The 120,201-nt window shown below is 44.7% G+C and overlaps 3 protein-coding genes across 11 annotated transcripts; 2 read left to right on the top strand and 1 right to left on the bottom strand.

Annotated features, from left to right (window-relative positions):
* Positions 1 to 5,406: 5,406 nt before the first annotated feature.
* KLHL26 (kelch like family member 26) lies at positions 5,407 to 24,836 on the top strand. 4 transcript variants are annotated; one of them, XM_076359383.1, is made up of 3 exons: positions 5,411 to 5,441; positions 17,220 to 17,402; positions 20,591 to 24,836. In XM_076359383.1, exons 2-3 carry the CDS (start codon positions 17,221 to 17,223, stop codon positions 22,170 to 22,172), a joined length of 1,764 nt encoding a protein of 587 aa, XP_076215498.1. In that variant the 5' UTR covers positions 5,411 to 5,441; position 17,220; the 3' UTR covers positions 22,173 to 24,836. The 4 variants fall into 4 exon arrangements, with proteins under 4 accessions (XP_076215500.1, XP_076215498.1, XP_076215499.1 ...); XM_076359384.1 differs by lacking the exon at positions 5,411 to 5,441 and adding an exon at positions 8,518 to 8,582; XM_076359385.1 differs by lacking the exon at positions 17,220 to 17,402 and having other exon boundaries at positions 5,407 to 5,441.
* Positions 24,837 to 33,350: 8,514 nt separating this feature from the next.
* On the top strand, positions 33,351 to 76,583 carry CRTC1 (CREB regulated transcription coactivator 1). 6 transcript variants are annotated; one of them, XM_076359375.1, is made up of 15 exons: positions 33,351 to 33,497; positions 53,608 to 53,724; positions 55,299 to 55,346; positions 58,302 to 58,439; positions 59,238 to 59,299; positions 60,190 to 60,284; positions 61,621 to 61,706; positions 62,101 to 62,144; positions 62,456 to 62,676; positions 65,440 to 65,576; positions 66,153 to 66,404; positions 68,648 to 68,749; positions 74,014 to 74,100; positions 74,937 to 75,117; positions 75,890 to 76,583. In XM_076359375.1, exons 1-15 carry the CDS (start codon positions 33,372 to 33,374, stop codon positions 76,099 to 76,101), a joined length of 1,908 nt encoding a protein of 635 aa, XP_076215490.1. In that variant the 5' UTR covers positions 33,351 to 33,371; the 3' UTR covers positions 76,102 to 76,583. The 6 variants fall into 6 exon arrangements, with proteins under 6 accessions (XP_076215490.1, XP_076215493.1, XP_076215494.1 ...); XM_076359378.1 differs by having other exon boundaries at positions 75,018 to 75,117; XM_076359379.1 differs by lacking the exon at positions 74,014 to 74,100.
* An 11,695-nt stretch (positions 76,584 to 88,278) lies between these two features.
* Positions 88,279 to 105,487, bottom strand: COMP (cartilage oligomeric matrix protein). The gene is made up of 19 exons (XM_076359369.1): positions 104,909 to 105,487; positions 102,730 to 102,815; positions 100,448 to 100,499; positions 98,215 to 98,387; positions 96,817 to 96,954; positions 95,940 to 96,017; positions 95,631 to 95,789; positions 94,968 to 95,072; positions 94,678 to 94,785; positions 93,516 to 93,675; positions 92,137 to 92,255; positions 91,637 to 91,689; positions 91,040 to 91,233; positions 90,421 to 90,599; positions 90,151 to 90,199; positions 89,703 to 89,899; positions 89,387 to 89,559; positions 89,074 to 89,213; positions 88,279 to 88,895 (listed from the first exon to the last, which is right to left on the bottom strand). The coding sequence occupies exons 1-19, from the start codon at positions 104,982 to 104,984 to the stop codon at positions 88,849 to 88,851; spliced, it is 2,286 nt and encodes a 761-aa protein (XP_076215484.1). The 5' UTR covers positions 104,985 to 105,487; the 3' UTR covers positions 88,279 to 88,848.
* Positions 105,488 to 120,201: the final 14,714 nt, after the last annotated feature.

Genomic DNA, 120,201 nt, shown 5'->3' on the forward strand with positions numbered 1-120,201 from the left:
GACCAACACAGAGAGCTGTAAATTCAGCTTTAACCCCAACGGAGGTAAGTCTCCATCCAGAGATGGAGCGAGGATGAGGATGCAGGGTGGGGAGTTGGACGGGGGTTCAAAGCGAGCTCCAGCAGCGCCGCTGGCCCCGGCACCATCCCAACCCCGCACGTGGGAGCTGAGCCCTTGCCCTTACAGATGTTCCTTCAAACCACGTTGGGCACCATCCTGGAGCCGGCAGCAAAGCTCACGTGGCCTTCAAAGATGGAAACCTCACGGCGCTGCCGAAATCAAGCAGCCGGGCCGGCAGGGGAGCACTGTGCCGTGGACAGCCACCCGGAAAAACACATCCATGGGTTTCCTCTCCCCGTCCTCCTTCCTATGACCTACCCCAAAGAAGCGGAGCCACGGGTGATTCAACAACAACAAAACCAAACGAAAAACAATCTCCTCGTGCTAATGGGATTGGTTCTGTCCCTACCACGCACATTCCAGCCTGGCTCGAGGGACAGCTCGGGGCGGGGGGGAAGGGGAGGCTAATGAAGCCAAATTATTCTCCGTCTTCAAATGTCAGAGTTCAGTGCGGTGCCGCTGGCTGGACCGGGCGCAGCTGCTGTGCCGTGGCGATGCCGTGTGGAGGCGAAGCACCCTCTCGGCAGCCGGCACGGAGCGCCTGCGCACATCCAGCCCGCCGCCAAGTGACATGCATTTTCCATTCCCTGGGCTTCATTACTTCTTGGAACGCAGAACTCGCTCGCCGGGCCGCGAGGGGCTTCGCTTCCCTCCGTGTTTATTTTCGCTGCCGTGTGTTCTTTTGCCAGGTGAGGAGCGCAGCCAAGCTGGTCAGGGAAAGCAGGGATGTATGGTTGCGGTTTGGCCGGGCAGATGGGAATCGGGCTCCCTTAAGTGCCAACGCAGCGGTGCGGCACAGCACCTGCTCACCTTCAGGCGCTGGAACCATCCCCCTGATTTCATGGGGACGACACGTGTGCTTAACGCTGCAGCACATGCATAGGGGATTTGCTGGATCGTGGCCTTGCACCGGTGCCGAACGGCGCTGGGGACGGCCAACGCCTCCAGCTGGCGTGGGAGCCGGCTCCCACGGGGTGCCGCGTGCGTCAGCTCGCCCCGCCGTGCGTGGGAGTGGAAGGAGCCCAAGACTCGTAAAAGAAGGTGTTCAGCCTTCCCCCAAGCCAGACCCCACGTGGCTCTGCTGTCTGCTTCCTGCTCACGCCTGCTCCTCCCGCTCGCTCTTCAGCGCAGGGCATGGCAATACCTACGCCCGCCAGCACGGGCGTACGCACACGCGGGCGTTATCTGTGCTGGATGAGACGGCACACCGCTGCTCCACGGGGTGGGTAACGCTGCCCGGGGGTGGGAGCTTGGCCGAAGAGCCAGGTCGTCTCCATCCCGGCAGGGAGGGGATGCTGCTCGGCCGGTGTGTCGTGCCAGAGCCTGGGCAGCGGCTGCTGTGTCGGTTTGGCTCTGCGGCAGGAGATAGGTGACCTGCAGGGCTGGTCTGCACCCCAGGATGGGTGGGAGCCTACAGACCTCATCCTGCCCGGGGGGCTCGGGTACCATCGCATTGCTGGGAGTCCCACTTCCCCCTGGGCTGGTGGCCGGTCTCAGCCATGGAGTTTATCTGCGGCGGCAACTGGCAGAGGTGGTGCTCAAGGGGGAGAAGGCGAGGGCGTCTCACCTTCACCAGCCTCCCAGGAGAGACCAATAATGTCTCAGGGAGCTAAAACATCTCCATGCCTGAACACAACCGTGGGGAGATGCAGACAGGGTATCCTGACGGAGCAAAATAAAAGGGAGGGAGAAGGACCGGCTCGCGCGATGCCATGGCCCGTCTTTACACGGAGAGCCCCGGCTCCGCCAGCACACGCAGGCGCACCCCAGCCCGCATGCTCAACCCCTCCCCGGGCTCACACGCTTGCCGGGATTACACGGGGATTAGCAGAGAGCAGTCTACCAGAAATCGAGAGGAAATAAAACCAGCCAGAAGCACAGGCACCGAAAAAGCCCACAGCACCCTCCAGACACGCATTGACAAGCAGGAGCTGGAGCAGTGTTCGTCACTGATGCTGTGCGGAGGCAGGGAGCGGGAGGGAGGTCACTCGCAGACTCCTCCATAACAATAGCAAATAAAGGAACGGAGAGGCTTTGTTGTACTGGGGGAAATCTAGCAAGAATTGGAAAAAAAAGCTCCTTGAGGCCAGCTGTCCGCCTCCTCCACCCAACACAAACTGCGTGGACCGATAGTGCTGCGAGCTGCGAGGAATTCCTGTTCCTGAGCGCTTGCAGGATGAAACGAAAAGGTCGGAGGAAAAGGCAGCGCTGCCAGCTCATGATTTTGTCATTAGTCTCACAGTGTTGGATGCAGATTTTAAAGCCCCAGCTGTGGGAGTCGTGGGATATGCGAGAGCTTGGCTTGCAGTAAAAGGTACATTGCTAGACCTCATGTTTTGTGGGGGGGGGGGGGAAGCGAAAATACGACTCAAATACATCCTGATGGCTTAAAATGAAGATCAGAAAGAAGAATAATGTCAATAGCTTGGAGTTTATTCTTTTTTTTTTTTAACCCGGTAAGTTAGACTTGTGATTTTACGGGCAGACCACCGCTCTCCACAGTAGGAATACCAGGACTGCCTTGATATACTGTGTGTGCTGGATAAATATATTAAAGTTGTGCGAGTTGTTCAGATGCTGTGCTAACACTGGTCGTAAAAATCACCTTCGATATAAGGCAGGCTCCTTGGGGAAGGGGCTAAGTGCACTCAACAAATAATGAATAGAAATAAAAATAAATATCAAATGGCCCATAAAATCAAACAATAATGGTAACTAAAAAGTTCCTGGATTTGCTGTGAGAGATAAAATCCCATCAGCGGTATGAAATAACAAGAAATACCCCCTTTTGGTTCCTTCTCCACATGACACAAGTCAGCACGCCTGGTCACCAGAGTAGTTATGGAATACATCTTCCTTCCAGCATCTTATAAATGCATTTTTCATGCTTTGAGAGACCTTCTGGGGTTCGATTTAACTGGGATCTGGGGAACATGTGAAAGGCATTTACAGCATGCGGCACAGCCTGGTTTTTCCTGCAGGGGAAGCAGAGGTGTAACGTTCACAGCTCCCATCTGCCGACCCGCCTGGGACGGAGAGGTCTGCAGCGAGCGGGCAGCCTGGCCGGGCTAGCCGTCAGCAGGGCTGCTTTATTGCTGTGCATTTATGGAACCGAAATAGATGCACTTAAAATATCTGTATGGACCTAAAAATAATAAAGGGAAAGCGTTTATTTTAAACCTTTTAAAGAGCGGGGTGTGCTGCAAAGCTAAAGCTACAGAAAGCGGCCCCAGGAGAAAGTGGAAGGTATCGAATGAAGCAGAGCTGGTGTCTGAGGAAGCAGGACAAGTGCGAGGAGTTGGTAAGGAGGGGCAAGAGCCCCCAAACACCAGCAAAACGCACACAGCATCCGTCGAGGTGTGGGGGAGAGCTGGGGTGGGAGCCACGCTCGCTCCTGCAGCTCCGTCTCGCAGGCAGCACTGCCCAGCAGAAAGGGCATCAGGGTGAAACACCGGGGACGGACCGCTGCGGGCTCTGCAATGACTTACGGCATTAACTTTCATCCGCTGCCTCTCCCGTGTCTCCCGCGCCTCCTCCTGCTCTCCCCACGCCTCGGCGCGCTGACATCTCCTCTTCTGTGTAGGTCGGGTCTAAAATAACAGGGCCCCAAGGTCCTGGCTGGGGTCTCCGTGCGCTGCAGCAATACAAATAGCAAATTAATAAGTACTGCTTCCCTTTCTCCCAAAGGTTTTACAAGGCTTAATTAATGAATGTCTGTAAAACGCATTTGGAGCTGGGAATGAAATGTGCTGTGGAAATGCCAAATATTTTTAATGCTCCAGCAGATTTAGAAGGTTTAAATAAGAAAAATACACAGCTTTGCCTCTGAAACAGATTGCTCTCCTTGAAGCGGAGGGCTCCAGAACATGAAGTTTTCATCAGGCTGACTTGAAAGAGTATTTTCACGGCTTTCCAAGTGCATTTATTCTCATGTATGAATTCCCCCTTTCCCTTATACAGATGTGGACACCGAGGCATGGTAAATCAAAGAAATTTACCCCCGGTCGTTGGCAGAGCCATCGCTATGAATAATTTCCTGATTTCCACTGACGACTGGAATGCCCTCTAGACCGTCCGCTCTCTCCAGATGCGCGCCGGCTTTAAAAATTACACGGACCCTGCGATGCTTGGCCTCGTCTCCGCCGGTCGCTTTGGGGAGGGCTGGGAGCGACTCTGATGCCGACCATGTGTGGGGACGCGGGGTGGCGAAGGCATCTTTGGCACCGAGACGACGCAGCCGGAGCGCTGCGATCTCCGACGACAAGACTGCACCCTCTGGAGGGTACTGTTGCTCTTGCACAAAGCACTTATGGCAATAAAACCTGGTCCATAATCATCCGGATGGCATGGCGGGAGGCTTCATCCCCAGGGTGATGGGGAGCAGGATTGTGCCCGCAGTCCCGGGCTGGTTGTACACACGATGGTCCCTGCAGGGGACATTTAATGAATCGCATGTGAAATCCCGAGGGAAAGCGTTAAGAGCTTGGGTGCAGGCCGCGGGCAGGGGCCATCGGCTGCTGTTGGATAATGGTTGGCTGGAGGGTGCTGGCGTGAGGAGGCCCACGGCGGCCTGTGGGGTGGCGATAGACCCCTGGGACCCCTCAGCCATGCATCAGTGACAGACCCCCCCCCGACCTCCTCAGCTGTGGGGTGGTGACAGACCCCCCCCAATTCCCCTCAGCGGTGGGGAGGCGATGGCCCCCGGGACCCCTCAGCCGAGGGATGGGGACAGACCCCCAGGTCCTCTCAGCCACGGGGCACCGACAGCCCTCAGCGACCCCATGGCCATGGAGAGGTGACAGACCCCCCTGGGCCCCCCTCAGCCGTGAGGGGGGTCACAGACCCCTGGGCCCCCTCAGTTGCGGGGCAGTGACAGCCCCCTGGGACCCCTCGGCTGTGGGGCAGTCACAGCCCCGGGGCCTCCTCAGCTGTGGGGAGGTGACAGACCCTCGGGCCCCCTCAGCTGGGTGATGACAGCCCCCAGGCCCCCTCAGCCATGGGGAGGTGACAGACTCCCAGGCCCCCTCAGTTGTGAGGTGAGGACAGCCCCCCGGGACCCCGCGGCCGCGGGGCAGTGACAGCCCCCCGGGCCCCCTCATCCGCGGGGCGGTGACAGGCCCCGGTGGCGGCGGGGCGGCGCCAGGCCCGGCGGGAGCGGAGCAGCTCCCCGGTCCCCGCCGCCCGCCGCGGGCCCCGTTCGCTCCTGCGCCTTTAAAGCGGCGGCTCCCGCCGCCTCCCAGCTCGGGGCCCGGCGGCGGCGGCGGCGCAGCGAAGATGGCGGAGTCCGGCGGGGCCGAGTTCGCCGCGGAGCGGCCGAGCAGGTGAGCGGGGCCCGGGAGCGGCCTAGCCCGGGGGTCCGAGGGCGGGCGGCGGCGGGGCGGGGCGCGGGGGCCCGGCCCGGCTCGGCCGCGGCGGCGGGCGGGGGCCGGGTGGGCCCGGCGGCGGCCGCGGCGCTTCGCCGCCTTCCTCCGGCGTGGACAAGCGCCCCTGTATTAATTTATTTTCCCTTTATTTTCGGCGTTGCCGCTCCCCGGGGGTCCTGGCGAGGCGGAGAGCCCGGCCCGGTGCCCTGGGCGGGGGGTGGGGGTGTCCTGAGCAGGGCCCGGCGGCTGAGGGTCCTTTGGAAGATAACAATAATAATAACGCTTTCCCTGGCGGAGTTTATGAGGAGGAAGGCTGAGGTTTGAGGGAGGCTCTAAAATAGAGAATATTGTGAATCGCGCCTAGACCCCACTTGGGTGGGGTTTGTAGACCCACTGGCTTCGTGGGTTTATAAAGACACCAGGTTTATAGGTTTACGGAGACACCAAGTTTTTGGTGTTTCAGGTCTGTTCTGTTGCGCCCCGTCCCCTCTGCCGTCCCCCCAGGCTGTGTGCCCCTCCCTGGGTCACTGGTTTTGGTTCCTACAGGGTCATTCAGCCTTCGAAGGCAGCACAGGGTCGGCGGTGGTACCTGGAAGGATGCTGTGGTGGGCGGATGGTTGTCGGTGGTACCTGTTTGCGGAGGAGTTTCTGTTCCCAGGGTTTTTCTACCTGTTGTCATCCAAAAGTTACCGTGTTGGACAGTGTTCAGAAAGTTGTGTTGTTTGCCTCTTGGATCTTACGCTGTCAACCTGTCACTTCGTTTCAAAGCACCGTTTATCCTCAACTTAACTCTCTCTGCGTTCACTCCTGAAATAACCACCCTGTATGTCATGCCATGGAGAGGGAGGCTCTTACAGTCATTGTTCAGCGCTCGAGAAGCCTGTCCGAATTCTCATCTTTTTTATATATATATATATATATATATAAAATTTTTTTTTTTTCTAATGACCACCTGTGTAAACTATATGCTGTGTTGCCTGGGGCATTTCACTTTATCTCTCTGCACCTCCTTTTTCTTCCCTCTCAGAACAGGAACAGCAGCACTTCTTTCACACGGGTGTCGGTAGGGCTGCTTGCTCAGCGCTCGGGAGTTTCTTGGTGCTGGGCGTGTAGCAGTGAGAAATGGAAGTAATTTGTTTCAGGGCCATGATAAATCACCCAGACTAGAGCTGCAGCAGTTCTGTTCCCTGAGCTGTAGCTCTGTCGTGTTCCCTATCGCTGTGTGTTTATTTTCTTTGTTAATTTTAAAGTAAAGCCCGTTGAAATTTGGATACTGCTTCTTGTTGGTCATTAGCCTTCTGTTTTAAAGGATGGATTTATCGGAGAATACAGGGGAGAAACCTGATGGGGGACGTTGGACATGCCACATCGTCTCTGTAGAGCGAGAGGAGAATTTCAAGGGCATTCCCTATCAAGAATGATTCCTTGTTAGGTGTTTCCACTTGTGACTTTTTTGCACTTACTGAGTATTTACTCTCTAAGGCAAAAGGACAAAGTCCTCTCTTGCTGTTACACACATGCCATTTCGGTGGTGCACTGTTACTCAAACAGTGCGGACAGAATTTCCATCTTTGGAATTGCTACCGCATGGCTAGTTACCCATAAGTATGCTGGCTTCCCCAAAGCAAGAAAACTAACTTGTCTGCTGGGGATCCTGTGCTTTCATTCGATAAGGAACACGCTGAGCAAGATGGTATGGACGAAAGGCTTTGGACACACTGATGGCATGAGATAAGGCCATTGCTGTACATTGAAAAGCAAACAGCCCAAATCTTCTATTTTGAAATAAACTTGGCTTCCCCCCCTTCCTCTATGGATAGAATTTCATGCGTTACAAATGGTTTTCATATTTTACTCCCAGCCCTCCATATCATGTGGAGGGAGAGTTTCAGGCTACATAATTCACTCTGTAATACTGTGCTGCTCCTGAAGATATGCTTTGAGACTGGTGAGCAAGTAAATACAGAGGAAATGGTGAAATCCATCGGTACCCTCAGTAAGAAAAGCTCTCTATGCTTTAGACAATGAGGCGCGTGAACTCTGCTGCAGCGTTGGTGAGGTAGGGTTGTACAAAGCAGGGTGACAAAGATCTAGGAAAAACATCTTTGCAGATGCTGGAGAGGATGTTATCATGCAGGCCTTTAAGCAGGAATTAATCGGGGTGTCCAGACAAGCTGTTGAGGAGAGCTGTGTGTCTCTCAAATCAGGAATAATGGCTTGAAGAAAGGAAGGCAGCCAGGTTGTATAAACACTTTTCAAAAACCTCCCTAATATTGTTACACGCTGGCGCGTTTGCTGAAAGCGGTCCCACCTGTCAAAACCAGAATGAGAGGGCGAGGAAGACCTGCAGGTCTTCCTTATCTAAAAGCACATATGTCTGGGTTCACATCAAGAGAAAGTCGACCTGAACTCCCCTAACCTTATTCCTTCTGAAGAAAGTGGTGGGAGAGAGAGCAAATGTACAGGAGGATGGAGTAAAACCGTGTTGGGGAAGATAATGATAAGGGCTGTGATTCCGCCTTGCTTTCATGTTCTTGTAATCTTATATAGCTTCAGTCTTCAATTAGACTTTTTTTTTCCCCTTTTGAAACTGTTCAAAGTTTAGTTTTGTGTGGTTTCTATACTCTGCCACATGGCAATTTTAAAACAGATTTAGTTGTTAGATCTGGTAGACGTGGTGTAAATGTTTACGCTCTAATTGAATCACTGTAAAAATAACTGCTGCTTTCTTTTTCAACATTGGGAGACTTCTGAGCTGGAAGTTTTATTTAGATCAAAAGTAAACTTCAGTGATTCTTTAAAGGTTCCTGTCTTACCTCCAAGTGTGGCTTAGCATTAACTGCTTCGTAAGGAAGAGCCTTGCATCACGGGACAGTGGCTAAGGCGTCTTTCCCAGTTTCTCATTTACATGGAAGATAAATGCTGAACTTGCACAGAAATCAGTGACCTTTAAGAAAAGCTGTTGCTGCACTTCTGGTGGTCTTGGGTTATTCTGTTCAGGTGACGCAGTGAGGGTGGCACAAAGGCTGTGCCAAACTGAACTGCCCAAGGAGCTGGGAAACATAATGATGTTTAGGATGGGTGCGAGTCTGTCAGAAGGTAAGTGCAGAGGATTTGGGTAACGAGGGAAACAGGCTCAAGCAGCCGTGGCGGTAAGAGGATTTGATCCTGGCACTGAATTAGAATTGGTGTTATGATGCCAAGTGCTGGGGCAGCTGCTTGCATCTGCTAGAAAACATGATTTCTTTAGTTTGCATTAAAGGGATGGTGGGTTTTGCCTCTGTGTCTGCTGTTTCATCATTTTATGTTGCCTTTGCTTGAGATCCCTAGCTGCTCCGAGGCAATAAGTTGGAGGGTGGAGGTACAGGGAGAGGAGAGGCGTGCTGCAGGTGACTGCAAGCTGTAGTACCTTCTCTGCTTGTAACTAGTCCTGTCATTTTTATTGCAACACTGCCCAGAGGATGCAATCGGATGCCGCAGAAACAGGCTGAGCAAAGAGCCCGGTATGGTTGTGTGGGAGAAGGTTGCCAAGTGATTTGCTTGGTGGGGGGAACCTTCTGCCCTGCTAGGAGCTGCTAGCAGAGCTGAAATGGGCCATCCCCAGCAACCCAGCCGTTGCTGATCTGTGATGAGCCGGGAAGCTGAGGCAGGTCCCGACGGATCTTCGGATGAAAGGGGTGGTAGCTGTGCCACGGGTCAGCTTCGCTCCATTTCTGAAGGCGAAAATGCGATGCTGGAGTGGGGCGGATGGAAGAGCAGGGGTGGAGGGAAGATCAGGGTGGTAATCTAGAAGGCCAGCAGCGAAGCTGTGCTTGGGGCTGGGCTGAGTGTCACTTTTGGGGTGGCCTTGGTGGCTCTGCTGTGCTTCCTGACACCACTAGGTGCCTCTCGGCCTTTGCACAGCGGCTCTGCCACGGGTGCTGCTGGGAGAGGTGTGCAGGGGATGGCGGGCACAGAAAATACCCGCTGCGGCTTCTGGCTGCTAAAACAACCGCGGTGGTGTGTTGTAAAAGGACGTTTCTGCTTTTTTGCATTTTTTTGATCCGGCATCGCTGTAGCTTTCCTTTTTCTAGAGCCGGGGTTGGCAGGGTTTGACCGTAAGGGCATATGCTGGGGGAAGCATGGAACTGTTTAAGGCAGTGCTGTCAGCAGGAGTATCAAGTGCCTGTACTTAGCCGTGTACCGTGGATACACAGGCAAATTTTACGCGGTGTAAAATCCACCGTCCTTCTGGGGGTCCTTGTGTGGCTGGCTGAACTAGGGAGCAACAGAGAGCAGCTGACTTTTTCATTGCTGTGATACTGCCTGTGGCTGCCAGAGTAATTTATATGCTTAGAGTGATTTTTATATTTGCTCAGTTTGTTCCTGGCTCAGCAGGATTAGGTTTGGGGCTGACAAGAATATAATCATGATAAAGTTTGGGGGGGTGGGGTAGTATCTTCCTGTTCTCGGTCATTGTGAAAACACTGGTTGAGATTGTGGAATGGCAGGGTGTTGTTGGTGATGGGGGATGCATCTTGCCTGCACCAGCTCCACACACTCTGCTGCCGGAGGAGGTTTGGGGCAGGACTGAGGGCACCCCTGGAAAATCCCCCTACAGGACAAGATCCTCTGCGGTAGCTCTGGATATGGGTAGAGAGCACAGAAATGGCAGATCCTGGTAAATGATCTTCTCAGCCTGATGGTTTTTGGCCCTCCAAGACCCCAATGCTACCAGTCTGCAAATTTGGGCTCATGGAGCCCTTACCTGCGAATTGCATTGGCTACTTCGGTTGCTGAAGAGGACCAAACTGCTTTACCCATTTGTCCCTGCACCAGCATAAAACCGGCTCTGGCTCTGTGACAGAAACATTTTTAAGAATCTCGTTCTTTCTTTTTTTTTCGCCCCAGAATTTGTCCCGGGTACAGCACGTACTGACCAGTCCCTCACGTTGAAACTCCATGAGGTGGCACAGAGTTTAATATTTCACCCTCCACTTTTTTGTTCCGTGCTCCAATGCTCCATTTTACCAGGCCAGCCAGCTTTTGACAGACATCCAGTTTTATTAGTGCTTTTAGCAGAAACCAAAATCCCACCTCCTTTGGCTTGCAAACAACCTACCGATTGAAGCCTGGGAGCAGAATGTATTTGTGTGTGTGTGTCTGCTGGGACCCATGCGAGTCCAGCTCAGAAAAAAAGAAAAACAGAGATTTGGAAATGTGTCTGGGACTTCTCAGGGGACAAAAAATAATATTTAAAAAAAATAAATAAAATGAAAAGCCTCTTGCTTCAACTTGCTGCCTTACCTTTGGGTTGTAGGGTTTCCTTGGTTCCAGCTTGGGAGAAGCAGGGTGCAGATAAGCGAATAAGGGGATCAGTAGGACCTGATTCAGAAAGCACTTAAAAATGAAACGTTACAGTACCTCCTGGCTTCTGTGAAATATGTCTTCAATTGCCGTTTTCACTAAATGCAAGGCTGAATCAGGCGTGGGTTGTCCGGCAGTGGAGGGCGTGGGAGCCCAGTGGTGCCCAGTCCGGTCCCAGCGTTGGGCAGCCCATCTTTTGAGACCTCAGTTCCCTCTTTGTGAGAGGGACAAGCCTATTGGGTCCCTGTAATACACATAGAAAAGCTTGGTTTGTTGTTCTTTTTTTTAAAATAGTGAATGTTACTTGTTCTCCCTTTGCCAAACATTAACTTTCCTTAAATTTTGAGACTCGAAGTGTAAAAGACAAAAGGCGAGACTTTTCAAGCTTCTCTATTCAACTTCAGGCATTTTACAGAAGACCATTTTTTTCACACAAAGTATTACTCCTTCTAAAACTCAGACCGATTTATAATCTCTTTATTTGAGCACTTCAAATTGCTAGTCGCTTCTAAATAGAGATATTAGTCTCAGGCTTTCTACTTGTATTTATTGCCTTTGATGAAAGAGAGGGTGTCAGGAGAAGAAAATGAGTGGAGGCAGAGGAGACAAATAGGAGAAATTAAGGGAAGGAGGTGGGAAAGGGAACAAAGAAATCGATTAAATTATTTTGCTCACATATCTTTCCTAAGGATGATTATGTCTCTCTGGAAAACATCGCCTTCATTTGATGTGTTAATATTTAATCAGTTGCTGATCATTAAGTGCTTCTTGTTGCTAATTTGGGCGGGGAAGCGATGGTAAATGTTGTTTCTGATGGGGTTGTTGGTGACAATCTTGCTTGCTGCTGGGAATGTAAGTAGGTTAACAGGGCAGGTATTTTTAAGTCTCATTGCCTGGCAGCATCTAATCTTCCTCGCCCCTAAACTTCAAGGAAACCTCTTGATGCCTTTTCGTAGGGGGGTGCAAAGGCCATGGGAGCGTTGTCCGAAAGTCCCGACAAGAGTCCGTGAGATCAGCAAATCTACAGTAATGGGTTTAGCCTTCTTGCCCTAACGTAACATTTGTTAGTGTGAGGTGTTGAAAACTCATTTTCATCATTTGGGCATGTGATATAAAGCCGCAGGATCTGAAATATTACAGTAACCATGGCTACCGGTGACTTATCTGAGGGAGTTTGACTTTTGTTTTGATTTAAGTGTCTTAATTGTAGTTTAAAAATCAGAATCTGAATGTGTTTTTTACTTAGGCATGAAACTAAAGGCATTAAATGATTTGCATTATTAAAATATCTATAATGCTGCCTTTCAAAGGTTCTTAAAGAAGGTCCTTAATATTCATACCCTATGTTCTAGATAAAGTTACTCTTCAGCTTTATGTTAGTTCTGCTGCTCTCGCCATAAAAAATTTCTTGCAGGCTTGAGTGCTCAGAAGGTGCCTCGCTGGCTATTTTGCAATCCCAAGTCCTTTGTTTATCCACAGAAAAGCTGTGGCACTACGTACTTGATGCATGCGAACACACACACATACACACACACACGCTGCTGCTTTTCCTCCCTCCTCTTTTGTACCCCAGCCGTGCCCTGCGGGGTCCTACCTTTAGAGCTTGTGTTTACTGCAGAGGCTGGCTGTTGGAAGTTTGCCCTGCTTAGAAATCTTGCCAACCCCCTTGAGTTTCTCCTGTATAAAAAAATTACCAAGCACCACCTGCCCAGAGAGTGGGAAAATGTGGGTGGATATTAGCAAGGATGCTGAACTGGGCTGGAGAGGGAGCCTCACTAGCCCCGAACTATCCCTCGAGCCTCGCTAGCACCGAACTAACCCTCCTTCCAAGGAGGACCACGTTATAAAAGAAGAGTAGGAAGACAACAGGCAGTTGTGTAGCAAAAGATTTTTCTTATTTATAATATTTCAGTGATAGAATTAATCTGGCCTGGTATAATTCTCTCCATTTGTACTTGTGCAGTAGTTGCAAACATGCTGAAATACGAACTCATGCCTGGTAAGCCTTTAATTCCAGCTTTGATGTTTTTAATCATCAGTACAGATTTGGTAAAAATGATTCATTAGCTTGAAAAGCATCTTGGATTACATGTGATGTTGTGGAGAATCGAGGAGGCAGAGACAGGGGATGGTTGTTCTTTGGGATGTTCTTTGTGCCTCATCTGGACTGATTCTTGAAGTGTGGCCCTTAAATATCTCTCAGCCCGTCAGCTTTAGAGGCCTCTTGGACGTCCAGCCCTGTGTTCAGATGTCTCCTCACTGCATCTGTTTCTGGTCAAAAAATCAAGCAGTTCTTGCTCAGAAACATGTCAGCTAAGGATGTGGTCAGTGTGCTTGGGGCAAGGATGAGCACATGGCCAAGCTCCTGCAATAGGTGCAGCAGCAGGAGAATTTCTGGGCTTGTTTGCCTTCCCTGCCTGCTGTCTGGCTGGAACCACTCCCTTAACCCTTGCTTTAACATTTTCACAAGCCTGCAACGTGCATATGGTTTTGGATTCATTTTCCCCAAGCTACGGTCATATACACCATGCTGAACTCTTATCCTGCAGTGACTGGAGAGGATTGAAAGCAATCTGGCTTCAGAGCAGCGGCTTGGAGACAAATCCTCAATGCCGTTACTTGTTCCCTGGCAGTCCCTTTCTGAAAATCGGGTACCGGTGATGTTACCCGAGTCTTTGAGGGTGCTGCCCAAAATGGATCGCCCTTCTGAATCGATGTGTCTATTGAATTCCAGCTGCCCCCACCATTCCTGCGATGGATGCAGTTACATGAATATAAAGATGCCTTTCACTGCTACAGCTATTTCCATATGGAAAGTGGGATTTCTGTTCCGGCAAAGTCACCTTTATATCAATATATTCATGTTAGAGGCCCCGATCATGAAAACATTTTCGGATCCTCTTGCAGATCACTGTGAAGCCCGTGGGACATGCAGTGGAAGCGCTGCTTGATGTGAATGTTAATTTTTTTGTTTGTTTGTTTTTACGTTTTTTCAAAGGATAAATTTGACTGGGTGCAGCCAGACACACTTGACCCCGCCCCGAGATAGCATGCTCGGCCCCTGCCAAAGGACGCTCCGGCCGCAGAAACCTCCACAAAGCTCTGCGGCAGGGGAAGGACTTCACTCAGTGCCGTCCTTTTGAGGACAATGACAAAAAAATGAGGAAAATTCCAGAAGCTCTCCAGCCCTGCCTCCATCAGAAAGGGAAGGGGGAAGGAGCGGAATAAACTCTCACTCTTGTGTGATGAAAGGCTTTTATCTTGAAGGCATGTTCTGAACTGCTGAGGAGTGGATGCAACTCTTCCGAAGTTTGTCTGCAAGGCTGTTTCTTCTGTAACAAATTGTTAAGCAACAAGTACACGGCATACTCAGATCTCAAATAAGATAGGGACAGCCTCACAAAGGCACTTTCAGATGTTCAAGGCTTCCTTTTGTGCTGTTTTTTTTTGGTGGTTTTTTTTTTTTTTAGTCTGACATCCAACTGCTGCCTCCCTTCTTCCTCTGTTCCTAATGCAGCGCAAGGAGTGGAAGGCAAGGCCATGCGGCATAATGCATGTCGTGCTACGGTGTGCCCCGTGGTACGGCAGCCTGGTTTGAGCCAAGTCTGCTTTTATCACAAATCCCTTTTTACTAACCGCGGTGCATACAGCATTTGTTGCTGTTTTCTCACCTCTTCTCCTCCCGCTTCGTTTTTTGTAGTCTTTTACTTGATTTCTCATGCTTTGTGTGGATTTTATTTTGCTTCCAGCTTACGTGTTTCTTCTACAAGTTCTTTTTTTCCCAGACTGAAGAAAACTGGACATTATCAATGCTTCTCTTACTGTTTGGTTTCGTTTTGCCTTTTTTTTCCCCTGGAGGATTGTGTAATCATTGGATCCTTTCATTCTATACCTGTAAATAGACAAAGGAACTAGTACAGGGAGTTTTTTTCAGGGGTAGCTGTTCACAATTACCTATTGAAATGAATCGCACGTGCAAACACGTTTATTCCAGCACAGAAATATCTACCCACCCAGATTTAGCCCTCCATCTACTTTAAACTTACACTCCGGTTATTAACAGTGCCTGTAAAAGTTAATTGAGAAAAAGGAAAAAAAGAGGAATGTTTGTTCAGGTAAAGCTTGTTGTTTGAAGAGGCACCCGCACTGGGAGGGTTGTGGATATAGTGAAAGCAATCCTATATGGGTAAGCCCTTAGGCTGGGAAAAGGAATATTTAAAATTGGTCTGAAAAAAACACTGAAGAAAATTCTCCTGAGAAGAATCCCGCAGGGGATCAAGTCTAACGAAGTTATGGTAAACTCAGGAGTTACCGTCTCCCAGATGAGCTGCCAGAGCTGTGTGTGCGTATTTTACCTGTCCAGCGTGAAGCAAAATGGGTTTGCTCGGTGAACGATATGGTATTCAGAGGCAAGATCATTTCCTTGCTTATGCTCGATGTTTCCTCCTTTCGACTCCAGCGAATCAAAGCCATTGTTCCAGAGAGGAGAGTAAAATGAGTTTGACATGATGAATATTCATGCACTCCCTCCCTCCAGCCTCTTTCCTCTTTCGCCATGGGAAGAGTTGGAGAGGATAGACACTTCTTGGCTCGCGGAGCAATGGATAAAGGTCTTGTCAGCAACTGACTTTTTGCTAATCCTTTTTATTATAGGGAGGATGTTGTAGCTGGACTCCACTCTCTGAACTAAAGACTTTTTAGTATGCTTTGACTTTAAGGTAGGGATTTCGGATCTGTGCTACAAGAAACACAGCTGACCGGTATCAGTCATCCCAGTAGGAACTCATATGAATTTGGAGGCGCGTTCCCAAGCCTGAGGAGTTTTGAGACTGCAAAGATTTGATATCTGCATCCTGCAGCATCCCAAAGAGCTCTAGAGCTACTCGCACAAAGCGGCTGCCCTCTCAGTGCTCTGATGAACATCACAGATTTCCCCTAACTCGCCCCTTCTGTAAAGCTTGCAGGAAATTGCAGTCCGATAAGTTAGGCAAGTAGCAAGTCCTGTCCATTGTTCCTTATTGTTTGAGGATTGTTTACATCCCCTTTTTGGTTGTCCCATCTCCCTGACTCTTCTCTGACCTTGCCTATTTGTTTCGTCCATTGTGTGTGGCTTTTGTTGTTGTTTAGGTAGTGAACTCTTGGGGACAATTGTTAGCAAATGATGGGATTATACAGCCCCTAGCACACTGGGACCTAGTCTCTGTACTATTTTTTTTGGCTTTGTTGCTATATTCTACCTAAGTAATAACAATACTACCCTTTAAGTACAGTACTAAGTGCGCTCTCCCACTGTGGACTTGGGAGCAAGTAATACAGCTTTCCAGATCCGGTATGATCTGCTTGGGATTTTTTTGTCACGCTTCCATAAAAAAATATTTCTTAAAAATGCAGAGACCAAATAGCAGGATGCTTCTGAAGACATAAACCCCATCCTGAATACTGGTCCTTGTGCACGTTTTCTTCCCAGAAGGACTTGGATCTTGATCCTGAAAAGGAGTTCCAAGTCAGATTAAATTTGCAAATGAATTTAGGATTTCATGCTTCTGTTGGCGTGAGTGGACCCTGTTTGGTGGGCAGGGCGTGCTGGCCCACTATCGCCTTGCTCAGGAAATCTGCAGCATAATTGTAGTTATTTTCAGAGGAGCACGAAGCATCTAACAGTCTTTTCTACTTGTGCAGAGATACTGCTGATGTTCACCTCCAAATACAGCGTTCTCACTGACAAGTGCATCTGAGGCCAAGTGAATCTAAGAATGATGCTCTCCGCGCTGGGGAACATGTGCAAGAGGCATTGGGAAAACCAAGGAAATATTTACACTGGGAGGGGACTGTTTACAGTGCAGTTCAAACAGTTGACGTTATTTAGAGCAGCCAGTGCTATGTAATATTTTGCTTTTGCTCTTCTCATGAGGGTCAGGCATAAGGAAAGGATCAAATAGGGCTAGCAGGGCCGTCCTTGGACGGTACAGAGTCTCTAACAGCTGCAGTCAGGATAGGTGGTGAGAAGAATAAGCAACTGTGATTCAGTCTTGTGGTTGAAGTCAAGGTCAGGGTGGACTCTGGGGTAGTTGTAGTGTGGGGACACCAATGTTCGTTGGAGATTTTGGCCCCACTAGCTGATGTTTGGATGGTCTCTGAAGCCCATGTGTGCTGCAGCGTGACGGGTTGTCAGTAATGCGAAAGTATAATTTAAAAATTTGGAAGTCTCTTTTGTATTGGGAGAAGGGAATACAACTGAGGTACTGATGTCATGATGTTCTGTGTGGCTATTGAGCTGGGAATTTGCGTTCAACCTGCTTCATGTTACAGTATCTTCCCCAGCATGCTTTGTAGGTATACCACATACTGTTTTAATTTAAAACCAGCCTGTCTCTCTTGTTCTGTTTTTAGCATGGCTGACAAGAACAGCACCCTGAAATGCACGTTCTCTGCTCCTGGCCACAGCACCACTCTACTGCAGGGACTGGCCTCGCTCCGAGCTCAGGCTCAGCTGCTTGATGTCATCCTCACTATAAATAATGAAGTGTTTCAGGTTCATAAAGTTGTCTTGGCTGCCTGCAGTGACTATTTCAGGTGAGAATCCGATAGGGAAGCAGGCATTTTTACCTTTCCCACTGGTTTTCTGTTTCCCCAGCCTCCCCCACCCCAACCTCCCCACCACACCCCAAAATCACAACCACGCACAACCCTTTGGAGGTATGGTTTGCCCCACGGATGTTGGTGGGATTACCTGCAGGCATGTAGAGGCTCAGAGGAAGTCCCTCTGCATACAGATGAGGTTTGTTTGACTACAGCCGCTGGGCCAAGACGCAAGTTCAAGCCCAGGTCTTGAAGCCACCTCAGCAGCATTGGTAGGTGCTCTGCCTGCTGAAGGAAACAGGCTTTTGCCCTGGAGCTACTTGAGCGGATTTTGAAGCGGCAGCGAGGGCTCTGAAATGAGTCATCCCATTGAATGATGGTGCCCATTGTAAATACACTCATGTTATCTTTAAATACCACTGATCTGTCTACAGTGCTTACTCTTCACAGGTTGAAGAGTATGAAGCGTTTTGTGTGTGCCTTTCCCAGATGCCCGGGAGATAGGGGGGAATTGTCCCGTCTTGTGTGGGTAGAAAACTGAAGCATGGAGATGAGTTTTCTCAGCCAAATTAATGCAGAGTGAGCCAACTGCAGAGCAGGAAATTCAGTCTTCAGCGAAAAACTGTATTCATCCATCTTGCCTCTGTCAAACTCTTTTGTAATGGTTCTCTGACTTGGAATGACTTCTCTTTTGAGTTAGGGATCTTTTCTGGCAGCACCAGTGGCAGCATCAAGTGAGGGGCATGCTGGAGGCAATGGGTATAGGGAAGGTTCAAAACAACGGGGAACTCGACCTGGGTGTTGTTCTAGACAGCGGGTCATAGCAAGTAAGGGTGGAGAAGGGCTGTTCAGCAGGGTTTGCAATCCCTTGACGTGTAGGCTCCTTCCTGACCTGAGCAGACTGGTTTGCTGAGCAGGTAACCGAGAGCAAGGGACTTCAGTGTCCTTTGGCATATCTCTTGTATCCCTTTGCCCGTTTCTTCAGCTGCTCTGATGATGTCTGTCTTATGTACGCGCATATTTTCTAGGCTGTTCCCTTCTCTCTCCCTTTGGTAACATAAACCTTCTAAGCTTATCACTCTCCTTAACATGCATGCAATTAATGATGGAGCTGATCTCCCACCAAATGCTAATAGCGCTATTTGTATTCATAAATGCTGTATGCAGTGCCACTGCTAGTGTGTTTTCACTGTCGAAATACAATTGCTGAGTAGGTTTCTTGTTTTAACTTCTGTGGTGCTAAGGAAGGTTGTCCTGGGGAACAATGGCAGAATAATCTAGCTTTTGAAAATAACTCTGTTTTTATGCAGAAGTGGGGAGGGAAAAGAGTGAAATTGAGGCATTTATATAATCAGCATTTTAGAACCATAACACTTTTTAAAGGAGTTGCATTCTATTTGATGATTTGTCTTCATCGTGGCAACGATAATGCTCTTCTTTCCTTATGCACGTTCAGCTCTATGTAGCTAATGCACGAGTACACATATGTCTGCATATCCTCTGGGGCAAGGGATCAGGGCAGCATGCTGTTCTGTGACATGGGATATGCAAGGGGATTTTAGCAGAATGCTCTCATCTGCTATATGGACAAATAATTGCGAACAGTATTCCTGGTCACTCGGCTACAGAAAGCTGATTTCATATGCAGATATTTCCTTATTTAGGTCATTTAGGATTTCTTGGGTTTATGCTGGACGGCAGCAGGTTTTCTAGCCTGGTTTGGACAGGAAACTTGGAACTCCTGTCTTTTGACATTGTTCCCAAGATATTCCTTTATTCCTGTGTTGATGTAGAAGAGGAGGGTCTGTTCAGCATTTATTCTGGCTAACGTGCACCTTAGAGTCACTGCAGCTTCGTAAGGCAGCTCTAATGACACCGCGCCTTCACAATGAATTTACATTTCCGATGGAAAAGAGTAGGTTATCGATGGTGGAAAAAACAGCCCCAAATGTGCAGGCAGCTGGCAGCAGTTTAAAAGGTCTTTTGTATGACAGCCCGTAGCCTGGCTGTGATGTGTGTACAATGGCAGTGAATGGTGAAACTCCATGTCACAGTTCTTCCAGCAACCTGTTTTGACTTTGGCTTCCCCAGAACTGCTCTGCTACTGCTTGTTGAATACTACACAGAGCGCAAACCTTTGCCCCCGAGCTACCCATATATAACAAAAACTGCTGAAATTTAATGTAATCGTATAAAAAAACAAATGTGCAGTTATGTCCCCATCACGCCCACAGGCCCCGTAGCTGGGAAATGCAGCACCGCTCTAGAAGACTGGTTTATGAGATGTCTGTGCGCAGTCCTTGGCGTGGTATGTGCTTCCTGTGGAATTTAGAAGCCTCCCAAGGAGGTGATCGAGGGCCTAATCTCTGCACGGCCTGGTCAACTGATGTGCTTGCAGCTGTGCTGTAACAAAATCTGTTGGGTTTTTTTTTTTAATTGCCTGTTAGCCCCCTGCCGTCGTACTGCAACATGACAGACGTTTTCTGAAGTGGCTGCAACTCCTATTTTCTTAAGGCGTTGGGAATGAACCTCGGAGGGGAGGTTCTGTCGTGATTACCAAAGCTGTTCATATGATGTGTTGCATCTGCAATATTTAAGCCATTTCGTAGCTAGCCTACGATACAATGGGCTAACAGAAATCTTTGCCTAAAGGCAGTGCTGCAGGCAAGCTCAGAGGATCGCAGACCTCCTAAACACAGGTGTCTTCCGAAGTGTATTCTTTGTGCTCACAAATCCTGCATTTCTTTGTGCTCACAAACTCTTTAGGGTATGGTTACCAATCTCTGCTGGTGCAGATCCCGTTGTATCCTTTGGTTGTTGAATATCGTGGATTCGTGGGTGTCCAGTGTACTACACTCCCTGCTCTGGTAGCTCTGCCTACTTCTTGAAGCTGTGTCCTGTGGTCCACTCTTACTTATGCTGCCAGTAGGATTGAAAAACTTAACTTTCTGATAGCTGAATATTACTTCTTAGTGCACTGTTTATGCAAGCTTGATGTAAGTAATTGCATACTCTAATTTCTCCTGGCTTTTAGAGATTTAGCCTTGACTTATTCTCCCCCTTCCCCATCCTCCCTAAGAGAATCAGTATGTTTAAAAAAATAAAATAAAATTCTGAAGCGATGCATCATTTTACACATATTTAAAGGGGGGGAAATTTTTGTTTGTGTTCTTGACCTCCAGGGCAATGTTCACAGGCGGGATGAGAGAAGCCAGCCAAGATGTGATTGAACTGAAAGGTGTATCTGCAAAAGGACTGAAACACATAATAGACTTTGCGTACAGTGCTGAAGTGACTCTTGATCTTGACTGTATTCAGGATGTGCTGGGAGCTGCTGTCTTCCTCCAGATGGTGCCTGTTGTGGAGCTCTGTGAAGAATTTCTGAAGTCTGCCATGAGTGTAGAAACGTGTCTCAATATCGGGCAGATGGCCACCACCTTTAGCCTCGCATCCTTGAAGGAATCAGTAGATGCATTCACTTTTAGGCATTTCCTCCAGATCTCCGAGGAAGAGGACTTCCTCCACCTGCCGCTGGAGCGCCTTGTTTTCTTCTTGCAGAGCAATAAGCTGAAAAGCTGCAGTGAAATAGACCTCTTCCGTGCTGCTGTCCGCTGGCTGCAGTATGACCCAACCCGCCGTGCCAATGCCAGCCAGGTCCTCTGCCACATCCGCTTCCCGCTGATGAAGTCCTCGGAGCTGGTGGACAGCGTCCAGACCTTGGACATCATGGTGGAAGATGTCTTGTGCCGGCAGTATTTGCTGGAAGCGTTCAATTACCAGATCCTGCCCTTTCGTCAGCACGAGATGCAGTCCCCTCGGACCACCATCCGCTCGGATGTCCTGTCCCTCATCACCTTCGGCGGCACTCCCTACACCGATAACGACCGCACTGTGAGCTGCAAAGTCTACTACCTGCCGGATGCCAGCGTGCGCCAGTTCAAGGAGCTGACGGAAATGGAGGTGGGCAGCAGCCACTCCTGCGTGGCCGTGCTCGACAACTTTGTCTACATCGTAGGAGGGCAGCACCTGCAGTACCGGAGTGGCGAGGGAGCTGTGGATATCTGCTACCGTTACGATCCGCACCTGAACCAGTGGCTGCGCATCCAGGCCATGCAGGAGAGCAGGATCCAGTTCCAGCTCAACGTCCTCCACGGCATGGTGTATGCCACCGGTGGGAGGAACCGGTCGGGGAGCTTGGCCTCCGTAGAGAAGTATTGCCCCAAAAATAACGAGTGGACTTACGTGTGCTCCCTGAAACGCAGGACGTGGGGGCATGCTGGAGCCACGGTAGGAGACAAATTGTACATATCAGGTGGGTATGGCATTTCAGTGGAAGACAAAAAAGCCCTGCACTGCTACGACCCCGCCGTGGATCAGTGGGAGTTTAAAACCCCAATGAACGAACCCAGAGTTCTGCACGCCATGGTCAGTGCAAATAATAGGATTTACGCTCTGGGAGGTCGCATGGACCATGTTGACCGTTGTTTTGATGTTTTGGCTGTGGAATATTACGTGCCTGAAACAGACCAATGGACAACGGTGAGCCCTATGCGTGCAGGTCAGTCAGAAGCTGGCTGTTGTTTACTAGAAAAAAAGATTTATATCGTAGGAGGGTACAACTGGCATCTGAACAACGTTACAAGCATTGTGCAGGTGTACAACACAGAAACTGATGAATGGGAAAGGGACCTGCATTTTCCAGAATCTTTTGCTGGGATAGCATGCGCTCCTGTTATACTACCGCAGGTAACGACCCAGAGATAACTACGTGCGGCTGCGTCGGCCCGTGAAATCACCTCGTGTTGCATGTTATCAGGATGCTGTGTTGTTTCTTTGTTGTTTGCAAATGGTATTGTGCATTTTGTGGGTGAGGGAAGGAGAAAAATAGCTTGCGTTCCCTCCTCCATAAAGTCCCTCCTCCTCTTAAGTAGTGTTCTGGCAAGCGTGTTTCATCAGAAGCACTTGTCAGCTAGTTAGACTTAACAGATGTTACAGCTGGAAAAAGCTTTTCTCTTTTTTCTGTTTTTTTTGATGGGCAGGGTGCATTTTGCCAACTTTTCATATTTTTAACAATGTTACGCATTGCAAACATTGACAGCTCAGGAGTAACTAAGTACTGTGGTATGTTTAAAAGAGTTCAGGTGTGATTTTTATTAATGGCTCCAAAAATCATTGTATGTCGCTTTGTTGTTTTTTAGCAAACAAAAAAACCAAAACCTGTATAACATACTGACCTCCAGAAGCAATAAAGGGACCGTGGGAGCTAGAAGAGCTCAGGTGCTTGGATTATGAAAGCATATTCTTGCTTTTCAAAGGTGACTGGGTTTTTTTTCCCCCTCCTAAAAGGGGAATACTTATCCCTGCACACCTCTGGTCTCCGTTGGTTCTTCATTGCTTGGATTACACTGCAATTCCAGATCCCTTCCTCACCCCCTCCAGATAGCAGCATGATACTCTAGTCCAGAAATTCTCCCCTAATTGGGGCATCCGGAGTTTGCAACACTAAAGCCATGTTGATAGCTTGATTACATATAAACGGGCATGATTATTATTATTTTTTTAATAACTGCCAAAAATTTGTTTGGCTTTACTGGCAATAAGAGCTCTGCAGCTGTTCGTCTGGGCTGACCCACTAAAGCAGAGAGCGCCCAGAGTTTCTGGCTTAGGACCCCGCTGCCTTTGCCTTTCCGATCGCTCCACCAATACGCGTTCATCCAAACCCTTTTCATACAGTAAAGGAGGTGGGTGCTACTTCTTCATAAGCTTGAAGGTTTTCTCCCTTGACTTGTAAATAAGATACTTGGCATCATCATATGATGGAAGTCTAAGTGGAATGGGGCTTTTTTTGGTTGTTGTTGCCAGTGGGTATTTTAAATTAGGAGATTCATTTTAAGATGACTCTGTCATTTTTGCAAAATCTGTGTTTACTGCACAGAATACCGTTACTTCCTGAACTTTCCTTTCCTCCAAGCCGTTTTTTCTAATTAATTTGACTGATTAATGAATTGAAAGTTTCCCCTTTTATCAGGTATTCTGTTTCAAGGGCTTTGTTTTGTATCTGTCTAAGTTTGATTTTGATGTATGCAGTCGTCTTTTTAGAGAAACTGTTGCATTCTGCTGTTAAATAAATACTGTGCTGTAACCTTTAGAGACAATATATAATGTCGGTTTTGCTAATGAATCATCAATCAGGCCTGTGTAAAGCATGAGCTCCATACCTCAGATTCACTTAAAGATGTTTTTCTCTAATAATGAAATCAAAGCACCTCTGGATATGATACGGTGAGGGCACATGCTCCTCAGTTAAGCTCTGCATTCTAAATTTTAGATAAAATGATGCGTAGTTTCATCTGTTCCTATCTATTTTGCTGGCTTGCCAGTAATAAATTAATGAAAAGTACTTGTTGTTGTATAGTATGCTGAAGTCAGTGGGCAAGCTCCGCTTTCTAGCTCTTAGGCAGTTAATTTACTCCATTCTCTGTTCATTTGGTCTGGCATAGAAGCTAGAAACACTGCAGAACAGTCTTGGCAGATAACAAGCAAATTCTGAAAGGATGAAATGTAACTTGATACAAGCTTCAAAGTTACAAAATAATGGATTTTTTTTTTTTAATGCTTCCATATGTGTATGAAAAGGGTACTTTCTTAGGTTAGTAACAAATGGAAGGTTACTTTTTGCTTTCCTATTTGTGGAATACGATTAATCCTCTTGTGAGTGTGTCATTCCTTCGTCATCGCCTTCCTAAAATACTTAGTATTCTTCCCTATTTTATTTAAATTTTCCTACCAAAAGCATTTCTATGGCAGCAATTGATGGTTTGGGTGTTCTCTAATAACTGAGTTTTTCTGAACGTGCAGCCTTAGTGCTCATAAGCCACACCACGTCAGATGACTGGAGAACCCATGCGATGACCATAGTTGGCATCTCTTCATAAGGAAACCATGCTTTATTTTTCGCTTCAAGCTTCTAAGGTACGTGCGTGTGTCGGGGGGGGGGGGTAAAGCATGTTTGGTCTCACTTTTAAGGTCAACCTTGCAAAAATAAACTTAACCTCTGCAGTCGTCCATACTGGAATGGTGGCTTTGCAGATAGGAGGATACGCAAAGCCATTCTGTAACTGTATTTAATAAACAGACCAACGGTTGCCTGCCATGCAGCAAACCTGCCTGGTTCCCATTCCCTGGCGCTGCGGAGCAGGTGCTGGGAAAGGTTTCCAGATTCTTTCACTGAGACTTGCGATAAAGCGCTGCTGTGCACCACCTCTCTTTGTTACTGGAACGTTCTTTTTATAGCAATATAACTAATTATTTTTCATAACGTTAGCTAGAAATATTCTAGCTGTTCTAAACTTAGCAGAGACTGGCTAAAATATTTGTGGAAGTGCATATCATCCATATTGATAATAAAGTTTGTTTTACCCCTGTGAAGTATGTAGTTGTGGCTCTGGGCTGTTCTGTGCATAACCTGTCCGTTATCCTGAAAATAAACGGGTTTGATTCTTTTGCTGTATTGCAACAACTTGACAGCTAGATGAGGGTCTTCACATAAATATTTAAGTGATCGTGCTCCGTGGACGGGTTGGAGAAAACGCTTTTACAGGATGCCCTGCATGAAAAGCAAGTGGACTGGGCTCCTCTCTTCTTCAGGAATGAGCAAAGCCAGATAAATGTTTGATTGCACTCGGAGTCACTTATTAGTCTCAGAGCAGCAATAAACATTATAGGGGTAAACCTGATTTGGTACATTTTAAAATACCCTTGAACAGATGGGGAACAGTAAAAGTACAGCATCATTAGTTCTAGGTATTTGCAGAGTTTGCATGTCCCGTTAGGGACTCCTGTCACGGCCAGGATAATAGCTTCTGTCTTCTCTGATGTTTATGGGCCTAAAATTGTACTTAAAACTATGAAGAAAGAAAGCACTAGAACTCTTGGCAGGGTGCAGAATAGCTAGAGATTGGGAATGTCTGCATCCTATTAATGGTGTCGTTGACCCTTTTCCAGAGGGTCTGTCGGCTTGGCAATCCGACTGTCACTTCTCCCTATCCTAGAACCTTGCTAACTCACGCAGACGTGTCCTAGCTTTTGTACCGAGGTCTCGGAAGTTTAATAGCAGTGGAAAATTTCATTTCTTTGATTTACAATGAATGAAGGCACTCCCACTAGCTCTTAGTACCCTGGTGCTGATTTAAAATGATGCTATGCAACAGAACTGCTGGGGACCTCTTGTAAGCCGCATCAAACCTAGGCAGACGTTTCCACTTCCACGTCTGTGATAAGGTCTCTAGTTGCTGAAACTCTGCAAACTTTAGGGACATTTATCATGCTAGGATTATTGAAGCCAGACTACTGTCAGAATAAATAAAACATGTTTCCCAGTGCAACTCTAATTATGATTTTTAGCCAGTTGTGTAATGTGCAGAACTTTATTTACAATAAATCTTCCAGTTGCTTGCATAAATGAATGAGATTTCATCACTTGTGACTTAAGGACCAGGAAACATTAATGTGGCTGAATAAATTGACAGTCTAGCCTGGGTGTGTTGGCATGTCAGGCGAGCGAGACAGCAGAGCCGGCTAGCGTTGCCTTCCTAAGAGGGCTCAGCTATCTTGAATTTCACCTGGGAGCATATATATATCATATAGACATCTCTCCCTTCAAGTTATTTTTTACAGAGACAGCTTAGATTCTACTCTGCATTTTAATGGTGAGTAGGCACGGTATCATCCCACAGACTCCAGAACTTTTGTTTCTCATTCCAAACTAATAACTGAGTTTCAGTAACGCAAGTTTGGCACTTTTCAGTTTAATATTTCAACTTTAGGGAGTCTCACAGAGAAGTTTTAAACTTTATTTGTGGGGCGGGTACGATTTCAACTGCTCCAACATTGAATGTTCCATAAAACGAACACAAAATGTGCTTTCTGCTTGGAAACAGCTGCTGGTTTAGCTGTGCAACCTGAAATTAGCCTCAGATTGTAAGACAAAGGGTAAAGACTTAGTAGAGAGCGATGGTGGGGGCCTGCAGGAGGGCAGCATTGGAGTAGAGTGTGCAGTTTGCAATGGAAAGTAGAAAAGCTGTTAGAGCAAAAGTTTTCCGGAGGTTTTATAAGCTGTAGAGAGCAAATCAAAGGTTCTTGGCTGGGTCCCTGAGGCTTTGCAGTTGCTATTTCACACCCAGGCCTCTGTCACGTAATTAGCTAGAACTAGTTTATATGGCTTCTTAAAAAATGAAAATCTTTTTTGCTTGTTTATGCAGGCTACCAGCCAGTCTGCTTCTGGCTACGCTGCCTTATATCTGGAGCAATTCCTTTGAAGTGACTGGAGTTGCACTACGTTAACACTGGAGTACCTAGAGCAGAATTTATCCTTTTAGCTGAGTTTACTATTTTTGATGTATATCTTCCAGTCACAATGCTTTGAAAATGTACTAAAAAGTAGTTTACGTATGGTTATCTGACGTTTGTAATCAGGCTGCTAATCTGTGTCTCCCTACAAAGTTTGCAATTATTTGCTTTAAATGCATCCTTTTTTTTTTCTCCTCACTGTGGCCTGGGGTCTTGTTTAAACACATGATCCTCCTTACAGATGTGGATTTACTCTTTGGCAGTATCAATACTTGCATTCAGTATTAGTGCCTCAAGGATAGTGGTTTACAACTGGATTTTGAAGGAATGTATGAATTTCGCTGAGGTTTGGAAGAGAGAAATTTGCCCTGCGGTGCAGTTAGCGTGTCTGGACCTTAATTTTGCATGCTTCGAGGTTCTCGCGTGATGAAAGCTTCCTTATGCCAAAAGCGCGTACTTGCTATTTCTTAGGAAGAAAATCAGTGCGTATACCATGGAAGGGGGGGGGCAGGTTTAGTCCTTGGATGAGTAGAGGTGCTTCCATGTGCAAGCCCGTGTGTGCTCATGAGTCCTGCAGCCTAGGGCAGCTGTCCCGTGCTACTTCCAACAGCCTTCCTCTACTTTCTATGGGGCTGCACCGTGCTTTGGGCTTTTCCTGGTGGTATCAGAGTCTTTCTGAAAGCCTGGTGCGTTCTGTTGGACTGCAGCTGTTGCAGTTATGCTGGGGGTAAGAGGAGGAAGGAAAAGGGATGCTATCCTTCCCGACTTTGTTGGTAGTATTAACCTAGAAATGTGTCCACCCGTTGTACCGTGAACAACCGTGAAAGCAAACCTTGATCCCAGGCCAGATGTTCAGCAGGTTTTCAGCTGAAGGCTTATAGCTTGCGGTGGAGAAACTCCCATTTTCACAGTGAAAAACAGGTTGTTACATTCCTTCTGAGGCTTTTTCAGGACAGCAATTAGAGTTTGAGTGAATGACTTGCTGCTGCTATCCAAGAGGCCCGAATGGAACTTCTTAGAAATGCACTTTTCTCGAGGCACAGATCCTTCATCTGCAAAGCCCAGAGGCTTGCGAGTAGCGCAAGGCACCCTGTTCTGGGAGGCACTTAAGATGGTATTTCAGTCCGGTGTAGAGTTTGCTGTTAAATGTACACGTAGGTATTTTGCTGAAATAGGGTATAACCACGTGTCTAAAGTTGCCATGTACTGATGTGCTCTGCTGAATTGCAGCCTTAAAATGGCTACAGCCAGCGACCAGATCTGCACTACAGACTTTGCAAGAGAAATCTGCCAGTGTCCCTGAAAAATAAAATTAGTTTCTCCCCTGTTGAATTGTCCCATTTGGCAGGTTTATCAATGCAGCTTGTTTTGCGTCGGTAGCAGGAAGAGGGAGGGAAAAAGGAGGCGCTTCTACTTTGCGGCTACAAAACAGTTTGCAAGCACGGCTGCATCATAGAAGAAATGCTTTTCTGTTAGGGCACACCGCTGTTCCTGTCCCAGCAAAGCAGTCCTCGTAGAGACGTAACCTGTGCTGCATTTGCACACCTTGTCCATTTGGTGTGCAAATGAAATCGGTGTGCGTAGGGCGAAGAGAACAGCTCAGTCCCAGAAGCCACCAAAACGGGGACTACTGTGGTGGATGCTTTAGTCTCCTGCTGAGAAATCGGCTTTCTGTAATGCTCCTACTTCACTGAGAGTGAAATGATTGAAACTCAGGAGGTGCCCGAATTTGGCTGGCATGTTTGTCTAACTGTTCATCAGGTTTTCATGCAAAAATTACCCGTACCTGCAAAAAACCACACTGAATTCTCCTTCACCCTTAGATTTTTTTTTTTTTTTTTAATAACTTCAGCATGAAAATCGAGCCTTTAACTTGTAGGTAAACATCTGTCCTAAGGCTTGGAAATAGCAGAGGTCGGTTTTGCACTGGGACGTGAACCAGAGGGGTAGGCAGGTAGCTGACTCTGTGGAGCCCGCTAGCCACCGTTGAAGCTAACGGTTCATAGTATTATATTTCTGCTGCTTTGTATTTCTGCTCGGGTGTAGTAGGAGGGAGCAGGCCAAGGCCTGATCCTTGTGCAGTTTCACACCAGGGATTGTTGCCTACCCTACAGCTGTTTTATTATACGCGACTGCTCAGGAAACGTCTGCAAAAAAACTTTGGATTTTAAATCTGTTACTTGTGACCCTTTTAGCACACGTCTCTGAAGCTGAACCATGAAATTTAAAAAGAAAATATTTTCTGCTACTTTATATATAGAATATCACCAAATTCTCTGAACTTGGATTCGACAGAAGGCTACGGAAGGAAACATCTTGCTCTCTGACATGCTTCTCTGTCTGATCTACAACTTGATTTGCAATGGTGTAATCTCTTAGTGGTAAAAAAAGTATTTCCCGGTTTCCTGTTTGTTTCAGTAAAGTGCACAATTCTTACTGGTGCCTCACTTTTTAGTGCTGACTGTGAATACACCCGCATAGAATACTTCGCCTGCCATCCAAGTGTTATCTTTGGAAGGACAGAAAGTGGCTGCCGCTTTACCGGCTCACCACATCACCTTAGCATCATGGGAATACTTCTTGCTTCAGTGTGGCATGAAGCCAAGCCTTGATTCTGGGAAAAATAACCGTAACAGAATCCTCTGTGTGGTTGCCAAAGTACTTCAGAGCTCCAGAAGATATGACTTGTAGAAATGAGAAGAATATCTTTTAGCGGTCAGTGTTTGCTTGCTTTCTGTAATTGTAGAATTTACAGGGAATGGTAAAGAAACTAAACTGGAAGGATGATGAGGGAATACTGGTATAGAGAGCAGAAGCAAGCGTTCCTGTGTGACTGCGAGTTGGTTTGCTTGGACTGCTCATCAGACTTGATGAGGGGGTGGTGTAGAGAGGGTAATTCAGGTGCTTTTATCTGCCCTCTGGAAACAAGGATATCTTCAATTAAAGAAACGGTCACAAATTCCAAGTGAAACAAGAGAATGTTTTCCTACTGAAAGCACAGTTTGGAGCTGAGTTCAAAATAGCATTGGAACGAGCGACTCTGGAAATCACAGGATATTCTTCTCTGAGGATAATGGGAATGTCAACAGGAACATTAAGTAGGAAGTGTGAGAGATCAAAATCTTTGTGTCTGTAGGCAAAAAAATGTCAGCTTAGTCGTTGATCAAGGCACAATGTCATGCTGTCTGCTGTCGTGCAAGTTGTTCAACCTCACACCTTCTTCTCAAGCCTCTAAGGGAGAATACGGAAGTAGCTGGATCTCGTCTGCCAGAGCAATTCCAAAGGACCTGGAGGATAACAAACGAGTGATAAGTAAACACAACCTCCTCCCTGCAACCCGCTTGCGCTCGGCTGCATCTGCTCTAAGAAGCTGCAGGTTGCTCAGTAAGGAGTTGTTTGCAACAAAAGCAGATGTGAACGCAACAGCCCGGTCCTCCAATGACTCTTTGTTTGCTTCAGAGCAAAGCTCTGAGTCTCAGTTACAAGAAACTTTTTCATAACGCGTCTGGAAGGCTGGGGGAGATAGAACTGCTGTCTCAGGGGATCCCATCGCAGCTTTCTAGTGAGATCAAGTTGTTCGCACATGGCCCCATATGTGCTCAAGGTGAAGACGGCAGGAGACATAAATAATACTTAGGGTATGAGCTCATCATTTTGTCAAATGCATGGCATATCTCCTTCGGTGGAGGAAGAAGGAAACCTGGCACCCATCTAAAATGTCTCCTTGCCAGTGCCTTAATGCAGTCAAGATTTACATTGTCTGCTAGGTCATGCACTTAGCAGCCATTCAGATCCACCCACACCCCAAAACGTGGAGCTGTGAGTGGGTGAGAAATTCCAGAGGCAACTCTGCAAACACAAATGTTGTATTGAAGAGACGTTTGTTACGGGAACCGTTTCAAAATCGGAGAATTTAAGAACAGAAGCAGGGTCCAGGTTGCACGCTGGAATTCAATCTGATAAAGCTGCACAGGCGAAACAATAAGAAAAGGGAGTCGTCTTAAGGGAGGAAGCTGTAACCCCCCCCACACCTCCCTGGCCATCTGCATTCCTTCCCTGCGAACCACGAGCAGGAGCAGCCGTCGGAGGGGAGATTTCACTCTCTTCAATCTCGGGAGATCCAAGAGGGGAAAACTTATCAAGTTTCATCTTAGGCACTTAATTTTTTGGTGCTATAGAAGAGGCAGAATGGCAGCTGGGTCTCTAGATGTTTGATATTACCACCCATGGTATTCAACCCAGGATAACTCAACAAATTATTTATCATTGTCTCGCTTCTCGAGCAAAAACAATGTGGATAATAGGTATCTTAGTGTTAAATCTTCATGATTTATATGCTTTTAGCATGACAGGCCAATTTTGCAGGTCATATGCTGTTCATGTACACAGCTAGAGGGTATTTAACTGAACATGCCTGCCGGTTGTTTATTCCTGGTGGAAAATGCAAGAAGGGGTTAGACTAACATCTGTCAGGAATGACAGAGGAAGGGCTGATCCTGCCAGGGCCTGGATGATCTTTTAAGTCCCAGCTCTGTTTTCTGCGATGGTATCTCATACCATGTTATAAACTTTTAAGTGCAAGTTGGCAACTAGAATTTAGGGTAGGACGTGAGTTTGTGGCTAATGCTAATCCTGACAGTTGCTGAGCCCAGTTTCATCCATCCATCTCTAACAGCCTTGCAGTGGTGGATAATTATAATCTCTTCTTTTTCGTGGGCAGAAAATGCTTATAAATGACTGGTAAACTGACTGAACCAAGGCCACAAAGGTGATCAGTAGTGGAAGTGAGAGCAGAGTCTAATTCCTTTGATCTGCTAGTTCAACCGTGACAGGATTCGGTTCCTGGAGTGAGCACTGTTCAGGGGCAGAGCAATGCAGCGAAAAAAGGAGAGTGTCCACTTTATCTCTGTCGCTTTGTAAGAAAGAAATTGTAAAGGGCAACGTGTGGGTGTTGGGAAACAGCACTGTCAGGATTTATTACTGCCTAATGTGTGTGTCCTGCATATCACAATGCTTTGCACCCATCTGATGTTAACACAGCTGGAATCAATGGCTTAGCAGCCTAAGCTTGTGTTTCGAACCGGCTGTACTCCCTAGAACTACCCGCTCACATCCCAGCAGGATCATCTCTGCCTGTCATCCCGGCCCCGTGACAGATAACGCTGCGTCCCACACACATCGCCGGCTGTGTCGGCCAAGGTCCTGACTCCTCGGGGAGGGGGAACAAGTCTCTGGTGGTGTTGACGTAGAGTTGGGGTTCACCGGGAAGAAGTCTGTGTGTGCAGAACGCCACAGGAGAGGGAGAAGGGTGGAGCTGGATGCGCTCGCAGGAGTTTGGCAGTGAAGACGTGCTTGCGTGGGAAGACTGCACCGTTTTGTTCTGCGTAGTTCAGAACAGAGCTGCAGTAGCATCTTCTGCTTTGCTGTACAACACACCTCAATGGACCAGGAAAACGGAAGACTTTCCCCAATTCCTAAACCTTTGCCAGAAATAATGCCTTTACTTGGTATATTGGTACTAGATTTCCAACGTACAGGTAGTGCCCGTCTTGTAGCTTCGCTTATCTTGCAGGAAGAGACAGCAACCGCAGAGTAGGAACCCTTGCTTATCTTAAAAGACTTAGTAATGAATTTGTAGCTTGTTTTCCTCTCCCTGCTGCACACCCTGCTCCATCCGAGCACTGGCAGGTGGATGAATAGGAGCCGGGTATCTTTTTTCATCTCATGCCTCAACAGGGCCCAGCCTGATCTGCGCGAGGTGCTGGGACAGCTGGTTTGTTCAGGAAATTTTCCCCAACTCCATTTTCTGAAGGAGGGGGAAAAACCCCTCTGAAACAAGCCAACTAACCTCTCGGTAACTTCAGATGGAAAAAAAATGTAAAACTGACATTTTAAATTCGTTGGTTAAAAAATACCTGGCTTTTTAGAGGTTTGGGATTTACCTCCCGCTTCAGGGTACGGTCTTTGCTCTCTGAGTGCCCAGTGGGGACGCACGAACAGCCACTCCCCCCCGCTTTTTTTCTGCCTGGCATCACCCATTCAAGCCTGGCTCCACTGTGCCGTGGAGGCCACCGCAGACGACGCTAAGGACCCCCGCGAAGTTTCGGCGGGAAGCGCCCTCAGCCGCGACGCGCGGGGCCTGCCCGAAGGCGCCTGGCCCCGGCCGGGGCAGCACGGAGACGGGGATGCCCGCAGGCTCCGGATGAGGATGCTGCGGTCCCTAGCGAGCCGCTCCACACCCCCCCCCCCCCCCCCGGGAGAGGACGGCGAAAAGCGCCGGGGAGAGGGCGGGGGGCAGCGGCAGGAGCGGAGGGACGCCGGCCCCGCCGCCGCCTCAGGGCGCCCGGCCGGCAGCGCGCATGCGCGCCGCCCGCCCCCTCCCCACGCACGTCGACGGGGGAAGCCCTTCTGCTGCGCAGGCGCGTCGCCGGCCGCCTCCTCCCGCGCGCGCCGCCGGCGGCCCCGCGCATGCGCCCCTCCGCCCCCTCGCCGCCCCCTCCCGCCCCGCGCCGCCGCCGCGCAGGCGCCCTGCGGCCCCCCGCCCGCCCGCCCGGCCCGCCCGGCGCATGCGCCTCGCCCCCTCCGGCGCGGGGAGGGGGATGCGGACGGGGGAAGATGGCGGCCTCGAACAACCCGCGGAAATTCAGCGAGAAGATCGCGCTGCACAACCAGAAGCAGGCGGAGGAGACGGCGGCCTTCGAGGAGGTCATGAAGGACCTGAGCCTGACCCGCGCCCACCGGGTGAGCCGGCGCCGCCGCCCGCGCGCGCCCGCGCCCCCGCCGCTGCCCGGCGCGCGCGCCCCCGGCGGAGGCGGGCGGGGGGGGGGGGGGAGGGGCGGCGCCCCCCGCGGCGCCCCTCGGCCCGGGGGCAGCGGCGGCGGGCGGGGCGGCGGGCAGCGCCCCCTGGCGGGGGCGGGGGGCGCCCTCGGCGCGGGGCGGGGGGCCGCGCGCCGCCCCCCCCGCCGCCCCCCCCCCCCCCCCCCCCCGCGCTCCTTTCCCCGGCACCGGGCCCGGCCCGCGCCGCCCGGGGCCCGCAGCATCCTCCGTAGAGCGGCACCTGCCGCCAGGCGGGGCGGGCCGGGGCGGCGGGGGCAGGTGCGCTCCGCGGGGCCCCGGGGCAGGGCCTGGCCGGGGTGGAGTCCCCGGTCCCCCCGTCGGAGGGGAGGGTGGGGGCAGCCCCCTCACGGCTCCGCGGGAGCGGGCCCGGCTGGGCGGGGGCTCCTCTGTGCCGGGGCTGGGGCGGGGGCACCCCCTGTCTCCTGGGACGGGTCTGAGGGGGGGTCCCGGTTGCTCACTCCGGAACAGGCCCCGGTCTTGGGGGGGTGGGTGGGGTGTCCCGGTTCCTTCACCCGCCTCTGAGGCGGGGTCCCCGGTTCCTCACCCCGGGACAGGCCCGGCTCTGAGGGGAGGAGACCCGGTTCCTTCACCCGCCTCTGAGGGGGGGGTCCCGGTTCCTCACCCTGCATAGGCCCAGGTTGGGGCGGGGTCCCCGCCTTGCACCCGCCTGCCTCAGGAGCGCTTCCCTCGGGGCCCTGCGGAGCATCCCCTGCTCCTGCCCCAGGCTGCTGGCAGGTAAAGCCCCGGTTTCCCCGCCGCGGGGGCGTGCGGGCACGGAGCGCCCACGGGCGTGCAGAGACCCGGCGGGAGCTGCCGGACTTGGTGTCACTAATGTTGTTCCTGTTACACTCCAGTTGTCGTAGGCGCAAATTCCTGCACTTCCAAATCCTCCTTGGCTTCTGATGTCTCTGCAAAGCCCATCAGCAGAAATTACCGGCGTAACGAATGCGCTTTCCAAACATCAGATGCCTTTTCTGGTTGAGATGCAGGGATGTCAGAGCTGTTCTGTACGGTTCTTGTGTCACCTGCCTGTGCCAACGTTTTTGTTTTTCTTTTAACTGTTTAAAGAAAATTTACGATCTTTTTTTGTGGCCGAACCATCGCAGGAACGGGAACAAGAGAACATACAGTTGGATTTGCAGTAAAATGTTTCCTTTTATCCCCCTGTGTCAGGATAGGGTAAATATTTGTTTTGAATCGGTGCTGCTGCTGGTCAGATGTAAAAGAAAGGCATGTTGCTGCTGTCAGCTCCTGCTTGGGAGGGCGTGAGGCCGAAGCTTTGTTCATGCTCAACTATTTGTTGATGTTTCACAGAGGATGCTGTTAGAGTTACTGTTAGAGTTAGTCGAGAGCAGAGCGAGGACGATTTAGAGATGTTTGCAGTCGCTGGAGTCGTCCTCTTTCTTGCACCTCTGTCATGCCTGTGTAGCTCGATACCCCGGGGTTTTGCCTTTTGGTGGTCAGTCCTTGCTGCCACTCGAGAGCAGGGTATTCTTGAGAGAGTTCGTTCTTGAAATCTGCAATTACAGGTTGTCTTTCAATTAACTCTTACGTTTAGCATTCAACTTCCGCAAGATAAGTCAGAATCCTAATTCAGTTTCTCCCAAATCTGAGTGTTCCTAACCCAGGTTTTGCAGATGGAAACCCATCCTACTTTCAAGAACCTGGTGTTGAGAAAAGGACCCAAGATGAATAAGTTGTCTGAGGATTCTGGGTACTGAAGTGATGGAAACACTGACCAAATAGCTGAGTAAAATGTCTCCTTTGTAGACTTTTTCTTCTAAATTCCATGATTTCATCTGTGTTTAAAATGCAGTATGAAAGCAAAAAGGGGTTAAGCACAACTTTTCTGTTTGCTCTCATTTTCATTTGGCAACCAACACTTTGCTGTCAGTTTGAAAATGCGTTACTCAGTTTGTGGAAGCAGCCCAACATTTCTGTTGCCTTTTCATTCTTAGTAATTGTCTTTTTGCAATGTTTACCATCTTGTCTGTTTTATTGTTAGTTACTGGTCGTGGCAGAGGCAGAGAACTACTGTTCCACCATTTCTTGTGCGTACGCACGCTGTTTCTGAGCTTGCTTTCTGACTTGGTAATCTTCCACCTATTTATGCTGTTCAGTCCATCTGAGATTTTTAAGTTATGATACATCTTTCTTGCCTAGGACAAAACAGAGCATGATATTAACTCCTTCTTTCTCTATTGCGCTCACCGTTCAGTTGGAAGAAAAGAATTCCTTTTGAAAAATAAATTGCTTTGGTTTCAAAAGTGTTCCCCTATTCTCAGGAGCAACAAAGTCCTGTTTTCCAGCTGGCAAATTCAAGAATGCGTTTTAGCTTTTCTGGGAGACACAGACCTTGCGAAGAGTCGTGGAGGTGGGTGGCCGATAGAAGCACTGGAGCTGCTTAATTGTCTTGTGAGTGGGACCTTGGTGTTTATAATCCAGAGATTTCTGCGAGTCCCATAGTAACAAAGTGGGTGAGAAGAGGGGGAGGGTTTATTTTTTTCTGTGTGACATTGACTCCTGTATTTTGCTTGTGGTTCTGCTCCTTTCCTTTTTTTTTTTTTTATGCGAAGCGTGAAATTTTAGAGCCGCGCTGATTTCTGTGTTTTAAGGACGGGTTGTTTACTGGGGCCTACTCTCAATCTCTGTTGTAACACAGCCCAGTGATGCTTGCTGCGTTCCACGTATTTACTCATCCGAGGCTGTCGCTGCCCTTTAAAATTGTAATGAACAAAACATTAACAGACAGGGTAACACAGATAGCGCCGAGCTCTTCAGCGTATGGCTCTTCAAATGCTAGAGAATGTAAGATTTTAAAGAAAATCTGGGCATAGCTGGTGCCCTGCGTTTTACTTGTTCAGCTGGAAATGTTCTCAGGTTTCCAGGGTTGGTTTTTTAATATATATTGTTAAAGTCACTCAGTTTTGAGGGATTTCAGCCGGAGCTGTGTTTGAGCTCCCTCTTATGGACCTTGCAGTGTTACCTTGGAAAAAAAAAAAGACCCCCCCCACCCCCCTAACTCCAAAAACCTGCCAGCCGGTGCCGTCTCCCAGCCCCACCTGCCTGGAGAGCTGCGCTGATGTTGATGTTACTGGCGTGAAAAGAGGGAAGCAAAACCAGGTTAATGGCGATGTTTGGAAACGTTCTGCAAAATTCCAGCACTACGTACACGGCCTTTTCCTGCACGCAAAGCCCCCCGTGCAGGCAACTTGCAGAAGGTGTCTCGGTGAGCTACTACTCACAGCACTTCTCAAAAAGAGGATCTTTAGTAACGACCTGTACTCCTCAGTGACACAAAACTTACTTTCTGTGTTCCCAAGTACATAATTCAGTGCTTTGTCAATCCGTATGATGGTGCCGTGACAGGGTTTGCTTGCGTATTTTTAGGTGTTATCAAAAGTTGTGTGTGCCTGCGTTGCTTTTTCGAGTTCTTGAAAACTATGTGAAGTAAAAAGTCGGTGTTTATATTTTAAACCTGAGTATTTTTAATACGAAGATCCTGTTTTAGTTTAATTTTTTCAAGTGGAATATATTGTAATGGCATGGCTACCCATAGATGGCCATTTGACTGAAGTGAAATTAAATAAAAATCGAGGACAAACCCCATAGTTTGTATTCGTGTGTGTAAAACACATACACAGGCACACACCTCCCTGTAACAAAATTGGTACTTACGTATGGGACAGTCACTCATTTACTTGTTCCTCCTGGCTGCGGAAGAGATCAAAATGTCTCTTTGTACGTTCCCAGATCATCGTTCGATGTAGATAGTATGCAAAACGGTATTTAAAAGCTTAGTTAAATCAGGAATGCTAATCTGTGGTTTTAAAAATGAGAAACACTAATGATGATGATACAGTGTCGCAATGTTTCCTAATGTCTTCAGCGTGTTTTTATTAAATAATTTGATAAAAAAGAGATTCCTGACTGCGTAATGGTATTTTTGAATGTCTGAAAGATGGTAAAGAAATGCCTCAAAAGCAGGACTGAGCCCTCAAGCACGGAGGTTAACGCTTTCAGCTGGAAGTAGTTTTGTTCAAGCTAATAGCGTCGTGAGTTTCTCTCAAAACAGAAATGTTCATTTTTCAGGCTCTAGATGGTGTTTCTCTTCTTTGTAACGTTCCCAAATACAGGGTTTGGGCCCTATATTTGCACATTTCCAGGCCAAGAAATAGGCTGCTTAGGCTTCATCTGCGATCTTCCTCTAACTTCTCTGATGAAGCAGGACACAGAACCAAGCCAGTTGGTTTCTGTACCGCCGAATGCGCTCCCCACATCGCAGCATCTGCACCACCGGCTGTGGGCGTCGTCGTTCTTTTGACAAACACAGGCTGGGCGAGTAACTGCGTTGAACGTGCTGAAATAACGGTGCAGTGTCGTTAATTCTTTGAAAGAATTATTGTAAATCGGAGAGTGAAAATGCAGAGGTGAGCTACCCGCAGGGGCACAAAGAATCTCTGTTCTCGTGCAGCACTCGGCTTTCCTTAACTCGGCTGAGCTGTCCAAGGTAAACACGCGAGTCGGCTTCTGATATGCCATGCTGGGGAACTCGCATACTTCAGTTAGCAGTGTAATGTTTCTTCTGGTAAACCCAGTCAGGTTTTTTGTTGTGTTTTTTTTTTTTTTGCAAGGAGACAATGACTTTTTTTATCACTATTCCATCATTACCATGTGTTACAGCTGCTTGCTTCAGCTCTCGGACAAAGTCTTTTTCTGTGCAGTGACCAAGTCCGTCTGTTTTAATGATGTAGCAAAGCTATGAAGGATCTGTAGGCACGTGAAACTATGATTGTACGACCGCTATATTTCAATGTATTAATTGTAAGTCACAGGGTGAACATGTGGAACTTGGCTCAGAGTGCTGCGTTTCAAAGTTTTCTTTCGCTTCAGCGGCGGAGAGCATTTGCAGTAATTTGCATTTATAGAAGCTACTCATTTAGTAAGAAAATACGTTCTCAAGGTTATGTACAGTCAGCTCTTCCACCTCTTTGAGGGTGATTTGGGGTTTTCCCTCGAAGTGAGTTACCGAGCTGCAAAGCCGTTCTTGCAGAGGTGAGCTTTGCCTGTAGTTAAGATCCTGAAAAGCTTTAGGTCTGGCTACTGATTTTTCTTGGTCTTGTATTTACAAACTGAAGTATGTAGTTTTGATGACTTTGAGTTATAGTTGCAAATATAGGAGCTACAAACCTCCAGCAGAAGTTACAGACATGGCAAAAACATCAGTCAACAGGAGGAGTTGATGCTGTGTTAATCTAAATTATGTGCTGGCATCAGTAGAAGGGCAGAGGTAAACGAGCATTCTCTGTGTACGTAAAGCATTAAACCACAAAACGGTACAACAGGAATCGTTTCTTAGAGTAGTTTTCAAGAATATGTTGTACTGAAAAATTATTTTAGTAGCCATGTGGCCTAGACGCAAACTTTCTTCCGTACCTGTTAGATGAAACAGAAAAGAGCTGTTCTTTACACAGCGCAAAAAAAACAAACCTAAAGGAGGGGAGGAAACCCCTAAGCCCTGGAAAGGACATAATGTGATTGTGTAAGGACGCGGTGTTGAAAACCATTTTTAACTGTAGTTAGGTTTCTTAATCAGATGACTTTTTATTTTAATTTTTTTGTAATGTAAACGGCATTTTTATTTTTCTGACTGTCTTGCATTACCTGTGCGAATTTGGAAAAGACTTTTACTTTAAGCTGCCGTTCATCAAACCGCCACTTTTAGCACTAACCATTTGTGTTCAGTTTTATAATCAATTTATTGATGTTATTGATTTTAGCTAGGAAGCATTTACCATACCTTATTAAGATCAAGACCCCAATTCTTTGCTGAGGCAGCAGCATCGTGTACATTTAAGCTCGTGTAAGCCTTCACTCCTGTGGCTGCCCAGTGCCGTGTTAGTGCCAGCTCCGGCGTGGCCGTGCGGTGGACCGTATGAAATCAAATCGATGGGTTTGGGGTTTCTTTAAGGTGAGCTTTAGCCCCAGCAGTCTCCTGCTCTGACTAGATGTGTAAGTTGTTCTGTAAGAAATCATCGAGTATTTCTAGACACTCTCATTGTAGTGGTAATAAAATACTAATTTGGCAAAAAGCAGACATCTTCTCAAAAATGATCAATAGGGATTTAAACAAAATGTCTTAAAGGCTAAATATTTGTCTTTGGTTTCTATTATCTATCTCTGATTGCAAAGGAGCGTTTTCTTGGGCTGCATTATAGCGGTTTTGTCAATCTCCCCGACAGCATCGATCAGTCTCTAATGGTATGTTCCACGCCGGCATCAATATTTTTGTACCTAATGTAGGATCTGAAACTCAAGTATACTTCGGGGCACTTTTCAGCAAATGTAATACTGTGTCTTAAAAAACCAAAGAAAATAAGCTTTTCTTTTTTAAAATAACATTTCTGGTTGTGATGGCTGGAATTTTACCCTGGTGTTTTCGTAGATGTGCTGGAGTAGCTGTTGCTTTGTAGTCGAGGGTATATGGTAGCTGACAGGATTGGAGTAAGTGGGTGAAAAGAAGAAAACTGTCAAAATCTGGTAGATTTTTTTGTGAACATAAGCTTGCAGCAGTGTTCATTTTGTGACAGCGACCGGTCGTGACCTCAGTGCTGCTTCCCTTTTTTTTCTTTTGGTCTAAACTACTTGCATTCTGATAAACAGATGCGGTCCCAAAGGCTTTGGTCTAAACTTGAGGTGGTAGCCAAACCTGTGAGTCTTTATTAACTCATTAGCTAAGATCGGCGTATCTGATAGTGCATAGGAGTTAATATTTAAAACGTTGCTTTGAGTTGTTTTAAGTGGTTTGCGTAGCATGTTTAGTGCTGTGTAAGTGATATCCAGGAATAAGATTTCTGTCAAGATCTCCACTGGTACTTGTCAAGCCAAACGAGCATTGCAAAAGCGCGTATTTGTCAACCAGGGATGTTTTTGTATGATCTCATTGGTACTTTATAAATTATGAAGTTGTAACTGAGTGTTGATAATAGTCTTGTTTTGTAAATTATTTCTTGGGAACTGAGAATTCTTCCCCTTGTACCAGAACAATCCTTTGCAATAAATCAACAACACACACCCACAAAAAGTGGGTCTTAAATAATGAAGTAGAGGAGAATGAAATGATGCGTTCTGGCTTTAGGCTTCAGTGATAATTCTACAGCACTTCATGGTCCTTGTCTGAAAGTCTGTATTTTACGGGCAGATTTTCTCAATGTGTATTTTACTTTCTTGCTTGCTTGGTCTATCACTTCTCTTGACGACTGGGACAATATCCTCTGTCATATCCCTGCTGGGCTACTCGCTCATGTTTTTTAGTGTGGTTACTTATCACTACCTAATTGTAAGATGTGTTAATGGCAGACTGCAGTTCTGTTAGATGAATTTTCAATTAATTTTGATACCCAGCTATTACTATTTATGTTAGTAGTATTTTCCTTGGACGGCCGAGGTCTCAAAGGGGAGGGGATTTGAGCTGATTTTCCAAAATAGATGTATTTTCAGGCAGATGGTGATAGTTCTCAACTCAGAAAGCATATCAGTTATTTGTGACCTGCCTTTCTGTACATTGGTGCCTCTTTAGACCTGTTGTAGAATCATAGAATCACAGAATCATTGAGGTTGGAAAAGACCTCTAAGATCATCGAGTCCAACCGTCGACCCAACACCACCATGTCCACTAAACCATGTCCCTAAGTGCCTCATCTACTTGTCTGAGTAGCAGACGAGACAGAAGCAGCATCTCGTAGCGATGTGAAGCTGTGCCGAAGGTTTTTCTAGCTCTGGAGTCCTTAAGTGGTGTTTCGACATCCATAAACTGGATTAAGGGGAAAAAAAACCCTCAGCAGCAAAAGGGAAGACAGTGATTGTTTAATATACTGACTTCTCACCTTTTTCTTTCCTTGCAAAGTCTTATGTAGATTGTATTCGTGGCATCCATTCAGCAGCCACCAATTATTGGAGTGGTGTTACTGGGTTTCTCCTTGTTCTCTCTGTACGTGCAATGGACAAGGATTGTCCTTGTTGCAGTCTCTTGCTCGCAATTCCACAAGACCCGGTTCCCCCTCGCCACCTCTGTGGCATTTCTCCACTAGCGAGGGAAGAGCAAAAATAACATCTTAAACATTGCGCAAGTTTCCACCAGCCTACTCAGACTCAAATGTCTTATTGACCTTCTCATTGTAATTAGATTTTTCTCTTGTGCAATGAAATGATTACATTGTACGAGCCTTTTGCATTCGAAGAATTTTGACTCTAATGGCAGACATTTTTAATACCTAGAGGATTGTCTGATGCCTCGTCTTAAGAGCTACGAACAATTGCTTGAGCTGTAACAGGAGGGCTTAAGGTTGAGCTGCAGTGGGAGGAATTGTTGGAGGGAAGAACATGCTGCGAAGGCCATGGTGGTTTTGGGGACTGGTGAAGTGTTATCCTGGTATCGCGGACTGAAGGTCATCGTGAAACAGCTTTCTCGGCGTGTGAACCAACGTGAGCCTCGGCAGCAGCTAAATCGCGCGTTTATTCTGTACCAATAGGTTTTTAACTGAACCAGCTGCGCTTGTGGCTACTATCAGTGCAGAGTTAGGTGCTCTCCTGATCGCTAATGAACTCCAAAGAGTGCGAGCGTGCCCTGCTTGTCTCCTAATTTATGAAACTTGTAGGGTTACGTAACTGAATGTTCATTCTTTAGCTAAAAATAAAAAATGGAACATAAAAGCTATTTTTATCTTGCTTAATGAGGGCATCTCTGCTTTTATTTCATCTTTTCTGAGACATTTCAATAGGAGGAATGGGGATGGTTTAGGAACTTTTTTTAGCCTGGACACTCATTCTCTGTTGTTCTCTGAAGTGTTGTCTGTCAACTGGCAAACAGATATGTCAGCCTGCTCAGAATGAGTATTTTCTTTAAAAGTACGTTGTTAGCTAAGAATGATCATTAAAATAAATAGATTTTGAGCGCGTTGCGCTAGATTTAAATATAGCAAAAAGAATTCTTTGCCTTCTGGATATCAAATAATCAATGAGCTTCAAGTATGAGTCCTCTCTGATGTATTATATTGAATTATCAGCAACATACATGCCTTTCTCTTTTTGAAACCCTTTCAGAAAAGAAGGGTGGCATTTGCAGAACTGACACGGGATCTGGTTTGTTTTTAAAAGCAGTGCAAATCAGGTTTGGTTCATGTTGTAGCTTAGCTTGGCTCTCTGCCCGGTGATAGAGCAGAACTCTGAAGAATAGTCACTATTTTAAGTCTCTAGTTGTGCTGTATCCTGTTTTTACTTGCTACTCAGTTGTGACTGTTAAGTTTTAAACAGTAAACCTTTGTTCCCCAGAAATAGCAAAGTGTTTTTAAACACAGAGTGACAGCCTGTGTATTAAATTATTTATTATTTTTTATTATTATTACTTCATTTATTTATTCAAATTCTGCAAGGTGTGTTCTTACTGATTCTTTGCCCTCAAACCCCAAAACATCAAATAGCTCGTATTAGTTCGTTTTTTGGAGAAACTTAAATGCAGCTAATGCGAAAAGAAGTGCCACTGTGCAAAGTTCTGCTGGTGTAAAACAGAAATAAATAATTAAAAAAATAAATAAATTGCAGCATTAAATGCTGCTGCCTTCTTCCCTCTCCCCTCCCTCTTTCTCCGCAAAAGTTAAACATTCTGGTTTGTTCTCTTTGGGTTCACAAGAGAAAGGATTTTTGATCTGGAGTGTAATGCGGATTTGGGGTGGTTTATAAATAGTAAGTGTACGTTAGGGGGTGAGATCTTTTCGCTTTCGCATGAATTCTAGAAGACATCTGGGGGTAGAGGTCCGAGTATGTGCGTAACTTTTACAACCCCCTTTCCTCACAGTTTTATAGCTGAGGCAATCCGGGGAGTTGGTTGCAGCTCCTGAAGGAGAATCTGATGGTGCCTTGGAATTTGTAGATGACTCATAACAGGACAAAACAATCCAGTTAAGTGATTTGAGGTCTTAAATAACCTCTTCAACAGGAAGGTGAAGAAAACATCATGAACTCATGAGTAATAATTGGCTCTCTTGGAGTGCTAAAAGTGCAGTGATGGCTAGTTGGCAGGGATTCAGATGATTCCTGTTTAAGCTTTGCTGATCAATATATATCTCAGCTCTTATGAATGAAACGTCTTTGACTGGACTATAATGCTTTTAGCAAAGCAGTATTACAGTTACCAGTTGGGAGAAGTTTGTTTATAGTAGTGACACTTTGCACCGCAGCTGTGTGGGCTGGGGCTACGTCTAATCTTTTCGGGTTTGCTTTTTCTCCTGTTCTCTGCTCTTCGCTACGTGAATCAGCCAGGTGACAAAGACAGTTTTTTGATGAGGAAGAACCTACGGTAACGGCTGCGCCTCCTGAAACGGAGAGAAAGTGGTCTTTGCCTTTGAAGGTCTTTGCTTTATGGACGTGCTAGCGGCAAAAATTAAATGGTTTTAGATAGTCCCAAAAACAAACCGACAGGAATACCTTCCTCAAATGGCTAGCATTGTCATAGACACTAGAGATAAGAGCTTACTCCATCATCTCCTTTCTCCTTTTCAAAGCACGGAATCATTCAGGACTGCCTTAATTTTGTAGAGGCTTTTGTGCAGGTGTTCCGGTACATGCACACCCTTTGAGACCTCACAGTTTTCCTGGTAAGCAACTGGAATTGCAGCGTGTACATAATACTATCGGGTAACCTTTAAGCTTAATCAGGTTTATAAAATCTTAAGTTAGCTATCTTGCTGTTCCCTTTCCTCTGACTAGCAGATTTCATTACTCTATTGATGAAAAACCCTCCTTCTGATTCCCAATTTATTTTTCATTGGCACCTGGGGAGAGCTCCTCTTGCCTTTCAAGCCCTGGCTCTGTGAGCTAGAGGGGGAAGATTCTGCTTCCCCTTCCCTCCGTGTGAGCTGGGACGCTCACAGGCTGTAGCAGAATCCCTTTGGTTCTGGTCCTTGAATATGTCACCTCCCGTTTTGTTGTTAATTTCTGAAGTCTTTGAGAAAATTTGGGTATTTTAGTGCATTGGGAAAACCCTCAATCCTTGAGCGGTATATTTGGTAGCGTACTATAGCTATCCCCTGGTAAAAATCAAGTGCAGTGCTGGCCTTGTGTTTGCAGCTCTGCTATGAGTAAAGAGTTGGTTGTGAAGTGTTTCAGTGCGGCAGAAACAAAGCTGTTGCTCTTTTGTGGCTGCTAAATTCCAATATATTACAACAGATTCCTTCCCTTAAAAAAAAAAAAGCAGCAAAAATGCTTTTTTTTTTCTTGTCTTGATTTTTTTGTTCTTAATGACTGTGTTTGGCTGGCCTGCAGAGCTTTTCTGTTTGTGTCCTGACATGTCGATGTGACAATGGATCAAATACTTGAAAGTGACTTAAATGACAGTTATGGTGATGGAAGAGTAAACAATGATGTAGCAGTTCTAAAAGCATGGGTTCAAATCCAGTTCATACCATATGTCTGGATTTTTTCGTGGTAATTTTCGCTTAGTTTGTAGTAGACATTTGGCTTTCTGTTTTGGCTTGGCAGTGCTTTTTTCTGCAATATCTATTGCGCTAGGATGCGAATAGCATTAGAAGGCCAGCTATGATTGGCAGAGGCAACAAGGGAAACTTTTGCTCGGCTTGTCCGCACTTGTCTGTTTCTAGCCAGTGTTAAAATCTTCACTTTTATGAAAATAAAACCGTACTAAAATTAAAAAAAAAAAACATTGCAAAAGATGTTGTTACAAAGCTGGTGATGGAATATTTTAAATCCCGAGTGACCCAGACAGAGCAGCTGCTATCACTGCGGATTATACCTTTCCTCTAAACTTCAGACTTCATTTCCTTTACCAGTCTTCCTGGGAGGAACAGCTGTGCATTTGGATCCACGGCTGCTGTTGGATCAGTACTTGAAACTGCAGGAAATAAGTTACTTTAGAAATCTGGCTTGACGGTGTTTCTTCCTGATTGTGACAGCCCAAATGAGAGAGAAATGCAAGGGATTCTCTTTTCTTTTTCTTTGATAAATTAGTCTGTATAGTCTGTCTCCATTAGCCAGGAAGAGTTGTGAAGAAGCTAGCTACGCTTCTTCCATTCTAGCATTACTCTGTGTGCCGTGTTCGCTTTTCGTTGTTGCCATGAATGGTTGATTATTCAGAAATAAAAGAACAGTGTCACTTGCTTTGCAGCAGGCACATTTAAATGTGTTCTGATTTTTCAAGGAACGCAGTTTTCAGCGTTCCCTTTTTATATCTACAGCATGCATTAGCTTTAAGGGGCTGATAGCAGGCTGCATACTTCTGTGTAATTCTAGATATTTTTTATCTAGCTCTGTGGTCAAGCCATTTTCTAGAGAATCAGTGTCTTTTATCAAAGAACTTGAGCTGTAGTTTCCTGATACTGCACCTTTCTCTTTTATATTAGGCAGAGTAGCATTAGGTGCTCTGAAAGGCAATTTAAAAGAAGTGGGTTTACATCATAACATTTATTTCCCCTGACTGTCAGGACATACTTTGGATTGAAAAGAAACATCTAGCATATGCACGCTTCTGCGGGTGCATGCTCAGATGAAAGGGAAAGTATTGATGTTATTAGATTTCATCATCTAATTTTTAATTACTTGGAAAATGAAAGTAGAGGGCTAAAATTGCAAATAGACATCCATCTCTTCAGCAGCCTATTCAGCTACTAGATAACATGTGTAGGTGGATTTTAATCTGTAACATCTAAATAATGGAAGGCTTTTTAATTATTTGCAATAAATTGTCAGAAACCTGATAGCACTATAAAAACGGTCAGTATTAACTTATCAGTCGTACTCAAACTACAGAAGCATCATATAGATCAAAAAGTCAAGCATTCCAAAAGTTTTTCCAATCTTCAATCATCTCCTTCTGCGTGAGCAGAATGATAGTCTTTAATTAATTTATCATATATTCCCCACCCCCCTAGCGAGTCGGAGACCCCTGCCTCTTTCAGCACAAAAATAGATAATGGTGGCTTACTGGGAGGCTGTTAAATATCTTGATTTATCCACATTGTTCGGTGCGTGGCTCTGGGCCTTAGAGTGCACCAGTCAAACTTTGGTTTGCTGATAGGATAATTAACCCCCCAGGGAAGCGCTCCACACCTTACACTGTTAAGGAGTCTGAGTAGTTCAGAAACAACTTACTCTTTACAATATTCTACTGGTGTGATTATTCTTATTTTATAGGAGGATAACTAAGATGCAAGAAGTAAAATAGAAGAAATTGATGCTTTGAACGTCCAATTTGATACCACTTGGTACTCGGGGGGGGGAAACCCAACAGCAGGTCTTCGGTTTTCCAAGTGCTTTATGCACTCACAGCACAGGTCCAGTTGACTCCAGGAGAAGTACTACTGTAGACCCCAATTGGTAATGTTGCAGACCCCCGATATTTTGTGTTGAGTAACCTGAAAATGAGCAATTGCCTCTGAAAAAGGCCTTAATTGCTCACGTAGTGTCCTGAGGAACTTTGGTGGCGGAGGGAAGACAGAACTGCCGGGTTGCTGTAACGCGAGGCCCCGTTCTCTCGTTCGTTTGACTCATTCTTTTCATACCTTCCAGCTTCCGCGAGAGCCAAGGTGAGGTTTGCTCAGACATCAGCTTCGGTAGGCAGCCCTGAAACAGTGTGTGAGATTGGACCATACAGCTGAGTTAGTCCGAACATCGAAGAAATCGTCCGTTCGTTGGCTCCCGCCGCTCTCTCCTGTTTCCCTTCTGCTGTCAAAAATTCATCTGGTTGTGGGGTGAGCAAGTTAAGAGAAACCAAGCTAACCCACACAGTTTTTCTGCTGGTTCATCTTTAACCAGATTTCTTTCCGGTCATAAGAGTTTGGGTGCAAGGAGAGGGGCAAGGTTATACAGCTTTCCTGGGAAAGAAAAGGCAGGCAGAGCACTGGGACCGTGTTCTCCATGGTGTGATCCGCTCGGTTGTATTATAAAACGACATCCTCCGCTGCTCGTGAAACTTTTTTCTGCTAATAACTTTCTGTGTCTTCTCATTATTGATATTAATTTTAGGTTCTTGGCTTTAATGAGATTGCGTCTGGGTCTGTTGATGTAGAGAGGGACTGGCAGATGAATACCTGCTATAATTCATGAAATTGTGGCTAACATTCAAGTTTTCTTTTCCTTGGCTTACCAGGATTCTCTTTTATCGATTTGTGAATCCTTCCTCATTTAATTAAATAAATTCTAGACAGCTTTCGTGAAGGGTGGTTTTAGTAAATGAGCAGTTATTTTGATGTATATTAATTTTAGAAATTGGTTGGGTAGCAAGTGCAGAGTTTTTAAAATTCAAATTCTAATACGAACTTTAGAATATTAACAGAAAAGGGTTAGTTTGAGGGGAAGGGAGGAGCCAAGCTCTTTTGGTGGTCAGAGCAGTTAGTTAATTGTCGGATAGTTTTTGGCAACTTGGACACAAACGTAAAGAACTTTTAAAATTTAATAGTTAGATGGGTAATTAGGTGATTTTTAGCTAGCGCCTATATTGCCACTGAGTCTAAATGCAATAACTGCGAATCATTAAATTGATGTTAACTTATCTTTCTTTTTAAGACTGTATTTGCTTTTCTTATCAACATGAGGATTGTGAATGGGAAGAAATCTCCCTCGGAAGAAAATACTTCCACTGGGATTCCGCTGAGTAACTGACTTGTCTTGAGGGTTTGTTTGACTTAGTGTTTAATTTCATGCTGGAGAAGGAAGCCGGATGAGTAGTTTGGGAGGCTCTCTGCCTTCTGCTTGCTCACGGGAGAGGCAGAGCGTGCACGCCTGACCTGGAAAGTTTCTCTCTCGCTGCCCTACCTGTGTAACTTGAAAAGTCCAGTTCTGTGGATAAAAGGGCACTTGGTCTCTGCTGTCTATCTTTGGCTCTTCTGCAGAGAGGCCAAGAATAGTAATATAAGTGCCTTTTCTTTGAGGCAGAGCTTTCTACCAGGAGTTGGGCTGCGAGTTCATTCCTAGGGAGAGAGCAGAAAATAGCAGTGACATATTATCGAGGATGCCAAATCAATCCCAGCCGGTTTAAAAACTCCAGGCAACCATATATTCTTTTCTGTGGCAGGTCCTGCCTCTGGTTGCTCTAGGAGAAAGCCTTCCTGAGAAATTTCAGGCGTATCCAACTGGGAAACTTTGAACTGATTTGAACAGGATTTGTCTATAATGCAGTCTCTAAAACTTCCAGTTAAGCCTTTAAACAGAATTTAATTTCCAATTAAGCTTTAATAAGACATTTCTAATTTTAATCTGCGCTCGTTTTGCTGCTTATTAGCCTCAACAAGCTAAAGAGAAAGCTTTCTAAACTGAAAAGCTAAAATTTATAAGAAAGCTCGGTATGGAAACTGCAAACCGGCAAAAGAGCAGTTATCATGAAATCTTACTTCCTGTATTCATCAGATATCTTAGGGGGTTTTTTATCGAAAGGACACTCCACCCTTTTATTACGCTTATGGGAATCAAATTTTTATGTATTAAAAAGGGCATTTTAAAAGAAACGGTTGTAGTGGATTTTGATTGACTTCATTCCAGTGTCAGATTTGCTGTTTGATTACCGTTGAGATCTGTCCGTAAGTTTGTAATTTGCCCAGAATTTTTTGGGAAGAACTTAGAGAAGCTGAAGTGTTGAATTTTAATAAATGCTTCCTTTGATTCCCATCTGCATATTTTGGACACTTAGAAAGTCTGTAGGAAAACTGGATATGCTTTTAGGGATATGTTTCCTTTTTTTTAAATTTTTTTATTGTATAACTTGAATCTCTCCCTACAGACGCAGCTGTATATCCAGCAAACTTTAACCCAATCTAAATGGAAAAATTGAGGTCGTTCATATAAATGGGTTCCCATAAAAGCTGGTATCTGGAAGAATGTTCTGTTGTTAGCAAGTCAGTAATTGTGTTAAATCCAATGTTTTTGATTTCTTACCAAAGTCGTGTGTGTTTCAGTTCCATTAACCAGAGTAAGATCATGTCATGTTACTCAACTGTTAGCTGAGTTAAGAATGTAATTGCTTGCAAATTTCTAATTACTACATGGAAAGGTAATGATTCCTTTCCTGTTTGCTGTAAAGATGCTGCTACTGCCTCGCAGATTGTTTTTCTTGCCCTTTTGCCGAAATTTATTGGTTTTAACATAACTTCAAATCCGGCGAACCAACAGGGTGTCTGCCTTTTATTTGGGGAACGTTTTCAGCTGTTCTAGAAAACTGCTTATGCGGAAGTATTTGATTTTTAACGATTAAATTGGATTTTAACTTAAAATCTTCATTTTTTTCTTCAAGTAGCATAAGAGAAATGCTGGTGGAGGGAAAATTACAGACTCAGTTATGTTCTGTCGTTTGGGAAACATTTCTTCTGAACAAGAATGCCAAGCAGAAATAACATTTTTTAACTAGCAAAAGCTTTTTCCTTACCAAAAGCTTTCCCAGGAAAGAACTGGAATATTTAGCAATATTTTCAACTGTCAAGGAGCTGTTATCTTGGCCACATAATATATAAATGGAAAAGCTGTAATGTAGAGTCACTAAGTTCTCATGGTTCAAGAAATTAATACATCTGGCGAACACTAAGTAATTCATTATCGTACTTCACTATCTAAATTCAAGTTGCCACTAATTGAATCTAACCCCAGGAAGTAAAACTAGAGTTGTCATGAGACTTGTTAACATTTTAAGAGTAATCTGAATTTTTCTATTAAGAAAAGGCACTTTTTTTTTTCTTTTAAAATAAAACCCCACAATCCCCCTCTTCAAACCTAATCCCCAACCCCCCAGTTGTGCAATGTACTTAATTTACCTCATAAGGTAGTTTTACAGAAAAAGGAGGAAATGCTCATTTTGGTCACAACCGATGTCTGTTTTCATTTGCAGTGCTGCTTTTCTTTCTGCACAGGTCCCCTCAGTAAGACTCGAGACTCCTGAGTTATCTCGAAGCGTGACCGTGAAAGTTGCAGGGTTTTTTGCTGATCCTCTGCTTTGAAAGACTTGAGCTGGTTTTGCTTGAGACCTCCTGTTGGAATGACAGTAAAGTCTAATGCTGCAGTATTTAAAAATGCTTTCTTACCAGCTAAAAAGCCGGAGATTTGAGGCGCTCAGCAAACTGGCCTGCTCTGCTTACACTTGGTCTTCACAGATTGCAAGTGGCAGTTGTTGATGGTCTCTTATAAACCGCGTAGTCTGGGGGCCACTCGCTGTTAAAAGGCAGGAGGCCGAAGAGAGGAACAAATACAGATCTACACGCTGGCGTAATGATATATGATAGCAATAACAAGCCATCAGTTTTCTTATTTCTGGCACGGATCTCCAAAAGTGTTTATCGAAGGTAGCGTTACTAAAATTAATGATACTGCAAAGCCATTTAACAAGCTCGTTTTTGAGAACGGCTTTAGTTCTCGATCTCTTGTGTTTCCTCGTTTCCACGTTTAACTGCAGTGGGAAGACAAATGGTCGTGACCTCCTTGTTACATTAGGCTTTGAGGTAGGTATGTACTGGGGAAGGCCAAAACGTTAAAAAAAACCCCATAAAACAACCCCCCCCCCAGGGTCTTGTAGTAGATTCTTTAAAAGAAACCAACACCTGTTGAAACAGTTACTTCCATGTTTGGCACAAATCCCAAGCGAGCCTTTTTTTAACAACAAAAACATATGTACGGGCCAGGCAAAAAGCACAGCTAGTTCTGATACTGTGCTTGTAGTGATCTGCAGCTATGAGTTAGAGGGGCTGTGACTCATGAAGTGGTACCAGCGCGGAGCGTTTCTCTAATCTCATGTATTGCTTAGAGAGCCCTGGATTGTAATTGCGCGTCAAAAGATTGCAAAAGAAAAGCGGGGGGGACCCTTAACTGCTTTTTAGATGGGATCTTGTTGAACCGTTTGATACGGCACACTGAATATTTTATAAGTCTTCGGGCTGAGGGGATTTATCTGCCCTTTGGTTAAGAAAAAAACCCATCGGCCGCTTTGTGACTGGTATCCTGCCCGAACAGTTGAGGCTTTTGAGAGCGCCCGTTCCGTAGAGAGGTTTCATCTCTAAGAGCCGTCTTGTAAGTTTTGGATTAATTCGGTCCCTCAGCTAAAGCAGTAGATTTTGACTGTCTGCGTATTTGGAAATTGGTGGCTTCTCGGGGAGATTCTGTGAATAAAGAGTATTTGAGTTGCTTTCCTAGGGATAGTTTTAAAGTCGGAAGAATGCCTGCAGTGTTTGCCTCGGCGTGATCTCATTTTCTCCTCCTCAGTTCAGGGACTATTTTAATATATATACCCCTAAGTGTCGGCATGATATAAGCAGACCGGTCCCTTTTCTCTCTGTCCTATCTTGGTGCTCTCAGCGTGGTGTCTTCACTGTCGACACCGCTCAGCATCCCTGCTCGTGGTCTTACCGTTTCAGCAGAGGACTCTGCATAGATCACCTTGTCGACACGGAAGGTGCTAGCTCTTCCTTCGCTTTGCTAGAAACATCTTCACTCAACCTCAGGGCCTTTGTGGTGAAGCTGTAGAGGCAGGGCCACTCATTTCCATCCTGCCGTTTCCTTTGCTTGAAGAAGGTGTAAAGGGAAAACAAAACCACGTAAACATCCAGTTTGGGGGATGCCGCGTTTTCTAGTACTTTTCCAAACTTTGCTCTTCAGGCTTCTGGCATTGCGAGGCAAAGGCTCTCGGATCTGTTTGAATGAAACTAAAGCAGATTTGTTGATGTACACACTACAGTACCTTAGCAACCAACCTGCATCTAGTCCAAGATCTGAACGTTTAGTCTTTAAACAATTCTTTGCTACCAATCTAGGAACGTTCTTGCTTTTCAGAGTGCAAAAACAGCCAGTTGACATCTAGTGAGGAACAACATACATTATAAAATATGTACTCCTCCACAGTGGGAGGAGAGGGAACTTATGTAAGCTCATTTCTTTGCTACTTTAATTGTAGTTTCTTGAGTCCTTGGAAGATGCATCCCTGGGAGCAGGATTGTTGTGTTCAGGTGATTGCGAATTCTGCTTTATCAGTGTAAAATAGGGCTTCGGTGGCAGCGTGGTATTAAATCTAGATGTGTTGAGTGGGAACATTACAGAATTGAATGAGAAATTATTTTAAACATTGGTACTACTAAACTAAAAAAAAAATGAGAAAGGTCACTAACAAAAGATTAATCAAAAATCGTAGCTCTTATTAATGAGCTGTTGAGACAGTATAGTCTTCTGAAAGAAGTGACAATGAAAATAAGTTGAAGTTTGAGTAGAAAAGAACCAGCTTTCTCTTGCACACTTTTTTGTACACCCGAAATGTATGCAACTATGGGAAAGCATACTAGAATATTTTAGTAGAGAGGTGTCATTCAGAGCTGAAGAGTGATACCTAGCAGTTATTGAAACTTTGCAGGCTGTCACATTTATTTTCATGCATACCTGTTCAGTAAGGAATTCTTTGCTGGTTTTTTTTTTGTTGGTTGTCCGGGTTTTCTTTGAAAATCTGTGTCTCTGCCCTTCCTACAGAGCTTTTCCTGGTGCAAGAAACAAGAACGCTTACCTAATGGTGGAAAGCTGCAACTTGCTATAACATCTCTGTCACCTAGATTGCTAAAAAGTTGAATATTAGGTTAAACAGTATACTCAATATACTAAATTAAGATGACTTTCTTATTTGTATATCACACACATGAACAGCTGGTTAATTTTGATATTGGAGTCATGATCAGGCTGACATGGGGTTTTTATGTCCCGGTTTTCAGAATAGCAGGTGACATAAGAACCATGTGGTTTCACGTGGTGATTATTTGTTGGAAATTGAATACGATCGCTGACTATGAAGTTGATTTTTCTTCCATCACTTTACGCTATCACTTAAGACCTAACGTGGCAGTTTGCCAGCCGTGCTTTGTGGAGAAGTTGAATTCGTGCTGTTTATAGATGGTAACCATTCCCCGTGATAACGGACATGGTGTCGAGTTGAGTCAGTTGAAACAGTTGAAAAATGAGTTGCCCTTACACTTTCCTCCTCCTTTTCTTTCAGTTGCAGCTGCAGAAAACCCAATATTTGCAACTGGGACAGAGTCGTGGCCAGTACTACGGTGGGTCACTGCCAAATGTGAATCAGATTGGAAACAGTGCCATGGATCTGCCCTTCCAGGTGAGTTTAATAGGGTGTTTCTTTCTTTTTTGGTAATTAATGCTGTGCCTGCATGTTATTTGTTCCTCACAGGAGACCATGAACAAGCTGCTGGTTCAGAACACAGCACCATGGCCTCAGCAGATCGCCCTGTTTTAAAAAGTTTTGCTCTTTTGCAGTGGAACATAATTGTGTATGGGGATGTGTGGATATTTTTGTACTGTATATATCTAGTGTTAGATATTAGTTCTCTTGTCCCCGGTCGTGATGCTTTTGTGTCAAGAATACGCAGAGGCGATGCAATTTCTTTATCAGTGAATATTCATGGTGGTGGTGGGGTTTTTTTGTTCGGTACCAAATTCATAATGAAATCTTCTGCGAAGATACCTGTAGACTCAAAGCAAAAGTGGAAGCAAATAATGCAAGGTGGTGTGGAAAGCACTGGGAGATGGGGGTGTTGAAGAAGGTACCCCATGGTGGTGTGCGTGTTCCATGGGGGTAATGCATGGATTTGAGGAGAGGAGAAGGGGGAATGGCACACGAACCAGTGTCAGAATAGTCACTTTTCCTTGGTCTGGCTGAAAAGTAAATGTAGAGATGTACTGGGTTTTTTTTTCCCTGCTGTTGTGACTCCAGAGGTAATGCACTATAAACAGAAAATCAGTGTTTTATACGAATGTTTTGCTGTTAGTAAACATGTTTGGACAGAAGATGTTGTACAGTGGATAGGATTAGGTGAAGGATACTTTTGGGACTCCTGACTTCTGTAGTTAGTTGATTTAGGGTGCTCAAAATAATTAAAATTTCTGCATTAGTTCTCCTTTTTTAAGTAGTAATATTTACATTTTATCTCACGAGGATGTGGTAAGAATTAATTTTTGCAGTTTGTGGTTTTCTGATGAAGGCTGGCTTAATAAATACAGAGAAACTATTGATGACGTCCTCTAACTATGCCTTTTGAAATACATGTAGACAGCTGAATTTGTGGAAGTTAAAAGCTTGAATCTTGTGCAAGAGGAGAAGCAAATGTCTGTTTTAATCTGGTTGCCTTTAGGGAATGCAGTGCAGAGGTTTGTAACGTTACGAAGCCCTTAGTATTTACTCCACAAGTGCCTGGTCTCTTCGAGTTTTTGTCTTTCATTTCTTGTTAAGGAGGTTCATAGTTACTGTTCTTTTTAAGCAATATTTTTGTGCTTGATGGCCGTTACTGACGGTTGTTACATAGACTCTTTTAGACCTGAAACTAACAGAGTGCTTGAAAGTGAGTATTCAAAAACTTATGAATGACTAGAGGAGGACACGGAAACAAATTGTCCTTAAACTCCAGGGTTTTATGTATTTTTTTTCCACACACACACACACACAGACAAAAATCCAAAGTTGATACCGTTACAGATAACAAATGGTGGCAAGCAACAAAACAAAATCATGTATTTGTATCAGCGATGAATGCTTTCCAGGCTTTTCGATTTTGAGCTAACATACGATGCAATTGTCAAAAGATACTTGTACGATGTGCCGATCAGGTGAAGCCTGTCTGGTTGTCTCTGGTAAGAGCGTTAGTGTCTGAGAATCTTGGTTCTTTGCATTTACAGCACAACGGAGCTCTGGCAGAAGCCTTTGGAGCAGTTCCTGTCTCTTTGGTAAACAAGCATTTAGGTTTGTGCAAATACGTATTTAGGACTGGTGTGCTGTTTGCCCAGGTAGATACGTATTTTGGCACATGTTACACTTTTTCTGGTATGCACACTGTGATTGATTTGATTTTATTTATTTGATTCACCGTCCCAGCTCCAAAGGAGTTATGGTCTGTCACTTAAATACAGGTTTTGCCATGCATCCCAGTTTGGAACATGCATAATAATTCCTGTACAGACTCCCTGGACTTGCTGTGGTCTGTCATGTGATTACTTATGATTTGTGGGGGATTCATTTGATGCAGACGGTGGTTTATTTGGCACTGTCTTGGCCTGTGATTTAAGCAATCTCTGAGCATGTGCACTTAGCCTGCATGTTAAACTCCATCGGGAAAGGCAGAATGATTACCCAAACGCTGCTTGTCCCCAGGGGGCACCAAAATGTAGACTGTCACTAGGTACCACTCCTCACTTTCCCCCTCATCCACCTTGCTCGTTTTTATTTCTTAAGTCAATGTCTTGATAAATCTTAAAGGGACACTGTTGCTTTAGAGCACTGAGCTTTTTCCTTCCTGTCTGTATTTAGCTTTTTTCAATTTTTAATGTTTTGTCGAGTTTTGGTTCTGATCTCAAATCCTTGAATGTTTTCTTCAGGGAAGTGAAACAGTTCTAGTTCTTCATTTTCCAAATAAAATTGATGCTCAGATCTGTTTTTCTTTTTTTTTTTTTTTGTTCTAACCACAGTTGTTTACTATAGTTAAATATCACGTGCCCTGCAGGGATGGGGATTTTAATGAAGGTGTGTTGCCTGGTGTTTGGTCCAGAGTAAGTTTCATGGGATGGCTGCTGAGAGAAGCCAGACTTGTTGGCGGCGGTACCCGGTTTCTCAAGTGTTTGTATTCTTTCCTGATTTCCCTAAGCAAGTTAGGGATTCACTTGAGATCTTTGTTCCTGGAAAGCCGGAGAACAGCATTGCCCCCAAATTCCTCGCTCTGTAAGTTGTAGCCCTGTGATGGGGCATGGTCTGTTTACTTGTGCCACTGTTGCACTCAAATTACATTTTTGTTGTGTTTTTATATGGAAGTTGTGCCAAAAAAAAGGAAAACTTAAGAAATAACTATTTTTGCGTTCAACTTTTTGTCTGTATACTAATATTCATTGGTTTCCTTTTAAATTCCAGGTGAGGTCTGCATTCTGTATGCTTCAGACCGGCTTCTCCTTTTTTAGTAACATTGTGGTTGAGACCACTGGCATAGGAAATTGCTTCTTCTGTTGACCTTCCAAGCACGCATGTATTTGCGAATTTTGCTGCCTCTTGGGGTAGAAGTGGTGGAACAACAGTACAAAGAAGAGTTTGAGACCTTTTGCTGTTGTTTTGGAATTACGAATATTCCCAGTTCTGTGTGGTGCCAGTTAGGTAGAACTAGATTTTTGTTTAGTGTTTGCAGCGGAGATCAAACCAACATGTTCTTAATTTAGATATCTTAAAATTGAGATGCTATGACTTGAGGTTTCCAAGTCTTCATACAAGAAAGTCATACTTGCTAAGGAACTGAAGCAAAACACCATGATCTCAATGGCTGAGAGTACAGTAAAAAGTCACTGCGCTCTCTTGCTAGTCCCGTGTTGACTTAAGCAATATTCTGCTGCTTATAAGTGTTGGCCCTGAAACGAGAAAACAAACACCACAGCCACTTTGCATCCATTTATATTATCACAGGTTGTGTGTGCATAGAGGGAGAGGAGACTAATATTTACTAAATAGAAAAGAGTTTAAAATAGTAGAAAGACTCTTTAAAAAGTTATTGCAAACAAAACATTTTAAAATAAATGTAAAACTTTTCAGAAATAATAATTTAAATAGCCAAAGCTGGACACTTTATTTAAAAAAAAAAAAAGAAAGAAAAAAAGATTAATGTGGAAGCCAGATGGTTTCATGGCTTGGCAGACAGGACAGTGCATTTGCCACGTTCAGCACCTGAATGGAGGAGGAGATTTTGGATTTCGAAACAGATGGTGTTGAGGGACTCAGCAAAGCTGTTCACATTGGCAAGGAGTGGAAGACTGTGTAGCTTTTTTTCCCCCAGAGACCCATACGTTGCTGTTGCAGTATGAGTAGAGGTTGACCGTTCGGTACTTCCTTCCCCCCCCGCCCCCCCCGCAGGTATACACTGAGAAGGGCTTTTGAAAATGTAGGAGAAGTTTTCCAGTTTAGCCTGGGAATTTATCTTCCCTGTCTTTTCTTTGCCATCCTCATTCTCTGAAACCAGTTGCTGACAAGTAAATGCTCTCAAGATATTGGCGCCGATAAGATTCAGAGTGGAATCAACCCACCTAGGTTCACTGTGCAACCTGAATGACGTGAGAATCACTTAAAAATATCGGATGCTATAACTTTTTCTAGACAGAGGAGGAAGGAAACTGCTTTTCTTTTAATTCTAGCAGTGTCCCCTTAAAATAATTATGCTGAAAGGAGGGGTGAAAGGAAGTTTTGAGAGAACATGGCGTGTTCCGATGAATGTTAGGCTCACTGCGCATCTTCTTCCTGCATCTCCTGCCCTTGTAGTTTAAGCTCTGGTTGTCAGCATGTTCCTTCTGGATGCATGCTGCATGCTACACCAAGGGAATGTAAACAGCAGTTGTCAGTAGGCTCCCTGCCGCACTCACTTGTGGTATTTTAGATATACAAAGGTTGGAGAGCAGCGCTGATTTATGAGAGGGCAGGTCTAGCATGGTCTGCCTCCACTTGTCTCTAATCTCTGTCTGGAAGAGATAGCCTTGGTAATTGCTTTCCATGGCTGTAGTGAAAATGTTGTGGAGGAAAAATTTACGTGGTTACACTTGTCCATATCTTTTTTGAGTTTTATTCCTTAGAATAATACAGCCTTGCATACAATATGAATAGGTTCTGGGTGCTCGTGCATGTATTTTTCTGCTTATAACTTCATGTGTCTCTCTCAGACTCCTTTTCAGTCATCAGGATTGGACACAAGCAGAACAACTCGGCATCATGGTCTGGTGGACAGAGTGTATCGTGACAGAAACCGTCTTGGCTCCCCGCATCGGCGCCCTCTCTCTGTGGATAAACATGGAAGACAAATATCCTTTGGTTCATGAGCTGGCAGTGAACACCTACCTTTTCAACAGTATCACAATTTTCAGGTTTTACAGTTCCCTTCTTCCTCCCCTCCTCACCTGTCAGCGAGTTGCTTCCCATCTCTGTGCAGTTAATATCATCTGCTTTTTCTGAACTGTGAGCTAGTCTATAAATACCTACTATTCTGTAAAGTAAGCATTTACCTTCCTCTGTTTCCTCAGCTCTAAGTGGGGATAATGATACACATGAAGCCGAGAGGGATTGAGATTCTTTGATGGAAAAGGCAAGGCAGTCTTGGTGAAACTGAGTTTCCCTTCAGAACTGAGTAAATCCAAACGAGAATAATTCTTTGCAGTTCATTGTGCGTTTTATTACAAGTTGATTCATCAGTTTAGCATTTGCCAAGCGCTATTTCTTCTTGCCATTTGTGAAAATGAATTAGCTTATTATTTCTGACTGGCTTAAAATGTGCCGCAATCAGACTGGCTTGATGGGGCTAAAGGGGATGTGTGAGTGGGAGGGTGGAGAGATGACGGCTTCTCAGGGAAGAGTTAGATGCTCAGAAAGGGAAAAGGAGGATGGTTGTCCTGTTGCTCAAACGTTACAACAATCCAGATAATATTTTGGTTTGAGTGTCCTTTTAAAGCCAGTATGCTCCCCATAGGGAGTCTGCTTGCCTTTCTCATGCGAGCTTAGTGGTTCTGACAGGGTAATTTGAATTATTCCTTAGGAAAAGATTTCAAATAGTCCTCCTACTTAAGTGAGAAAGTGGTGTTCTTCCCCTTAACTGGTGGAGTCACGTGGACAGCTGTCCGTACGGCACTGTGTATCTGTCACCTCCATCGGACACAAGCTGGAGAAGGTTAGTAGCACAATCATACGCGTGTGTTAGTATTTGGACTGCGTTGTCTGATACTACGCTGGCACGTGCAACAAAGGCCTTCGTTGTTCCCCACAGCAGTTGGTCATCTGAATTGCCATGACTTCCTGAACTTAGAAATGGATTTTTTTTTTTCTTCCATTTTGCTGATTCTTTTAGGTGACCTGCTTTTAAACGTAAAGTGTGTCAGTTAATGTGATCTTTTTAAGGGTAAATCTTGCCAGGTGTTCCAAGGCACACCCCAGAATTGTTGAGTTGTAAAAGACGGATATTTCTCACTGCGCAGAAGCTGGGCTAGTCTGCCCTCGCAAGCGTTCGAGTGGAAAGGAGCACCGAGTTCCCTGTTCCTACCCCTCATGCTCCTGGCACTGGAGGTGCCGAGTTGCCTAAGTGGTGGCCTACGTTCCCGAGCAAAGGACAGTTTGTCATGAGAGATGTGTTGGCCGTGGAGGTTCCCGTCTCCACAACGTACATGCATCCTGAACCAGTCATTTTCCCTCCCTATGAAACAGGGATGCTTTCTTTTCAAAGACTAGTATAACTGAAGTATGTATGAGCAGCTTTCAACTTAAAAGTTGCATTATTTGATCATGCATAATCTTAACAAAGCGTATCAAATTATTTTCTAACGATGGCAACCAATTTACCCTGTATTTCTCTCAATCCCATTATTGAAACAACTGCTCTTCAAACTTGAACTAATTTGTTCTGTGAATAGATTGTTTCACAAGGAAGTTGTGCCTGGTATATGCCATATATAGATTTTGGTTTTTTAATGCAGAGTGTTCAGGTTTTACTGAGTTGGTTGCATTAAAGCATTCTTTAATTTAGAGTAACTGACAATAAAAATGTTGGTTTTGCCTTCCTTTCAGGACAAATTCCGATTCTGCCTTGCACCAGAGTACTATGACTCCGGCTCAACCAGAATCCTTTTCAGGAGGGTCACAGGACATGCAACAGAAAAGAGGTAAACAGACAAAAACTGTAAAAATACTTGTAACATTCAAAGCATTGTACTTCAGATTATACGCACATGTGTTGGTGTTCCTCTATTCCTATAAATACACGTATGCATAACACTTTCTAGGTTCAGTTACGCAGGAATTGGAACACAGGACCACATTCACTCTTCTGGGTACTGAAATCCAGAAAAGATTATACAAAGCTGATAGAACACTTTCTCGAACCCCGTATTCTGTTATTCTAAGGCCTTGCCCTACGGGGAAAAGTAATCTGGGCGTGTGGGACTCTGGTGGTTGGACGGCTCTCAGCGGTACTAGAGGTTTGCAGTTTGTGGTAACTTCTAGTCAAGCGTAGAGATCACAGGCATTTCACAGTCAGTGAAACAATACCGTAAAGTAGCAACAGTTCATCTAGTTTTTTTCTATGGGATTGACATGACCAGTGAATGTGCCCTCAGAGGCAACGCTTACAAACAATACTTCTGACAATATTTCTAGTTACAAGCTGGAGCAGCGCAGCCCTCCGGCGCTAACAATTCTGGTGCCCTCTGCTGGCCCTTGCTCCTGCTGTCAGTTCAAGAAATACGTTAAAAGCTCTTAAATCTGTGTAGAGACATTTAATCCTTAAACAACCACCCGGAGATAAGTGAACACGCAGCACTCGGATGCATATGCGCTGTACGGCAGCTCTTCCATATACTTCTAGAACTGTAAAACATTAAATAATGATCATCTTAAACAGTATTGCATAAATACGGATTTATAGTCATCAGGGTGAAAGGCTTCTGTCGATACATCTCTCTGGGCTTTCTTCTGATGTTTCTTTGTCACCTTGCTGTTAGCATGATGAAACAGTTGATTGAGCAAAAAAAGTGCTTGGAATATGGAGAAGTAACAGCTTTATAGCGTTTCTCTATCCCAGGGGAGATGGTCCGGATTTTTCCCCACTGGAATTGTCCTACTGGCCACCCGTTAGATGCAGCAGGTGTACGTCGCTTGTGCAAAATGCAAAAGATAGGAAAAACCAGGTCCCAAGATACACTCTGCCATTTAGATCTTCTAAGCGGATGAAATTGGAAGCCAAAATTTTTTTCAAGTATTATTTGGGGTTTTTTTGAAGCTGGTAATATCTCCTTGCTAATGAAATACAATTTTAGTCGCTTCTGGTGTTCGTTTAAAAAAATGTTGATCTCATAACAGTAGAGTGCCGCTGTTTCATATTCATTGATAATAGGTTACTTAAGAGTTTTCGAACCCTTGTTTGGTTAAACTTCCAATCTGAAAATTTCTTACGGAGAAGCTTAACATTATGATATGATTCCTTTTCTTCTCGTTTTTTAGTTTTATTACTGACTGTCCCTGGAATGGAGGAAACCACTTCTGAGGCAGACAAAACCCTCTCTAAGCAAGGATGGGACACTAAAAAGGTAGGAATCTCACATTTCAAAGTGCAGCGATTTTATTTTCTAAACATATTTAGGTAAATTAATGCTCTAAATATTGTCAACCAAAACAAACCGCTTGCAGAGATTAGAGATTAAATGCTATATTTAGCAACAAATCACTAAACGTTAGATCAGAAAGGCACTTTATATGTACGTGTGCATGCACACGTTTGATTATATCAGGAGAAACTGTTTAAATTTGAGCCTTGTTGGACCAATAAAGCAAAATACCTTCTAAGAGCTTCACAGAGCTCTTGTGTAGAAGAATAGCTCTTCTGTAGAAATGTATTAAATTAAACTTACTAATTGACATATATCCTAAGCATTAATCTCTAGCAGTATCTTTGCCTTTAAAAATGTCTTCCTTCTATTTTAGACTGGGTCATCAAGACCTAAATCATGTGAAGTTCCAGGAATCAAGTAAGTTTTGAGCAATTTTTTTTTTAAAGAGCATTGAGATCTTTAAGAAAGAATGCTGTGTATTGAATGTCCTCTTGCTTTTGAGTTTTCTGAAAAGCCCTTAGACGGTGTAACGCTGCAATAGATACAAGACAAGCCAAAACCTCATTGGCTATTACATCTCTGGTTTATCAGAAATACACTGTATGATTCTGTATAAGGCACTTTCCTCTTTAAAAAAGATTTTATAAAGATCTGTCCAGGCTGAAATTTAAATTGAGATGTGTCTTTTTTTTTTTTCTTTTTTTTCCCCTCCTCTCTCCCTGATTTAGCATCTTTCCATCAGCTGACCAGGAAAACACTACAACACTGATTCCTGCTACGCATAACACAGGTGGCTCCCTGCCAGACCTGACAAACATCCATTTCCCTTCCCCTCTCCCAACACCATTAGATCCTGAGGAATCCACATTCCCAGCCCTGAGTAGCTCCAATAGTACCGGAAATCTTGCTGCCAATCTGACTCACTTGGGCATCAGCACTGCCAATCAGGGTAAGAGCATAACTCTGAGGCGTTTTTACAGATTGGCCGTAACATGTCACTTGTCTTAAATTAGGGAAGTTGCATTGCTGAATATTACTGTTTTGTCTGAGAGGTAATCGCGCTTCACGGTTGATTGACGTTTCTTTGTAAACAAGTTTTATCAAGCCATTTCTGTACGAAAACGTGAGAAAGCTGTATTTCCTTATGAGACTTACAAATTGTCTTTCATTTCTCTCGCGTTCTTGGTGCCCAAATCGGCTTCGTTTGTTTGTTTGTTTGTTTTATGTGTAAGACTACAGGAGAGACTAGCATCCAAAGCGTGCCTCCCTTGTAATTAATTGTACTTAGCCCCAACAGCACCCGTGTTGCGGAAATATCTTAAGTAGGCCTTTTGTTTTCATTCCTTTAGAAGGGGTTTTTTTTTTTTCAGTGTGAGGATTCTTTCGGAGAGGGAACATTGCTTGCTTCGTCTGAAGCAAATTTTCTCTTTTGAGCAATCAAGAATAATGTGGCGCCTTTACAAGGTGTGCTAGTTTTTGTGAGCTTGACTGCTTAAGTTTTGAAAATATCCTGAATATTCAGGCTACATAATATAGCGGGGCTTTGGGAAACGATACCAAGTGCACGCCTTAATTTCTCACAGCTCTCATTTTGGGGCCTTTGTGTTGAAATCGTTGCCTTCCTAGCAGTGTAGTTTTTGTTGCAAGTTCTTCTCAAGTGCTGTCGCTGTTTGAGCTGTTCAGCATGGTGAGTCTGAGTTGTGTTTGTTGGGGTTTTTGGACTTCGGCAATACTGATAATTTTATTTTTAAAAAAACCCCACAAACAAACATTATTTGCCATGCTGGCAATTTATCGTATTCATACCGATCACCTGATAATTTCAGGACTTGTTAACTTTATAGGCAAATAGCCTGAACTGGTGATTGTTATTTTTTTAAATACTTTCACTGGGTCGTACCCGACTAGTTGTGAAGAGGGTTGCATTTTTTTATTGTCAGTGACAGTTGCAGTCAGTTGATTCCTAGAATAGAAATAAGGCGCTGTATCCAAAAATACAAGTATGTTAAGTGGGTAAGAGAATCCTGCCTAAAAATCCTCTCGTATATTGGGAAAAGGAGATTAATTCTTATCAGGTTAAGGTAGCGTTATGACTGAGCAGTTATATTTAAGAATGAAGCAAGAAGACGGTTTAACCATTTGAGTACGGAGTAGGTCAGCAGCTTTCAGCATCCTTTAACAAGTTTTCTGGTCTCAAAAGAGACTATACCAAGTTTCAGAGGTGGGCTGTCACTCAAGTAGGATTTAGCGAGTCTGTGCCGAGAGCACTATTGTGTGTATAAAAAGAAACAAACTACTTGCGTGGAGTTCGGCCAGATCGTCGCAAAATTTTTTTGCCGTACCCATAATTAGCAAAGTAAACGGTATAAAACCAAACCGGTAAGTATATAATTGCTTTGAAAACATTTCCTGATCTATCAAAGATATACTCATTGATGATTTTCCTGCTTCTCTTTGGAGACAATCCCGTAGTTTGGTCATTGGCACGGTCAGCGTTTGGTGCTTTTTTAACTGATTTTTTCCAAGCCCTCCTTGCCTCTCTTTATCTTCTAGCTCTTTAGCAGAAAACGTAAAGGCTTTTGAACCTTTTGCGGGAGCTCTGTGCATTGCACGGGCATGCCCTCAGCAGCCCCAAGAAAAGGTGGGGAAACAAACATCTGTCAGGTTACAGAGAACTGCCAGCAATTTAAGACTACGCATTTGTGCGTTTGAGTTTGTCGGTTCGCTGACAAGTTCCGTGAGACGGTGTTGATTTTGAAAACATCGCAGGGGAAGCCAGGCAGTCTTCAGAATCTGCGCGGTTTGAGCCAGTTTGCCTGCTGGCTCCTTGGCAGCCCGGACTTCCTGGCTCCCTGGCAGCCCGCCTGGAAGCCTTGAACGTTTGCCAAGTGCCTAGGAGCTCGCAGGCTCTTGTGAATTCCTCCTTTCTGGCAGCTCTAGAAGAACAGCTCGCTAGCTAGATTGTCCTGAAATCACTTTCCAGGGTGTCTCGGTTCCTCTAGGGTGAGGCAGAAAATAAGAAAACAGGGGAGGTTTCAAAAACTTCCAGATTTTTATCCTGGATTTGAACACAATTACGATACTTGACTTGTTTATCCCTACCCCCTGCTAGGTCGTGGCTCTTTAGAGTGTGAAGGATATTTCCTGCCTTCTGTGCGCTGGTATGCCGTTAAAAATGGAGTACTTCCTGTGTAACCAGTTTGCCTTCTGCGTTTTCCATTAAATAGGTGTTTGCTTCTATAATACCGCAAGTGCCCTCTGATTAGTCTCGTTATATGATCTGTTACCTTCTCCCTGAAGTTTGAGCCCTTGCAAATAGTAGAGCAGAATGTGCTTCTCCTGGGTTCCGTGCGTGCAGCCCGGGAGGCGTGCGGGAACGATACCTATGGTTTCTGTAAACCGCTGAAGCTGCTCTGCCTGTTTCAATTTCAAGTCGGCATCTGTGCACAAGCCTGAACGACCGTGACTGGTTTTGGCCCAGGGTAAACCACGGGGATCTTCCTCTCATCCTGATGCTCTTCAGCCTGACAAAATTAATTGCAAATTAGCTAACGAGTTTCAGCCTGACTGGCCGAAGTGCATGCAGCACTTTGCATTAAGTGGTTGCCCACTTAGGCCATTCATTTTTCATCGTTTAGGTAATTACCTCTATACGAGTATCAATAAACCATTGCTCTGTTCCCCTTTAAGCTGGTTTGTTCCTTCCTGGCAGGAATGACGACGACGCCAGCCCCTTCCCAGCAGCACCGTCAGCCAGCCGTCAGTCCTCTCTCATTGAGTGCAGACTCAAGACGACCGCAGTCGCAGCAAATGTCTCCTACGCTTTCCCCTTTGTCACCGATTACTCAGGTAGGAACTTACTTGGAGAACTAACATTTTTTAATCACAGAGTAATTATTTTACCTAGGGAGAAGCTGGCTGGTAACTTCACCTCTCTTGTTCTGTAATTTTCTTCTTTAAATGTGTCCATTAATTTAGAGCCTCAAGAAGAGAGAGGTTTGTAGAGGGGACAGATTTTACTTTCGCTTTTCTAGAACCGTGGTGAAAAACATCTATTAGGACACTTTTCTGTAACAATATTGTCCCAAAGTTAGTTGTGAAATTTGAAAGACATTTCTCAAATTCATGAGAGAAGCTCAGTTAGCTTTTTAAATTGATTTCAGAAGGGTGACTCTGCGACTGACTAGGTTATCAATTTCTGACCTGGACATTCAGCTGGGCTTTTAGAGTATTTGTTTGTTGTACGCGGGAGGTGATATTAAGCCTTTTGAAACATGGTCTTGACTGTTTCTGAACCTTTAGGTAACTTTTTTTAAATGCAAGATGAGATTGACTAAGTACGGTTCACTTGGTGTGAACTTGATGTGCTTGAAAATGAAGGGAAATTACCTGCCAGCGTGGATGATTTTGATCTTTCTTTTTAAGGCCGTGGCTATGGATGCATTGTCTCTGGAGCAGCAGCTTCCCCCATATCCGTTTTTTACCCAGACAACTTCCCAGCAACAGCAGCAGACCCAGGTGGCAAGTACCCTGCCTCAGAATACTCCTTTAATGCAGACCTCTGGTTTACAGCGAGGAGCGCAACTCCCCCCACTCTCCGTCACGGTACCTTCTACCATCCCACAGTCACCTCCGGGCAGTCAGACCCAACCGTCGATGGGAATAGACATCAACTCGGTAAGCTTGGGCCCAGCTGAAAACTGATAGAGCTTTCCTTCGGAAAACCTGGTAGCGTACAGCGTAGCGTCAGAGTTCAAGCTGGACAGCCCTTGTCATAAGTGTACTTTTAGGCAGAGTCTGAAGTAGACGTAGAATGGTTTTGGTTGAATCCACGCTTACATGATTTATAGAGGAGAATCTGGTTTTAATGCACGCTTAGGGTGGCCGTAGTTTCATAAAACGGGGTCCCTTACGGCTCCCTGATTAGACCGGCTTAAACATATCGGCATTTATTTCGTACCTTGCTGCTGCCGTTGCATTGAGATGTATTTTCAGGCTGTTAAATGTAACGCACCCCCGACACATTGTATGTTATACAGTGTGCTATAGACTGGAGGAGCTAGCAGAACTTTGATAAAGAAACCTGCTAACAAGCATTTTCCAAAAGTTGCAGAGAACCAGGTATTTTCTTACACTTTCTGTATTTAGAACCCTTTCATTTTAAGGGATTTTAGAGCATATGTTATTATCGTCACAAATTGGATTTGTGGCTGCCTTCCGATGCCCAGAAGAAATGGAGTGCATACATACACATAGCAAGGACTTACGGACACGTTTCCTTTTTTGCTTGTTTTAAGTGGTCTGTTACGAAACGTTGTCTGTCTCTCTCTCTCTCTCTGCGTATGAAAATCCAAAATGCAGAGCAAGATCAGGGTTCCAGGCTAGCTGGGGAGGAATTTCACAGCTCGTTCTCTGCTCGTTCTGCCCTGCTGTATGGGATCTTGGTGATCCGACCCGTTGTGTCCTTCTGGCGGTGTTGTAGTGACAGTAGCTGGTTTGAGAATGAGAAGAAATCATTGGCTATTGACCTAGCGCTTGATCGTGGATTTCATTTGCGGATGAAATTTTTAACAGTTTGTGCTGATAAGAGCTTCTTGGAAGAAGCTGCTTCCCTTTCAGGATTGGAAGGGGAAGAGGAAGGACGAATCCAGTAGTGGAAAGGACACCGACCCACTCAAAATGTGTCCGATGTTTTGATTCTAATACTCACGTAGCTACCAGTACAGATGATTCTGCTTTTCCTTCTTTGCTTTCTGTGTTGCTTTCCTCATCCTAAACTTCTTCATGACCTTAACTTCTAGGGTGCTGTGCTTATCCTTTAAAGCAACTGAAATAATTAATAAATAAACTTAAATTTAAAGCTAGTTTATCAAAAAGCCGTTTGAGCTGCGTTACAGTCTCGCTTACAACTTTGATGCAGTTTTTGTAAAGCAATATTGAAATTAATTTTGCTGTAGTTTGGATGTCTGCTTAAAGCGCGTAAGTAGCAGTGCATGGCAAAAAAGGGTTAAGACATATTTTCTTGCGATTTACAGAATTCGGTGTCAGAAAGCATTTGCAGTGCAGCGTTCTCCCACCCCGCAAAGCTGTGTGATTAAATTACTCCTTTTCTTAGAACTACTGGATTGCAGGTTTTCCTCAATCTGTTAATTTCTAAAGGAAGTCTAATGAGAAGAGCTGTGCTTACTATTTATGTTAATTAGTGCAACATTCTATTTAAACGCCACTAAGATTATTAATTTGTTCAAATCCAGGGTTCTTCATGACTAAAAAAAGGTAAATCTTTGAAAACGTGTTCTCAGGACGACTGAGAACAATGGGAATGTAACTAATGTAAACCTGCAAAACGTAGCGTGAATTCTCAGACAGTGTCTGTTCCGTGTCCTGGGGTAAGATGCAGCTTTGAGGAGGATTCCAGTCTGCATGGTTATACACTTCAATCTTGATAACGCACCCAGGCTATTTAAGACTAGGCAGAGTAATACGAGGAGGATTTCCAGAGCAGTGTAAACACAGGTCAAGAACGTGTGGGTACGGCAGTTGAACTGAAGAATAAATTACATTATTTTTGAGTAGTTCCCAGCTTTTAATACTTCTTTTCCCTAAATCGTTGGCTGACCAGATGATTATTTTTTTTTTAATTGAACGTAACTGAGAACAGTGAGAAAATATTTCAACGGTTTTGCTTGTACAGCAGCACTGCCCCGCTCTCAGCCGTTCAGTCAGACAAGACCGTGCCACGCTGACACCTTAACTCTCTCCTTTTTGCGGCATCGTTCACAGTAATCGTGTCTTCATACACAGCCAAGAATTGAAGAGGATGGTTTCTCCCAGCTTCCTCGAGCTGTATATGCCAGAAGTTTTATAATTTTCCAACCTTCCATCAATCCCATGGTCTTTAATTCTGTGTTGTTCTGTAGGCTTCACTCCAGCAGTACCGCAGTAATGCTGGATCCCCAGCCAACCAGTCTCCCACCTCTCCTGTCTCCAATCAAGGCTTCTCTCCTGGCAGCTCCCCTCAAGTAAGGGACTCTGTGCTTCCACAGGCCTTGCTTCTTGTGTTTGTTTTTAGTTGAGTCTCTCCATTACTGACCCATAGTTGTCTCACTGTAATTGTACGTGCCTCATGCATTACTGATGTCTCATCTTGTTTGCAGTTTCATTCAGTTCCAGAGTTTTTCAATAGCTGGTGAATTGCCTTTTTATTGGTCAAAGCTACTGTTTGAACGCTATTAGAACTCCGTTATTTCTTTGGGGTGTACCGTGGACAGAACCTCCAGGTAGACCCCTTTCAATTAGCAGTGTAGGGGCTGACAGATAAGGTTGGGAGGGCAGGGGAGAGAGGGGGGGAAGCTTAAGTGCGTCCTGCAGCAGGATGACTCCCGTGGCACTCAGTATCCCTTGTGTGGCCAAATGCATTTACATCAGGACCTTTTTTTACGTGGGAACATACACTTTGAAAGAAAACACTGGAGAAAATGCTCTTAAAATGAGCAGTTGTATCTTGTGGCTTGCAAGTAATGGGTTAGTAAACAGGCTTTCCTGCATGCTAGCTGGTTTTTCTTCCTGTGTATGTATATACTCGTACATCCACGTGTCCTATATGCAAGTCATAGCTTGGTGTGCATGTGATCCTATGAAGGGGAATTTTTACCTGCCAGCAGCAAGGCAGTTAAAAACAAGGCAGTTTTTGGGGGTGCCCCTAACGTAAGGGAGCGAGTGCATTTTCAGTACAGAAATAATCTGATGCTGCTAAAACAGCTCCGTATGGCTGCCCTTTTCCTAAATCCCACCCGTAGAAACGAGGCGCAGGAAATTCTTCCAGAGCATCACAACAGAGTCTGAAAATACATTTTCTGTTTCATCGTTTAACGTTTAAGGCTGTAAGGAGGATCCTATCTAAATAAGTGCTGTGCCCCTTCATGGTTCCAAAGCAGAAGCTTCGTCTCTCCTTGCCATTAGCCAGAGACAGGTCACTGGTAAGCTCAGTAATAGATCCGAGTGTCAGGACTGTCTGGATTTTCTTAACCCTTGCTTAATTGCTTCTTAACTTCTCTCTCTTCTGCCTGCTTCTGCCAGTTCTGCTGTGTTCTGTGTGTGGCTCAAAGAAAACAAGCAAACTTACTCCTCTAGGCTGTCATGTAGAGCAAAGCTGTTGCCAGTCTTGCTGCAAATCTCGGGTCCAGTTCTCATTTGGGCAGCGCATCCGATTTTTTGATTTTTGCATTGATTTTCTTTCCCCCTTGACTTCTCAATAACCCTTTCTTGGTTTTGTCCACAGGCTTGTTGCCACTGGTCAGTCCAAGTACTGGAGTGCAGCAAGCACTCCCCAGTGGAGCACAGACTTGACTATAATTTTTCCTGCTGGGCCTGTTTTATCCTGTAAACTCCTGCATAGGTTTTGCTGTTTTCAAGTGGGACGCCGTAACTCACGCGCGAAGGGAAGAGGGTTTATTAATACCACTTGACTTAGTATTGGCCTCTTAAAAAATACCCGCACAGTTCTTTATTTTTGCTAAATTAAAAATGAGACAGCTTTCCTGCCTCCATCGATGAACCAGAAGCTAGTAGTGGCGAGCGAGCTATCTGTGGTGGTGGTTGCAACGGAGAGAAGCAACGGGGGAAGAAAAATTTGGGTTGGTTGCGATTCTGGGGGGCAGCTCCCAAGTAGCAGGATCCATTAGACTGTAGAGTAACCTGCCAAGGGTAAAGGCAGATTGGTTCCAACAGCGGAATATGCCCATTGTGGAACAGTCTGGCACTGGCTGACAGGAGTGGAATAAAGTAGGTGCGACTGGGTAGGCGTCCCCCGCTTGCTCCTGTTTCTCTGATTAATTTTAGGTTAAATCGTTCTGCAGCGTATCAGTATGATGAGTGACATGCTCTAAAAATAGAAATCCGTGGTTTGATTTTTATCACATACGGTTCATTCACCAGAATTTATTTTTCATGTTTCCACATCTCCAAATCTATTTGCTCTTGTGTTTTAGATGTGTGTTTGTTCTATGAAGGTCTTCCTGTTCAAACACGAATTGAAAAGCTCTGCTTGTAGTTCTCAGCTTTGTGTTTGCATGGCTTTTCATTGACGATGGCTTGTTTATTACTACTTCGCTTTCCCCCTCTAACACCTGGCATACTGTTCCAATTAGATAGAAATCTGCTTTTTTTAGTAGAATGGCTGTATACTGGATAATATGGTATGTATTTTTAGATTAATAATTTAAGCCAGGGGTTTTGTGGTTTGGGGTTTTTTTTTTTTTCCTTGCAGTCACCACATCATTAACCCAAGAAGATGTACTGTTGACAAAACAGACCTCATCTAGTGTTTCTGGAGGAGATGGTGTTAGCAAGATGTTTTTCACAGCGCTGTCGATAAATTATTCTAGGCCTCTGAAGTGTTGAAGTAATGACATTTCCAGTTGATTTCCTTTGGGAGTTTCAGTGCTTACAGATGTAATAACCGGTATACTTGAGAGCTGAGGAATAAATACGGGCTTGTATGTTTTGTTAGGAGCTACTAACGTAGACTTGCACAAATAGATTTTGGTCTACTGTTTATTATTTTTCATGTTGCCCAAACTTTTTAGGATGGGGTCAGTGCTTAGTGGAATGCAAAGATTTTAGTTTTTGCCCTGCTTCTGAAAAGCTCCTGTAAAAAGGAAATGTCAGAATTTGATGGAAAAAAAATACCTCGATTCTCTTTGGAGCTCTTGAATAGCCGTTGTATTTCTAGTGCCCGTCCAAACGGGCTTTGATTCCCGTCGAGTATGTGACGTCCTGAAGCGCAAATTTTTCATTAGAAATGGTTATAAAACATCACACAGCTCTGAAGCCGTGCCTGCCACTTGAGATGGGAAGGACTTTCCCGTGGCAGAGTTAAGCTTGGCCGGTCCTGGTCGGCTTGCTGAGTTAGCTCTACGCTCTGACTCCTTTTTTTTTTTTTTTTTTTTAATTTTTTTTTTGGAAGAAAAAAGGTAACACGCGTAGCAGGTTGAATAATGTGGAGTTTGAGCAGTTGATCAAAGTGTGACTGGGCAGCAGGTAAGATATCAGTGGTTTAAAGAAAAATGTGGGGCTTTTTATTTAAGTGGTGCTTTGCTTTTCCTCTTGTCAGGTGTAATGTGGCTCTTGCTCGTGATGTTTGATAACTCCCTCGTAGCCCTGTCTCAGGCGGGGGGTAGAGCAGCCACCGTAGTTTTGAGGACCAGGTGATAAATTGGAAGACCGGCTCCAATTACAACCATTTTCCATTTTTACCTGCTTCTAAGGAGGGCATCGAGTAGGGTGTTAAGCTGCAAAGATGTCGTCATTGTTCTGTGGTCATCGCTGTGACAGATCATTAATGCCCAGGGAAGTGAATCAAAATCTTATTTTTGTCCATAAAAGCCTATTCTTGGCTCAGGCTCCATTTAATCAGCCTTGAGGATGAGCTGGCTTCATTTAGTTAAACCATTTCTTACGGAGAAGTTACCGTCGCGACCTTCTCTGACAAAGATGTGGAGGCAGTTGTCTCTACCTTTTCTGACTCTGCCAGTATCGCACCTGCAGTGCCGCACGGTGGAGGTCCGTAAGTTCTGTGTTTCCAGGGTTCTGACGTTACCCAGCAGCGCTGTTCCGCAGCAAATTCCTCGCTTCTCCAAGTGCGTTCAAACCACACCCACACCCTCGCATGCGGCCGGTGGAAGGTGCTTCGCGGCGACGCTCGGAGCAGTTCTTGGATGGAACGGGATCTGCTCAGCACGGAGTTTTGTAGCACGGGCAGCATGTGCTGAACTTTCAGCCACCTTCCCCCACGGAGTCTCGTTCTCAGGCTGTGAATCCCTCCCTTGATGCCACATTTATCCAAAAGCGTCCCTATAATGTGGTAGCTGAGGATTCTGGCCGAAGGTGGGAAGGTTTTTGTTTGCTTTAAAAAGAATATATTGTTGCTTCCTTCCTGATAGTCCCCTCATGGAGGTCGTGGGCAGTTCAGGGTTTGGTGGGGTTTTTTTAATACGAGACTTCCATTCTTTTCCTTGCATGCAACCTGCAAATAAGCTGCGCTGAGATCTGCTACTGCCGTAGGAGGGAGAATGTTTAAAACGGGATGTTGCCTGAAATTTTTATGTTCACTGTTGTGGACGTCAAACTGTGTTTTTTGAATATCTTAATCTTTGGCCGTGTTCAGTGCTTCTAACTGTGGTGGCTGGTGTAACTCGGTTCTGACATTTCCTAGGCTTTTGCTTCATTTCATACGCTGGTTAGGTTTCTAAGGAGAAAATTTGTAGCCTTCCTCTTTTAATGCAGAGCTAAAACAGCTGGAAAATGCTGTGCAAGGTATTGAATTATTTTTCCAAGAGTGATACAAACGCCCCATGCAAATTGTCTTTTATAGACACCATCCTTTATAGACGCTCGCTTTGTCAGGAGATGGGGGTTTTTTTTTCAGCTGGAGTATCAGAATTTGTGACAGGTTTAAATAAGGAGTGATCTCTCTGTGATATCTTTTATATCTGGGACAGTACTGAATAGTATTAAAAGGTCGACCTCAAATTCTTGGTCGCCTTTAGAATAATTGGTAAATGATGGAGAATAACTGACAAACGCTTGTCGTGCTAGAGGGGACAGTAAAATTAGCAAGGCCGAGGAATTCCTCCCGAGATTCTCGCCTTCGAACTGCTGATAACACGCTTTACCGGGCTTTCTCGTTAACTCTTCTGCTCTGCAGCTAAAGTGAAACGACTTTAAAATGTCAGTTTTATGTCGGCCTGTTGTTGTCTCGGTGAAGCTGGCTGTTCCGTGAACGCGAGGTTGCAGAGACAGTGAGCTAGTCGCTCCCTGCGTGCCGGTGATCAGCTTTTGCATTGCGTTTTGGTTTCACGTGCGGTTTAATTCTGTGTGGGGTTTGTCTTTCACCAAAACCAAAACAAACCAAAAACAAACCCCAAAATTCCCAGAAGAGCTGAAGTTGCAGAGTGATTTTTATTTCTCGTGTTACCTGGCGCACTCGTCTGTTTTCATAAATCAGCACTTTTGTATGTTGTATGTCCCCCGTGAGGAAGTTTGTTTGGTTTACTTGACTGTATTTTTGTGCTCACCGAAAGGCAGCGTAACAGGGAAGGATTCGTGTCCTGGAGGGACGTACTGAATGTTTTATGAATTTGCTGGTGGCTAGTGGTTGTTAATAATAAAGGGCACCGCTAACGAACTTTGAGAAGAATCGGTTGGAAGGCTGGAGTCACTCGCACGCCGTGGGTACGTCTGTTTGTGAGATTTTTGCACCATAAAGACTCTGTTTTGTTTTCAGCATTCTTCCATTCTGGGGAGTGTATTTGGTGACTCCTATTATGATCAGCAGATGACAGCTAGGCAGGCTAATGCCCTATCCCATCAGGTGAGCAAATTCATCTCAGATTTTCAGCTATATTTCGGCCACTTTCAGCTTAAAATAAATATAGATCAACTTCTGATTATTTTACGTGAGATCACGTTTTGTCCATACAGTTTTACTTCTGTTATTTTCAGTTTGCAATACTCGGGGATTTCTTTGCTTCTGTTGTTTGGTTCCCCCCCCCCCCCCCTTCCTTCCCCTTCCTCCCTCTTAGCCATCATAGCAGATGTTTTTAAAGGTGTTCTGCCAAGTTTTTTGGATTAAAGATAATGAAAATAAATGTTAAAAACGCCACGTCTCCGGCCGTAGTTGCATTTGGGAAGGATTCGCTTGTAGGTGGTAACGATATTTACTCCTGGATTTTGCAAACAACTCGTGCACGGTACCAAAACCTCGCGAGCAGACCCACGCCTTCGTTAGTTTGGCCAACCGGCGCGTTGGTTCACTGAGCTGTGAAACACGCTCTGGTAGCAGGAAAAAATGAGATGCCTTCTGAGAGGCAATGCTTGATGGGCAGATACCTGAGTTAGTGGCATAAATTATGGTGGTTTTGTTTTTACTTTGTTTTAAAGCTACCTTCTCTTTTGTTCTTACGGTATCAAAAGCAACAATTTTATTTTTGCATCCACCCTCTCCTCATTCCCCTGCACTCTCAATCTGGCAGTCAACTATTCTGGCAAGTTAAGTGAAAATAGACCATATTTTGATCAACGAAACCTAAAGATGAATTTGTTTGCCTGTCTCTTTCGACATTACTTCCCGTACTTGAGCTTTGTAAGTTGTTTTGCTGTATTTCCTGATGGCTAGAAGTAATAATTCCTTTGTGCCTTGGTCTTCAGCTTGAACAGTTTAATATGATAGAAAACGCCATTAGTTCCAACAGCCTGTACAGCCCTTGTTCCACCCTTAACTACTCCCAGGCAGCCATGATGGGACTTACCGGCAGTCATGGCAGCTTGCAGGACTCGCAGCAGCTGAATTACTCCAGCCATGGAAACATCCCCAACATCATTCTTACAGGTAAGAAAATCACAGACTTAACCGACAAGTAAAGCCCTCCCGGTGTCGGTGTTTCTCTCCGTTGTGCAAGGGCTCACTTTGAGCCGAGAAAGGAAAAGGGTTTCACCCTTCTGTGTAAATGTTCGTGTTACCGGTCTGGCGTATCCCCCGAGTGCCGGGGAGCCTGACGGCTCTCGTTTAATCCCAGCAAACGGGTAGAGCTGCAGGGGCAGCACCGATTGTCTTGCAGACTTTCCCTGCCTCTGAATTTACTGGATCCTCCGTCGCAGCGAGGGAGAAGCGGTGAAAGCCGAACTTCCTCCTCTGCTGCTCTGTGCGAGCTTGCCAACGGAGAGAGTTTTTAGTGTCACGTATGGTAGCGAACCTGGTCACGGTTGGACGTTCGGAAACAATTTCTGCACAGGCCACTGAGAAAGCCGTAGTTCTGTCCACCTTTCAGCCAAGGCCTCCTGCTGATTAGAATGACGTGAATGAAGGTGGTTGCCCCTAAACCTAAGGGGGAGAAAAGAGACTGAGGGGACAGTGCTTTGTGGCCCCCAGATACATGTATATGAATTTTGTGTTGTGTCAGGCCGTTACGACGGTTTTGAGATGCTCTGACAAATCTGTCGTTCATCCAGCTGGAAATGAGGATAGATGTTCCTTGTCTGAACTTCAGCCTTAGTTCAATAAATTATTCCAGCATTTTTGCAAGCTGCTTTATGACTCGTCTGCCTGGAGAATATGTATTTGCTAAGTCCTACCGACACCTTTCCCTTCCTCTTCCCTGCAGTGACAGGAGAATCTCCTCCCAGCTTATCAAAAGAACTGACCAGCTCTTTGGCAGGAGTGGGAGACGTCAGCTTTGACACGGATTCCCAGTTCCCTCTGGATGAACTCAAAATTGACCCTTTAACCTTGGATGGACTGCACATGCTGAATGACCCAGACATGGTCCTCACCGACCCCGCCACAGAGGACACGTTCAGGATGGACCGGCTGTGAAGCGTGGACACCAGGAGCGTGGGAATGACGCTTGTTCCCGGAGCCCAGCCGAACTGGAGAGTCCGATGGGTCAGTGGTGTCAGAACAGGAGCTGCCGAGAGCGGTAGCTCTGTCCTGTACAACGTGTACAATGAGTAAAGCTTGTCGTTCTAAGCTTGCAGCGCTGCAGACCCCTACTCCCTGTCGCGCCGTATTTCGCCCCTTATCCACTCATTGCCATTAATGAGGAAGGAGTTTCCATCAGCCTTTTCCTCTCCGGAGCCCCCCCCCCCCTTCCCCCCACCAAAGCTCCAGCGTTAAGTCGTCGATTTATCCTTTGCACTAGAAAGGGGGTGGGTTTGGGCAGGCGAGGAAGGTTCGGAGCCAAGGGTAAAGAGATTCTTTCTGACGTACCAAATTGTTGGCTGCTGTTTGCGACGGGGAGGGGGAGGCGCCGCCTACGCGTGTCCCCCCCCCTCCCTTCCCACTGACTCGAAAGCAAATCTGCGCTGCCGCCCTCTGGGAGGGGCTGGGGGGGGGGGGGGGGGGGGGCTTCGGCGGTTTTGACTCTGCTTTGTGACGGCTGCTTCGTAGAGCAACATGCTGCTCCCCTTGTCGATATGCCATGTTTGCTTTCAGGTTTGTTTCCTTGACTGTCGTCCTGCACCCACCGCCTCTTCCCATGCCCTGAGCAAACTCGCGTTACTTGGCAAAGCGGAAAAGCAGCCTGGCAGCCCGACGGCCCTTTGTAGCCGGCTAGGCGAAAAAGGCAACCGTGAACACTATTTTCAAAGCTTTTTCTTTTTTTTTTCTTTAAATATATATGTAATATATATATTTATAAATATATGTATACATATATATATATAGCGCATTTCTGAGCACACAAAAAAGTACTATAATTCATTACTTGATTAGCGCGGAGGAAGGATCGGAACATTTTAAAGCAGCTAAAAGAATATAGGAGACTAACTTGCAGAGCGTATGTCTGATTTTACTTTGCAAGAGATTCCTGGGCAACAGGAAGGGCATTTCTGTAGCAATGCCTGGCTCAAATCACGATGACTATTTTTTATTTTTTATTCGTATTCATTACTTATTCTGTTACCATTATTTATGATCTTTTCGGTTTTTATTTAAGTCTTTGGATATTAGGAAAGTAGCTAAACTACATACAGCCAATTGAAGCACTCTACGTAATACTTGTACAGTACATCTTTTTTGTGTTTTTATTCCAGAAATATATTATATATATTATATATATAGGTATTTTTAACTAACTGGAATTTTAAACAGATGTTGAGCAGAAGTAAGGAAGCCTAAGGCGAGTCTAGATGTTTTCCTTTTATATAGTCAAAATAGGGGGGCAGGAACTTTAGATATTCCTTCTTTCACCCTGGGGGAAAAACAGCTTGCTCCACAGTGACTAGTACTGTATCCTCGAGCAGGTTGAGAATCTGTTAAATTTATAATAGACTATTTCTGTTAGTCCTTGTTAATATTCCGTGCTGCGGCGTAACGGACCGGTGGATGACACTTTTTATCAATGGCAGATTGAAAACAAACCAAACCACGAACCACCCGTTGACTCTGAATTGGCGGTTTCACTTAAATGTCGTGGCTGAGCTGACGACGATTCCCAGACCTCTGCCCTTGGGTCTCTCGCCGATTTGAAAAAGGCGTTTAAAGATTTATCAGGAGCCCAGCAGGCTTACAGTAATCGCCCGGGGCGCCGTTAAAACGTTCTCTTCGTTACACTGTAATCTGCACAGTAACAGAATCTGTAAGTACACGGCCCTTCTCTTCAGCAGGAGTTGCGGATTAACATTATTTTGAATCTTATTGACAAATGAAAAGTTACGTTGCACCTGACACCCCGAACGTCCCATCCACATCCATTTTTGTTAAATACAGCCTCGGTAAAAAAGCCTTTTTAGTTTTCGTTGCAAGACGAGCTGCGCTTTGTTGATTTCCCCCCCCCCCTCTGGCACGGCAATTCCACATCTGCTCTCTTTCAACTCGGTCTGCATCAGCTGGATTTGCTTTCCGTCTGAAAACGTGTCCGTTCTTTCTCAGCCGGCATGACTTTTCAAGCAAAAAAAAAAAACACAAACCCCTCAGCACTTCTACCCGCCCCATTCCCCTCGAGAAAGATTTTTCCTTGCTGTTTTCAGCAAGCGATAACGAAGGTCCGCAGAGGAGCTGGGCTGCTCTTAATGAGTTATACTAGGTTTCTGTGTGCTTCCAGAAATCGGCGGGACGCCGTCCTGAGATTCATGCAAACCCTGCTGAGCAGAATCGTTGTTGGGATCTCTCTAATCTGGGTGCGCGTTTGCTCACGTTTGTGCCATTAGTTGACCATTTGCACTAAAAATGTTTTATTCTTCAGATCTCTCAGCTTACCCCTGTCTTTTTCTTCTGTTCCTTCCCCCGCAACTGAAAGGTTATCCCGCATCTTCGTTGAAAATTGTTTTTTGTCAGGATTTAAGCCCAGTAGTACGTGTTAACTCCCGGTGTCTGCTTATTTCAGATTGCTAATGCTTTTTCAATTTAAGGAGGGAAAAAAAAAAAGGTAGCTTCGAATAGGAGGACACCCTAAAAGAGCAGGAGTAATTTGGGCCCAGGTGACTCGGAGTCCTTTGCTTTGAAACAGCCACAGGTACAGCGTGAGCTGGATACGCTTCTTGCAGTTCACGTGGTTCCCTGGCGGGATTTCTGTCTGTATCGCGCGCTCGTTCGAATGACTCTCACGCGCGTCAAGTCTTGTTCGCGATCTATTTTTTTTAAAACCAGAGTCACTTCAGAGTGAAGCGTCCGAGTAGGAGATGAGATTCCTCACTGGAGACTTTTACAGGGAGCTGTTGCTAAATGCTACCTTCTCTTTTTTTTTTAAACGTGTATATAAGAGATCTCGTTTATTCGACTTCTAAGTAGACGTTTAAAATGGCCTTAATTTAAAAATAACACGTCTGGATGCAACTGTCAAAATTAGGGACCATCTAGTTGAGGGAAATCCAGGTTTTGTTCCTTCCGTGCGGGGCAGACGGTGAGGGGCGCTTGGGGAGCGGGAAGGAGTAAGACGAAGTCATCGTGGGGAGCAGATGACGGCTGTGTATGACAAGATGCGCTTCATCTCGCAAGCCCCGGTAGTGGGCAGAGCAAAAGCTGCTTTTAGCACCGACCCTTTGAGAGCCGGAGCAGTTCTTTCAACAGCTCTTGCATTTTGCTTCCCGGAAGGCCGGTTTCCTGACAGCGTCGTGGAGGAGCTGCGCTTCGAGAGGGATTTTTTTTTTTTCCTCCCCCTCTCCCCTCAAAATGTATGTTTTTGTCACGTATGTACGCCTGAGGCTGATTTTGAAGCAAAACCGATCTATTACGTTGTCAAATGTAAACGCGGAGCGGATCCCCAGTGTTTCTGGAACGAGTAATCTGATTTTATTTGAAAATTTAGTAGTACCGTTTTTTTCCTTTGAGATGGTGCGTGTAAGGGTGAGAGCCGTGGGGAGCGGCTGGCGCTTCCCGTGCGGGGAGGGACGGGAGCAGGAAGAGCAGCGGAAAGAAAAAAGATCACTTAGCAAAAAAAAAAAAAAAAAATTTTAAAAAAATAGTAGTATTCTGTATAACTTTTTCAGTTAAACGATGTAGAAACTGTCTGGTGTCTCAAAGGGTTCCTGTCCAAACATACCTGCTGAGGGAACCCTACCCCCTCCTACAACATGTGTTTTTATAGCTATATATCAAAAAGTTCCCAAGCTAGACTGTTGCATTTGCCAAGACAATGGGGAAACGATAGGAATAAACCTTCCGTGTATAAAATACTGTGATTTTTCAAAAGAAAACCAGAACTTCTGCTCTCCGTTGCAGCGCGGGCGGGCGGGCGGGGGCGGGGGTGGGGGTGGGGGGGCTCTTTTCATTGTACATAGTATTCTGCATTCTCTTTCGAATGAATCTGCACAGGCCGAGTTAAGGTCACTCTCTGCTGCATGCGTGACTGGCGGCGGGCAGCACCGAACCTGTCGGCTCACTACTGCTTCTGCATGTCAGGGAACACTTCGCCAGCGATCTGTAACTGTGCAAAACCTTTCCTGTACAGAGAACCTTCGGTTTTCTTTTTTCCTTTTTTTTTTTTTTTAAGAGGGGAAAAGGTTTCCAGAAAGAGGCTGCAAATTAATTTAAGAAATTGTTAACTACTTGTGCATTTTATTACCTTATTTTAAATTCAACTGATTTTTTTTAACAAGCGTGCCTGAGAACCCTGGTGCGAACCCGTGCGACGAGAACGCTTACGGATGAAAAGGAAGAGCTGCCCTCTGAGTTTGCGTAAAAGCAGCACCCGATAACTTACAGAATCGTTTAAACTTCCCTCAAAAATACGGTCTTGACTGTGCTTGTTTGCGAAAGCCTGGGTTTCTGCAGAAACAATAATTAAGGCCCGAGATCTGTCCCTCTGTGAGCGTGGTCCTCACCCTGGAAACCCCCTCTGTACAAGGAGGGAGAGGAAAGCCCCCCCTTCGTCCCGTAGGTTACAGTGTACGCTGTGCTTTCAGGAGAGAAAAGGGGGAAGAGAAAAAGAAAAAAGGCGTTTATTCCTCTGAAAAACGGAACCCCCGTCACTGTGATGGCAATGTGAAAGCGCAGGTAGCCTTTGTTACGTGTCTGTTCTTTTTAAAAAACAAAGAAGCAAAAAAAACCCCCCAAAAAAACCCAACCCAATTTGTAGTGTTCCTGTTCTTTGTATTTTTAGTTGCATATTATTTATACCGCGCAGTGTAGGCATGGATTGCATGTCAGTTTTCTATGCGGGCACCATGATGACATTATAACTGTGTATTATAAATCATTTTTACCTTTTTAAACAGAATCATTGTGTGGAATTTCTATACTGCAAAACAAAACACTACATTACGTACTATATTCATTTGTGTTATTTATTTTACTATTTTGTGGGGGGGTGGTTTTAACTGTGGTGTATATTGCCTTATGTGGGCTTGACCAATTTTATCAAAATAAAGGCCTAAAGGGGTAAAATACGTTTACTGTTTTCTTCAGTAAATTGACCCGTGGCTGCCATAGAGGCAGCTGCCGAAAACTCCGTAGTAGAAGGCATAAAGGGAAGCAAATCCGTAGCGTAGAGGATCTGTACAGGAAGAAAATGCAGCTGCGTAGTTGCGTAGTATCTTAACTACAAGTAGCAAGGGGCGCTCACCTGAAAAGTGATTGGAGCCTCACAGGACAGTCTGACGCCGGTAATTGCGTAGCGAGGATGAAGAGCCTTGTCTGACCCTTTCAAATCCACCTGCGCACGTCCCCACTTCTTTTAAAGAAACTCAGCACGGTCGCCTTTTGGACCAGCCGTGAAAACCTCTTCTCACACGACCTCACGTTGCCCAAAACGGGCGGCGCAGATGCCTCGGAGAAGATCCCCGCTGCTCTTTTATCTGTTGCAGGTTTTCCGCTTTCGAAGTACGAAGCGTCGGTCTGAGCGCTGTGGGTTTCTGAAGGTCACAGGTAACGAGACCAAAGAGGAAAGAGCAAGAACGGGTGCCTGCACCCCGTGTTTCAGGCTAAGGTGCAGCATGGCCGCCGAGGCCCCCGGGTGGGGGATCGTCCCCGGCACGGTGCTTCTGGTTCTCCCCGGTAGTTCGAGTTCCCGCCTGCAGTTTGGTGTTTGGAGCATCTGTAGGTCCTTCCCTCCTCGGGTTTCGAACACGGCGAATCTGTTCTGCCTCGACGTATTTTGCCTGGGAACAGCGCCGCGGTGACGCGCTCTGCACGTGTCGGCTTGGTCTTGGGCGTGGAACCGCGGGGCCGCGCCGGCGTCGGGTCCCTTGGCTGCTGCGTGTCGGTGGGGAGAAGCGGGTGGCTCTCGCGGCCGGATTCTGGAGAAGATGGTGTCATGGCATCAGCAGTTGGGCAGCTGCTTTTCCCTGCTTGTGTTCTGACCCCGGCTGTCTCCTCGTAACCAGCTTAACCTGTTGCTTCTTTAAGGTCGCGTGTGTCGTCTTGTAACTAAATAGTAGGCAGGGAAATGCCTAAGTAGCATTTGTTTTGTTTTATCTTGGTTCTTTTTACTTTAAATTTCGCTGTTAAGTAGCTACGGGAGAATAAAGTGAATGTGACGTGTTGAATTTTCTGATGTGCGTTTTCTGCTTGCTGGAGAACCGCAGTGATCTAACGGTGGTGGTTTCTGGTGTGTACGAAGGTCCTATTTTGTTGATTGTGTTTTAATTTAGTAATTGGTTCGACCCGTCCCCAGCCCTTTGCTGTCACGATAGGCCTGGTGGACCTCGGTGGCAGGTTACCAGTATCGGTGCGGCTGTCGGTAGCTGGTTGCTTTGAGTTTATCCGGTTGCTTTGAGTTTATCCGATCGCTCGTCCCTGTTCCCGATGGTGCGGTCACGCAGCAGGGCAGGGAGCGTCAGAACCGCCGACTGTCGGCGCACCGAGACTTTACGCAGGCTCTCGGCGAGCACAGAGATGGTGTCCTGTGGTGTGGAGGGACGGGTGAGCCCTGGAGACGCAGTCGCACCGAGGCCGTCGCGCTGTCCTGCTGTGAAGCGTGTGCAGAACCTGCTGCGGCACCGGCAAAACCTCAGTCCTTGGAACGAAAGCGAGCGCCTCGGGACTCGCTGCCTCTGGAGTCGGCAGCAGCTACTGGGGACCCGTCACTGCAGTATCTGTATTTTCCGAAATGCTTTGCTCGCCGTAGGTATTTCTGTCACCGCTGTCACGCATGCGGGACACCCCTCTAAACGATGACGATACTGCAGACGTTTTCTCACAGTGTGATGATAGGATGGAAACAAGAGACAACACTTTAGACGATTTTCCTCCTTAATTTTGCCTGCCCTCAGCCTATACCGACTTCCAGACACCGCTACTTTTTTTTAAATGTGCAGGCAGTGTTTCCCCTTGGTGGCTGTTGAGGTGTTCAGGCAAGAGGGGTAAAGCTGTCAGCAGAAAAACTAACCGTAGTATTTGCGGGAGCCACGTATGGGACTGCACGACGTTAGGGATAAATCGCGTTTTCTTGCCGTCCTTATCTCTTCAGTTTTTAGGAAACTGGGACCTGCCGTTGCAGACGGGCACGTGTTAAAGCAGTTTGTTTTGGGGTGTGGACACGTTGGCGTTTAACTTGTCACTGGTCCTAGTCTCCTTCTATTGAGCTCAAAACTAAAAATAATAATTTGAGCAGTCGGTCTGCTCGATGGGAACGTTAATTACCGATTTCCAATAGCTGCGTTCCAAATTAAGTTCTATCCACGTGCAGAAGGGACGGCGTTTTCTGAGCTGGTGTGAGGGTTCCTCCTCTGCAGGAAATCGGTTTTCAGTAATGACGGTGGCTTTCTGTGTTAGCGTAGACCCGAGCTTGAGGTTTGCCTTAATTGCAGTGGAAGACCTGAGCTACCTTTGGACTGGTTTGCTGGTAGCGGTGCGGCAGAAACCTCCCAGGGAGGGAACTTCGTCGGGGTTAACGCAGGGAACTCGGACAGACGTGCCCTGGCTTTGAGTGAACAGGCACGTTCTTGTTAGCGTGGCTTTTGTCGGTCTTAAAATTGTTGGGTTTTTAATCTTGTGTTGGATCAAGTTTTTGTTTTATAGTATTTTTCTTCGTTTTGTGTGGCGGATGAGTCAGAGGGAAGCGAGCCTCGCTGCGTTAGGAACTGGTGGGCGTCGAACACACTGGCAGATGACAGTTGCTGTCTTACGGTATTCGACTCTTCTGCTCAATGTTTTCAAAACCCTAGGAGGCTGGGGGGGACAACACAACGTTAAACAACTCCAGTCTTACCCAGATTTCATCTCCCGGTCTGCCTTAGACATTAGAGAATCCTTCAATAAATAAACCGGGACAAACGGAACTGAGATTGCGACAGATGCTCTCAGCATGTGAATCGAGAGTGCAGAACCGGTCACAAAATCTCCCTCCCTGCTCTTGTCTGGAAACTTACGTTCTTCAAACGGAAGCTGTATTTGAGCCTTATATTAGCCCACTTAACGAACAGAGGAGGTGTCACTCGGCTCTCCAAAGCGTCTCTGAAAATGAGACAAAGCCAAAAGAGTTGGTGCTTCTGCTGGAGAAACGCAAGTCTCCGAGTCAGAGACCGTAACGGCTCCTGAGGCGGCTTGTCCTGAACCGAGTCCGTTCGTGTCTCATTTTTGCCACGTGCAGAGGGCCGAACCGTCCCAGGCCCTGACACCTGGGTTTTTGCAAGAGCAGAGCTGCTCGCTTATGTTAAACGTCTCCAAAGCCGGTATTTTATCGCTTCCTTTGGGAGATGATGCCTTGCGGCGCAAGGAAAGGAGGGGATTGATCTGTGTCGCGTTGCTTTGAGGCTGCTGGTCTCTGAACCGCTCTCCGGTGGAACCGCTGCGGGACGGCACAGGCATCAGAGATCAATTTGCCTGGCTATAAGCTCCGATTCGTTCGGATTTTCTGTACCAAATAGAGTTACAGCCTCATGCAGATAAAGCTTGAAAATCTGTCGAGGGGTGCCCTGTTCTGCCAGTAAGCCGAGAGTTCCTTAATTGCGGTTGAGGTTTTTTAACTCGGAAAATGTAGAGTTACAGGGAAATGCGTGTTCTGCCCCTGGGGACGTTACTCTCTACCAGATGCAAATTTTGCTAAATCTGTAAAGATTAGTCCGAGACCTGTGCAGATTCATCCACCCTTCGGTTCTTTCCTTCAATGTGCGATAGAAGTTCTTCCCTCAATAGGCTTAAATTGTCAGAACTGAGTGACGGCGAAGGGAAGCCTTGGGTGAGGCTTCAGCGGGTGGTAAGAGGTTTATATTTGCAATGAATCCCGACTAAATCTGCGGAAGTAGGGCAGGGTTTTGGATGCGGAGGCAGTCGGAGCTGGGATCGTTCAAAGAGCAAAGTACAAAGGGATGTGCTGGAACAGCGCTGTACGTGCCGTTGGCTCGCACGAGACGTCTGCTCTCGGCGCGCTGTGTCTCACTCTGCCTTCGGGGCTGCTGCATCCGCACAGTGGAATGTCAAGTCCATTTGTACGTGTCCTGTGGATTATTCGATCCAACTTTTTTTTACACTGAGGTTTAGAAAAAAGGGATGGAAGATCTCCATTTGTAAATCTAATTTAAGAACTGGTTTCCGCAACTGGAGTGGCGGAGTTGTCAGTGTTTCCTTCAGAAATTTTACAGGCTTAAACTTGCTTATAGAAATTGAGTTGATTACACCATATAAAGGGCAATTTTTAAATTCAACAAAATCTGCTCTGGCTATTTGTCAAGAAGGAAAAGCCAGCAGTTCTCAAGTATCCTTGCTTACGCGTAATGCCACGAGCCTCCGTTTGAAAGGAAAAGATTACGCTTGGCTCAGTTTTGGAATTTCTAAGACATTAAATACCGAGAGGATAAATAGGTAAAGCTTCCGTCCTTGCAGAGTAGATGACGAATATAAAAGTTAGACGATAATATTTATGGGGCAAAATGCTGGGGGGGGGGATAGGGCTTGCTTAAACAAAACGTTCTTTACTTACTGGATCCTGAATATTCACGGCATGAGCATCGACACAGTCGGAAGATAACTGTGTGTATAAATATACCGTACACACCTCCGCCGATCTTTGGTCAGCATTATACAGCGTAGTAATTAAAATATTGTATTTCAGTCAGCTATTAACTAATAAGGCAGTAGATATTGAGGTTTTATTTTGGGGAGGAATTAGGACTTTTAGATACTTTTTCTTCTTACCTTAACGGAGCCCCCATCCGTGGAAGGATTCCTTGTAGAAGAAATGGGAGTTAAATGTATCAGTACTCGTGAAGGGAAAGTTTGATTTTACTAAAATGAAATACAGCTGCTTTTGGCAGCTTCTCTCACAGACTGGCAGCTAAAAACAACTTTACGTAGTTCATTGAGCTTGGGGAAAAATGTCAGATTTATGCATTTTCAGAGACAGTATAATATACTGTTCTTTACAAGCTAAACTTTTTCTATCAGAATAATTTGTGGATTATTTCACTGATATATGCAATCCTATATTCAGCTACGGCGTTGGTGGCACAGGAACTCTGGAAAAGTTGTCCCTGCGACATAGAAGTTTTATTTATTGTGTTTTTCTATAGGTAAAGTGGAAAGCTGAAGTTGGCTTTAAGTGTTTGCAATCTGAGAAATGATGTGAAAAAGCAGCTCAACTAAATGTACATTCTTTTCAATCTTTTCTTTTTTGTGTGAAGGCTTTTGTCTTTGTATCTTTGCATTATTTGTAAATGAAATGTAATAAAAGTTCAAATGTTTTTGTCTCGGGCTGCTTAGCTTTTTCTTAGTTTCGTTTGATTGATTGTTTGCTTTTTGACTGAAGGTTTTCAGTGTTGAAATATTGGTGTTTTCAATGTTTATAAAGAAACAGCAAAACCAAATTATTTTGGTTAGCTGGCCTCTTCCAGCTATGAAAACTGATCTATTACTCTCCCAAGAGGAAACTGCAAAGGGATCTAAAAGATGCAAAGTGTTGTGGTAAGTCTCAAAATGTGAACTGTCTCCAGAAGCGGTCCCTGCGTTCTGAAGTCTCCTGGCGACGGTGTGGTGACCGTCTCCACTATTCTCAAGTCAGGGCTTCAGGCACATTTCTGAGCTGCTGCGTCATTTTAGGGCTTTCTGGGGTAAGGAGAGTCTGTCTGTCTATTTGAATCGCTGGATTTTTGAAAGAGAAAATGAGCGTGTAAATGTTCAGACTTGCCTAAGTAAATTGTCGTACGTGCGTGCTTCAACAGCTGGGTGTAGCCTTCACCGCAGTAAATCTTGCGTTAGGATGGTCATCGAGGTAAGTAGAGCCAGTGATGAAAAGAGCTTTACGCTACTGAGGCAGCTGGGACAGAATGACCAACTCCCTCAACCTGGGCAGTTATTTCACAGCTCCTTTGAATGGAATTTGTCTTTTTCTGGTGCTGTTTTATGCTTGTCTGTGGGGAAGGTTCATCTGCAATCAGCATTCTGACCTGAGGGACAGGTGTGCTGCGGGGAAAGCTCTCGTTCTGGTTGAGTATTTTGTGTGAGGCGTAACTAAGTCGATCTGCAGCAAGACTGAGTGAATGCTCCTGACCTTCCAGTGACCAAGCGAAAGGCAGTTCACTTCTGCTCTCGGCTTGGAAACACACCATCTCTGGCCATATCCACTTTGGAATCGGTTTCTTGGAAGCTATATAACGTCCCTTCAGTACTTGAAACCGTTTTGCGTAGGGGATGTTGTACTCTGGACTGCCTCATCTGCGTTTTTTTCCTCTTGGGGAAAGAAAACTTAGTGGCCGTTTTCATGACAGTCTTAGAACGGCGAAGGGAGGTGTTCTCAAAGTGCTGTGATCAGTAAGCAGACTGTCTCTAAATGAGCCAGTTAGCAGAACTAGTGTTCTTCTGGCAGCTCTCTGCTTATGCTGTTGCCTCCGGAATGTGAATCTCAAATGCACACAGCTGTGGAGACCCGCGCTTGGTAAAGTGCAGCTTTTGCCATCAGCTTTCCAAGAGGAGAGGAAATGTTGTGTTCACGCCTTGCTTGTTTGGTAACAGTTAACAGAAGCAGCACATCCAGTGGACGGTGTTTATCTCACAGCCTCATTCTAAACTTCTAACTAGCTTGCAAAACCGCACTGTTAAGTATTCGGCAGGAACTGCCTTTCTGATGAAACCACGAGCAAGTCTCCTGAAACCATGAGCAAGTTTCAGTATAATTAACGTGAACTGCTTACCTGAAGCATCTTGCAAAATTTGGCTTTTATTGTCTCTTTAGGCAGGCTGGAATGCTGCTGGGTTATTGTTTACCTGGAAAAGGCTGGGGATTACAGTGGTGCGGGATTTAAGGCTTTCCAGGTTACCAACTATAGAAACCCTTTGCTGTTCCCGGCTCAAGCGAGCACCCGTGATACTAACAGCTTCAGTTTCCCCAGCTCCTCGGCTGTCTATCTGTGGGAGTCCTGGCATGGTGTGATAAGACGAATCAAGCACAAAGCTTTCGTTTATCGTTCTAAAACTGCCACTTACAGGAACCAGGTAGGACAGTCTGACCAGAGGGAGGTTCTTGAAAGAAAAAGTGGCCCTGTGCATTTGTACTGCTAAGAAAATTATTAATTCAGCTGGGGGCTCTCTAGCAGTACTATTGCTTTCAGCTTTTGAGGGTTTCTCTGTTACACGTCCGTATCGGAAGAGTTTCAGAAGAGGAAAAAGCAACATGCACATGACCAAGGAGAAGTCTATTATTTATTATCCAGCATTCCAGAGTATTTATTATCCAACATTCCAGAACAAAGATACTTTCCTTAAAGTGCCTTTTTTAATGTTTTGTGAGCAACTTGTACATCGGCTGCTCTCTGTGTCCTTTTCAGACTAGTGCTGGGTTTGCTTTGCAGTAGGTCTTGAAAAGGAGAACAACATTCACACTTGAGAGCCTTTGAGTAGGGAAAAGATTCCTGGGAATCATCCATGCTAAACTTACTCAAACAATTCCAGCTACTGCAGGTAGCTTCTCAGCACATCTTTTTCCATGCAGCGTAGAGAACTAGTGTTCACAGCAGCACAGGCTTCTATTCACACTTGCTGTCTACACCTCTGCCGTTCCAATACATTTTCGTAGCGTTTGAAGGAAGTTGCTGTTGTAGAAAAGATGCCAGATAATGCATTGACACTTGGTGCTGTGCAGAGTGCAGTGGTACGTTACTTACAGTTCTTTATACAGTATACCAGAGGCAATAGTGGGACAGCTGAGCACGTTTTTTAAAGCAAGTTTTGCTGGACAGACGTTTAAATCAGAGGTTAGTCTTGCTGAACTCTAAATGTTTCATAGTCTTCTGGAATGGTGTCTGGGGAGGATGAGATTAAAGCAAATGTAGATTAGAAGTAGAACCAGAAATGAAAACCAGAATAAGCTACTGCCTGACATCTTGCTACAGTTGTACATGTGGGCTAGCCAAGAACAAACTAACATCTTGAAAGCAAAATGGCAAAAATGTCTGTATTTGACTTTCAAAACTAACTCACCATTGCAGCGATAACGCAGGTTTGACCAAATGATGTTCTCTTGGGAGAAGCAGAAGACTCCCAGGCGTCCTCCTCGCATAGTTGTATCGAGGACAACTCCAGTGTCTGCTACTACTTCAGGGCCTTCATAGAAGCGAGCTCTAGAAGAGAATAAGCGTGTGTCTGACATGAACGTGAGACTGACAGAGCCTTGTAGAAATTGTTCCTCAGCCGGATGCTCTCCCTCCTCTTTACCACAGGACTGCGCTAGAGGTGCTTGTTTTGTGTGTTAACCTTCCACTCAGCTGTGCAAAGGAAATTGTAAACCCCTTACCTGATGTATCCGACTTGAGGCCGATGTTGCAGGAACCAGCGGTAAGATGTCTTGTCCTTCCAGCCAGAATTGCGAGGGTCTTTCCACAGCAGTTTGACCTGGTCTGTGGTGTCTCCGGTGTGCCAGAGGGAATTGCGGAGATACTCACCTGGGCCTGTTTTAGACTTCACTGCCTAAGACAGAGAGGAGACTGGTAAAATGTGTGGATAAAGGACTGATTGACCGTAGCTGCTTGCCCCACTGTATGTGTCCAAGCAGCACAGCTAAGAAAAAAGCAAAAATCCACTACTGAATTCTTTCTGAGTGGCGGCTTTACCTTGAGTTGAATTCCAGGTTCTGCTACTGCTCGGAAGGGGTTTGCCTGCCAGTATGTCTGTTCCATCTGCTTCCACATGACCACATAAAAGCTGGAACTGTCCTGGTAGCCAAATATGAAGCCAGCATAATCATCATCTGTGGCAGTGTTGACATGGAACGTGCCCTCAAAGTCCACTCCGTTGAATGCCGTGTAACCTGTAAGTGGGAGGAAAACAAATACTCCGTATTCTACAATAAAATGTAGATCCATATCTTTCCGGATTCAGATGGGGAAGGTGGACTTTGCTAAGCCAAATCTGAAGACTCTGCCTACTACAGAAAATGTTTTCCCAGGAGGTGGATGGAATCATTAAGTAGCGTCTGAAATACACGTAAAAGTAACTGCACTGAGAAGTACGCAGTTAATGAGCAATAATTTTCCAACAGGACAAAAATAAGTGCCTCACCTACAGCCAGGCCAGGATCGCTGTTCATGGTCTGGACAATTTCCATGCCCTGAGAAAGATGAATGTTGACTCATTAGTACAGTTCCAAACATACTAACTTTACTGTTGTTAAGTGATCGGGGAGAGGTACACCAAGGGTGGGACTCTAGGATTAGGACATGGTTGAACAGTACCATTAAGCCTGCAGGGTCTTTTAGTGAAAACCGCATCCAGTTTGGGACAGGCTTGTTCCCACCTGACTCACTAGCCCCTTCTGGAGCAGTCTCCTACCTGGTTGAGGACAATCCAGTTGGGGTCAATCTGTGCATCACCCTCGGGGTCCAATACAACCGTCTGGAAAGCCCTGAAGTCTGTTAGCGTCACTTCTGCATTCTCTGGGCACACATCAATTCTGTCAATCACCATGTCTCTGTCAAAGTCATCTTCACAAAGGTTTCCCACACCATCACCTGAGAGCACGACAGGAAAAAAAAAAAAGGAGTAACAAGCTTTCATTAATTTCTCCTGCCCCTTGCACCTGAGGTTTACTCAGCTAGCTTTTGGCTAGCACGGTTAAAGGTAGCCATGTCTATGCAAGGTTAAGAGGCGTTCAGAGCACTGGTACACTTCTTCCTTCAAGTCAGTTGCAAAGAAACCCTGAGGCTTCTCTTGCAGAGATACTGTGAACAGAAGAAACGCCTCAAATTGTAGACACTTCGGGAAGAAAACTTTTCCCAAGTATGATCCTGATGTCAGGGTTATTTGAGATCTGAAAATGATATAGGACTGTCTCAAGTCAGTACTGAGGAGATCTTGCTTCCTGTCTATCTCCAGAGGTGAAACTGATATGCATTGGCCACCAGGAACAGAAGACCCCCATGCAGGGCTAACGTGCATCCATTTCCCTTACCGTCTGAGTCTTCTTGGCCAGGGTTAGGGACAAGCCGACAGTTGTCAGGGCCTGGAGGTTTCTCATCTGGAATCCCATCATCGTCATCGTCGTCGTCACATTCATCTCCCAGCCCATCATTGTCTGTGTCCAGCTGGGAGCTGTTGGGCACTGATGGGCAGTTATCCCGTGTATCTTGGTGGCCATCCCCATCACTGGTGGAGAAAATTACAGGTAAAGATTATCCACTGACGTGTGCTTTTAAAATAAGCACGCAACACCTTTCTAGGAGCTGGGATCCTCGACAAGAACAGCAGAAGTTGGTGATTTTAGTTACATCAACAATAGATCAGAAATATTCCAGCTGTAGTGTATTAACCAATCTGTGAGTGGCAGCTAATGACAAGCAAGCCTGCTGTCAGCAAGCTTACATCCGCTAGCCTTTGGGCCAGTGGCAAGTTTTTTTGCGGTCTGAAGAAAATTCCACCTCCCTTAACCTCGTCTTTTTATCGAATAAGGCCAAGCCAGGTCATCACAGAGTTGCCAACACATGCTTTTTCCCCTTCCATCCCCAAGTTTTCATGCAACCTAAGTATAATTTTTGCAGCAAGCTCTCACCTGTCCTGGTTGGTGTCACAGACATCTCCCACTAGATCATGATCAGTATCTTTCTAGTAAAATAAAGCAATAATAATTTAAACTTTCTATAGATCAAGAGGAGGATTAGGCAATAAAGAGAACAGAGAAAGGTGTTTGTTAGCCTCAGTGCCATGATTGTTCTGATTGAAAACAGAGCTGACAACAGCGGGAGAGTTCCTTCTGCAGGATTTACAAGTTGCCCGGATGAACTCAAGCAGCGCTATTGCTAAACACAGATGAGCAGGGTAGGAAGAAAGAAGTCCAAAGCACACCACTTCCTCTCTGACTTACTCTTCTATACCCCAGGATGTTTTGATCTCGAGGGGCTGTACTTTTGTACTGCAGGATGGCAGCTAAAATTTGCAAGAGGTACTCTTGGTGAGTTACCAGGTATGCACACCTTAGGCAGATAACATGAGCACTGTCTTGAGTGAGAGAAATGAACCCATAAGACTGCAAAATTGGGAGTGCTTACTTACCTGGTCTGGGTTACTGACTGTTGGGCAGCTGTCACACACATCTCCTACTCCGTCACCATCGCTATCTTTTTGATCAGGGTTAGGAACTCTTTTACAGTTGTCCATTGAGTTTTTGATCCCTGTAAAACATGTAAAGTAGACCCATCAAGGCAACAGGGCTATTAAGGTCTATGCAGCAAGAACTTTTTTGGATGTAAGAGATGGCAAAAATCTAGGACAGTTGAATTCATGCAATAAAGCAACAGATTCCATTTTTGTGTACATTTTAAATGCTTTTAAGTTACATCCTAGCAGCTATGGAGGATGGAAGAGATCATCAGCAACTGATCTTAAGACGTACTCCAGACTGCAGCACGATGGATGTCTGAGCATGCTATTGCACGTGAACCTGAGAGGAAATGTCCTTAACTGCATTCCTTAGAGGAAGCTAAAGACGTGAAGAACATGGCTCCAAACTGGCATCGTATCTGTGCAGGAGTGAGTGGCCAAGAGGATGAAGATGAAGCTGTCTGCGGTTCTCTAAACCGTGACAGAGTCTTTTTCCTCTAAAGTAGACGTCTATATAATTATAAAATAAGTCAAGGTTAATCTTGGCTATTTGACATGGAAGATTTAGACAGTGCCTTTTCAAGGCCTGAGACAGGACAGGAACAATCTAATTGGCAACCTGTATGACTTCATTTCCCACTTCTCTGCATTTACCTACTACACCAGCAAATCATGCCAGCAGGGAGCTACTTGGCAGGATGTAGCCAGACCCAAACAGCACTAGATGCACTGGAAATACTCTGTAAATAAATACGTACGTCTCAGGCCAGCAGCAGTTGTGATTTCTGGCTTTTGAAAGCAGGCTTTGTGCAAATACGGCATCATTAGCTCACAGACTGTTTCTAAAGCCAGCCAGGTTTCTCCCCCCTCCCCCGGAAGACAGCCCTGACACATACTGCCTTGAGCCAGTAGCTGCTAACAACTTGGATGTTCCCATACTTTTTCATAAGTTTAAATTGCAGCACAAAGTAGCGTCCTTGTCTGGACTGAGATCAGTTTGCATGGTACATCTTTCTCTCTTAAGTCTGACGGGTTTGACATGATTGTGCACAATAAGAGTGCTAATAAAAATTGTTAGCACCATCCTGAAGATAGATCTTTAAACTCTGCAAGAGCTGAACTGTGAAGGATGCTGGCTTGACTGCTCATCTTAGCATCTCAAGAACTGAACTGTGCTTTATCCCATCAGAAATTAGTTCTACTCCTGCAGAGCTCAAGCCTCTGGAGGCTGTTACCTGCCGTGAGGATCTCTAGCTGCATGCTGAATAGCTTTCTGGTTCTTAGCTCAGTATATATGCACCTCTCTGAGGATGCTCTCCAGCTGCTCTTACCATCTCCATCCATGTCATCGTCACACTCATCTCCCCTCCCATCACCGTCAATGTCCCGTTGATCATTGTTTTTCACTTGGCGACAGTTGTCACAGGCATCACCAAAGTTATCCTTGTCTGCGTTGCGCTGGTCTGCGTTGCGCGTGTACACGCAGTTGTCCTGCGGGAGAGAGGGACTGGCTAAGGAGAAACGTTCGGCACTGAGCATGCTGCTGAGGAGTAAGAAAGACAAAAGTTCTGAGGTGTGTGACCAGCTGCTCTGAGAAGCCCAGCAGCCTATCTGCAGCCAGTCTTGGTTTCCTCTATTCAGCCTAGTCACTGCCTGTTCAGGGAATACCAGTAGCACCTGAAAATATCTCCAACCAGTGCTTGACCAAGTGAGAGAGAGAATCCCTAACTGTCAGGGGACCATCATTTGTAAAGGCTCTTCAGTGCCATGATGTTCTCTCCTGTCTGCTTGTTTTTGGAGTCTTCAGACCATCCAGATTAAAAGGAAACATTGCATGCTGTGACCTGCAGGTTCTCTAAATTCACATTAAAGGTTGTCCTGGTTTCGGCTGGGATGGAGTTAATTTTCTTCCTAGTAGTTGGTACAGTGCTGTGTTTTGGATTTAGCTTGAGAATAATGTTGATTACACACTGATGGTTTAGTTGTTGCTAAACAACTTGTCCTTGACACTAGTCGAGGACTTTTCAGCTTCTCATGCCCTGCCAGCGAGAAGCTGGGAGGGGGCACAGCCAGGACAGCCGACCCAAACCGGCCAAAGGGATATTCCATACCATGTGGTGTCATGCTCAGTATAGAAACTGGGGGGGGTTAGCTGGGAGGGTGGTGACCACTGCTCGGAAACTGGCTGGGCATCAGTCGGCAGGTGGTGAGCAATTGCATTGTGCATCACTTATTTTGTATATTCTTTTATCATCGTTATTATTTTCCCTTCCTTTCCTGTCCTATTAAACTGTCTTTATCTCAACCCCCAAATTTTACTTTTTTTTTCTTTCCAAGTCTCTCCCCCATCCCACTGAGGAGGGGGAGTGAGCGAACGGCTGTGTGGTGTTTAGCTGCCTGCCGGGTTAAACCACAGCAAAGGTGTAGGCAGTTGCTTTGCAGGACCTCTGGGTACATTTAGGTATGTCAGGGCTTAAGCATTAGAAGTCAAACCTCAGCATTTAATATCCCATCTCCGTCAGCATCATCGTCACAAGCATCTCCAATTCCATCCCTGTCTGCATCCTCCTGGCCAGAGTTGGGGACAGTCATGCAGTTATCCTGAAAAGAAAGCAACAAAGGACCGGCTAGCAAGCTGTGCACGTCATTTAGCCTGAGTTCTGAAGGTTGGGCAGGGTCTCACCAGCACCCAAGGCCTGCCCTCAAATCAGAATTGCCCAGTTCTGGTTAGGGATTCCTCTGATAGACTGTTTCCAGCAAAACATGAGACAACTGCGTCTTACCTTGCGGCACTTTTTGTCAGAGCAGCGTTGCTTCTCATCAGGGATTCCATCGATGTCTGTATCCTTCCCACAGACATAGCCATTCCCTGCCCACCCCACGAGGCACTGGAAGACAGCAGATAGACAAAATGAGGCTGCCGGTGAGTACCCTGATGGCCATATGCCTCCAAAATTGAAGGCTTTACATGAGAACCAGCACAAAACATGGCAAATCTAGGTACACAACGCTCTACAGGAAAAATATTGTCTGGAAGAAACAGTTATGCTGTAAATAGCATTTTAAATAGCTCAGACACAAGCTCTCTGCTTGTTCCTGAGACCATAAAGACAGATGCAGCAGCAAAACTTCTTGGCTCCAGCAGGTTGCTGAACAGTGCTTCTCCCTGCTCAGCTGCGTGTAATGTTCCATGACTGACAAATTTGTAGCGCTTCAGGCAAAAAAACCCCAACCAACCAACAGTGGATCTGAGGTGCCAGGAGCACTGCACTTCTCCAGAGAGCACTGAAAAAGGTATCGCTGTAGCTCAGGTGTTAGTAGAGAGCAGGTCTGCGTCGGGAAGGCATGCTCTCCAGGAGAGGGCAGTGGCAGACCCAGGAGAGCAAGCACAGTGCAAGGGAAACCGGAGTGAGCAGACCCCAATCGCAGGGAAGTTTGGACCTTACCACGCAGGAGAGGGACCCGTCGCGCTCCACGATGCACTGTGCTTTTTCGTGGCATGGACTAATTTCACCATTAGGACAGCGTCTCACTGTCTGGCTCTTGCAGCCAGTGACTTGATCCCCAACAAAGCCAGGTTTACAAGCCCCGCACTTGTAGGATCCCTGCAAGAAAAAGCAATAGGGAATTAACTATAACATGAGTTCTGGCAAACCTTTGCTGTAACCTTCCTCAGCAGCTGGATTGCCACAGCTAACAGAGGCCCCAGAGCCTGGGGAGGAGCGATCCACATGAGGCTTTCCAGTAATACTTACCCGTGTATTGATGCAGATAGAGTTTGGGACACAATTTCTGGCAGCACCTGTCTCGCATTCATTGATGTCAGTACAAATCTGCCCAGGAAGAACAAAATAGACATTAACTTCACTCTTAAGCAGATACCACATGAGATTACAGAATTAAGGCATCACTAGATGCAGAAGCAAAGCCCCTGACACACCTTACTAGGACACACAGCTCAAAGTTTTCCTTCAGACAAGCTTGAGCCAGATCCCAGCGATACTCCTGACCCCAGGCCAGCTGTTCACCCTCTACAGAATCACTAGAGATTTTAGCCTGGCAAAATAGCCTAGCTCTGAGCTGAGCTGTCAGAGTATCTCCTTACTGTAAAAGGATAGAAGAGAGTCAATGGAGCAAGAAGGTCAAAGACTGTGTCCTATGACCAGCTAGCAGCTGTCTAAATAACACAAGCCACATGCCATTTCTGCTTTCGGCAATATATTCTTATAAACCATACTAAGACTAGGTGGGTTTGGTTTTTTTTTTACTTTAATCTGTCTATAGCTGTCAGGGAAGTGGGCGGGACAGTAGCTGCATCAACTCTTCTGTGTCCTAGTATGAAGGATTCCCCAGGCTGGCTTCACAGCCACAAAGGTATCAGAGACATAACATTCTATCCAGCATGAATTCAGCAGAGGTAAGGTCTCGGAGTGGAGGTTGCTTTGCTGCTGATGTGCTAGGACATCCTTGGCAAGTCTCTCCTCTCACTGCATCAGTCTTCCCACCAATACAATGCAGTCATCTTGTATTTCCCTCCCATTTCTTTGAGGGCTCCAAGACCTTTGAATTACAATTACAGAGGGGAAAGACTTAATAGCTTCTGAAGGAGACAGAAAAGTTTCTGGGCCTTACCTGTTTGTTGGCCCTGGCATAAGCTAGTCCAACTCCTTCCACCATTTGCCCAGTGAAGCCGGGAGGGCAGGGATCACAGCGGAAGCCAGGGGTGGTGTTAATGCACTGGACCTTCGGGAAGCAGGGGTTTGCATTGCACTGTAAACCAGAAAGAGGTTGTGCAGAACTGTGAGGCAGGCTCGCTCCAGGCCAGCTGTGAAGGCAGCTCTCAGAGCAGGCCTTGCTGGGTGAGATCCAGCTATTGTGCTTTTATTTTTAAAGAATAAAACAAAAATGCATGGAAGTTCCTGGCTTTCCTTGCAAGTGGAAAATGCAGCTTCCCCATCTCAGTTGTTCTCCCAAGTCCCAATATGTGCAGACAAGTAAAACAAATCAACTTTCAGGACTAATTCTTCTTAGGTGACATCAATTGCCCAGGCAAAGAGCAGGCTTCACTTTACACTTTCCTTCCTGGCAGTCTCTGAATCCAGAGAACTGGATAATTTCTTACATTGGTTTTGAAAGACAAGAGCAGTTGTTTGTTTACTACTCTGGGAAGCAATTGTCTTTCCAAAGTTGTTATTAATGCTTGCTTTATTTTTTCCAACACTTTATTATTTTCGCTGAATTCTTATGCTCTGTACTGGCAGATGCATTACATTAATAGAGCAGTTCCCACGTTTTGGTGACTAACAGATTATCATCAATCTCAAAATCTCTCATTGACCCTTTTAACTTGAGCAGTTTTTTAAACTGAAACGCTACAGAGGTGATAGGGCTTTGTGAGACACTTACCATTGCTTGGTGGACTAATCAGCGAGCATAGGACTATGGTTTGGGAACCACAGAACTGAGGAGTCTTATGGACACGCAAAATTAATGGTTGCGTAAAGCTCTGCGTACACACAGAGAGTAAACTTGATGGAATGCCACACTTTCTAAAAAAAAATAAACAGTATCTGCCTAGCGAGGTTTGATTTAAAGGCAGAAGTAAAGCAATGCGAGTAGTGTGGTAAGATTTATTGTACAAAGGACTATTCGGGAAGCATTTGATTCTATTCCACACATAATAAATCTTATCTCTAACAACTCATCAGCCATTAGCTCAAAAGATTATAAGACCAAAAGGGACTGTTCTGGTCTTCCAAACTCACCTTCCTGTGTGGTACAAATGAAAAGATTTATTTTGTTTGAGCTTATGTATCTTTTAGAAAGAAATGCCTAGCTAGACTGGATATAAAACCAACATGGAACAGAGGGTGAGATCCAGACTGCCTTCCAGTGAAATGATGTTTCTGTTGAACTTCAGCTCCTAGGGGAATCGCAAGACTTTTCTTTACAACCACAAGACAAACCTGCAACACTCCAAGAAAAGCGAGCCAGTTTTGTAACTTCCAGCCTGTCCTACTTGTTTTTTACCTCATTGATATCTGTGCACTGTGACCCATTGCCTGAATAACCTGGGGGACAGGGTCCGCAGCGGAAGCCAGTGCCGGTCTCAGTGCAGGCCACTCCAGGGAAGCAGGAGTTTGGGAGGCATCTGTTAAACTGTGTCACGGTGATGACAGGGCCCGTCGCCTCAGTGTGCATGCCTAGAGGACAAGAGGAACGTTAAGAACAGAGCTCACTGCCGGAGACTATCATCAGGTGGTCCCATCGTCTCAGAAGATATCAGTGTGCTTCATACACAGGACGTTTCCCTGCATCCTTTCTGAGGGTTGAGCAGTTGTAACTCTATTGTGTAAATGGAGAAAAATGAAGCCAGAAGCAGCAGCTTGACAGATTTCTGAGTCAGAGCAGACAAAAAATAAATAAGAAACCCCAGAAGTCTTAGCTCCCAGTCCAAAACTCTTGCCATGCTGCCCTCCTTGTTGGTGCAACACCCTTGCTTTTGGAGTTCCACAGAGATCAGTTCTCTCCCTGGTTCCTCTACAGCTACACCTCACTGGCAGTGTGGACTCAGACACCTGGCTAAAGCAGAACCCACACAGCACAGGCTTAAATCTGGGAAGATTGGGGAGGGCTGTCAGCCAAAATCTCCACTGTAGAAGGCAGGCATGTTAAACAGGTCAGCTTGGTTTGTAGCAGGAATACACTCACATCAGGCTCACATAAGGCTCTCATGCCATAATGTTATGCATAACATGCTACCTGCTATCTCCACAAGGCTAGGAAACCTCACTTCATCCTGGCAGCTGGGAAATCAATCTGTTATTCGGACATTCATCACTTCTAGGCTGGAATACAGCAATACAGTCTACCTAAGCATGACGTACTGTGATGTGTAGGAAATTCTAAGCCATATAAAATGCTACTGCAGTCCTATTCAGAAGCACATCAAGCCTGTCCCCACACCGCTGCACACCAGCTTCCCTTAAAGTTTTCAACCAAATGCCAGGTTTTTGTCCTCATCCTCATGACCTGACCCACAGCACAACAGAACTTGCAAAATTAATCTGTATGGGACACAGAACTTCACTGAAGGCCAATTCAAGACTGTGAATAAACTTTCCCAGAAACTAGATTTGTCACAAGTCTCCCACACCCACTGCTCTAAGTGGCAAGGACACTTTTTGCTCCTGCTTTCTCCTGCTTAAAAGCCCAACATAAAAAACCTGAAACAAAACAAAACAAAAAACCAACACTCTGCCACCACCAGCAGCAAAGTCTTCACTAAAAACAAGGCCTCTTCTCTTCACGCTTCTCTTTCTGAGAAACAATGAGAGAAGCACATGACTGCTGTGAGTCACGTTGTTCAATGCATGACTAAAAGAGGCTCAAATTCTACAGTAAGGAGTACAGGAGAAGAACTCTCATAAAGCAGAATAGCAAGTGGGGAAGGCAGAAATCAAGTAACAGAGAGAAAGTTCAGGACGGTTTTATGAGCAAATTATTAAAACAATTGCTGTGGGTGAATGCATTTCTGTACTGCAGGTCCCAAAAGCTTTGGCTAATCTCTTTTCCAGCAGAAGTACAATCTCTCCAAAGGCAGAAATGGTTATTGCTCCACCCTTTGAGTGTACTGGCAAATAACAGAGCATCTCCAAGAACTCTTTGCTTGGATGGTGGCAGCACTAGGATGGAAGGAATAGCAGAGCGATGCCTCTTGGGGGTGATGTTCTCTTCCACTTGCAGCTCAGGAGTAGCCAACTATATCCCACAGGATACCCAGCGTGCGTTCCCAGGCAATTCTAACATCAGCCATGGGCTGGGTTATTACGAAACGTGGTTGGGCAGCTTTCTGCACTAGAATGAGGCTACCCTGAGAAGTACAGCATGGTATGTCACAAAACCACTAACAAAGCTTATTTCAGAAACAGTGGAAGTAAGCGAATGCTGTGGTTTTGCTGGAAGGAAAGATAAGCTTTTTAAGGCTACTTCTGTACACCATGATCAGGAAAGGGGTAATGGCTTCAGCTGCCATTGAACCACAAGAACAGCATGGAACACTATTCCATGTGTGCAGAATGTTGTGGGGAAAAAAAAGCATCACTAATATTGAGTATTACCCTGTGACACTCGGGACAATTGTGAAACAAGCTATTTCCTTTGGGGAGATGGTCACAGGTGGCATTTTACTACTTGTTTGGACACAAAGGTATGAAGGACTTGGAGGAGGCAGTTGAACATAGGACTCAGCTCAGTAACTCACCACAGGCATCACACTCCATGACTGTGTTCTTCAGGAATGTTATCTCCTTAATCTAGAAGAAAACAAGAACCACCACTTAGCCAAAGGCTGAGTTTTGCTCCCACGAAAACTAATAGCCCCACTGCCAGAAAACAGCGTGTCTCTCTGAGACTGCACAGACAAATTACAAACAAATTAATTCTCACCCCGAAGTCTATGTTGCAGACTTTCTGGAAGCTGAGGTGGCTTGTATTCCCTGCTGTAAGTCACTCCCTACTGTAGTGTTTTTACAGGCTAACTTGATGATACTATTCTATCACAGATGCAGGAAACACTTGACTTGAATACACAGAAACAAGTGCTATAAAGAAAGAGCTATCTACTTTATTTGGGTCTTCTGCTCTAGAAGATGCTGAACTAGCAGTCCTAGAGAGGTCTGCTTTATCTGCAGCCCAGGTACTGCATAGGTGAAGTCAGGAGGAGGTTCCCCTGTGAGCCATTTTTGCAGATATATGAATAATCTCTGACATTGCTTATGCCATTCGTTGGCCCTAATGCCCTTGCCATGGGGATATTTAGAATCTATTCACAAAAGCTCCTCCCTCCAGACCTCCTCTGATCTCCTCTAGGCCCCTATTCCTTCAAGCTTGCTTTAGTAAAGAGATAATATGTAGCATCGGCAGTGCAAAGATGCTGTTCCTTTGGTGAAGAAAGGAATATGGGACAGGCAGGCACAAGTAAGCATGTCAGCCTCAAGCTAACATTTATATGGCTCTCTAGCATCTTAGACAGCAATCCTAGCAGACTTAGTTCCTGCTAAAGCCTTACTGGCTACCTATGACCAATGCTCAGGACCTCCCTTCCACACCCTGTGGACTTCATGTTTCCACCATTAAGTCATTTCACTTTGTACTTTGACAAAAGCTTCTACTCATGTCTCTCTGCCAGCTCCCAGGTGTAAGGGCAAGCTTTCATTCTATGTTAGATTCTCTCATCCCTCCAACATGGCCTGGGGTCATGTATTTTGAATAGTTAATGCAGAGGTAGATCTAACCCAAATCCCCAGAACGTCTCCCATTAGAAGTGGGTGACAGAGAGCAGAGCGGAGAATTTGGAGTACTGCTAATGAGTATCAGCGGTTCCTTTGTGCCAAGAATCCTTCAGCCTTTGGCTCAGGAGAGTAGATTGGCCTTTTATTGTTACGCCTTTTGCCATCCTTATTGCCAACATCCCAAGATGCTGAATCAAGGAGAAGTAAGTTTTAGAAAATCTTTGCACAGATTAAGAAATTATGAACTGCCACCTTGGCTCTCCAGTTGTATATGCAAGTTTGTCTTCTGAGGAAGAGTTTTCTTGAAAGCGCTGTTGAGAAAAAGGCCATGGATAAAAAAAAAAAGTAGGTGGCAAGATCGAGAGAAAGAACAAATAGAAAACCTGTGTGGAGACGCAGTGCTAAGCTGGAAGGGAACACTGGAAATCATTGCTCGAGGCTGCCAGGAACCATGTCTGACCTGATTCCTAGTAAACACTGGGTATTTATGCAGCAGCCTGAAATGTGAGAGTAACTCAATGCAACAGATGTTTTTGCAGATTAGAGGCCGCCCAGTTTGCACTGGCACAGAGACCTGTCTGCCATTCCAATTATCTGGCAGGCAGAGGCTGCTGCCCTCAGCTCCCAGAGTGGATAAAGGGAGAATGGAACCTTTTTCTATACTTAAAAGAGAGTTGACCAGACAAACCACCATCTCCTCGTTAAAATGGGAAAAGATCTAAGCACCCAAGAAGTTCCAAGTTCCCTAAGAAACAACTGGAGCCAGAAAGGATTAGGATTAAAACAACAAGAGGAAACAGTGAATAGAGAGCTTGTTTAGACTTCATATGACTTCCCTTTCCAGGACCCTAATAGATGGCTGAAAGATCTCTTCCATCTTCAGTTTGGACTCTCTACTGATTTCATGAGCCCACAAAACCAAGGAAAAAGTGACGTGTTTTTCCAGTTAAACATATACCCACTGTGTGTGCGTGTCTTTTTTTAAAGAGTTCATTCTCCATGTATGCTGTTTTTCAGCGGACACGGTTCTAAGCAGCAGAATTTGGAATTCAAATGAATCCACTTTATCTCAGACTTACACATCTGATTGTGAGACCACCTCTTGAGTCTGGTTTGCAGCGCAATAATTGTATTGCTCATTTCACTTAACGCAAGAAGCAGCTCCCCAATTCCAGAACTCAGCACACAAGGCAGAGGATTCAGAGATCTCTCTTGTGCAGCATATAAGGAATTAGGTCCCTTTCTCACCTACCTGCTGTTTCAACAAGTCTCGAACTTCCATTAGCACACGGTTAGTTTCTCTCATCTCTTCCAGCATTTCTGGCCCAACTTCACCTCCTAAAAAACCCAAAGTGGTTAGGAAAAACACAGAAGAGCCATTAGCAGTACAAACCAACTGATAATATTAACTTAAGCTTAATATTAAAGATACAGACTCCTCCACACCAGACTCTGCCAGTTCCTAACTAGAAGCTTCCTAGAATTAACGGAGACTTGCACATAGGGTAGAACTTGCTGTGGGCAGGGCAGACAGTGATAATCAGCCATGCCTGTCGGGTAGGTAACAGTTACCCCTCAGCAAACAAATTGGCCTGGCAGTCTGGCAGTTGTGGTAGCTGTTAATCTGGCATGGTCTCTGCAGTTCACACATAGGAAGGCTTTGCTGCCAAAAGCAGCAAATTAATAATTCAGTGCTGTGGAAGCTGCTATGAAGGGCACCACTAAAGTAAGGCTCTTTGCTGAGTCTATCCCAAACGTGCTGCCAAGTACTGAACGTGGAAAACGGGCACATCAGCCGTTGCCTCGCCTGTTCTCAAGGTACAGACTTTGGAGACGGGTTCTTTTTGGGTAGCGGCAGTTTCAAATTGCTGTGTAGTGGCTTTGGGACACAAAGGATACCATCTGCTCATCCATGCAACATTGCAAAATCCCGTTTAAGCTATGCTGAACAGAGGATATAAATCATCATACAAGGTCAGCTAGGGCAGATTAACATGACTTTTCCATCCCATCTGCTAGATTCTAAACTTGCCTGGCCCGTTGAGACATGCTAAAAATCTAGTCTATACTCCAGCTTCGCTCACGAAGAATGAATGGAAGCAGCTCATTGTTTCTGGAATTATGTAAGTTTTAAGAAAACTTGAACCATTTAAAAACAATTGGACACAAAGTTTGAATCTGGTATTCTCCTGTCTGCCATGAGAAAGTACAACCTCATTTCTCAAGTTTTTTCTAGATTAATCGATCCTCAAACAGAATTCGCACCTTGCCTGTAACGTAAGCAAACCTTTATGGAAAGAGACATAGCAGTATCTTCTACAAACAGCACTGTGTGTTCAGGGGAAAATTAGCTGGAGTTAGGGGTCTGCCTCCTTGAGCATGAGGAATTTGCCAGTGCCAAAGGCAGGATGTGAGCCCGTGCTACTGACTTCGTACAGCAACTTCGGCATTCTCATGTGACAAACGAGCCTGAAAGCCTCGTGGGTCTTCCCCGCACAGAACCAAGAGGACTTTATGTATATTTGTAACCTCTCCAATACATTTTGGTTTGGGAACTAAATTGAAAGTACCACAAGTGTGTCATTCTAAGACAGAAAGACTGAATTAAAGTGATGTTTCTTATTTTATTGAAACAAGGAGCTTGCACATAATTTCTAACTTCAAACAGAGGTTTTGAATAAGCTTTGCATGAAGGCTTCAGGCAGCTTCCGCTATTCCTGGGAAGAATTTAAAATAAAAGTTTGGGGGTTTTTTAATATTCAAATTCACAACAATGATTCAACCACTCAGGAGCGATTTCCAAAGGAAATCTGTGCGCCTGCAGACATTGCCATTACTATGCATCCTTCTCCATGGACTCATTCAGTCTCCACAAGCACACACCTGAATCTCTGGTACACAGTCTGAGTCTGCCGGATCTCACAGATCCTCTTCGAGTTGAGCATTCCCCTAACGGGCTGTTCAGAGAAGTGGAACTTCTGTAATGAACTTAGCATGGCTACGTTCCTAGAAGTCAGGGCTTCCCTGAGCTCTATGTGCACAAGCAAAGAGAATATCCAAGGATCTTGCTATAGGACATTCTGTATGGTCTGTTTTTTAACTTAAATCACATGAAAAATGCAGATTCATGTGAAGTTTCTCTTGCAGGTCATTACAAAACACAACAAAATTTCCAGTTGCCCTAGAATAAATGTTTTTCTTAAAAAAACTTCACTACTCAGGAGGGGAACTGGGGAAAAAAATCTACATGTACACAGTTAAGCTTCAAGTTTCATATGAAACTACAAAATCCCTAAACATTGTTTTTAGGCTTCAGTAGATGCAGTTGAAATGTTACCTTCTTCCTCATTCCCTTCTGCAAAACATAATTTTCATAGGAGTCTAGAAAGCATACGAGTCCAGAAAATATAGAGATAATTAAAATTACTTACCTGCTCTTCTCTGCTGACATGATGAAAAAGGACAAGAGAGGCAGAGGAGAAAAACAAAGGCTAGAGCTGAAATCATCTTTGAATCTCCAGGCAGTGTGGATGTATGGGCTGCTCTTGCAACGAATTTTTAACCTGCAGGTTTGCCTCTGCTCCCCATTAGTGTCTGTGGTTTGCTATTTATGAAGTTGCATTCCTTCCTCTGAAGTTCTTATTCTCTGATGCTGGACGAGGGGTGGACGTCATTTCTGGCTCCTAGTCCACAGAGAACGTTACAAAAGTAAACAATATGAGAAACTCATCAGGAGAGTAGTTTAATTTTTTTTTTAGACCAGCTTGCACCAAAATAGGTCAGAAAATTCCAGAATTAAATGGATTCTTTTTGGATTGGAGTTTTTATTTCGTCTTCATGGACACAGGATAGACGGATGATTCATAGCCCTATCCCTCACAGATTTTCCTTCTAAACTGCTCACAGGATCACAAAAGCTATGAGACATCTGGACTTCACTAGAATTTCAGAAAAGGCTCTTTAAACTCCCAAAAGACAGTTTCACCACTCACACTTGGGGTAGAATTATTGAATCATCTTCCAACTGCAAAGGGGAGCTATCACATCCTATTTCGGAGAGGGACTGGGCAAATGTACTAGCCCTTAGAGGCTGATGTTCTTATTACCCCCCACCCAGGCTTGTCTAAAGGAAGGATGCAGTGCAGAAATGACGGCATGAAAGGAAGGTTGACTTTGCTGTTTCTTGTCTGTGAAGGAATGAGTCTCAATCCAGCATTTTCCATCAGTCAGTCTCAATCCAGCACTTTCCATCAGAAGACACAGAGCGGATTGAGAAATCCGTCTAGAGCAGCCAAAGAAAATCTGCCCAAAGAAAATCTTAAAGCTACTACATCAAGGAAATTGCAAGTTAAACTGTGACCTGTAAAAAAGGTTAGTCTGAAGATCAGTGAAATTCTTGATCACACATTTTCACTGCTTGATTGTGAAATCTGTCAGTGTGTTGATCATACAACACCCTTGGGGACACAGACAGGAAAGCCCCAGGAAACAGTAGCTCAGTCTCTAAAGTGCTATAGCAGCAGGATCCTTGGATATTTACATAACAATTTTTTTCTCATTTTGACCTCAGACCTCCTGTGTTCAGGAAAAAACTTCCCATCCCTGTGGCTGTGCACAATTCTCGAAGGTAACTGGGTTCAGTCTTGCAGGCGCTGGTGAGCATGCATGTTCACTAAAGTAAGCAAATGAATATTATTAGTTTTATGTTACGGGAATGCTGCAGCAGACAGATTTTACATTTTCTTGCACCAAACAAGTTTATGCTGAAAATAAAGTTAATTTGCATGTGTTACCTAGGTGGCATTTGTATGATTCTGCTTGTCTGGCACACATGCCATCTCATGTTACACGCAGCAAGTGACTTTTTGCTGTCAACGCACAGGTAAATCAGCTTTGAGGGTTTGATACTTGTGGTAAGCAAAAGTGGATTAGCTGGAACTCAGAACAACTGAGTTTCCCAGGTTTTAGCATTTCTGGGTCCTTCTGGACAAATCAAAACCATGGCAACTGATTATTAAAGATAAAATATACTGTTTTTTCCAGTGATGTTCTGGGGAATATTATTTACAATTTCTATTTTATAGCAACAAATGGGGAGTGAATGAAAAACGCCCTTTCACCCCCACAGAGACCAAGTCTTTCACCTGAAACAGTGATAGCAGATGTCCGTCCAGCTTATGTTTGAAGATGCTGTTGTCAAGAGGTGAGAGAGGCATTCAGACTTTGCAGCCTGCTCAGTCCAGGACCCTGCTAGATGGCAAGCAAGGACACCCATTAGTACCTGTTATGGTAGTGGAGAGTTTTAAGGGAAAAGCACATTACTTCAACAGAAGCCTGATAGGTCATTAATAAAGGAAGGTTCTTGCCAGCTATTCAGAAAAAAAACTGTTTTTTTCAAGCGGGGAGAAGTCATAAAACTCCAGAAAGAGAGAGATGTAACTCACATGGAATGAAGAATGGACAAGGGTCACTTGTGAGGTCACCTCGGAAACAATTGACATCAGATTTGCTTTGTATGGAGAAATAGATGTCCATATAGAATGATGAGACAATCAAAATCCTAGTATTACAAAAAAGAAATGAAAAGAAAAAAGGAACTATTCAATACAAGGCAAATAAAATATGTATGAGCAGTAATGATGTTTTCTGCTAAGTAAAGTATTACTCAATGATATCAGGACATAAAACCAAACAAACCCACATTAAAAAACCCCTTAAAGTCAGACACCTAATAAAAAAGTTGCTTGAAAGCCCAGTATCCAGCTAATTGGATACTTCTGTGTTTCTAAGTTTTCAGGGGCCAAAAAAACCCCAGTTTTTGGAATGAGATAGTAGGCTGACTAGAAACAACCATTTCTGAGACCATGTGAAATTGGCTTGTAAAACAACGTGACCCCCAGCCAGCAAGGGAGCAGTATTTGTATCCAGGAAGAGCTCTCGAAGACTATCAAGAAGAGTCCTGCTTCCTCTGTACAGAGTTCAGCATTTTTCTGAACACTTTCAGCTGCCCAGAATCATATGCCCTTTTATAATACTATAAACCGGTGATCATGTTATACGTAAAATTCACAGTATTTTCTAATATGCCTATTGTTTAACATCCAAATTAACTCATCAAAAGCATAGAGAAGCTAGATCATTTTCTTTGTTTTTACTATGGACTGAGGAAACTCAAATAATTGACATTAAAAAGAAGAAATCTCCCAAGCTCCTGGAGTCACTGCAAAGGACAAAAGGAAAAGAGTGAACCCCTCTCTTCTGAAGAATACCTTGTGTGGACAAGCTGCAAGTCACCAAAGTATTTAAAACATTCAGGGCTACCAGCAGCGAACCTGGATCTCTTCACAGGGAAGAGAAAAAGAGAACTTTGGTAATGTGGACAATCTGCAAAGTGGACCATCTGCAAGTACGTCACCATCTCTCTTCTCCTCTGCAAGAGAGTCACTAATAATGAATTTATTAGTGGAGGCTGGAGAGTATACTGAACTGGCTCACAAGGAGCACACGTTACTTGGCAGTAACTTTGCAGTTAGCTGAGGTGTTACAGCACAAGAGGAAAACTGTGAGTATGTACTTACAGGATGCAAGTTCTCAAACTCAGTAAAGTCAGGAATGTTCACTGCTGAGAAATGACATTCAATTCCCTCAGCAACAATTAGTGTAGGACAGGTGGCGACAGAATAGTGCTTATTATTGCTCACTTATTCTAAATGAAATTAAACAAAGCATATTAAATCTGCATTACGTCAATTTTAAATATTTGAACAAATAAGTCTTCTGCATATTAAGGCAGCGATCAATATGTCTTTACATTCTTCTAGAAACCCGAATCTGTTTCTCTTTAGTCTGCAACAGTTTCTGGGATCATTTCTATTCATTGACAGTAGCAAAATAACTGTTCAAATTAAAACGTAGCTAGCTTCTACAGAGCTTTCTTGAGTTGAGCAAGACACGGTGTCTCCACAGGGTGAGGTCATTCCTACCTTTATTTTCCTTGGACTCATTTTATACCTTTCTATATTCAGATCTGAGGGCTAGAAATCCCTGTAAATCACTACTCTAACGCAGCTTAAACACACAGTAGCAGATCAGAAAGTGTTTGGTCATGACTTGGTTATTTCTGGGTGCCTGTGTCTGTTTAAAAAGGACAAATTCAAAAGTAGCTGATATATCTGAACTTGTTATTATCTGATGGGGAAACATCTTCCAGATTAGTCAATATCATTTTTTAAGCATTACTGATTTTAAAAAAAAAAAAAAGTGCGCAGTAGATAGTGTTTATTTGGGCTTCAGTGTAAAAGTGGTTTTGCACTCTGTGCAGTGCCAGGTTAGTTACACCTTTTTCCCTGACTGGAGTTGACATCACAAATGAAACCAACACACAAACAAACAACAAAAAGAAAAGCTCATACTAGTTTAAAGTTTAAATATTTTCCATCTCTGTGTTTTTAACTGATTTTTGCCAAGTGAAGGACAAAAGTCAGAAGGAAAAAGTTATTTTTCAGTCTTGTAAGGTCAAGTTCTAAAAATAAGTGAAAAACACCTACACCCTCTGAAATGGTATGCTAAGTGTTTTACAATGTTTCTTATATATTTACAGTCATAAGAAACCAAATTATATAGAAGATGACCGGTAAGGATTTCAAAAAACATATCCTCTATTTCCTCCCAATAGAGGATCAATAGTACCTATGGCACCCTTCACAAAGACTTCTCTACCCTGTTCTCAAATGCTTCCAGAGATGGAGACTCCACAACCACCCCAGGCAGCTTTATATTCCCACTGTTAGAAAATGTTTCCGAGGGGTGCTGTTTAAGCCCATTGCTTCTTTTCTTATTCACCATGGACTCGGAGAGCAGATTAGTCCCTCCGTTGAAGTAGCACTACATATTTGAAAACTTGCATTTCAATTCTATTCTTCCGTAAAGGAACCTGGTAACGTATGCAGCTTCCAAGTTTTATACAACCAATATAGAAAGGTGGAGATGAAAAATGATCACAGTCATTGCAGACTGTCGACAGTCAGTTCTAAGAGAAATAAAAGTCTTTAAGTCTCAACTAAACCTTAATCAGTCATGATTTTTGTTAATTGTCACAATATATAAACTATCTGTGACTCAGAAGCTACATTATCTATTGTGGTGAACTGCTAGATTACAACTGAAGTTGAACCAACCTGACACATTTATGCAATACTCATTTCTATTTCACTCATCAGTGGATCAGTAAGAAGCCCAATACATCAGAATTTCACAGCAGAGTTTTTTTTCAGTTTGTACTTATTTTGAATGCTATTGTCTAAAATGTGCGAATTCCAAAGATACACACTGTGAAAAGGACTGAAGTTTGATGCCCAGCAGCCAGCAGAATATTCAGTCTTGTCCTACCTTTCTACTATGTGCTTCCAGACAAAACAAAAACCTGCTTTCAGAAGTTTGCAAAACATGATTTTACAGCTTGATTATGTACAAATACTTACTTCATCCGTTGCTAAAACACAATCTCAACAAACAGGATTCCTAAATTGTCTGTACTTATTGCTATTTGCAGTCCTGAGGTAACAAAGTTTAGGTATTAACTAAATAATGTAAAGAATAGCACCAATGCTTTATGGAAGACGGATTCATTATTTGACATAAACACCTGAAGTGATGCAAATATTATACACAAAATCCATCAGTCAATAGGTAAGAACATGCCCATCCCCTCCCTGTATGCCTCGTTCATTGCAAGATGGAATAATCCATTATAGGTTGTGGTTTGTTACATGTTTGAAGAGTTACAGCTTGCTGCAGTCTGGTTTATGTCTCTAACTTTGAATTCCTCAGGAAAGCAAGGCACTGAAGGTCACTGAAGACCTTTTATAAGTACTTTTAATGTTTTTTTTCATTTAATCAATGGCAAACTGCAATGACAGAGAATCAAGCCTGCAAAATACAATATATGGACATGGCTCCATTGTGCACTATGCTAACTTTATCATTCATTCTTCTTGTTGTTTTCTACCTTACTAATGAAATTTGACTCGTGTCAGTAAAGCCATTTACATGAGCGTAAAAAAAGTCACACAACCCGCTGTGGCAATAGGCGGAGGGACATAACGCTGGGCCACAACCACAGTATCACAGCAATTGGCACATTGTGACAGGGATGTCTCCTGGGAGGAAGCTACTGCCTTACACCACAGAACGTGGGGCTTTCCTTGAAGTAAGATTAGAGTTCCAGAAGGGTCAATTTTCCCGCTTATTCCTCCAACATGATTAGAAATTTGACGACTTTTATACTTTCTGCGTATGAAAGGCTGACTTTCAAGGAACATCAGTTTTTACCCTGAACATTTTCTTAGAGTTTTAGAATGCTACAAAACACAAACACCATAACGTTAGTGTATAAAAATAGCTGCAAAATGGTTTCTGAAAAAAGGCGTAGAGATGCTTTCCAATGTCTGAGGGAGGAATCCCACAAAAAAGAGACTGATGAGCCGAGAGCACATTCAAACTCTTTGTTTTATCCTCAGCTCCTAACCCCTAACCAAAAATAGTAACCAGAACCCATATGACCTGTGTAGGGGTTTTCCAATATTTTTGCTGTTGAATAGCCAACACAACAAATGCACATTTAATAAGTAGGAGACTTTTGTAAGCCATCAAACACATATCAAGAAATTGCCGCCTTTATCGCCTCCTTTTTCTTTTTTTTTTTTAAATTCAGTGAATGCTGGGGTAGGGGGAAAAGAAAGGTGCCAGTCTGAAAATTTCTATGTCATCAGGACAGATTCCCTGCAGCTCTGGACCTGACCTAGGAAGCTACGAGTAAGAGTCGGAAGCAGCTCCTGTCCCACAAGGTTTTTTGTTTCTTGATCTCTCTAATGAGACTCCCAACAAGATAACCAATTTGTAGCAACCGTGAGAGAGCTAAATGGCCTGGCTTTTTATTGCCACATTACTCTTTTGAGGAAGAAAGAATCCCGCTCTACAGAATCACTCAGAAGCTAAGCAGCTTGCGCCAGGTCACACCATGCAAGTAAATTGAACCTGGTAGCCCAAAGCTCATGCCAGTGCTGTAATAACTAAACCGTCTTTCTTCTCTGAAGAAGGGGAATCTTCAAACAAACATTGGCAGGGAAAGATACTAAAAAAAAAAAAGCACATGCACATTCATCTAAAATAAGTGATACTACATATTGTCTGGGCAGCCTTACCACCACTGTAAGTGGCTGATCTTCCTGGAAGTGACATATTCTGCCCACATTGGCTGAGAGAATGACACATGATGACATAGGAGCTCTGAGGAGCATCAGCAAGAAAAGCTGTACTTTCACAAGAGAAGAAAATACCAAACAACTATAGCCCTGCAACAAATAAAAAGTGCCTAAGTGCACAGTAAGAACACCACAGTTCAGTTTCATCACGGATGTGATACTGAACTTCCAATACTCAGAGAGCAGCAGGAAGCATGACTGAGGCTAACCTAGACTGTTCAGGTCATCTAGGTTACTGGATTACTTGGTTACCAGTAGCTCCATCCAGGGAGTCTACTCAGGAACAGCAGGAGACGAGGCCAGTGACAGAACTGGTGACAAAGCCACAATATAGGTCCAAGGTCTATCCAGAGACAGGGCTACAAGACCACCCCGAACCTTGTCCTTCATTTAAAATATGGTCCAGAACTTCCCAGTGGCTTGCTGAATTTTGATAATCTAATTTGTTGTCTCTAGAAAGGTCGCAGCACTGTCAAATGTTCCGCACTCCTGAGTCCCACGCTGATAATCCTACCCCTTCCAAAATGCCTGAGGCATTGTGTCAACATAATCCTGTCTGAAGAGAACTAAGACACCTGGAACTAAAATGCCTTTTACAAAACTGAGGGCAGGAGGCCAAAGGGCCCACAAATTTCGTATCGGCCCTCATTCAGTTTTGCTTTACCTCTCGTTTAAGCCTGCCAAAGACAAACTACGACAAATCAGAAGCCCAAGGGGCTGAAAAGCAGTGGCATGTTTAGATCAAGAAGAGCTGTCTCCCATCCTTCCCTTCCTCTCAAGCAGCTCGCTGTAATGAAGCTTACAGATGGGGGTGTAAAATGCTGCCAGAGCTCCTTCTCCCCACCGCCACCCTGCTCAAAACTATTCCCTAGCATATGTTGTAATCGTACACCCAGGAGGGTTGTTAAAACCTTACAGGAAACATCTCACATTTTTTCCTTTACTATTCATGCCATTTTCTATTAGGGACAATAAAGACTTCTAACATTGGATTAAGCTCATTTGCAACAATGAGCTACTATTGCTCCAGGAGCCAGCGGGAGCTCAGACTTGTTGAGGGAACTGGGAATAATTAACTGAATTGTACTGGAAAAAAGGAGAAGACTGAAGGCTGTTTTGACCAAGAGAGATGCAAACTGATGCGATGGTTAAGCCATCACGCCTTGCTGGGAATTATTGTTTGGAGTATCATTAATGCTTAGAGTATGCAGTTTTTTTCAGTAAAACTGCTTTGGACGTGGTCTCCCTTTTTGGTTTTTGCTACCAAAAGACATCTCCCGGAGTCATAACGACAATAACACAGTTTTACTGATTGCTTTCACTCATTGCTCAGTATGCACTGTCACTTCCCAAAATTCTTAGGGATGGCAAACCTTGAAAAACAAAAGCTCTTCTAAGCAGACTGGTTTTTCTTTTCCCCTAAATGATGTATATAATTCATCCCCATGGTCAAACCTCCTTATTGTGTAATCCAGGGGTCTTCAGCAAAAGTATAAACAGGAATTGTCTCATTGCAGAAGGGACTGGAAGTGCTCAGTGCTCTGAGATCACACATGTAGGTGGGCAGACAGCACGTACACTTTTTAATAGTCTAGGGACCTCTCTTAGGGAGCATTGGCTTGGTTTTGATCATGTACCAAGACTTATTAACTCAAAAGAAACATCTGCCATTGACCCCTTCGTAGGCAGAATACTGAACCTGAGGGACCCTGGAAATCTACTCTGGTATGTTGCTGGAGCTGTCTACATGTGGTTGGTTCGGTAGCTATACATAAATGCACATACTGTGTATGAATAATACTATTTCTGTATCATATATACAGGTATTACATAGATGAGTATTTGCTGTCCTCAAATTACTGCCTTCTAGCCACAAGCTGGCACATGCCATTAGCCTTTTGACATGAAGCTTCAAAAAAAAGATCACGTTTCCATCGTTCCTTTCAGCAAGGAAGATCCCAAGGAACTTGACAATCTATTCATACCTAATACCACCAGAACATAGACACCTTTGGGACAGACAGCACGGCCAAATACATAACAGAGTGCAGAACAGCAGAAAAAAAGGGAAACATTTGGCTTGGGACTCCAGAGAAAACCTCGCTTTTTATAGAGAGCGCCAAGGAATGGTTAGCAGCCATTCACGGAGACAGAACTGTGCTGTCTATGGTCACATCCCAAAGACCCGCAGAGAAAATTTGAACTTCACAGTTTATTCTGCCTCAGAAGTATGAAGTGGTAAGTTACCTTTCCCAATATGCTGGACCAGTAGTTCTAATAACTATGTTCAGACAGACCACAGTCTGTCCTTTCTGTGGACATCTCAAGGGAACATCAAGAAATTTTCCATGCCAGAAGTTATATTAAGCAAACCAGGGTCTCCTGGATACATGAGGCAAAAAAGTGTTGATTCAAGATTAATGATAGTTCTCTTGACACTTCCTCTCTTACTGACTGCAACAGGGGCCATTTTTTTTCTTCCCATTTGCTCTTTTTCACGTAACCTCTCCATAGCAATTAGTTCTACTGCTTACACTTAAAAAACCCCCACCAAAAACCAGAAGGAAGATATCTAGTGTGATTTAACAGCTGGAAATAAGCAAAACCAGCACCAAGCAATCAGGTCTTTTCAGGACACCAGTGATCAAAAGACCGCTGTTGAGATACTCCGTAAAAATGTAACTTGCAGTCAGCTGTTTGCAGGAGACATAAACCTTTTTGCTGTTGAAAATTAGAGTTAACTTGCACAAAGAGGAAGAAAGGATAGATCACACTGTATTAATTCCCCTTCACATCTTCACTGGCTATGGGGATGCTGAAAGCATTAGGTCAGGAGCCTGACGATTGTTTTCTCCAAACTCAACTCTTCAAAATACTGGATGGGACAGGGAAAGGGGGAAAAGAAGTCGATCACTAAATGCAATACTCTTTGTCTCATCTCAGGAAGAGGCTACACACTTAAGTTCAGTTTTAATATGAGTAGTTTAACACTTGCATGCGGAAATATGACTTCTTCTTACACAAGGGAAATGGGGAAAAAAGCCTTTATGAATTACAATGAAAATTCTTCAAGTGTAGGTGCTTTCTTTGATTGTCGTGGAATCAGGATGACTAGGAGATTCATGGAGGGCACAAAGAATAGAGGGATATAGGAAGTACCAGCAGATTGTCAAGGCTGTTCTCTAAAGTGGTCTCATTATCCATATGTAAAATGAGAATCTTGAATATGAAAAAAGAAAATGGGTTTATTATTATAGCAGAGCCTTAGTATTCCACAAAAATCATTCTTCCTCTTATGATGGTGGTAGAGCAGAACATTGCCTCAATCTTTTTTGCTTATACCCCACTTCAACTGATTAACAACTTTTGTTAGATTTCAAGCAAACAAGAATGAATCTTCTTCCTGGAAACTGTCTTTTGTGCCTTCACTAACTGGTCCCAAAATCTTGACCACAAAAGGATGCCAGCTCCTCAAGGATGAGCAGAGAATGACAAACGCGGTATCTTCTAGACAGACCCCATTATATCACAAGGCAGCATATTCTCCACACTGCTGCCCCCTTCCAGTGTTTGCCTGAGGTGTTCCATAGGCTTTCTGTCAAAGATAATTACAGCTGTCATAGGAATGAATAGACAAAGATGTTCACGGGGCCCACGCTCTGGGGGTGGGGAAGGACAGCTATCGTCCTCAGAAGCAGGAGCACTTTGTCTCTCTCAAAAGAGAGATCTCATACAATACGGAGATGAATTTTCAAACAGCAATAATAGCACAGAGCCAGGCAGCTGAGCCCTCATTCACGTTTGCTTAGATAACAACGTTAAATACTCAGCTATTCTCATGCAGAAGTATCTCCCCTCTCGGGCCTGAAAGCACACAGGTACGACACAAAAATGTTATTCGAGTTGCAGCTTTCGCAAAGCTGAAGGGATCGTCTGTGCTACCTGGTCCAGACTACTAGAAAGTTATTAACAGGTGCAAGTCAAAAGAATCAATTCAAGAGGCCTATTAGCCTTAAAGTAAACAGTTTCATTTGTGAAACTGCTTGTTTCACCAACGTGACGGATTATGGAAACAAAGAAGCCACTGGCTACTAAATGCATGCTTTTCCTGGCACACGTACTGTCAGCTCATCTTATCATACATCTGTTTTCACATGCACATTCTATTTTCATAAGCTTTGAGACATTACAGATTACTGGCTTTATCCGAAAATTGTGCTTCTTTGTACATCATTTATAAACTCAGAGGAAAATTCAACATCATCCAGACTATGGGTTGGTTTTTTTTTCACCCCTAGAGAAATGGAAAAACGGCATGTACACAGGCTCACAAGTAGTGGGAAGCTCTCCAGAAAGATGGAGTCTGGAGACTAATCCAAACCTCCTGAGTTTTAGAGAAAATATCAGACCAGAAATCTCACAGGAATGAACTGGCTCTGGAGATTGCTGGCAATTCCTTCTCCTGACCCCACCCAAAGCTGAAAAACAGCCACAAAAGCAAATCTAATATTTTTCACAATATTTTTCAGTATCACATTCTGTGTAAAGATTCAGAGTAAGCCCTTGCTTCATCTAAACTGCTCTTCCCATCCAAAGGTTGCAAGGACACATATTTAGCCTAATTGCGATGGTCACAGAATTACTCTAATTTTAATTCCACATGGAAACTAGAAGTTTGATCCTCCGTGTTTTTGCAATGCTTCCTTCAATAAAGGCCAATTGCTTTCAGCCAGCACAGCAGTCAGTTTCTTCCATTAACCTTTATTCAAGCCAAAACACTTTGGGTGTAAGCGACATTGAGTTCCTGAGACAATGACGGCTAGAGAAATACCTATCATGAGAGTGGAATCCGAGAGCTCTCCCTAAACTACAGCTGCCTTGTCTCTCCTTGACATCTTTTCAGTCTTTGAATACTTTCTGCACAAGCCATTACACCCCTCAACACTTCTTCCAGGAAAGTGCACACAATTCCAGGAACCCCACGCCTCAGGTGAACAAATAGCAATGACAAAAGCAACTTTCTACTGACAAAGCAGGAGACGATGTTGAAACTTTGAGTCTCTGTACACAAATGCAGTAAAGGCTATCGTGAAGGCCAGTATTTCCCAAGGAAATCAAGTATCGATACATGGTTTGGATAGGAGATCTTCTGGAATGAGTAACGAACATGTCTAACCCTGTATACTCAGCAAAATCTGATCTCGCAGCCTGAGATCATTTGCTGGCTTCAAGTCACGTCTGGGAGTTACTCCTAACACAGCGGGAAGAGAAGTTGTTTCTAGGGACATCCAAGTTCCACTTCTAAATTTCCCTATAAAACAGGAGCTTTTGCCATTCAGTACTGTAGGTGCCCGCTCCTTTTCTTTTTTTTTTTTTTTTTAGATGAGGTTTGTGGTGGCCTCTAGTGGAATATGGAACAAATGGTATAAAAAGGAAAAAAGGAGCAAGGCACGTGCAGCCTCCTACAAAGCTGACCAGGCCTTCAGCTATTCATAGCTGAATTCACTGGGAATTTGTTTAAAACTATATGTTCTTGCTAGTAAAGGGCTAATCTCTATACCCTAGCCTGAGAGCGATCCATCAATTCAGACCACTTGCAGCACCATAGTGGGTCATCCTATAAAGAAAAAACCTATAACAACACAGTTTTTAAATTATATTTTTTGATGTTTCCTGATGTTCATCAAGTTGTGTAGTCCACAATAACATCCCTTGTTTTGTTTCAGCCTTTCTGCTTCCTCAGTAGAGGAGGTAGATGCAGGTTATAACTAGATTTGTTTTGAGCCCCAAGAGAACAGTTCCAGATCAGCCTGAGATCACAGCAATCATTCACGCTGTTCCAGTGCTCCAGCTAGCCCACGATTTGGCTTCTGACTTCAAGACACACGGACTGATTGTGAGCAAATAGACTATTTGACTAGAGTTATAATACCTTCCTCCCCTCCATTTCCTAGTAAGCCCTCACGCTTATAGAAAATATTGGGTTATTTATCCTGCCACTCCTCAGAATTATTCTAATGTGGCTTTTCCATCATGACCTTGCATGCTTTGGACTTTCCAGGCTTTATTACACTGTGCAACTTCTCCTGCTGTAGAAGTTCTTCTGCATCTTGGCTAGTGGCCCTGTGTTGCTCTTGATCCAAAGGAGTTCATCGCCCAATGTTTAACATTACTCTTTTGTTTAAATGACATCATTACCAAAGCGCTATTTAGAATTATTGCTCTCCAGACCTTCTTCATAACCTTTTTGCAATCATCTCTTCCAGCAAAGTCATATACTATTCCGCTGCCAGGAAGGTGGTCTAATATGTCAGTATCTTGTCCAAGATTGGAATGCCGCTTACTTGCCAGAAAGCTTCCCTTAGCTTCCCATAGCACCTTTACTCTGTCTTCATACTATAGCTGAAATAAAGGCCGTAGGATCTAGTTCAACAACATTTCATTTTCTTAATAACATTTGCTAACAACTAAATAAAAAAATTTCTGTGTTCTGGGTTTCCTCCATATGACATAAGGCTCATGGATTTCTGGACCAGAACTGAGAAGCCGTTTGAAAACTTCTGTTTGATCATAAATCAAGTCCAGTGATTACCTTTTTAGTAAAAACAGCCCCAGTTCACAGTTTCCAGACCACAGTGGGTTCATAGTGTTGCCATGGGCCTTGCTCAGGGTCCAGGAATTCAAGCAGACTCTGCTTTCATTATAGCACCTGTAACAGCTTCTGCAACGTGAGGCTCAAACGGCACCGCTTGATAATTGCTGGTCTGCGTGACACTGGAGGGAACAGCGTGGAAGGACTCCTTATCTCTGTATCTTTTCATAGCTCTTCCAGCACCTTTCCATTTATTTACTCGCAGTCACACTGGCTGCCTTCCACAGTGGGAACTCTGCCTCCTCACATAGCACATGGAAAAGCCAAAAGCAAAGGCTAGCTGGGCAGTTAATTTGGAAGTGCTGTTGAAAGCCTGGTAGAAGGCTTGAAGGCAGACTGGATCAGGTCCGGAGAAGGTCCTGAGGTGTTGCCATCAGGGTGCTGCTGCTCCCAAGGCAAGTGGGTCTTAAATTGGCCAGTCTGAGGAAGTCTCAGCAACCAGCACCACCAAGTTGGGGTGAGAGAATCGCTCCACCTCTGCCCTGGCCTAGCAGCTTAGGAGCAGTCTATGAAACCCTACTGAGAAAGGGTAGGGTTCTACCCTACCCTACTGAAAACGAATAACCCTTAGCGAAGAAACTACATGAAACACTCCTTAACATCAATCTGATAGTGGGAAACCTTGTTTCAAGCAAGTTGGGGCAAATCCACTGCATTTTAAGCTCGCCGTGTTTAGGAAGCAGGTGGTATAATCAACTGAGACATTCACTCTCAGGAGTACTGTTAAAATCTGAGACCCCACTGTCCTCTTGATCTTTTCACATGCTGTTTGATGAAATTCCACCAGTGGCCTGGGTACATTTCCAAGGAACTCATGACTTCTGGGAAGGCATTACAAAGCTACACTGTAACCATTCATGACCTGTGTTAAGTACTGGCTTGGTTCCTCCTCAAATCCACAGCGTTCTGCAAAGAAAACATTCTTTCCACTTCAAGTAAGCTTCTCCATCCTGAAACCAGTCTGGTTCAGGCAACCAACCTCTTCTTGCCCTGCACTCACCCCCCAGACATCAGAAATACAGGGTTTCTAATGGAAGGGCTTCCATGATGGCAAAACTACTGCGACACCTAATATATTTGGTCTCCCTTGATTCTAGATCTGCTGTGGGGGTTTTTTCAGGCAAGAAATAAAGGAAAAGCAACTGTTAATATTACTAGTCCTACCTATAGCTGCTACTACTGTATGAAAATGCATACACTCATTGTTTTCTGAACCTTTAATATTTGCCATGAAAAGATAAGGCCTCGCTGGTGAATTCTGCGTTTCACATCAAAAGGAACTGAGATGTCCATGAAAAAAACAGAGAGGATTATTCTGGAGAGCTGGAGGCCAGAAAATGAAATGGTTCGTGTTTCAGGACAAGGACCATCTTGGATGCAGGTGTTTAGTCCAACAGGAACCTGAACCACTCATCTAAGTCATGTAGCCACATTATATGGCTAAACACACATTCCTACATGTGTGTTTAGATACCCCCCCACCCCCCGGCAAAACCCAAAGGGCAACACACCTAATTATTGGATTGCTTACATTATTTCATTTTTAAGACAAGTGCCAAATTAACAGACTTCTCTCACAGCAGGAAGAAGGATTTACTTGGAAGGATTTACTTTATATGTAGAGAATGCATGTATGTTATTCCCTTAAACAGAAAGCAAAGAAAAAGACAGGGTGGGACTCAAAAAATACTGTTTTTCAAATTATTTGTTCTCTTAAGGTACTCTTTACAAAAACAACCTCATATTTAACCCTGTGCATGTTACCTTCCCCAAAAGTTAAAAACATGTCTGCAAAGCAGTAATGCTTTGA

The sequence above is a fragment of the Aptenodytes patagonicus genome, chromosome 25, assembly GCF_965638725.1.
Source record: "Aptenodytes patagonicus chromosome 25, bAptPat1.pri.cur, whole genome shotgun sequence".
Lineage (NCBI taxonomy): Eukaryota > Metazoa > Chordata > Aves > Sphenisciformes > Spheniscidae > Aptenodytes > Aptenodytes patagonicus.

Excerpts from the sequence above, each read along its gene's own strand:
- KLHL26 (XM_076359383.1), top strand. The coding sequence starts at position 17,221 with ATGGCTGACAAGAACAGCACCCTGAAATGCACGTTCTCTGCTCCTGGC. Across the intron at positions 17,403-20,590 it reads GCCTGCAGTGACTATTTCAG|GGCAATGTTCACAGGCGGGA; the intron begins GTGAGAATCCGA and ends CTTGACCTCCAG.
- CRTC1 (XM_076359375.1), top strand. The coding sequence starts at position 33,372 with ATGGCGGCCTCGAACAACCCGCGGAAATTCAGCGAGAAGATCGCGCTG. Across the intron at positions 62,677-65,439 it reads CATCAGCACTGCCAATCAGG|GAATGACGACGACGCCAGCC; the intron begins GTAAGAGCATAA and ends CCTTCCTGGCAG. Across the intron at positions 65,577-66,152 it reads CTTTGTCACCGATTACTCAG|GCCGTGGCTATGGATGCATT; the intron begins GTAGGAACTTAC and ends TTTCTTTTTAAG.
- COMP (XM_076359369.1), bottom strand. The coding sequence starts at position 104,984 with ATGATTTCAGCTCTAGCCTTTGTTTTTCTCCTCTGCCTCTCTTGTCCT. Across the intron at positions 96,955-98,214 it reads AGTGCACAGATATCAATGAG|TGCAATGCAAACCCCTGCTT; the intron begins GTAAAAAACAAG and ends TCTGGTTTACAG. Across the intron at positions 93,676-94,677 it reads ATGGGATATTAAATGCTGAG|GACAACTGCGTGTACACGCG; the intron begins GTTTGACTTCTA and ends TCTCTCCCGCAG.